A 135,419-nucleotide genomic window follows, 5' to 3' on the forward strand; every position below is an offset into this window, starting at 1 on the left:
GACCAAACACATAGTTGAATAAAGCTTTATCATTGCACATTAAACCTTTGGAAGTTCTCCACAGCAAGTTAGAGCCTAAATCTTTTTTGAGTCAGGCCTCACCTACTTCTTGTCTTCTTTTTTTAATCACACAATAGAAAGGCAGTGTTTGCGGCCTGTCAAACGTTTGTGCGGACAAAGATGAAGGTCAGCATGCATCCTGCACAGACAGAACGATCAGCCTCAGTCCCAAATCCATCACTCCTCCTCTAATTCGTTTTGGAACTGACTAACCCTTTGATGTTTTAATTTAAGCTGTATGTTTTAGACTGTGAAACAATACCTGATAAAGGACAACCTGTCTTACAGTGAAGAGGACACGGGTAATGCTCAGCCGGCAAACTGTTATATGGGGTTGCCAACATGCAATTGGCAAACAACTAATAGAATAGAATTTTTTGGTTATTGTAAAAATTGTATTCACAACCAAATATCAAACTATTCTACAAATGTTCTGAGCTCATACAATGATGTAATAGAGACTACAAAAAGTCAGAATTACAAACCCGGACCTCCCAAACAGAATGTCTAGTAAGGAAAGAGAAAACATGTAGACCACAATGTGCACTAACAACTCAGACAGAATGAAGGAGCATAAAGGCAAGTTTTATTGCCACAGAACCGGTTTAAGTTCAAGGGATTTAGCAGGACGGAAGCAGTTTTACGCCCAGCCAACACGTTTAACTCCACCCACCTTCCAACTTTGATCTCACTAGGGGCCAATTTCGCTATACCAATCCTTGACCGCCTATTCCCTATGAAAAGCTATCCTCATTAAACAGCAAACCTTAGCTAAGTGGGCCAAAATATGTAGATAGATTTTTGTCCACCTCTGTTTGTGCCAAGAAAAACATTCTTTATTCATACTTTCCAATCTGAGGTAGTGTCATTGCTTTGTCATGCAGCAGGACAATGTCCATTTAGACCCTACATGTTTCTCTTTGGACTACCTAAGCATGTTGAAGTCCTCAAAGCCACATCCACTGATGTTTGTTCAATCAAGATTGGGTATCATCACACTGGAAGTGAACTGTGACCTAGTGTGCCAAGCTGTACAGTTCCTGGACCAACCAGGTTAAATGTTTCTGCCTGTAATAAGCCACTGACAATCTCAGCACTTACCAGGCAGAGTTGAGAAAGACACTAAAGGCATTGTGCAGTTTTAGTGAAAGACAATGGTGCAGATCAAAGATAATTAGATAATGCTGAATTTATAATATAATTTCTAGGTAATCAATTGATGTCCTGGACATTGAAAATGGAAAAGCATATTGTTAAAGACGTTTTCACCACACACCAAGATTTCAGCTCTTTGCCTTGTACAATACCTAACTTGTCTTGGCAGCTACTCTTTTTGTTTTCGGGCATCAACAACACCGTCTCTGATCTTTTTCCATGGCCAGTTCCTACTTCTATTGGTCTTTCTGATGTTTCACTTCCCCATCAAAACTGGTAACAATGCCAATAGTATAAGCTGCTTTCATTCATCAAACACACTGACATCAGCTGAGTGATAAATCCACTCCACACTGTGTGGGTGGTATGGACTGTGATCTCTGGGTGGTCATATTTGGGGAAATGTGAAGTCAAATAAAGATGTATTATTTGGAGGGTAATTTCATTCAGCCCTTTCCAGATGTACACAATGCCCTGTGGTAAACAGTTGTTGCAACACTTTGTGGATACTTTCAAGGCATCGTCTGAAAAATCCCCCAACCAAGTAACGCATGAAATTTATTGATTTCCCTCAAACTATAAAAGAACACATTTTTATTCGTAAAACAACCAATAAAACTGAGTTTTCGAGGCAAGAACTGGTCAAGCTCATTCCATAAGGAATTTTTCTACTCATGGATTCTTTTTGAAAACTTTCCAAATTCTTGGGCTTGTAGGATGTAAGTCCAAGTGGATCACAGAGACCTAATAGGAGCAATGATTGACAGAAGGCAGCGGGTATGAAAGAAAGGAGGGAGTGAATGTTTTGGCTTTTTGACCTCCAAACACAAGAAATCTTTCTAGTTCAAACTCCAGTGATTACAAGCTGAGCTGGTATTTAGAGCGGCCCTGCTCCCCTTTTACCTCGCCTCCCCCACGACTTCCCTACATTCACCACAGACTGTCAAGTGCAAACGTGCCAAAGTTTACAACTCCAGTATTGGATATATAAACGTGTGTCTGTGTGTGTGTGTTTGTGGGTGTCTGTCTGTGTGTAGGGTTTTAGCAGAAAGGTAAGCAGGCTCAGGGGTTGCTTCGTGGGGTTCTGGAGCCAGTGGGCCTTCTTCATTGTTCAGGCTAGAGGAGCGGCAACAAGGGGGGCAACAAGTATTAATGCCGAAGGTATTGCTTGCTTGAGGCAGGGGGTTAGCAATAAGTGTGTGTGGATGTGTATCCTTAAGCATCAGTGTGTATGTAGACCCTCATTCCTGGAGGAACCCACAAGGGGCGGGAAAGGAAAAGTAATTAGAGATGATATAGGACCAAAGAGAGGAAATTGATTAAAGAAAATGGTAGACCAGGAAGTACGCAGGGATCTTTGTTTCCCCTTTAATTACACTGAAATGTTTCAGTGGTCTTTTTCTTTGGCTACACACAAAGCTGGAGCGTGAGGAACATTGTGGGGTTCTTTGATCGAGGGGCAGGGTTAAAGTGCTTGACATTTTGATGGATAGATGGACTTGTAGACCGATTGCCTTCATACCTTCTTATCTTGACTTAATTAAAGTGGAGGTCATTAGCTGTCATTAGAGCTGCAGTATTGAAGTCTTGAATAGTAAAGTATTTTTTTCAGTTTGTGGTGTAATTGTAAGTTCTCAAATGGAAACGCTGCCATTTGAGGGTCAAGTGTTAGTGTCTAATCCCCAACTATGTCTGAAATTTGTGCTAAAAGGCTGTTGACATTTAGATAAGACGAACAGGGTCTGAAATCGCTGAAATATTATCTGGAGCTGCTTGAACATACAGTACTCATGATAAAATGCTTAAGAATAACTTTGAAATTCGATGCTACCAGACTACCAGACCTGTGGTATTACTTTGGCTTTGACAGCAAACTGAACATCAGGCACAAGAAACATGGGTTGTCTTTTCTGCATAACAACACAAACTTAATAGAGTCTTAAAAAAGGCTCCATGTCAGCAAGACTTTAGCAATTAATTCAAATTGAAACCTGAAGTAACAGAGTAAACTTTGCCACTTCAACAAATCATTTCTGTTTGAGTCAAGAGTCGCAGGGAATAATGAGTGATATCCAGAGGTGTCAAAAGTAATCACCGTCATTACTCAATCAGAAGTAAAGATACCAGGATTAAGAAATACTGTACTTCTGAGAAGTTTAAGCATTAGTTCAAACTTTTTATCAAGTAGAAGTATAAAAGTACTAGTTTCAAAACTGAAGTATTGTAATGGGAAAAGTGCCAATAAGGAAAAAAAGCCTGCATGTTATTTAAAAATACAAAAAAACACACACTAGGCTACTTCTTTCAGCTGGATATGTGTCAAATTAAATGATTGCATTGATGTACAATGGAAATATATTAAAGAACCAACATGTGCACTTGTGAGTAATAATACGTTTTGTGAAGAATTACCTAAAAAAAGTCAGACTTTGGAGGCCTTTTGAGAAACATTTATTGGAGAGTAAAAGTACATACAAGCTTAGCTGCAGTAACGTTAAACCAAAGTTTCCAAAGAGGACAGGAACCAGTGAATCCAAGGCAGACTTTGTTAGCCCGGCCACCCAGGCTGAATCACACACAGCGTAATTTGTCTGCTAAACCACTCAGGCCAGATCTGGCCGGACCAATCGTGGAGCAGGACGCAGGACGCATGGAGCGTGACTCTCAGCGGCAGAATTACCCATAATGCAGTGGCACTTTTCTGCTAGCATAACAACAATCTGGTGATAACAATGGAGCAATGTGGCAGTAAAAATTTAAGAAAGATCCTACAGACCAAACCTTAAATCCTCTGATTTTTTTAGGCAAAACCGTCAGAATTTGTTCACTGGAGAGTTTCGTCTCAAAAACAGAGCACATCGCTTAGAAGTTTTGCATCACATCCACAGATATCTGAAAGTAGTTATCTTTACCAAACTAATACAAAGGAACTGAATGAGACCTAAAGAAATATCCTGTTAATGCACAATACTATGTTTGATATGGTAAATAATATATGCTTTGTTGAGCTGCAAAAGCAGCTGGTTCTCTTTAGTTTTATGTCACAATTACAAAACATTGTACAAAAACAAAAAACAAGATTACATTAACAAAGGAAGAAAAACCTATAAATAAAAAAAAGTAAATTGCAAAATAAAAAGTTACAGCTTACTTCTCCTTTGGCTTCTTATCTTGCCATGTATGTATAGTATTTATAATTCTGGTATGACTTTGAAGTTCATCTGAGAAGGGAATTTCACAAACGAGTGAATCTTCCTGCGCTAAGGAATCATGTGCAGATTCTTTCATAAGAACGAAAGACAAATAATTATTGTTCGAGTAAAATGGAGGAAAAATTAACTCTGGTTTTAGTTTGTTTTTACTCGTCAACAGGTTTTGCATATTTCAATTATGTCAGGGTTAAAAACAGCCAAGCAGAGAGATGCTGGAGTCAGATATTAGTGACTAATAGTACACTTGCCTTAAAAACATGCTACACTTGTTGTTCCTGTTTTTAGAGACACTAATTAAACTGCTGCTGAAGCTTAGGAGAACCAGAACTGCAAAAATACAAAAAACTAATTAATGGCTTTAAGGTTGCATATTTTCTACCACTTTCACCACTTGGTCTGAGTCATTGTTTTCAGTATTGGTGCTTTAATATTGGCAAACCTCATATGCAGCCAGCCTTTCTGACAAGGCTAACGATAAATGCACATGCAGCCATTTACTGCTGGAATCGTTAGCTCTGAATAACCCCCAACAGAAACTTTTTTTTTTTTCATGCTTCATGGTTTAAATTTGGTTTATTTAAACTAACCAATAAGTCCATGGAAAGCCTGTGAAACTCAGCTGAAAAAAATACATCCAAGTATGTGGTTCAGTCTTAAAACAAGACGTGTTTTGTTTTGTTTTTTTCTGCTAAAGGTTTTCTCTTCCTCTTATTTTACTGTTGCTCTTCTGTCCCCCTTTGGCAAATGTGTGCATACAGTATGAATAGTTTCACAAGGCCTAAAGAGAAATAACAGCAGAGGAAGCTGATTGTGTGTGGGAGAGTGTGTGTGTGTGCTTGTGTGTGTGTGGCAGGGAGGGGGTAAAGAGAAAGAAAACAGGTTGTCAGTGTGGTTGAACAGCAAAATAGCATTTTCTCCCCTGGGCTCAGCCTCCACAGATGTTTCATTCAGGCCCCATGGCAGGGCCAATCTAAAATGTGCTCCAGCCCGACACAATTCGGCCCCTTTGTGCACTAAAGGAGAGAGCTCGGCCCACTGTTTACTGCTCATCCACCACTGCAGCCCTCTTGTCTGCCCCCCTCCTCACACTAGCAGGCCTAACAATTGGGGAGGGTCTCGCACAGAGCTGGGGCAGTGTGGCAGGTCAACAGAATGGGCTGTGAATCCTGTGCCTCTGAATCCTCCGGGTGGGTGGTCCAGCTCTCTCTCTTCTCTCAGTCTCTCCACACATTTGCTCTGAAGCAAACCATCTCCTCTCCTCTCTCCTCGACTGATGCTCCTGTTCAAGGTCCATGACGTGGCGATAGGTGGCCTAAAGCGGAAGCCAAACGGGGTCTTTCTGCAGGATTAGTTAACTCCCTGTCCCCCTAACTATTATGGAGGGTCCCAAACAAACCCGGTCAGGCTAGTGAGCAGGAGGGGGCTGCAGTGATCCGTGTAGAGCCTGCCCGTGACTGGGTGGCAGTTAACACTAATCCTGCAACTGATTACCGTTGGCATGGGCAAATAAACAGTAATAAAATTAACCTCCAAGGCCGTACATGCACACACAAAACCACACAAGTAGAGTGACAGCAACACACTTCTGACATAACTTCTGACATAACAAACACACTGCGACAACTAAAAGATTCTGAAATAAGCTATGCAAGTTTTTCATTAAACACAGTAATCAACCATTAAATCCATAAATATTAGATATTAGTTCTGTTATATTATAAGATTATTATGTAGTCTTATTCTACAAAATAAAGCTATAACATAAATGGATCTAAGGGGTAGACATATATAAATACCTATGAAGGTATTATGCCCTGTGAAGGACTGGGACCTGTCCAGAGTACCTCGCCTTTCGCCAATAGGCTGCAGGAGATGGGCAGCAGCCTCCTGTGAAGAAGACTTGATGAAAGGTGCTCTGATAATGTGGAGCTGGAAAACATCTGATGGGTTTTCTTTAGTCACAGTGACATCTAGTGAGCATAAACCCAAATAGCACACAGAACTATTAGACAACATTTCCAGATCTCAGGGACAACACAATAGACCTAATATTCTGTGTGGCACAACAACAAAATACATGAAATAAAATAAAATCTTGAATTCGATCTGATAAGTAAAAAAAAAAAAAATTTAAAGTCAAATGAAGTAACCAAACAGCCTTTTTTTCAATCTGTTTGAGCAACAGTGTTTTTGAAGCATCCTGTGGTCAGAGGCGTTCGTCCTTTTTTTATTGCATCAGCTGCATCATGCAATACCCAAGCTTTGGGGGAGGAACAGCATATGATGCATCACCTTTGAGTACAGAGATGTGCTCTTGATAACTCTGCCGGGCTTCTGGACTCCATCGACTGGTGCCATCAAACATGCTCATAATGTCATCAATTTGTTTAATTTTCATTGGTAAGAAAACATTTTCATCTAGATTTGATAAAAGAAAAAGCGTTTGATCAGGAGATTACACCTTTAAGAAACAAAGTACTAATTTTGGCTTTTAAATATAAGGTTTTCTAATTTGGAGGTCTAAGTTTTCATTTTTTCTCATATATATTCATGTTGAGCATTCTTTAAACCATTTAAAAGAGAAAAGTATTTGTAAAAACGCTTGTTGTTGGTCTGTTTTGTTGCACATTTAGCCTTAACATATAAATATATTTTGAACTTTGAAATGTTCTGTAGTCTTCATATGATGCATTTGACCTACAGTAGGATATTTTGAGTTTTAATGCCACAGTGGTTCTGCGCTTCGTTAGCTTCCTGGTTTCCGTTTTAATTGATAGATTAAGAAAAGCAGAAGTGTCTCTTGACACTTAAAAACAGATTGTACATTGATTTAAACAGGTAAGCAAGACAATCTGCAACAGGAATAAGATGATTTATATTTGAAATAAAAAAAAATACTCTTTCATAATTTTTCAAGAGCAAGACACCTCATTATTCAATTTAAATGTAAAAATTCACATCCAATTAGTAGATCACCTTAGTTACCTGCTAAAATTAAAGAGAAATTCACTTATATGGATTCCTCCTGTATTTTTAGATCAGCATTTGCAGGACAGCACCTTGATTCTGCAACATTTTCACAGCATCATAGTTATACATAGTGACCTGTAGATGATTAATGCAGAACTGAGAAAACTTACAGGTATGATTTATTAGCCCAAGAGTTTTAGTGGGGGCAGAAAATAAGGAAAGAAAAAGAACTGTGATAGGAGCCAGACATAATACATACCATCTGAAGAAGTTGGAAACAAGAAGTCAAGGGATCAGATGGTTGAGATGGTTCAGTAAAAGGGATGGGCGATCTGTGACAGAAGAGTAGCTCCTATAATAAAGATTTCAGACATCCTTTAGGCAAAAAATATCTTGAACGAATCTAAAATATTGTGAGCTGAGGCATTAAGCTGTGTGGTAGAAAGTCTCCACTGAATCGACATTTTATTAGATATACTCGTTCAGTTGTTTTGGGTTTTTTTTTGCTTGAGACCAATCAAATGACAGGACCTTTATATATTTATGCATCTAGATGGAGTGAGAAAAAAAAACTTTTAAAGTTTAAACTAGGAATCCGAAGCATGAAGAAAAGAGATCTGACAGATGTTGAATATGATGTTATCGTTGACAGAGGTGTCAAAAGTATTTATGTTTAATACTCAAGTAGAAGTATACATCTTTTTAAAAGCACTTTTGTAGAAATTAAACAATGAACTTAAGCTTTCAACTCAAGTAAATGTGTAAAAGTTTTAAAACTATTTAAAGAATAAAAGTAAAAGTAATGCAGAAGCTTTAAAACTTATGCTGCACTATTAAATTAACATTTTTCTACAATACTAGATGATAACATCCTTATACTTAGTTTTCTTAGGTTTATAACTAATGGTTGCAGTGTCAAATTTAACTTTGTGTCATATTGAAAAACTATTTATTTTGGTATAGGGTGAACAACAAGTTGGTGCAGCAGTGAGTCCAAACACAAGAAATGAATTGTCTGGTTGAAATAAATACCAACAGGCTATAACGAAAATGAGCTTAAATTAAACAAAACTAACAAGCCTATTTTTAAAATGTAAGGAGTAGAAAGATAATTGTAAAATTATTTAAGGAGTAGAAGTAAAATATTAGTAAAAATATTTACTGCAGTAAAGTACAGATAGTAAAAAATTCCACTTAGTCTTTGAGTAAGAGTATTTGTACTTTGTTACTTGATACCTCTCTCAGTAAATGTTGCAGTGTTAAAGTAAGACTTAAAGAATTAAATTCAGAACCAATGCGGGTGTATATTATTCCATTCTGAATTACTGTTAAATTAACTCTACATATTTTTTTACCTTAGTCCATTTGCTGTTGTATTAACTCATCAATGTACTTTGACACTGCATATTTAACAGTGTGGAATAACAGTGTGATTGTTTAAACAGACAGACTGCTCTACGATTCTATTGGGATTTCTCAGACTGGTTGAGAATACCAAAACTATCCTGTCAGCTGCAGCGGTGTAAAACAGAAGTCAGAGGAAAATGGCAGAGCTGGTTGGAAATGATATAAAGTGCAAATACTCATATTTCAGTGTCGAAGTATACAGAATGTCCTGTCTCAATACTCAACACAGAACAAGAAAGCAGCAGGGCTGCTACAGTAGAAGAACCTACAGGGGGTAGTTCACCTGTAAGGGCGTAATTTACACACCCTCACCAAAATCTGAAAGGAAAAATGTCACATGGTCAATTTTAGCTGTAATATTTAGATGACAGAGCTGGACTTCTGCATATCAACACCTCTTCCAGGACGTATATTGCAACACTCTCCAGCAAGGGTTCTTCAATTCCAATCCTCAAGGTTCATTGCAGCTTTTAAGATTGAGTTATAGTCACTCTTAAGGGTACAGCACAGGTCTACATCAACTGTGTTCAAGCATCAATCAGTGCTGCATGTGTTTATACTTAATGCTGATGTTGGTACAATATTTTCTACAAATACATGGGACAAAACACCTAAGAAGGGACTGAATGTGAGAAAAACTGCTTCACACACACCAAAGCAGCATTTCCTGTTGAAAAGATTTTTCTTTTATCAACGTAATTCTGTTTTTGTTTTAGACTGAATAAAATCATGTAGAGGAAACCAACTTTCGACCTCTTTGTAAAGGATATGCATCTCTAAAACTTTAGACTAATGTGTACAGTCAAACTTTGTAACTCACATTTGTGTTTTTCACCCTGTTTCTGTTTGTTGTTTTCCTTTCTGTGACTCGCTTCCTTTTGTTCCTGAAATACTGAGTTATTCCTGTTTGTAAAATCTGTATTTTGGTCATTTAAAATGGAACCGTCTGCAGCAAGTTACAAACAGTGTGAGGTGCACTACCATGTGTCACAAAGGCGCACAAACATTTATGTTAGCTCGATGCCTTCTGTATTAACCATGCTTCAAAAGTGGATCTGCTTCAAAACAAAATACCAAACAAATAAACCCTATAATAACATATAATAATCATTTAAAGAAGTCTAGAGAACTTAGCTGCATGATAAAAAGGCTATTCAGCCATTTCACCCAGGCAAGTAGAAGCAGACTCACATCCTAAACGTCCAGGACATGATACCTCAAGGACCAGGAGTCAATTTAATTCTGTTTATTTTATGTGGCACTGATTTACAACACATGTCATCTCAAGGTGCTTTACAATTCAATTCAATTTACAGAAACGAAAGGACCAAGTGTCCCAGTGAGGTACCTCTTAGATATTGACAGTTTGTTTGAGCAGCTTTGAGCCTCACTGGCTAATTGGGCTTTGGTAGGGATCCCATTTTGGCCTCTCTTGGGCTAGTTCACAATGCAGGATGGTGCTGTACCCAGCTGTTGGAGGGGCTTGTGCCAGATGCTGAGTCAGGGTCTTCATTGCTCTTCATCTCTAAACATAAACCCAGCGTTTTTAGTTGAAGAGTTGACCAAACTATTTTTTTCAAGTAAAAGAACATGCAAGAGGTTAAGGAGGATATTAGCAAAAGAGTAATAATTACATGCTATTCATATAGACTCTCTAACTGTCTTTTTTTCTGTAGGGTTGGTTTTGACCTCAGTTGCTGCAATGAAAACAGCCCCGGGTATCGACTTTTCAACTGTCAACGATACTATAACTGGTTACTCTGATATCACCACTGAAACACCCCTCCCTACTACCAACAGCATTGGAAACATCTCTGAAATCCAAACTACCAGCGAAAGCATGACTGAATCTGCTAAGAACAGAAGTAACATCCCAACCCAACCAGAAAACAGCAACGGTGGTTCTGAAAGTCCCAAAGATTTAGTCACTGTCTTCTATTCACTTTTTAAATATAAATGTCTGTATGTTTGTTTTAGGGACTAACAAGAGCAATTCTCAAAGTATCAGCCCTACAACTACTGTATTCATAGCGCCTTCAACTACGCCTACTCCCTACGCAGAAAAAACAGAAACTTCTACAAAGACGAATCCATCCACTACCCCAAAGAGTAAGTATTTGTTATATCTTAGAGAACATTAATCAGAGAACCAATGAGAATGGTTCCAATGAGAGAACCAATGTATGAGACTGTACTGTATGAGGCATACAGTATGGTACAGCACAAACTTACAAACTGACATTGTGAAGAACTTGTAACCAAGAAAAAGATGGAAGTACAAACTGTTTTTTTTTTAATGGCCCACAGATAAGTGTTTAGTAAATTTAATGAATAGATCTATGTGAGTATAAAAAAAAACTTCAAAAATACTTCTGTAAAATCAACATACTTGTTGCTAGTGAAGCAGAAAAAGAGCTAGAAAAAAGCAGTCCTGTTTTAATTTAACTGTAGACAAAGTAAAATGCAATAATCCCAACATAAATTCTTTTTTATTGTTGTTTGTGAAGTAATAACTCTGGTTAAATTGACATTTTGTATGTCTTACAGGTAAAGGTTCCTCTGCAGGCAGTAATGCAGGTGAGATTTTTCTTAAGTAAAAGTAGATCAGAAGTTGAAATAATTTTTCTAATTAGAAGACTCTATTAATTAGTCCAGATTACTGTAAAATCTAGGCATTAAGCCATGTCAAATTTCTTCTTCAAATTCTCTGCTTCTCTATATTCACCCTTCATCACAACAATGATTCACTTACATCTCACTGAGGACATTTATTACAATGCCCAAATCTTCTTATTTTTTGGAACCTTTGCATCAGCATGTATAACAAGAGGGCATTGAATTGTCCATACACTCCTGAAGACCTCTCGTGCAGAGTCCACCCATGTTTTGGATGGTTTTTCGTTGTCTTCACCACAGACTCGGAGGAGCTGGTTCTCATCCGCTGCTTCACACCCGGGTGTGAACTGCCCCAGTGCCTGCTGTAGGTCTTGGCAGGAGGGAAAAGGCAGAATCATGTCACCTGAGTAAAAAGCAGGGATAAAATCCCCTGGTCCCAGAGACAGTGACAGAGGGCACTCCTGCCAGAGTCCAACATGAACCTGGAACAGGTCCGATTACTGGCAATGTAGACCAAGCTCCAGAGCCGGGTTTACTTGCTAATTAACGTGATAGCATTCAGCGCAGTCACGTCTGATCTAACAAGCCGAAACAACTCTGTTTACATTCGATAAACATGGAGCAGCTGTGGTGAGAGGGAATCGGACAGATTAAGGGCGAAACAATAAAGCCCGCTGACTATGCTCTGGCTTCCTTACATGTTGCTCTCCATTGTTTACTTTCCTTATTTCTGTCACACTGGTGACATCATCAACGCTAACTTTAGGTTTAACAAAGAATTAAGGGGAACAAATGGTGGCTCTGATCCCTCCTACTGTATTCCCATGGAGGTCACCTGAGGGGTAAATTGTAGTTAGGGGGTTCTGATGGGTCAATAAACCCGCTTGTCAGAGTAGTTTCGGTCCCATTGAAGTGTTTCCCCTAATTATTTTGTACATGTAATGGTGGGGGGAGAGAGGCCGAGCAGCTTGCCAATAGGGTTGAGACCCAGTATTTTTTGCCAATCAGAATGGAGCCAAAGCCTGATTGTTAGCGGGTTGGCCGATGTTTAAAACACGTTAACCCACTATTTTTAGTGGGAGAGAGGCTCATGGGGGACATGGTGCCTTCTCCAGGTACACAATTAACATGATCTGGTTGGGCAAACTCCCATGAACACTGGAGAACCCTGCAGAGACGGTAGAGCTGGTCCACTGTTTCAGGGCCAAGACCAAAACCACACTGCTGCTCTGCAGCTGAGGGTTGGCTCATCTCCTGCACCATGGCATAGGTGTGATTCCCTGAAAAATTGAGCTTATCCTCCGCCCCCCTTCTTATTACGGGGGAACCACTACCCAAGTCTGCTAGTCAACTCTGTTTCCAACTCTCACACAATGTTGAGGAGCTACAACAGCCCAACAAACATCAATAGATCTGAGCTACCTCAGAGACCTGTTTAAGGGAATGGTTTTCATGCAGCCTGCCTTTAGCTGTTGTGTTCTGTGGCTGGCTGGTTGTTGTTTTTTTCTTACTGGTCCATTCCACTCGCTCACTGGGTTCAAACCAGTTTCTGTTTCTGGTCATCATCTGGACTGCCTTTGATGGTCACCAGCATGTTCAGCCAATGTCCATCTTTCAAGCCTGTTTAACTTCCCACCAGCCTCCAGCTAATTTTATCCCCTGCAACACTGTAAAATTCGATTATTAAATTCTCTGTCAGACCCATCACAGATGATACAGTGTGATGGAAACAGTGGGATTATGGAACATGAACCATTTTCCTTTCTTTAAACTAAATGTTTCATCTTCAGGCATCATCCTTCTGGTCATAATCCTGATTCTACTCCTGGGAGTTGCATTTGCTTGTTTCGTGGCACGGAGAAGAGGAAGGGTAAGAGGAAGAGGCTTTTAATTCAGCATCAAACTATGGTGGTTGTATTTTGAAGAGCTAACTTTGCTGTGGCTAAAGATGACGAAATTTTTCAGATTAAGGTTCAAGACCGTGACTAACTAACTAACCATAACTACACTCTCTAACTGCTCTCTTTTACAGGTCTACTCAATGAATGTTCCCCCCCAACCTGATGAAAACATCCCTCTCAGCACCGTAGAGCCTGAACTTATTGTTGAGGCTGCGCCCCAAAACGGTCACTGCAGCAATTCTAAAGAAATATAATCTCATAGGAAACATTAAGATCTGCCAGAATTATGATCTTAATTTATAAAAAATAACACATTTCTTTTAAACTTTTCAGGTCTCAAAACCTTTGAAAGCACAGAAACACAGGCTGCAAAGGAGCCACAAGAACCAGAAGTTGCAACTGAAACACATGCAGAGAAGAAAGGTGTGTTTGTAATTGTATTTTTTCAAATTCTGCGAGAAACAGGAAAGAGTGTTTCAAAAACAGAAACTCCTGTGGGTATGAGTTACAAGTTAACTCTACCATTTTCCTTCCTCTTTCTAATTAGTATGACAGCTCAGTGGAAGAGGAAGTGTAGTTCAGATTGCTCAGCTACCTATCTGTTAACCATCTTAGCTGCATAACGTAAGTGTGATAATGCATTAAAAACTGTTACAGAGTGTTGCAATGTATAAACCATTAAGCAAAATGACAAAGATAGCTTACAAAAATTACACAGTACCTTAAAAAACATATTTTAATGCAGTTGCAGTTTAGGACGAAACATTTATTTTCTGACTGGATTATATATATAGGAGCCAAGCAGAAATCACACTTTTAATCTAATCAGTGGCCTGCAATGAAATATTAACAAATGTACTTAAAATGATTATGAAATAGCAACCATCCATTATCATTTGCTTCAAAATGATCTGACACAGACTTGAGGGAAACCGTTGCTAGCAAGATGGCAGCTAAAAGATAAAACTTCAAGGTAAGGAGTTAAGCTGCAGTTTGTGTGCTGTTTAAATGCTGTGAAGATTCCCAGTCATCCAGGTCATGGTCAAGGTTAAAAGGTTCAGTTTAGGCAACTTCATGTGAAGTTTTCTAGAGGACGTTTCGCCTCCAATCTACGAGGCTTGTTGAGTTCTAACTAGTGGCAGGGAGCACTGAGATTAATATACTGTAGGTGTAACAAAATGGGAACAAAGGATGGCACTGATTCCTCCTACTGGATTGGCCAAGGAGGTCACCTGAGGGGTTAATGGACGTCAGGGGGTTCTGATGGGTCGTTAACTCGCTCGTTAAGAATGGTTTCGGTCACACTGCCTCATGAAAGTGTTCCCCCTAATTATTTTTACACCTACAGTATATTAATCTCAGTGCTCCCCACCGCTAGTTAGAACTGAAGAAGCATCTTGAATGAGAGGCTGCGGTTAAAAAGAAAAAAAACAACAAGTTAAAAGCGTCTGCTCCAGAGTCAAAGTTTTGCTCATCAAGGGAAGGCTGGGATAAATGCATCTGCTTAAAAGCTGAGACCAAAATAATATTAGCAGCAACAACATCGGGACCAGGACTCCTCTTCATTTTAAGATGCACAATAAAGGAGAGAGAGTTAGTTATTCAAGTTATTCAAGAAGATCAAGGATGAAACTAAGGACTGATACAAAGTCATTTCATCTAATGAGCCCTCTTCTTCTCTTCTGAGAAGAAATCAAGACAATCATTTGCCTGGAAAAGACAATGGGAGCACTCCAACAAGTCCTCATCCAATTGCTTCTCCTTGTCAGGACCAGGAGTCCTCACAAATGTCAAGTAATAATTCTATAAAGGGGAAGCAGTTGACTTGTCCCCCACAAGTAACCTTTTCAAACAGCTTGCAGTCAGGCAACTCTACAGGTCTTTAACATGCGATGAGGAAGATGTGGTCTGTTTCCAAAAAGAAGATGAAAAAGATAAAAAGCAGAACCATTTACAGTTCCACAGTGGGGAACTTCAGGAGTTTCCAAAGCAGGTAATGATACATTTGCAATAGAAGAGAACTGCAAAAGGAAAAAAATATTGACAAGAAAAACTGCAAAAACTAACAGCAGAGGCGTAAAGAACATATCCATGGTTGTTGAGAACCATGAGGTAATGAAGTGTAATAACTGCTGAGAGGAAGAATCCTTGATAACTATACTTTGTACACCTGGGGTAGAGCAGTCTGCCACTTCTTCAACTGCTTCATGCATGGAGTGGGAGACCTTGTCCAACAGTGATGCAAACTACACCCTAGAGGACTGCAGATGCAACCAGAGAATAAGGGAAGGTCCTAAAGGTGTAGTGTCCAAACGTCCGCCCTAACCCCTAAAACCCTCAATCACCATATAGTGGACTTAGTGAACTCAGTTAACTTACCGTTTAGACGGATGATCACTGATTCTGCTCCCCGATGGTCACGTAACTCCTCCTCCACCACGCGGTGCCTGCGCTGTCAGGTAGCGACAGCCTATGGCGAGAGCGGGCTGCTGTGACAGCAAATCCCATAATGCTTTGCAAGGAGAGCTCTCTGCGCAAAGCATTCCGTGGTATATCTGACTCTTCTGAGGCTTTCCTTTTTTCTCATACACTTCTTCTCTCAGACACTTATTCTCTTATGACCCTCAACCCATTTTCAAAGAACCGTGGTGAGAAAGGTGAGTTTGAATGACTGTCTGAAACCATAGCTCACCACAGATATACGCCTGAAAGTGTGCATGCGCACATAAAGATAGCTAACAGAACAAACACGTAGGACGGCCTTACGTAAACATATGATTGACTGACTGAATGACACTAAGGAGGACCACTTATTTTGATGATCCACCCAGAAAAAGAAAATCCTCCATTATACCTTTAAGGTTTGCGGACTGCAGTCCAAAGCATCTAGAGTTTAGGAATAAACAATGTGAAGTTTAAGCATGCAATGAAAAACTATCAAAAGTACAGAAATATTTTCAGATTCTTTATAAGGTTAGAGTTATAAGTAAAAGGAAGGCATAGTGGAAATAAAGGAAAAAAGAATAAAAAAAAATGAAACCACACAATGCAGAAGTTTTGTGACTGATGTTAAAGACTTTGGTCTGAGTTAGAGATGGTTCTTTGAAGAACAAATGTATCATCATCATCATCATCATCATCATCATCATCATCATCATCATCATCATCATTTCTGTTTCCCTCCATAAAATGAATGGGTGTGACTTGTAAGACGTGGAAGGGGAGAACTGCCCGGCAGTACTCTTGCTGACCACATGATGGAAACAGAGGCTCAGTGAAGCTATTGCTGATGCTTCATCATGCAGACAGCATGGCTTTGGTTCTGTTAAAAGCTGTACATCTGTGTGTGAGGTCTTTGTAACTTTCTAAGTGTTATTTTGTAAATCTGTAAATTCAATTTAATTCATTTTATTTATATAGCGCCAATTTACAACACAAGTCATCTCAAGGCACTTTACAGTTCAACCAGATCATACAGTCGAATTGATTCTAAGTTTTCTTTCAATCCCTCACACTAAACATGCTTTTAGCAACAGTGGAGAGGAAAAACTCCCTTTTAACAGGAAGAAACCTCCAGCAGAACAAGGCTCAGTGTGAGCGACCATCTGCAGAGGCCGACTGGGGTTCAAGGAGACAGAAGCAGAGACACAAAAAGCAGCTGTAAAAGGCGGCCCCGTCCAGGAAACACACAGCCAGGCAGACGAGCTCCGAGCCGGATCTCATGTCAGAGGATGAAGAGAGCACATCCAGCCAGTCACGGTCAGAGAAACAGGACTACACTGGAAAACGGGCCATTCTCCAGTATCTATAAACAAAGGTGTTGATGGCAGCAGCACAGCTGATATTTCTCTCCAGGCGGATGTAACAGCCAAACAGGAACAGATGAGGTAAAGCTACCATGAGAAAAAGCAGAGAGAGCAAAGTGGCAAAGATAAAACTTTTTGCAACTTGGTATGTTTTTCTGATTATGCAGAATTTTGGCCTATAACTGTTATTGTCGAAGTTGCATTTGCTTCTAAATAAGCAAAGGCTGGATCTTTTGCTTTGATGTGTCTGTGTGTTAGATTATTGCAGTAAGTAGTGTCTGGAGATGTCACCCTGCATTAAGCCTCATTTTACACCAGTGAACGGTGTGAACCGCACGCAGACAATATCTTGTTCGCTCTTCTTTGTTTTGTTTTTCCTTTTAAACCAGTGTACTGTAATTAAGACCAACATTGGTGGTTATTTATGGTCGCGGTTAAACAAACCTAGATGTAGAAAAGCCATATTTTGAATTGAAAAAGCTTCCAGAATGGGAAGCGAAACGTCTTCAAACTTGGAAACCACGCCCAGTGGATTGTTTTTTTTTTACTTTTTTGGAACGACTATGACCTGGATGACTGAAAATCATCACCAGCATGTAGAAAAGCTGCAGTAACACGAGGCATGCATTTTCTTGTCATCACAAGAAGTGTTTCTTCCTCAAAACAATTACTTCACTGCTTGTGACGATTTTCCTTCCACAAAAAAATGTAACCCACAACATTTGCATGAGAGGACATCATTGTGGCAACTGCGGGCAGAAAAATAAATAAAGCAATAATTTTTTTGCCTTTATGAATTACTATGGAAATTTAAGAGTTGAAACTTTTTGAGATAGAATAAACACTGATAGGAAACATTTACGTGGCCTTACCAGATAATGACGTAAAGTAGTCATGGAATATTTAGTTTATCATGTCCACCTCAACAAGGAACTGCACTATGGTAGCATTAAGATGCTGAATAGAGATGCAGGTAGCAATCAGAAGTAATGTGTTTCTTGTATTTTGTTAGGAGATCCTTGTCTGAAATACTGCCCATCCAACACCAACGGCTTTGCCATGTTTCTGCCTCTTAAATCAGCTTTCTTTACCCTCCTAATTTATCAGTTTGGGCCTGAGCAAGTCTTCTCTAGAGGCCTGAATGCAGGAAGTGATGTAATAAATGTAGAAATGTCCACCAAACCAAAAAAAAGTACAGCAAACAGCAAAATGTTGCAAGTGGCAAAACAAAAAACACTTAAAAGGCTTTTAAAAAAGCTAAAAATAAGCTTTGTATAGCAGTAATGCTATGGGGGGAAACAGCCACCCACTCACATGGGACCAGACTTTTGATAAGGACATGAGCAGGATGCTCAGAGACATTGGCCAATTTTCATTTCACAAAAACACGGATACAGACTTCTATTCTCACCAAGTCCGTTCCTGACAAGAACACAGGAAGTATGGACTCGGGGAGAATGGGAGCACACAGAACAAGTCTGTCTTATTTGGAACGGAAGCGAATTTGTGTCATCACCACACTTAAAGCAGAACTGTATGACTTTTAGCCACTAGGGGGCTAAAAGTCCCCCTGCAGGCCACAGGTAGCACTGCACACTCTCTAAATGAACCAGTCTCCCTCCATATTCTAGTTCTGATAGCAGAGCACTTTGGACCCTTAGATCTAGAAGTCCTGGTGTTCCTGGCAAAGACGAGGAAACATTCACCACTCTAGATCGGGGCTGCCCAAAGTCGGCCCTTAAGGGCCACTTTTTCATAGGTTTTAGAGATTTTCCTGCTTCAACACAGCTGATTCTGTAAAAGCCTTTTAATCAGCTATCAATAGAAATCAGCTGAGCTGAAACAGGGAAACCACTAAAACATGCAGGAAAGAGGCCCTCAAGGGCCAACTGTGGGCAGGCCTCCGATTAAATCATCTATCATGGAACCAGAATTTTGTCTGGTCAGCTAATGGTCAGAAAAAACAACAACTGTTCTACTGTTTAACGGGAGCTCATACTTATGGCGGCACTCTGTGTCACATGGCCCATTTAATGAAGGATTGACCCTCTGAGGTTAAATATGAGCAGCCCACATGGAGCATCAACGCAGTGATAAATGTTGACCTGAAAAAATAAGTGATATCTCCAATTCAGCTATTACTGAACCTAGCTGAAGAAATACATAGTGTTGTTTTAAGTGTTAACAAATATTGAAAAGAAAACAAACATTTTCTTTCTTCCCTCCTCTGGAAAGCATAACATTGATGTTGAAGTGTCAGGTTCACAGACAATAATTCATAGTAATGTTTATGTTCCTCCGAACTCTGCTTAGCCAGAAACTGGAAGACGAGGGTAGACAGACTGTAAGATTTAGGCTCAGTGGAAATTGGAGTTGTTTATCTTGAAGGAGAGAATTTGTTGCCACTCACGTTTCCAAAGAACAAGAGACACTTAGACTCCAGTCTGTGTGTTGGTCTTCCAGAGTTTGTTTGGTTCGGTGGAGGGCGGAACAGGGTTTACCCAGAACTCGGACGGAGTGGAAAGATACAGCCAGATACAGTTTTCCTGTGGTACTCGAACGGGTCGTGGTGAAGATGATTCTCTTATTCAGAGAGTGATCTTAGCGCGCTCAAAGGTGGCTGGATCCAAACCTCCTGTTTGGAATCTGTTGCTCAGTGTAAGGCTCAGTTGATCCCCCTTGGGAGAGGCCGGTCCGAAAAGGTCCAGTTTGCAGGAAGGCAAACCACTATATGCTTAAGATTTGAACCAAATGTCATACCCTACTCTCTAGCCAGATAGATTTCTGATTTTTGTTTCTCCTTAAATGTAAATGTTGCCACTAGCTGGTCCTACAAATCATCCTCCTAACATTGCTCCCTCGACCAACAGAGATACAGAGATTTGTTCCTGTGACTACCCATGTTTTGCAAGTCAGAGGAGGACATATTGATCTCTTTCACAAAAAGCATGGGATGGTTAAAAAGGCACCTTTTAAGTGTCCTCTGAAAGAGTTTACAGGCATTGCTGAAAAGAAATGGAAGTAGTGTGCCTAATAAAAAGGCAAGTCCAGTCATTGTTAGAAGAGCACAATGGCCTAATGCAGCCTGTGAAGGTACAGATGAGGGATTTGATTCAAATTCGCAAAACGAACCTCTGTTTTGAAGTCAAACGCAAATCTGGTTCCATGATGAAACATCCAGGGCAGATCCATTATAACTTTCCTAAATTGAAAAAAAGCATGGAAACAGTTGGCTTTCAGAGATCATGAGCAGTTCTCCTTTGGTTATCACCTAAAGAAAATTCTACCCCAGCAGCAGAGTACTAAACTAAGGGCCCAAGTTAATACAAGCAGGGAAATTCATTACTTTATGGAGTGACAGATTTATGTCCTGATCAGCAAACATCCCCTAACCTCAGCCTTCCCTGCTTTGAGAACTGGGTAAGAAACTGACAGCGCTGCCCCACTTTCCCACGTACCCCAAACAGCTGCATAGCTTTGGCTTGTTAGGAGTCACCCAGTAATCAAGGGCCTCATTATAAACCTGATGGCTCCCTAAGAATGCAGACGCATAAGAGAATTACTGCCTGGGCTCAGAAATACCCCAGGCTCTTTGGGTCAAAAGGTCGTCATGATTTGGTGAATGACACCATCAAACCTACAACATTGTGAAGTTTAAATCATGGATAATTATTGAGTAAATCAACAGTACGCTCTTTGCAGTAGCTTACACCATATTTTTATTCTTACAGTTACCAAAATAATAGGGAAATACCTTTTTACTAACATCTTGAATCAATGTTTGATTGTGTTCAGAAGAGGCTGCCCTATCTGCTGCTGCACCCAGCTCTGAGCCTGCGGCTCCACCTGAAGCTCCAGCTGCAGCTGTTCCAGACAATACTCCTGAAGCTCCGCCTCCGGACAGCTCAGAAGAAAAACCGAAGGTGGATGATGCAAAGCAAAGCCCCCCTGCTCCTGTGGACCCCTCTGCAGATGAGAAAACTGATGATGAAGGTGTAGCCTCCAACAAGACTTCTGTGGAGTCACTGAAGGAGACGAACGAGAACAACAGCAACAGCCGCAACTTCAGCTTTAGTCAGAGAAGAGGTATTTATAGTTGATGTTAAAAAAATCTGAGTCTTTATTTGGAAATTTTCTTTTTCTTTGACCTACACACATATATGACTTTACAAAACCTTTAGATCACAGAGGGAGACTGGTTTATATAGCCACTTAAACGTGGAAGTTAAAGGTCACCTATTGTAGCTAAATTCAATTCAGTTTATTTATATAGAGATATTTCACAAGACACTTTACAGAGACAATTAGACTACATCGTATATTCAGGTTGGTTCAGATTTTCTGTCTAAGAAAAGGTTTAGTGTGAGCGGCCATCTACCGAGGCCGACTGGGGTTCAAGGAGACAGGAGCAGGCATACAGACAGAATCCTAGAAACAAAAGGCAATTACCAACCAGAGGCGGCCCCATCCAGGAAACACACAGCCAGGCAGATGAGCTCAGAGCCACTTCCCATGTCAGAGGATGAAAGAGAGCACATCCACTTAGTCACAGTCAGAGAAACAGGACTACACTGAAAAACAGGCCCACTTAAAATGGACAAATGAGGACATAAGGGCCCAATCATTCACATCTAGCCAATCTTTGGTCTTGGTCTTCCAAGATGTTTGTTTTCATTATGTGGAGATTGTTCATGACCTCCTGGACAAGCAGTTCTCCTCTCAAACAGAGTACTAGCTGGGATTTTCTTAACTGCATATTCCAGCTAATTTCACAATTTACGTGTTAATATATTAAAAACAAACTGAAAAGAATACAGTAATCAATCAATTATTTACATCAATATAAAACCATTAAAGATAACAAATGAAGAAGGAATGACTTTTAGGAACCAGTTTTTGTACACTATGGACAACAGGGGAGAGTTATGTGTCTCTCCTGTCATCTAGGAGTCTTTTATGTATTAAAGATAAAAAAAACAACTGCTTAACACATTATATGTGGACTAATTGAAACGGAACAGATGTAAAAATATGGTAATATGCAGCATCTTTGTTTTTTACTAGAGCTAATGTTTCTATCCATTACATTAATTCAGCCCTTTTTTTACTATATAATATGTGCATTATTTAATAAAGCACCCTTCTTTATATTTGGATTCTTTTACAAAAATATTTCAGTGGTTCTAAGTAGTTTTTAAAGTGTTGCTACAGTCCTGCACGCTACCTATGAGCCTTAATACTGCTGCATAAACAGAGGACTCAATGTGTGCTGTTGAGTTTAGCCTTTGCATTTTTTTTTGTCTATGATTTTATCTGTAATAGTGCGATAACATGTCAAAACAACTGAACTTTTAACAAAATGATTTATAAAGCCTATGTGAAATATTTGTTAATAAGTTGCTTCTTTACTCAGTGAATGTGTCCAAAGCATGCGGAAGTTACGTTCCGTCCTCCATGCTGACCACAATTTGGTGCTGCACATGCTGCTCTAGCAGGAAACAGATCCTCGCTCACTGTGGAGGGCCTTGCACTGATTCTTAATTGGTTTCATACTTAATAAGGCAGAGTGAGAGGCAGGTAGGGCGATGGTTCCGGATTACCATGAATTAGGGTTGTCAAAAGTATCGATACTCAAAAAAGTATCGATACTGAAACGTTGTATCCGGATACAATACTCATTTTCAAAAGTATCGATACAGTGCTACCAACAGTGGCACCTAAACAGTCGTTCATCTAAAGTGCAGAATAGAGGAAAATGCACTTTCAGAACACTGTGTGATTGAATAATTCTACGCACTTTTCAGTTTCAGACTTTTTTTTGTAACAGGTGCAGCTGCTGAGAATTATTTTTGTTTCTTAACCGGTTTGGCTCGTGTCATTGTTATCTGTGCAAAGCATAGCTAAGGAAGGAACACTTAATTTAATTTTTTTTACCAAGCTTGCTTAATATGTGCAGAGCAAACAAGCTCAAAATATTCTTCTTATTGTTTATTGTAATTTTATTACTAAAGAAAATTTCTGTAGAATTTTGGAGTCTTTGTTTTTATCCTTGTGGTATCGTAAATGGTATCGAGTATCGAATATTTTCCTTCGTATCGGTACAGAGTTGAAAAGTTTAGTATGGTGACAACCCCACCATGAATGAGCGCTGTGTTTGCATGGCAGTACCAGTTTCATAGAACCTGTTCTTTCTGGTAAATAGTTGAAGACTTAGCCCATTAATAGTCACATCAAGGTTTAAATATTTCAGCCTCCAAAGACAGGCACCTGGTTAACTCTTTCATCAAGATATGGTCCAGTCTGTAAACTGGTGTCTGAGCTGCTTGCCTCATGTTAGGAGTCCAGTCAGGATCCTCCATGGTTCCTCAGTCAGGGAATGAGCTGGAACAGCATATCCAGTGCTGCAGAGGAGGATGGGACTGTTGACAGCAGGGCTGAACATGTTGTAATAACACCCTCTTTGCCAGGCATTTGTCTGATTTTGCTCACAAGACCTTTTACGAATGCTCAGCACTTCTTCAGGCTGTTAGGTTGCTTCAAAGAACATAAGAATCACTAAGCAGATCTATGCCGTTTGTTCACAGATGGGCAGGGGAGCTGCATACCGTGGGAGAACCAAGTCGACTGCCCTGTGTGAGAGACGGCGGCCGGCATTTAGTCCTGCTGTCCCCTGGAGACAAGGTAGGACAGCAGCTCATGGATGTAGAGCTTCAGCTGTTCAGGCAGTTAAAGCGCTCATAAAAAGGCAACCCCAACCCAGCCGAGGCTACAAGTCAACAGACTGCATTCAGGCAGCTGGAGTTACAGCTTCCTGTCCTGAATTGATCTGTTATAAATAGAAAACTCATAACCATTAACGCCATAATTAGACCCTGCGCTTTTCCCTAAACTGTGCATCAAACTGACAGCCATTCTTTTAAAATAGACAGAGTAAAACTGACTCCAGAAAAAAAATAAAGCAACATAAAACTGCAAGCCTTTTATTTTATTATTGGTTGCTTCTACTTTAAATGTTTTTTTAAGCCTTTAGGTTTGTTATGAACAAGATGAAACAAAGTGAAGTGAGGTGAAAAATAATGTCTATATGGGATTTGTTTAGGAGATATGAGAAAGCAATGCTATAGAAATTTTGGGTTTCCCAGCCCAGCCTAGGGTTTTCCTTTTAGTTCAGTTCCAGGGAAATATTATATGAAGGCCTTCAGATTCTTCCTCAAAATAAACTTATCTTATCTGTCTGTCATTGTCATCCATAAAATAGCAAAAGGCATTTCCTCTATGTGCTCCTCCTTGCTTGATATTTGCTTGTTATACTCTGCAAGCAAATCGAAGCATTGTGTTTGTTTCCCTTGTGGTGCATTTACTGCTGCTGGAACTTTGAGCACTGGACAGAGGACAGCTAAACTACGAATTGCTTCTCAGCCAAAACCAATCCAAACGTGGGTAAAACAGGTTTTCCCTTATTAGGCTGTTGTGCAAAGGGACAGTTTAACCAGCAAATGTTAGGTGAGTTTATTTACAGTGTTGCTTAACGTGATCCAATTATCATCTGGATTGAGATTTACTGGAACATAAAAAGCATACATTTGGTTAAGAGGGGAAAAAAACGACTTTTGTCTTTAAATATTCAAAGCATGTGGAGGAACATCATCTTTAATTTTGCATCCATTCATGTAAGTACCAGCAAGAATAGTTGCTTTGTTCTAGTGTAGATTTTAACACTGAATTTTACTCCACAGAGTGAAGATCTAGGAATAAAACAGAAGGAACAAATGCTGGTTAAAATTTAGTGTTTCTGTCAGTAGTTCAAGCTGGATTATTCATTGGTAAATATTGCTGAGTTTAGAGTTTACCTCTATATATGTCTCTGCTGGGGCTATTTTGTTGCCTCTTTTGCTTTAGTTTACATAGTTTCTCCCTGTAACCCTTTCTCTATGCTGTCTAAAAGGCCAAAATAAAATTACAAGTGAGAACGAGCTCATACTGGAGCTGTTGTTCAACACTGTAAACTCTGCTCAGTTTCAGCCTTTCATTCCTCTAACTGCTGCTTCCCACAGATGGATGAGATTCCTGAAGCTTGAGTAGTAACTCGGTCCTTCTCAGTCTAATCACCAAGTGCTCCAGGATGTAAGGTCCACACCTGCACCTGTGTCTTTTCTCCCTGTGCTCATAAACACTTGGGGGTGGGGGCAGCGGCCCAGGGCGAAGGAATTCACACTTCTCCTAACAGCTGATGATAAGCTCACACTTGAGAAGAGGGGGCTCAGCTCAGCTCTTTTTTCCCCAAAAGTTTCACCACACTATCACCAGTCTGGTCAAGTCTGGTCTTGTGCTTTGAAGCAGTAAATGGTTCCTTAGGGGAATAAAAATAGTGGGTAAGGTTTTTTCTTACAATGGTTGCTTTTTATTCCACTAATGATATTTCACTCCTTAACCCCGCGGTTCTCAAAGTGTGTGGCGCGACCCACTGGTGGGGAATTGAGACGTGACAGGTGGGGCGCGCCAAGTTCCGGTGTGTGTTTTGTGTGACTATAAATGTAGAACATGTGAGAGCAAACTGTCCTTATAGCTGTATGTTGCCGCTGTTTAGACCTATCAAACCCACAAAGTAATCATTAATAGCCTACATGCAGTCTAATTAAAAGAACATTAGATATGAGAAAAATTTCACCTGGAACTGAAGTGCCAAAATAATGATTGACGTGACGTCGGCATATTATTTGTAACGGAATAAACTTTCGCGCCCCGGTGTTGCCAACTCAGCGACTTTGTCGCTATATTTCAGACCCCTTCAGCGACTCTTTTTCAAAAAAACGACTAGCGACAAATCTAGCGACTTTTGGAGGCTCTTACGTGAAGGCACGTATCGTTCCTTTTCTTGTCCTCCAGCGGCAGGTGCTGCTGTGGGGCGCCTATCCAATCCCAACCCCGTTCTCCCCCGCTATCGCAGGAGTCCCTCTCAGCGCTGCAGTTAGAGTCACAGCATGTTTACCCTCAGCGTCCAGACTGCAAATAAAGCGCACATGCGCCGGGATTGACGGTGCAGGTTGATCATAAATAACTGAATTTATTTAGTCAATTCTGGTTTGGAGTGGAGAGGGAGTATCCACTCATCGGGCAGAGGGCTGTGTGCATTCTTCTTCCCTTTGCCACATCATATCTCTGTGAGATGGGCTTTTCAGCTGTTGCTTCACTGAAAACAAAGCATGACTTGAGAGTGGCAGTATCAAGCCTGCAACCCCGTTTTGATAAACTGTGCAATGCAAAACAGGCTCATTGCAGCCACTAATGCAGGGATAAATAGACCTGTCTTGCCAGATGGATTTCACTTCTTTTCTTTTATTAACAGATTGCAGAGTTGCACTTTAATTTTCTCTATCTTTGAGCTGCATTTTTATTTTCTTTATTTTTGTTTTTATTTTCTTTATTTTTGAGCTTGCTGTTATTTGATGTAGATAGTTTGTATTTAGATACTACTTGTTACTTCAATAAAATTGGAACATTTTAAGATTGTTTCATATTTCATTAGCATTGTGTTGGGGCAATGGGGACAGGCGGGGCTTGAAAATTCCCCCTTGTCCAAAGTGGGGAATCACAGAAAAAGTTTGAGAACCACTGCCTTAACCCATGAGACTAAAAACACCTGATATCCTAAGATTTGGAAACATCTTTTTTGTCTGTCTTTAATTTAATCATCTAATAATTGTTGGAAGCTTCAGATTGGTTCTTAAAAGTCTTTAAATGAGTTAAGTCATGTACTATAAAAAGACAAAAATAAACCAAATAAAACTATTTTGTCTTCATCAAATAACTGTCATGATAGGTTCACTGGTGTGACCCAATAATGCAGAACACCACTGAGACGGAAACTGGAGTAAAAGGTTTAACAGGGTTTATTGTCACAAGCACAGAGAGAATGACTGGTTCTGGTTCAGGCCTGGGAAACTGGTTCACCGGAGTCTGCGTGAGTGACAGTTCAGTTAGCGTTGCGCATAGGAGTTTGATTCTTGACAGTTTCAGATTTGTACCTTGAGGGTTCTTGGTTAAAGCCTTGAGAGGGAAACTGTTGGGTCCGGAGATGGTTTGTTCAGCAGAGTCTGTGAGCTGCTTCAGCGTCTTACTTCTTAAGAGTGAGCAGACCTTGACTTTGAGATTCCAGCTCTTGGTCCAGAGCTGCATGGAAGTTCAGAGAGACTTCAGGTTTGGCTCAGAGGGCAGGCTCGGCAGGTTAAGCTCTTCCTGAGCTTCACAGGAGAAAAACTGGTTTCCTGGAAGACAGAGACAGAAGTTAGAATCCAGTCTGGATTCAAAAGTCAACAAAGGTTCTCAGAGATACTAGGCTTAGGTGCTAACCAACTGGATCAACACTGCAGCGTTGAGGCAAGGTCTGAAGACAGCTTAAGTACTGTGAATCCTCTGATGATGGAATGGGCTGCAGCTGTGCAGGAGGCTCAGCTCAGGAGGATCCACGGCGGACTCTGCTGGAGGAAGGTGGTACTTCTCCAGCTCCCAACAATAACACAAGGTACTCCAAGCATTGGTGTTGATAGTGTTTACTTATCCTTTTGAGCTGGATAAGACCAGGTACGTTTAGCAGATATAAACATTGTTGTTCATCATCTGCTGCAGCTTTTGGTATTTAACTTTAATTCTGAACAATGTATAATATCATACATATTACTTAATGAAGAAAATGTTCTGTCAATCTAAAGGTTTCTGCAGATTTAGCTTTTATTCAGTGAACACCATCATTCTTGTTTGAATCAACTTGGTATGCAATGTTTTTTGTACTTTTTCACATTTGATTTTAGGCTTTTTCTTTTTGCACCGTTGGTTCATGTTTCTGACCCACACTGCTTCAATTCAAATACTGCAAATTATAGCTCCTAGCACTGGTTCCTAGCTCTAGTTCCTAGCTTCTATTCTTAGCTCTAGTTCCTAGCTGCTGTTCCTAGTTCTAGTTCCTTACTCCTCTTCCTTATTCTAGTACCAAACTCCTTTGCCTAGCTGTAGTTCCTAGCTCTTCTCCCAGCTGTGGATCCTATCTCTATTTCTAAGTTCTAGTTCCCAGCTCCTGTTGCTTGCCTGGGTTCCTAGTTCCTGTTCCTAGCTCTTATCCCTAGATCTAGTTCCTAGCCCCTATTCCTAGCTCCTGTTCCAAGCTGTACTTCCTTGCTCTAGTCTGTTCCTAGCTTCTGTACCTACATCCTGCATCCAGCTCCTGTTCCTAGCTCGAGTTCCTAGCTTCAGTTCCTAGCTTCTGTTCCTATATAGCTCCTATTTCTAGCACGTGTTAATAGCTGCAGTTCCTTTGGTTGCTGCCTTCCATTAGTAAAAATTAGGGACTTAAAATACCTCATTAGCAATAGAAAAACACCTTGCTGCATATAGAGTAATATAGGGAACAATAAGTAAATTATAAAGTTGCCAATGCACATGAAAGTTATTGCACATATATATATATATATATATACATATATATATATATATATATATATATATATATATATATATATATATATATATATATATATATATATATATATGTATATTTCCACTGTATAATCTAACACCTGGCGCTTGCACCCTAAGCTTATGTGAAGTGTATCATTAGGAAATATTCAAATAAATATTAAATATGGTCTGCACTAAATGCTTATAAATCTATATTATATATTAGCGCTACAAAACAACCTCTGCATTGTCCATAACTTCAGACTTACAATAAAAAATGAAATGCTAAAAAAGATGCTAAAACATTTAAAAAAAATGTTAAAAGAAGCTATTATTTTAGAAATATTTGTATGCTTGTATTATCTTTTTACTCATAGCATTATTTATTCTTTAAAAAGTTGCTTATATTGATGGCTATCCAGAATATTAAGTAAATTATTATTAATTGAAGATTAGCAATGATTAGAAGAACAATAATATCATGATATTATAATAATATCCATGATAATAATAATCCATCCATACATCTTCTCATGCTTACTGCGTCAGATTCACGGCGGTTACCCCCCGCTTGTGGTCTTGTTTCTGAAAAGTATGTGCAAAAGTTTCCTTTACAGCGGTGAGGATGTGCTTGCTATAAGATCACTTATATTTCTTTTTCGTTTCTTCCTTCAAAAAGACTATGAAGGCCACTGCCATATATTCTTTATTTGGATCCAAATTTGGTTTGACCATATAGGTCTCAGGAGATGTTCAGGGTATGAGGGCCTGATGTTTGGGATTCTGCATTCCTACAATATGGTTATGTCCTGTTTCATTCCTGCTATAAATGGCCAGCTGTGCATGACTGTAAACACTTGCTTACAGCCCACCATATTTTAGAATCTTCATTGCACTCATCCTCACTGATGCTGTTCCATTAGAGATTTGCTTCTTCCCACTCATGTGAAGAGGAAGTGGTGGAGTACCGGGTGTAAATATGGGTTACAGATAGCAGTCTATTGAGGGGAGTCTGTCTCTAGGCAACCATCACAGCAGCTGATGCGAAGCTGAGGAGGTCGGTTTTAGAACCTGCAAGGACAGTTTTGCTGTGATTTATTCTGTGGACTTGTGCTAAAGTTTGTATTAATGTAAGTCTGACATACATTGTAGTGAAAAAAAAAAAAAAAGCAGCCATGTTTCTCTTTAAATCTCTCTCGTCAACTTGTCCGGAAATGAAACTGGTTTATTTTTTGACACAATCTTCAGACATTGATACACAGCCTTGCCAAATCTCACACCAAAGAAACTAGAAATGTCTCCACTTTTAAATGTCCTTTACATCTGCAATGTGTTGGCATCACGATTTGGAGAAATTAGCCCACTTTTTACAGTAAGAGATCTTAAACAATCACAAATCAGAGATTATTTATCATATTCACAGAGGTCAAACGAGCAGTTGCAGCCAGTTGATCATTTTAAGGTTAGTAGTACAATTTGCCAATAGAATTTGATAATTTATCTTTCAAAAAAGAAAAAATCAACTCTATATTATCTCATTTCAAGTGGATAATATCTAATATAGCAGGTCATACTATTAACCTGCAGAAATTTAGGGGGAAATATAGTTATCTTAAGAAATGATACCTATTTTAGATCTGTTTTTGCAGTGTGTTTAAAGGCTGTTTTCAGAAGCCACTTATAAGGGGACAAACGGGTATAATCCAGATTAAAATACAAACTAATTTGAATTTTAGAGAAAACTTCTACAGGTGCTGGTCATAAAATTAGAATATCATGAAAAAGTAGATTGATTTCAGTAATTCCATTTAAAAAGTGAAACTTGTATATTATATTCATACATTACATACAAACTCATATATTTCAGATGTTTATTTTGTTTAATTTTGATGATTACAAATGACAACAAATGAAAATCTCAAATTCATCATATCAGAAAATTAGAATATTACTGAAGACCAATAAAAACAAAGGATTTATAGAAATGTTGGCCAACTGAAAAGTATGAACATGAAAAGTATGAGCATGTACAGCACTCAGTATTTAGTTGGGCCTCCTTTGGCCTGTATTACTGCAGCAATGCGGCGTGGCATGGAGTCGATCAGTCTGTGGCACTGCTCAGGTGTTATGATAGCCCAGGTTGCTCTAATAGTGGCTTTTAGCTCTTCTGAATTGTTGGGTCTGGTGTATTGCATCTTCTTCTTCACAATACCCCATAGATTTTCTATGGGGTTAAGGTCAGGAGAGTTTGCTGGCCAATTAAGAACAGGGATACCATGGTCCTTCAACCAGGTACTGGTAACTTTGGCACTGTGTGCAGGTGCCAAGTCCTGTTGGAAAATGAAATCTGCATCTCCAAAAAGTTGGTCAGCTGCAGGAAGCATGAAGTGCTCTAAAACTTCCTGGTATGTGGCTGCGTTGACCCTGGACCTCAGAAAACACAATGGACCAACACCAGCAGATGACATGGCACCCCAAACCATCACTGACTGTGGAAACTTTACACTGGACTTCAAGCAACGTGGATGAAGTGCCTCTCTTCTTTTCCTCCAGACTCTGGGACCTTGATTTCCAAAGGAAATGCAAAATTTACTTTCATCAGAGAACATGACTTTGGACCACTCACCAGCAGTCCAGTCCTGTTTCTCTTTAGCCCAGGCAAGACGCTTCTGACGCTGTCTGTGGTTCAAGAGTGGCTTGACACAAGGAATGCGACAGCAGAAACCCATGTCTTTCATACGTCTGTGTGTGGTGGTTCTTGAAGCACTCACTCCAGCTGCAGTCCACTCTTTGTGAATCTCCCCCACATTTTTGAATGGGTTTTGTTTCACAATCCTCTCCAGGGTGCGGTTATCTCTCTTGCTTGTACACTTTTTTCGACCACATCTTTTCCTTCCCTTCGCCTCTCTATTAATGTGCTTGGACACTGAGCTCTGTGAACAGCCAGCCTCTTTAGCGATGACCTTTTGTGTCTTGCCCTCCTTGTGCAAGGTGTCGATGGTCGTCTTTTGGACAACTGTCAAGTCAGCAGTCTTCCCCATGATTGTGTAGCCTATAGAACTAGACTGAAAGACCATTTAAAGGCTTTTGCAGGTGGTTTGAGTTAATTAGCTGATTAGAGTGTGGCACCAGGGGCCATCAATTTTGAACCTTTTCACAATATTCTAATTTTCTGATATGATGAATTTGAGATTTTCATTTGTTGTCATTTGTAATCATCAAAATTAAACAAAATAAACATCTGAAATATATGAGTTTGTATGTAATGTATGAATATAATATACAAGTTTCACTTTTTAAATGGAATTACTGAAATCAATCTACTTTTTCATGATATTCTAATTTTATGACCAGCACCTGTATGTTCCAGGTAAAAAACAAAGTAACTGGAACGTGAGCTGAAGGGGCATTCCTAACCAGGACTCTGTGATTTCCCTCCAACCAGACCTCAGAAAGTTATAGAATATTACACTGTAAGGCCCATTGCTTTGGAGAGGACATGTGAAATGCATAGTTAACCTGCTCACTCAGCAAAGCATTTTAAAAATACAAATCCTTTACTCAAAAGGATATCTGCTCAAACAGTGATGACTTTTCTACCAGATCTGAGCTGCACTTTCTAAAACACACATATTTAACACGCGGCAGTAAACGCCAAGCACTGAATCACAGTCTGAAGGGAACAGAAGAAAAGCAAAGGAGAACTCTTCCCTTATCCCACCTGGTTTGCAAAGAAATGAGTGAGCCAGAGTTAAAAGGCTGTAGCAGGAGATAATGGATACGAGCTGACAGGTCATAAACTCAAGCAGCATAATTAGACCCGTTCTCCAGTCTGCTGTTATCAAGTTAGAGCCCAGCTTTGATGTTTAATTGTTAAAGCTGAGACAAACGCCCTCTGCGGCCTGACTTTTCCACAGCCAAAAGAACCCAGAGGTGAAAAACTGACGACGTAGAACTTTACCTTGTTAGAAACTGTTCTCTTTTCTCTCTATAGGTAAATACTGGAGTCCCAGACCCAGGTCTGTTGAAAACAGTCAGGAATGATTATAGAGCATTTGTAAGAAAATTCACAAAGTTGTTGTTGGACGTATTTAAATGAAAACATATCATATAATTTTCATTTATCAACTTCCAGGTATGAACTGATATTTAGAGGTAATAAAGACAATTGTTCTTCTTCTGTAGAATGATGTTTATTTCACTAATAATAGTGAGGAAAAACTTCCTGCTGGTTTGATGTGGTTTAAACTGGTGAGTCAGGATTACACCTGGGCAGCTTTAGAGAAGGGAGGGACTGTCGGGAATCGCAGACGGACACTTCCTCTACACTGGAAGGAGAAAACAGCTGCTGGAACAGACTCTGCCACTTGACTGCTGAAATTTCTACCTCAGACCAACAAATTACAGCCTTTCATTTAAAGATGAAAACAACTTGCAGTTACAAAATCAGGAAGACACTGATTACATACGTATAGCATTATAACTATCTTAAATTTTTAAGATGAAACTTTAAAACTGGCTTTTTTTTTTTTTTACAATTTTGGATTTTTATCTGGTTTTTACTAATACTTATACTGATAGAAGTTGGTGAAAAGTCCAGAACATATCTATAAATGTAGCTTTCTTTCCTAATATTTGTTTTTTTTTCTATTCTATTTAGTATTTTCTGTATTTCATTTACATTTATTTTAAATCCAAACTACTCGTTAAGATTAAAACAGAACATTTGCTTAAATTTCTTTTACTTTGGATCTTTAATAAACATCGATGCAGAAGAGCAGACACAGAAGCTGCCTTAAAGTGCCTTAAATGAAATTGCTTCTGTTTGATGTCGTGTTGCTATATGTTCACTTCTGAAAAGTCAAACCGGATATTCTAGCTTCTCTTTGAGGGAGACTAAATATTTTGTTTTAAGGGTAGAGAAAGCATTTTATTGATGCAACAATGACATTATCTCAATAAGAAGCCACAAAATAAATAGTCTAAAAAACATTTATCTAAAATAAATTGATCAAAATAGACATTGGATGTTCATACAGTCAGTATTAAGCATCCTACCATCTACTCTTCAACCATCCTCTCAGACAAGCTATGATGCTCATAGAATAACCTCTAAAGGGCAATGCTCTTCAGACAGTTTGCAGTCTGATTAAGATGTTTTTTTTATGATGCTGATGAGACAATATTGAGCAGTCTGAGCCAAAACAGAAAACTTCTAATAAAGACAGTCCTGAGCATTAGCGAGCAGTAGAACAGTCCACTCTAGCAAACGAAGTACAGGAGGCCCTCAGGGATGTGTACTCAGTCCTTTCATTTTAGCACTATTTACTATACCCCCCATTTTAACTCACACCTGAAAATACATTTTTTATTTAAAACAAGAGTTGTAAGACATATCAGTAGAAGAAATGTGTAACAGTTTGAAATATGGTGGGGCGTTTTATTCATAACTGACAACAAAACCTTTTACTTTACCCAAAATTGTGAAAACCTTAAAAAGCCATCTAACCCCAGTAAGAATGCTAAGCCACTGTCTCCCATCTACCTTAGATTGGTACAACCTATTGTGAAGTTAAGGGGTTATTGGTAAACTGGGTAGTTACTAGTTACAGTTACCCAAGGCCTTGAACCCCAGTCGGCGTCGGCGGATGGCTGCTCACACTGAGCCTGGTTCTGCTGGAGGTTTCTTCCAGTTAAAAGGGAGTTTTCCTCTCCACTGTCGCTACAAGCATGCTTAGTGTGAGGGATTGCATTTGAGTCAGTGAGTCAATGCAATCAACTGGTTTTCCTTAGATAGAAAACTTTGAATCAATCTGACTGTATGATCTAGTTAACTGTAAAGTGCCTTGAGATGACATGTGTTGTGAATTGGTGCTATAGAAATAAACTGAATTGAAATTTAATTGAATTGAAATAAACTGAATTGAAATTGAATTGAAGTAACTTCTAGAAAGATATTGAAGTAGTTTTACTTTCCTGTAGTTTTTACTTAAGTAATATTCCTCAGAGTTTGACTGATCAGTTGTGTTGGAACTCCTTTATCCTTTCCTGGCATATGTGCATCTCTTCTGTAAAGATTGGTTTGATTAATTCATGTTGAAGAGAAATTATTTGGAAAAGCCTTTCTTCTGTCTGAATTTGTTATTCTGTGATCATGTTATTAACTTGTTTTTGATTCCTTATTAGTTACTTTAAAAACACACAACTGCCTTTCTGTTTACACAAATTTAAATACTAATTCAGATGTTATGAGCCAGAAATTACTGATAACATCAGTAGCCATTTCCCAAGTAATTTCTAATATGATTATTTCATAGTTATCTTGAGTGCAAATGGTGATGTTCTACAATCCCCTGTCTATGACCTGCAGAGGTACTTGACTTTACCTTCCCAAAGGTCATTGGTAAGACAGTGCTAATTAAACAGTTCACAGTGATGGTGTAAGAGTAATGGTGCCTCAGTGTCAGTGTCACCTGGCTCACATTCTTTGTCTGCTACCAAGCAAGTCTCTGCAGATCTGGATGGGGGTCTATTCTTGTCTATTGTTTGCCATTCTGAATAGTCCTTCATCTGTCTTATGCAGCAGTAGCTGCACCCTTCCCAATATAGTTATACCAGCTCACACTATTCAATTGCTGCCTTCTATTGCATTGCCAAAACAAAGCCACAGTAAAGTAACACTGTGGATTTATTTTGCGACACCTTTGATACAGTAGCATATGCAATGTAGTCACCAAACAATCAAGTTGGGCTTTTAGGGAGCTTTACAGTTGTGTTTAAAGTTTAAAATACCTTTCCTTTAATAACAGACAGAATAATCAGCTGCCTGTATATATATATATATATATATATATATATATATATATATATATATATATATATATATATATATATATATATATATATATATATATATATATATATATATATATATATATATATATATATATATATATATATATACAGCATGTCGGTGTTTATTTGGCTGTTTATGAAGTTGCTTTGAGTTGTCTGGAACATTTGGTTTTTTTAGAATTTCTTTGAAGAAAAAATTTAAAATCAGTATTTTGTTCTACTAAGTTATAATTTAATTTTTTTTTTTTTTTTATTAATTTTTATTAGCCTACTATATTTATCTTTTTCTCTAATGGGAGGAGACGTAAACTTTAAAGCACAACTTTAAATAGTATGCACCTTAGTTTCTGCACCTTAATATTTGCACATGACATCATGCAGTTAAATCACCTCAGCAATCTGGATGCTTATTCTAAATATGGCCTACAATTATCTGACCCACCATTGTGTTCCCATCCACCCTGCAGAGAAAGCTAATTCTTTCCTAGAAGGTTAGGCAAACTTTAAATATAGAAAATAAAACTGCACAACGAGCAAGCTCTGAGCTATAGCAACACCCCCAACCTCACACAGCAGCAAAGGAAACAGTGTGCAGGTATTTTATTCTTTCTCGAGGCACACTTAGCCGACTAGCCAATTTGACCAAAAGTCAAAATGTTACAACTCGTTAACCTGTTCAGCCCTGAGGGTTTTACAAGCAATTTCCTTCTAAAATACAGAAATAAATCAGGAAAAGCTCCACCATTATCATGTCTAAAAGCAATGGATTACTACCAGATATTTTTCCAGTGGAACCTCTATCACAGCTGCTACTACGTCTAATTTATATGTGTTTAAACAAAGACAGTTTAATCTTTTTAGCCTTGCCTAGTTTCAACAAAATCACCAGTTAAAAATACACAAATTTGAAAAACCAATAGATGCCTCAGATAAAATTAATTTAACTTTTATTTACATAAAATAATATAACTGCTGAAAATCTAGGACTGAACCAGTTGAGTCATGGCTGATAGCCAGTCATTGTTTCAGGTGAAGCAGTCTTTTTGGAACTATGCCTAAAATAACGTGCTTTTAGCCTCCTAAGCATGATTCTGTTCAAATAAAATAGTTGATTTCTGTTTCTGGACTCCTGACTCTGACAGAACCCTTTGTTAGGGACATTTACTCTATAGATCTGTAAGGTTGTGTGGAGGTTTTTAAGATGACCCAAATGCAGAGACAGAAGCTGAGGTGGTTTCTTGCAGATTTAAAAACAAATGGTGGGAACAGAAGCTTAAATCCAGAAATAACTAATAATGAATACAGGAACCAGAACAAAGGGGAACGCATGGGTCAAGGAGGGAATGAGTAACTGCAGAGGAGGAGATAAATGCCAGACATAACAAAGAATGGATTAATCAACTGATTGGGAGCAGGTGTGGACGGAAGGATCTAGAAGGGAGCCAGGGGAAAGGAAACTGACACAAGAGGGCAACAGAGAGTAAACAAGAAAAATATAACAATTCAAATACAACTAGAAAAAACTTTACAAATAGACATAAAATGGAAATTAAACCAATGACCTAGAAAACAGGGAAATACATGAATGAAAGTGTAACTGAAAACTCAAAAAGAAAACGTATCCAGAACCAAAAATTGCAGAATCATAACAAGATCATTAAATGTGTTCAGAGGGCTTCATGAACACAAGGGACAGGGACAACTACATTCATAACCTAATGTATGCATTACAATTGCAACAACCTGAAGTCTTAAAAAAGACCTACGATAAGTTATTGGTTAGTTATGACTCTTTAGTGGCCAAGGATACCACCCATGTACCGGTAATAGGAACATATCTGTGTCCTGGTGTATTTTTCCTTGAAGTGTCCATGTTTGATGGAGCCTTATATTCCATGTTCTGTCTATAAAGTTCAGTACACACCTTTTTGTGAACCGTATTAGCCACTTGTTTTAGAAGCATTAAAGCCTCCTCCTTCAAGGATTTTGGAAGTAAAAAGGACCATGTAGGCCTTTTTTTAACAGAGCCCTGTGCTGGGCCCAGAGGGTTTAAACAAACAGAGTAATTGTTGTTTAAGTAGGGGCCAAATGGAATAACTTCAGCTCACTCTGAGACAAATAGTTAATCTTCAAACAGTTTTTAAAGCTGATTATTTTATACCTGGCAGAGTGACGGTACTGGTGATGAGAGTATTTCTTTCTTCAGGGCCTGAAGGTGTATGATGGGGTGGAGAAGATTCTAAAGATAGGCTGTCGGCAAATTGCAGAGCAAGGCAGGACGTTTGCAGCTTAAGAGGACAACTTTAATGTTGACTGTCTGGAGGATCAGATGCAAATTTGCAGCACAGCCGATGGCATGAACTGACTCTCAGCTGTCGTAGGGACATCTTTCTTCCTGGTTGTCCTCTCTGGATAGATTAAATGTCCTGAGCTTTTTGGCGATCTGGAGTCCTGCTGACAGACGGACATTCATCCAGCTGCTGGTACAGATTCACACCATGGTTCCATTACACCTTGTCTCTCATTGTTCAGGCAGTGAGAGGAGATCAGAGTTAGGTAGAGACTGAGATGAAGATAAAAAAAAGACTGCATCTTCCTTTAATTTGAAAAGATCAAAGGTTTATATGGATTTCCCATGAATAAGAGAATAGATTCTTAAAAATGCTTTCTGACAAAAGTAAGTTAAAAATCTTTTGTGCTTTTGAACCAAACCAGCAGCTTTGTGTCAAAACTTTTAGCTTTGGGTTGGGACATTCATGGTGTTTACCAAACAGCTCTAAGCTGCTTTTTATGCTTCCTCCTTTAAACCAGCCCCATCCACGCCCTGCAGCCAGGTATACCTCAGGAACCTTCTCAGAAACCCTACGATTTATTATCTATTTTTGAATTAAGATAAGTGTCATGATCCTGGTGCTGGTGACTGGCTTACTTACTCATTTCATTCATCTGCCTAACTGTCTGGTTTCTCATCACTGCTCATCTGATCCACCTACTCCTGCCTCTATTTAAGCTGCTTGCATCTAGTCATCAGGGCCATATTATTCATGTTCTATCTAGCCAGTGGTGAGCATGTTTTTAGAGTACTTTGTTGTTTCTGATTCCCTGATCCTGACCTGTTCTGCCTCTCAACCACTAAGCCTGCCTGTTCACATCTGATCTCAGTGGTGAGAGTGTTTTTAGCGATCCTGAGTGATTCTGAAGACCCGATCCTGACCTGTTCTACCTCTCAACTCCTGAGCCTGCCTGTTCCCATCTGAACGGGTTGCCTGAACTGTATTTGGACCCTTGGACCTCTGAGCCTGCCTGTTCCTGTTCTGCTTTGTTTCCCTGACTTGTCTTTGGACTCCTACTTGTTCTCTGGGGCTTCATGATCTGGGACACTCTGGGCGGTGCCCAACGCATTTTGTTGGCAGCCCAGCAGCTGGATTAGACCTTGTTCTCTGGGCAAGGACTGAACTTGTAAACCAGGTTAGTGACTCACGTTCATAATTTTCCTCCATTAGATTTACGTGGTCACTAACCTGTGTTTCCTCTCTCCAAAGCTTCCTGCCTCAGATGCCCTAGCTGCGGCTACTCAGATCTGCCAGCTCTAAATAAACGCTTTTTGAATATTCCCACTTTCTGTCTTCCCTAAATACTGGGTCCTTCTGTTTTGAGTCATCACACTAAGCTACAGAAGTCGGGACAAAAAACATGTTTTCTACAGATGTGATCTCTGGATTTGATGGGAACATTTTCCACCTGTGGGGAAGTGGGAAAGTGAAACATCCTTTCATCAAGTTTGGTTATTTCCTTTTCGGGGCCTAAATCTGGCCTGGAATGTTCAATCTTTCAGTAGCGAGGTTTCTATTAGTAGGTCTCCATCAGAGATCCCTATCGGTCTCTGAGCTTCAATTTTATAATTTAGGATCATTGGCCAGTCTGATCTGAATTTATCCTAATGAAATAGTTTTAATTCGATTTGTCTCTGATTTGCACTCATAGACTGGGATCTGAGAGAACAAAAGGGTTATTTTACAGCAGGGCCCCTTCCTAGAGATCAGGAAACCTGAACACATTAATTGAAGGAATAATCGCCCTGCAGCTTCATTTATTTCATATATCAATCACCTAAAATTCAGGAACTAGACCAGTTTACCTCCTTTAGCAGGTGGAGTCTGGGATCCTGTCTATCATCCTCCTCCTCAAACAGATGTTTCACCTTTGAGGTTGAAGGACATGCCTGGGGCTCCATATCTTGGGTCAAAGCAGAAGTTAGAGGAGGACAGAGCAGGTTTCTGCAGGACATGTAGCTGTGAGAGAGGATGATTTAACAGTTCTTTCATTTTGTTCTTCTTTCAGGACCCAGAGGAAGACCAGAGGTACTGCAGGAAAATCTTCAACTCATATACTGTAGAAAGATCCAAATCATCCAGGACTCCGAGTTTGATTAATAGTGTTTTTTTGTTTTAGTTAAAGTCAGCTTTTATAATTGTGTTTTGAATCTAAAGTCCTGATTCACCAAAAATAAACTGCAGTCAGTTTTAGCTCCAGACATTGCTCATAATTTGTTGCAGCTACCAGGGTTGCCTCATTAAAAAATGTCCCTCCCCAAATGCATAAAGAATGCATGGTCATGAAAATGAATATAAATTAAAGAAATAAAGAATAAAGAATATGGTTTGGTTGGTCCTCCATTTAACCAGCAACCTTTCCATGAACTGAATGTAGGTCTTCAACAATTGGGTCCTTCAGGTTCTGCTTTGTCCCTGAATCCAGGTGATCTGTCACTAAGTAGACTCTGCAGAACCTCCCCATGTCTTTGGAAAGTAATTCAACCATTTGTAGAAGCAGTGATGTTGCAGGGGCACACCTAAAGCTTGCAGGACACTTTCTCTAGGTTTATTCATAAGACAATCTGTACTGAGAATCAGACTTAGTTCATTGATATGACTTATCGTTGCATATTATCTCATTATCTACTTAGTTTTATCTGTAGTGGTTATGTTTGATTTAGGTCTCGAACTGGTTCTTAGCCATTAAGCCTTTTGTATTTTTAGGAATCCTGCAAATGTTTATTTACTCATGTTCATAAACTGCATTCATAGGTTTGATTGTGTGCTGCTGTACATGTGCCAAAGCCATTTAGTTTCTTTCTAGAAATTCTAAGAAATAAGATTTGGAGTTTAAAAATACTGATGTGTAAAAAGTGTTTTTTTCTTTTTGCTATTGTTGGTGTCTGTTCAAAATAATATACTGTATTTTCATTTATTTTGAATGTAATTAATAAATATCTGTTGTAATTGCCTTTTTTGCTATCCTCTTCTTTAGCAGAAAGATGAAAGCAGCGTTGTAAAATAGGAAAAGCCATGACAGCTGGTGGAGTAACAGCTGTAGGGATGCACACCTGGGGTGGTTTTAACACAACAGATAAATCCACAGATCTGATAGTATTGATAGTGCTTCTCTGCAGCCAGAGAAACACGCAGCTTTTAATCCAACCAATCAAATCAAATAAAAAAAAGCCCTAGTTTCATGGGTGTCCATTTTTCTACAAAATGTTTTGAACTGATCCACTGTTTCATTGACAGGAGAGCACAGAGAAGGAAGGAAAGTCAAGTTGATTTGATGTTTGACCCCCAGGGTCCCATGCCACCATGGCTTCCAGCAGCAGGATAAAGACTCTAAATATTTAAATCAGAGAATGTTCATGCATTAAACTGGCACATCAAGCTTGCTCATTCAACCATTCAAAGCAGCTGTGCTGTAGCAGGAACACATCTAGACTAAGACTCAACTTCATTTACACCTTGGGATTACTCTTTCAGGGAAATCCTGGTTCCAGTAGCTTATATAGAGTACAAAGAGTTAAAACAAGATACAATTCAAGATAAAAAATAAAAAAAATACAACAGACGGTACAAGAAGAGTGTGTTTAGTACCAAAAAGCATAACAAAAATTAAAAAGTAAATAAAATATAGGTTTTCTATCTCATCTGACTGAGCTTTCCATGCATAAGGGATGATGAGTAAAACTAAGGATGGTTGTTTGTTTCAATGATTATAGGAACATAAATGCCGCACTTTTTTATATTTCTAGTCCTAAAACATTTTGGAAAACATACATTGTGTGTCGGTCTATCACTAAAACACCAATAAAATGCATTTACCGGTTTAATATTCCAAAATATGACAACGTTAAAGTGAAATGAACACTTTGGAAATGTATGCATGTGAGCAGAGCGAGGAGCTTTGGTTATGTAGATTCCACGGTTTAATTGGTGCTACATAAATGCACATTCATGGACACTAGTTTGTAATTTATCACACTGTAAATCTCAGTTAACATGGATTTCCTGTAAAATGTTATGAGCCATATTAACAGTAATGATTTCCCTGGTTTTTGGAAGTGATCCAGCTGCTATAAAAAACCATTTCCACCTGTTTCCAGTTTAAAGGCGATCAGAGGCAGATACCAGTGTGTCCATAGAAGGGTTTCATCCACCATTTAGCTGATGAAACGTTGCACTGAGCCTGCTGTGCAGCAGTGACGGCAGGAGCGCTCAGACCTGACCGCAGCCATGAATGCACTGCATCAAACCCCTCAGTGCAGCAGAACACAAACCTCTTCTTCCTCGAAACTGGATCCAGAGGTCTCCGTATCCTCTATTTATATGCAGAGTATATTTACAACAGGGTGGATGATTTGAATGCTAGAAAGTGGTGCAAAGAGAATGTCACAGGGAATCTTTTTCGGGTTATTCTGAGGAGGCATAAAGTTTATCGTAGGTCAGCCTCCTGCTCTGACGTCAAAACAGACTTTTATAGATTTGTTTGAGCTTCTTTCTTTATCCAGCCTCTTTATCCAGTTTGGCTCTCGATGGACAAACATCTCAATGTGGTTGTTAGCGTCCCACAGCGGCACTCCTAACAATGCTGCCATGACGTTTGGCTGAATCCCTGCCTGAGCCTTTGCCTTTTTTACATTGGGATAACATGTTCTCCTGGTCCATGCATGCTTTTTTTTTTCCAGCAGTCGGTTAACTGGTCTATCCAGCAGGTTTGAAGAGTGTCTGTAATCCTGTGATGGACATGCAACATCTCAAGGGTAACCCTCTCCCAATGATTCCTGGGACCTCACATGGATAAACAGGGACAGACAAAGGACACCTCTGTGATTACTGGGGGTGTCCTTTTTTCACCACTTGTTTCTTTTCCCTGGCTTAAGATTATAGTCAGAAATCAGTCCCTGAGGTGATACATGTTAGTTTTTAAGGAGTCATAACCGGGTCAAGCTTTTGCTGGAGTCTGAAAAAACCCAGGAGGATTTTCAACCAGCACCAGAGCCCTGTGCACTTCAAACTGCCAATCTGGTTCACCCTAAAAACAGAACACCCAGAAACAAGGCAGACGGGTTTTACAGCGTTCAGTGTAGTGAAGAGTACAAAGACATTGGAAAGAAAAAACAACTGCTTCATAGACACATCACTTAACAGACAAGGGCCACCTCCTCAGGACACGACTCAGCCGTTCACATACACCTGAACGCTAAACAAAACTCGTTTTTGGACAACAACGTCCATATTCTGGCCAAGGAAGAAAGATGATTTGAGCGTGGGGTTAAGGAAGCCATCTTTTTTAACCTGGAAAAATCATCTCTCAACAGAGGAAGTGGTCTTAGACATAACCTTTCACATACTTCCAAAGCACTTTTAGAAGCAATGCACAGAAGATTCACCTCTCACCCGCCCTCACCTGACTCATACTTCAATGAGGCATGTGACCAAATCCCCTCTGACAAGGGAGTTAACAAGCCGTCAGAACCCTTTAATGACCTTTAACACGCCCCATGTGAGTACCATGGCCGAGTCTGTGGGAGCTAGCTAATTATTTGATAGGCCTACAGTATATTATAGGTATAGAGGACGATCTTTTATTTCCAAGTGGATCATCTTAATAAGTGGTCCTTCTAATTGTCAATCATTCTGGTGATATGTTTATGTAAGGCGGTCCTACTTGCTCATCCCGCTAGCTTTCTTTTTCTGCGCATGCGCACTTTTACTTTCATAGTGTGGTGAGCTACGTTTTCAGCCAGTCAATAAAGCTCACTGTGTTTCTTTTAAAAGGGCCATAAGAGAAAAAGTGACGAATTGTATGAGAAGAAAAAAAAAGGCCTCAGAAGAGGCAAATATATGCTTTGCGCGGAGAGCTCTCCGCACAAAGCATAATGGGATTTGTTGTCACAGCGGCCCGACCAACGGCGAAGTGTTCATACGTATGAACGGTAAGTTGACTGAGTTAACTATAAACGCCCCGCTCTATATAGTGATTGAGGGATTTAGGGGTCAGGGTGGACGTTCGGACTTAACTGAACCTTTCAAGCCTGACCATGACCTGGAAATCTGACTTCTGTTTATCTGCGTGTTGATGTGGGGTTATTATTAGCAATAATAGCAGTTGGTCATGGTGGGTTTACCATCTTCTCTTAGTATCCTTGTGGATACTAACAGAAGTATTTAAAATGACTCAAAGGAAAACTTTCCTTTTCTTTCTCCTTCGAGATGTTCTCTGGACTGGAACCCATTTTGTTAGTCATTAATTAGTAGTAATCAGTTGTTGAGTGTGTCTCCTCCTGGTGGTTGGGAGCACTTTTGGCGCTAGTTTGCAGCTTGTCTTTCGCATGTAGTTTTTGTGCTTGCAGCAGCATTTTTGTTTTCATGTTTCTACTTTGCTGCCACATATTTTCTCGAATTGCACCGTTTTTGTTTTGCAACATTTTACCCAAGCATATGTTTTTAGTCTTTGCATGTTCATCCAATTTTTCTGTTTGCTGGACCTTTCAAATTTGCTGTGAAATCATGTTTTGACATTGCCATAGTTTGTACACAGTTGTGAACATTTTGGATTTAAATTACATTTGTTGGGAAGCTGAATTACAAGTATGGATGGACAGATGGATAAGTATGGATTGATGCTGTCAAAGATTAAATCTCAGGGAGGAAAATGGGTAAAAACACATTGTAATAATAAGAGGCAACCAAGATTAGTAAAACAAGAGAAAGTAGAGATTAGCTGTTACTTAGTGGATAGAAAAGTTGTCCTTCTATCAGACACATTAATATGTTCTTACCTGCTGATGTGAGAATGGGTTTAGGTGAATGAGACTTAAAAGGTAAAATCACTTTAAGTGGTTAAAGGAATTAAAGAGAGCTATAGAGGTGTAGTTTGTTCTCCAATTAACTGTATGTGGGGCTGCTCTAGATGAAGGCACAGGATCTGCTCCGGCTTTGTATCCATCCATCATGAGATCATTAGTGGCGGCTGTCATCATAAGCTTTCCCCTGGATGAAGAGTTGATCCTGGGCGTCTGAGCCTGGCTTCTCCATCTGTTTACCTTGGACTCTCATTAAAAGCATGACATGTCTTTCATGTCTGTATTAAAAGGAAACCTAATGGCTGCATTAATGTTACACTTGAGAACAACAACAGGCATGTTTAGCAGCTGTTTGGATCCTTCGTTTGATTTATCAATCAATTTTAGGAGGGTTACTTACCAGTTGAGTCCTCTTCTTCTGCGCCTTCTCCTTAAAGGAAGAAATAAATGAAACTCTGGAGAGTGCTGATTATCACTGTAGCTGCACCATTTGGAAAATGCCCCGCATGTATTTTTGGAAGGATAAGTTAGGAGGCCAGGATTTATTTAGAGGATGCAGTGAAAAGTGTGATACAGAATGCCTGAATGCAAGCGGCATGTGTGCTATCTGGCCCACCCATCAGGAAGGTAGCAGAGCTGCTGCCCTAAAAACACCTCTGTGCCCAATCTATCCAGTGTTTTTTTCCCTCACCTACAATTTGTAGGAGATTCTGAAGAAATGTTTTGAATTCAAATTGTCCATGCAACATTTCTAAAGTGCAAAAGTGTCAATCTAACTAACTCTTATGATCTTAAAAGTGATATTCTGCAAGATAATTGCATCTGTTAAAACTACTTCTTATATAGCATGCATTCAAAAAGTTATACCAGGTGCAATTGGGAGATTATTGCATTCATTTAAAGTAGTAGAAATTAATAATCTAAAAGAATCTGCTCTTGGTTTGTATATCACTCCCAAAAGAAGATCAAGTAGACTTTTCGGTTAGATTGAAGACTTGGAAACTTTTTAGAGTTAAGCCAGCAAAGAAACAGCAGATTGATCAGGCAATAAATGTTTCTTAATTTTAGATTTGTTTAATCATTAAAATCTAATTATGTTCCACGTAATCAAGCAAAGCTGAACTTTGATAACTGAAGCACAAAACTTTAGTATCAGACTGAATCGTAAAGATGATCCTTAAAAGATTCCTCAGTATTTTTATCTGAACATGACCTTATACCTGGAGGGCAGATTATCATCTTCTCCATGAATGACTTCCTCATTTCTACATGCTGTGTTCTGTTAATATCAATACACATGAAAGGTTTTCAAGCATTATTCCTGAGATACAGCCACATCCTTAACATCATTGTTAGAAGTAGGGTTTAACACTATTAACACACAACTAACCCAGAATTTACCCTCTGTGGGATAATAAATGTTCCCGAGGTGCAAAATTATTTCTTTCTCTGATCGCAAAAGCTGTAGATGTTTAGACAGTTACAGTCGGCAGCTCCTCATTGTCTCTAAATCCAAGTGGAGATCGTGGATGTCAGGCAGGCCTCCTCTCTTTCAGAGTTGAAGTGTCTTCTTAAAACACACCTATTTGCTGAGGCATTTTGAAAATGTTGAGAGCTTTACCCTATTTCATTTTTTTAATTACTTTTAATTTTTTAACTCTTAATCTCTATTCTAGCTGTCTGTATTTTGCTTTTCTATTTGAATTTCACTGTTGCTTTCAAATATATGTACAGTACTTTGATGACCTCTGTTATTTTAAAAGTGCTTTATAAGGGTGTTGTACAGTGACCAAGTGGTTAGCGTGCACAAACCCATGTGCAGAAGCCTTAGTGCTTGATGTTGCCGACTTGGGTTTGAAAAGAGGTATGCCATGCTAAACAGTCAAAAATACAGCTAACCCTCTGTCAGATTAAGCAATGTACTGTAGTTTTTGGCTAAATATAGAGTCTGCCCTTTCAGCACGGCTGGATACATATTTGCAGAAAAAATATTATGGCCCCTAAATATCCTACAATCAAAAGATTGGGAAGAACTCATGGAAAGACATTGATGTCATTCTTGGATGACATGAAGAGGCACTGAAAATGTTGAGAACACTGTGTTTTCCACTTCTATTTGTCATGTATAGTTGTTACCTTGCTGTCCCCTACGTTGACCTCCGAGAGTCAGCCAAGCTATTATGATACTGTAAAACTCTGTTTTTGACAAACCAATGAAAAAGTTACTTGTTCAGTCCTCTAGTCAGGATGCATTAACCCATTAGAGGGCACTGGTGCCTAGCAGTTTAACAAGGCACTGCAGTTGCAAATCAATAAAACAAAAGTTCTTAGTATAAAACCCCCAGGAAACTGAAGATGAATGATCTCCAGCCCATACAGTTAATAAAAGGGTCAATTAGATAAAAAATAAAGGAGAAACAGTCCGGAGCAATATTTTATGTATTTTAAATATCTATTATACATTTCACTAATCACTCAGCAATGTAATAAAGATGGTAATAAACTTTGTTTACTTAGTTTATTTACCAGTTTTATTTCCACACTACCCCTTTTAGTGAAGAGGAGAGGGGGTTTAGTGTGTTTGAAGCAGCTCTTTTTCAGACTTGTCCAATGGCCTTTCTTAAATTAGCCATGGGGGCTGGGGGCTCCCTCCCCATGCTGACAGAAGGAGGAGTCAGTGCTTGTCACTGTCTACTGTTTCATTCTTACCTGCACAGCCCTGCAGCCTTCCCACCACTTGTGCCTCTGTGTGGCCACACAGACCCAAGGAGACTGAGAGGCACAGACAAACAGAGCAAGTTTCCTTTTTCTATCTTTTTTGTTTGTTTGTTTCATCCAGGGGAGGATTTTGTGATAATTGAGCTGCGGGTGCAACTGGCAGAGGATATGGCTGGTTGTCTGCAAAGTTCCCAGCTTTGCAAAAAGTGGGAATTTCTTAAATGGTTGATCTTTGCTGTGTGTCTCAGCTCATGTCTGGGGTCAGTGCTCTCAGAGCCGTTTGATCCCAGTCACCTCTTCTACCACAAATCTGGACCTAATGAGAACGACATAATCATCGCCAATAATGGGATCCGGGTACCCTTCGGGAGGTCAGTGTTTTTGGACCCTGTGAATGACCTGATTACAGAAGTGCAGCCTGGTGACCGCTGCCACATAACGGTTTTGGACAATGACCCAGTGACCCAGAAACCTGGGATGTTGACCCCGAAAAAGTTTCCCTGTTCATTTGGAGCAGATGAAGTCAAGTACACTCACTTTGGATCTCGGAGCCCCAGCAGGGATCGTGTAAAGATGCAGCTTCGCTATGACTCCCACACAGACACAGTTATCGTCCCATTCATGCTGGAAGTGGAAGTGGTTTTCCAGCAGCTCGAGATACTCATCAGGAATATGCCCCTCAACGTGGAGAAACTCAATGGGGACAGCAGCCCGATTGACAAAAAGGCTCTGGAGTTTTCCTTCGAGGATGGGGTCACACAGTGTAAGATCACAGTGCTGGCCGGTGCTGGAGGTCTACCCAGGTACGGCACGCTCTTGAAAAGTCCTCCCAGTGGCCAAATGGTTGATTGTGAAGAGTTTGTAAATCTGGGTGTTCGCTACAAACACACAGCTAAAACCAAGTCACCGAACAGAGACTATATCCCAATGATGGTAGAGCTGCAGGATAACGAGGGCAACACAATAATGCAGGAGCATTTTCAAACAATGGTCAGAATCAGAGAAGGTGCAGAGAACGCTGCTCCCAAACCCAGTTTTGTAGCCATGATGATGATGGAGGTTGATCAGTTTGTGATGACGGCTATAACGAATGACATGTTGGCGGCTGAAGATGTTGAATCTGATCTGGATGATTTGATTTTCAACATCACTTCACCTCTGAATCCTCAGCAAGGTTATGTCATCAGCACAGATGACCAGAACCTCCCCATCACCTCCTTCAACCAGAGGGACATCAGAGAGTTAAAAATAGCTTACAAGCCACCCTCAGAGGACTCGGATCAAGAGAGGATTTTCCAGTTGGAGTTTGAAATCATAGATAGTGATGGTGCTGTCTCCGACACATTTGCCTTTATGATTGTGGTGAAACCTATGAACACTTTAGCTCCAGTTGCAACCAAAAATACAGGCCAGCTCTTATTTGAAGGTCAATCCCGAGCTCTGTCCAGCTCACAGAATTTGGAAATCAGTGACGAGGATAACTTGGAAGATGTGAGGATCACTGTTGTCGATGGTCTGAAGCACGGGGACCTCACCGTGCTTGGGGTGCACAGGAAATATTTCACGCCGTCAGATCTAGACGCTGGCATTGTTGTGTACCAGCATGACGGTAGCGACACCTACAGCGACAACATCATCCTAAGAATGACTGATGGGAGAAATGATGTGGAATTTTTGTTTCCCATCACTATTGTTCCCACCGATGATGAGCCCCCTATAATTAACGCTAACACTGGCCTGGTGCTGTCAAAGAATGAAATGATGCAGATCTCTCCCTTCATCCTGAGTGCCACAGATATCGACTCGGATGACTTGTTTATAAAGTTCATTCTTGAAGCACCGTACTCGACTGTAGGGGAGCTCCTGCTCAGGCAGGTCGACCCCCCCGCTGACCCCTCTCAGTGGAAGTTCAGTGAGACAGATGAGATGTTTGAGCAGGTGGTAACTGAGTGGTCTCAGAAGGATATTCTCGATGGAAAGCTGTTCTACCATCACATTGGACCCCACATCACCACCACAGTAACAGATGAGTTTGTTTTTCGTGTTCAGGATGACAATGACCCTCCTAATCAGTCAGGTGAGCACACCTTCACCATTAAAATCCTCCCCATTGATGACCTTCCCCCAGAGCTGTCTCCGGGCACCACGCTTCAAATGACTGTCCAGGAATATCAGCTTACATTCTTCAGGAAGAAATTCTTGTGTTATACTGATCTGGATTCAGAAGACAGAGACCTGAAATACACAATTATCAAAAGGCCAACTGATACAGATGACAACAATCCAGCCCCTTTAGGTCAGATTGTGCTGACCGACAGCCCTGATACTATTATTACAGAGTTTACACAAGCCCAGGTTAATCACCACAAAGTGGCTTACAAGCCTCCAGACCTGGAATTAGGCATCACACCAAAAGTAGCTCAGTTTACATTCATTGTGGAGGACACAGCTGGTAACTCAGCAGATGGATTATTTACAATTTTTCTCCAGCCAGTTGACAATAAACCCCCAGAAATTATTAACACAGGGTTTACTGTCATGGAAAGAAGTTCTTTTACCATTACCATTAAGGAGCTGTATGCTTCTGACACGGACACAGATGATGAAAATATCATCTTCACTTTGACCCAGGCTCCCATATATGGACAGCTGCATTATTTAGGTATTCAAATGTCAAACGGAGAAACATTCAATCTCCAAGATATTGAAAATGGCCGCTTGACTTACGTCCATGATGGAGAGGAGTCAGTAAGTGATGTAATCAAGCTTGATGTGAGCGATGGTTTCCATGAGGTGCCCATCACTCTTAGGGTCACCATAGAGCTAGTTGATAATGAGACTCCGACTATCATGCTCCCAGCTGGCGTGCTGGGAGCCGCCATCGATGTGTTGGAGAACGGAGCAACAGAGATCACCAATAATATCATTCAAGGGCGTGATAAAGACACGGATGACCTGATGCTTACTTTCATTGTGGAGGAACCTCCGAAGCTGGGTGAAATCCTTGTTAATGTTGCTCCAGCTGAGAGGTTCACCCAAGAGGACCTTATCAATGGACTGGTTGTGTATGCTCACACTTCTGGTGAAATTGGTCCAATTAAAGTACACGACTCCTTCAACCTAACTCTGTCTGATATGTCTGATCAGTGGGTTGTAGGTGGCAACAAAGTCCAGGGTGTAACTGTTCATGTGACCATTCTTCCTGTTGACAGCATTCCCCCTATCGTCAGAGTTGGGGAGCAATTAATTGTGGTGGAAGGGGAGAAGAATGTCATTACCATAAATCACATCCAAGCTGAGGATGTTGACACAAACAATGACGACATCCTATGCACAATTATTGTCCAACCAACATTTGGTTATGTGGAAAATATTTCCCCAGCCACAGGATCTGAGAAATCCCGAACTGGTACTGCCATCACTGCATTTACAATTAAAGATATAACTCTAGGTCACATCTACTATGTCCAAAGTATCCACAAAGGAGTTGAACCTGTAGAGGATCAGTTAATATTCCGCTGCTCTGATGGTATCAACTTTTCTGAACGCCACTCCCTCAACATCATCGTCATCCCAGCCAATGATGAGAAACCAGAGATTTTTACCCGGGAGTTTGTGGTAATGGAAGGCATGAATATTGTTATTGACACGCAGCTACTGAGCGCTGCTGATGATGACCTCCCTAAGGATGAGCTGTTCTTTGAGATCATCAAAAACCCCAAGCATGGTGCAATCATCCAACAGCTAAGCACTGGCACCATCCCTGTAGAAAAGTTTAACTTGGAACAGATAAACGAAGAAGCCAATATTGTCTATGAACACGATGACTCAGAGACTAAAGAAGACAGCTTCGAGGTCAGGCTTTCTGATGGAAAACACACTGTGGATAAAACTGTTCTCATCATCGTCATTCCTGTTGATGATGAGACTCCAAGAATGGCCATAAACGATGGTCTTGATGTAGAGATTGGGGAGACTAAGATCATCAGTAACAAGGCTTTAAAAGCGACAGACCTTGACTCTGAAGATAAAGAGTTAACATATGTTGTGCGATACGGACCTGGGCAGGGCTACCTTCAGCGTATCAGCAAATTCGGTGTTGTTTTAGGAAATATTACTCTGGGGATGAATTTCACACAGGATGAAGTAGACAAGCAGCTCATTCAGTATGTACACACAGGCCAAGAGGGAATACGTGACCTGCTGAAATTTGACGTCACAGATGGTATCAATCCCCTCATCGACCGCTACTTTTACATCAACATTGGAAGCATTGACATGGTGTTCCCAGATGTTATCAACAAAGGTGTGACTCTCAAAGAAGGCGGGAAAGTAACCCTCACCACTGACCTCCTGAGCACATCTGACATCAACAGTCCTGATGAGTATCTCAGCTTTAGCATTACAAGAGCTCCCAGCCGGGGGCATTTAGAGTGCACTGACCTCCCAGGTGTTCCTATTTCTACCTTTACACAACTGCAGCTGGCCGGCAATAAGATCTATTACATACACACCTCAGAAGATGAGGTGAAGATGGACAGCTTTGAGTTTGAGGTAACTGATGGCTACAACCCTGTCTTCCGAACCTTCAGAGTGTCCATCACTGATGTGGATAACAAGAAACCTGTGGTCACTGTACACAAGCTGGTTGTTGAAGAGGGAGAAGTAAAGCTCATTACACCCTTTGAGCTATCAGCTGACGATCGAGACACGCCAGACAACCTCCTGCGCTTCACCGTCACACAGCTACCTGTGCACGGCCAGCTGCTGTTCAACAACACCCGGCCTATCACAACCTTCACCAAACAGGATCTGAATGAGAATCTCATTAGCTACAAACACGATGGCACAGAGACCAACGAAGACAGCTTTTCTTTCATTGTCACAGATGGCACCCACACTGACTTCTACATCTTTCCTGACACTGTGTATGAAACTCGCAAACCTCAAACGATGACCATCCACATAAACACAGTGGACAATGGTATGCCCCAGATTGTGGTCAACAAAGCTGCTGCTTCATTAAAAGTCCTCCAAACAGGACACCTGGGCTTTGTTTTCACCAGTAAAGTCCTTAGATCAGAGGACAGAGACAGTCCCCAGAGGGTCCTGAAGTACACCGTGTCTGAGCCGCCGCTGCATGGCTTCATTATGAACATGGAGCTGGGAAACCATAGCATCCAGACCTTCACTCAAGGTAAGCAAGCAGCAATTGCACACAATTTCAGGCCATTAGGCTGAGTATCTGCATGTTTTTTGAACATTTCAGATTCTCAGGTTCAGCACATTTGTGTAAAATGGTTAGATAATTATCAGGCCTTTGCAAAACATCTAAAGTCTAAAGAAAGAAGAATTTAATTTTATAGATAAGCAATGAATCACTACAATTTTACAGTATTTAAAGACATAAATCTGATTCCATATGCCAATGTTTAAAATCAGATCTTTCTGAAGAGCAAAGGTTAACCATAGTATCACACTTCCATTTTTCAGCTTAGGTTGGATTTTATTAATTTATGTTTATTAATTTATGTCTAAATTTTCACACAAAAAATCCATAGTAAAATAGCATGTTTATATCCACAAATACCAACAAAAAAATCTCATTAATATTCAACATGACAGCTACTGGCAGGGGTCACACATGTTCAGACTTTTGCAACATCGTTAGTAATGGTGCTTCTTATCTTTTATGCAAATATGCAAAAACAACTCTGAACAAAAACCTGTTCAACACAGAGCAACCCTTAAGACTTAATATAGATGATAAACAAACAGCTAAAATTGTGACATAAAATATGCTTAGAATTTCAGATGTTCATCAGATTTATTTCACAGATAACGTTAAACTCTGCAGAAAATGAGGAGATGTGAGGAAAAATGTGAGTTTGCTTTCTGACATGTTAATGAAATACCTAAAATGTTAAATTACCTTAATAATTTTCATGAGATGAAACAAACTGCATTATAGCATATGGGCATAATTAAAAATAGTCAGAATTGTTGTTGGTTACACAATATTAAGTTATGAAACACAATCCCAGATTTAAAAATCAAAGACCAACATATTTAAAACTTTTTGAAATTATTGTTGCCCAGAAATGTTATTATTTCATCCAAATTATTGGATTTCTCCATTTATCACAACAGCTGAGATCAACGACTTGAAGATCTGTTATGTGCTGTTGGACGGGAGCAACGCCACAAGTGACATCTTCTATTTCACCGTCGAGGACAATGGTAAGACCGTTTATTTCTGATCAGCTAAAATAAATTATTTACCAGGTGGTTTACTTTCCCCTTAAAGCTGCTAAATATATAGAAGTTCTACTTCTGTCATGCACAAGCCTTGGCATCACAAAGACTTAGGGCAGCTGGCCATGACTGATGATAGCAGCGGGGTGCTGCAGGTTCAAAGACCCACAAAAAGCTTCTACTGCACATGAGACATGAAAGACTGCCATGTCCATGAACAACAGGCTAGTTTTCCTCCCGGAGTTTCTTAGAGCTTTTAAAATGCCTTTAAAACATTTACTTACACCTATAGTTCATTCCAAGAATGAGAGGTTATTACTTTATATGTTGTTATTGTCTGTTTTTGCTAGAGAAAATTGAAAAATACAAATCTCTACGATGAATGAGATGTCAAACATCCTCCACCCATCCATCCATCTTTCCATCTGTCATTCCTTCATCCATCCATCATTCATCCATCTTTCCATCTGTCATCCATCCTCCAGTGTTTTATTCTTTTCCAGCTTCTTATTTTCATTACACTGTCACAAGCACAGAGCAACAAAATTAACTATCTGCATTTAACCCATCCCATTGGGGAGCAGTGGTCTGCCATTGTGCGGCACCGGGGGAGCAGTGTGGGGTTAAGGGTCTTTGCTCAGGAACCCAGAGTGGCAGACTGTTGGAGTGGGGATGAAACTCAGAACTTCAAGATACCAAACACAATACCCTAACTAACTACTAGCCCTAACCATTCATCATCCATCCGTCATCCATCCATCCATCCATCCATCCATCCATCCCTCATCCATCCATCCCTCATCCATCCATCCATCCATCCATCATCATCATCATCCATCCATCCGTCATCCATCCATCCATCCATCCATCCATCCATCCATCATCCATCCATCCATCCATCCATCCCTCATCCATCATCCATCCATCCATCCATCCATCCATCATCATCCATCCATCCATCCATCCATCCATCCATCATCATCCATCCATCCATCATCCATCTGTCATCATCCATCCATCTATTTATCAATCATCCATCCATCATCATCATCATCCAACCATCATCCATCCATCATCATCATCATCCAACCATCATCCATCCAACCACACACCCACCCATCTATCGTTCCATTCGTCCATCCATCCATCCATCCATCCATCCATGCAACTAACCATCCATCCAACCATCATCCATCTATCTATCCATTCATCCATCCATCTATCCACCCGTTCATCCACCCATCCATTCATACATCCACCCATCCAAATTTCCCTGAAGGCTCACTACAGGTGGTGTTTATCCCCAGCAGTCACTGGGTGAGACAGGAGGAAGCACTCTAAGAGCGTAAAACAAAGACACACAGGACAGACATCAATCACTCAAACTCCTGAACATGAGGGGAATTTAGAGTACAATAACAGCCAGGTTTTATTGTGCAATAATACAATTCCAAAAATAAAACCAGTTTTCCTTTTAGTAAGACAAAAGTACCAAAAGTTACACTGGAGCATCCTGTAAGGATCAAGCTGGTGGATTAATCCTGGAAAGTTTTAAAAACGTCTGTGTTGACGGATGTGGCTGCATCCTGGTTCCTGGACATGTAGCAGCATGCAGCTGCAGAGCATCCTAATGGTCACACTATCTCCAGATAAATCTCAGCAGATGAGCTGTTTGTTTGAGGGTAAAACTCCAGGTCAGGAGAGATTTGCACCGAAGATAATCCACCCAGTTTGGCCTTTAGGTAACAAACTCTTCATCCAGTGTACTGGATGCCAGTCTAATTTTGATTATCCTTAATTGTGAATGAATTTGTTAGATATTATCTTTTTTTACTTAGATAAAATATTATTCATTTTTCTTTATCAAACGTTTTTCTGTCTCAAACAACTAAAAAGAATAAAACCATATGAAAACATTGCATGTTTACCATTATTTATAAAACATTTGTTGGAAACAATGATGGCTGTAAAGGTTATTCTTTTTGAATAACAGAGTTATTCTAGATGCTGCATGTCTATCCATCCCGGACGTCACAATTTCATCCCAACATCCTTCAGCTAGTAAATCCTAAACCCATTAGTTCATTATGTTTTGTTTATACATCAGGGTGGCAGTGGGGCTGGTGTCTATCTTTGGCAGCATATTATGGGGTTTAATCGGTCCACCATAGTACATGGGGGAGAGGTGGGGTTCACTCTGTATTGGTCGCCAGTCACAGGGCAACACAGAGATATAGAGACACACACAACCATGCCCACACACACACCTACACACACACACACAAACACCTAAGGACAATTTAGAGAACCCAGTTAAGCTAACAGTCAGGATTTTGGACTATAAGGGGTAGTACCCAGAGAGAACCCTTGCATGCACAGAGAGAACTTGCAAACTCCATTCACAAAGAACCTAGACTGGGAATCAAACTCTTAATTATGGAAATAATTGATAACACATCACATAATATATGCATTTCTGAAGATTTAATATCATATCTTGATTTATTTTAATGGTAATTGAATCACTTTTGGAATATCTAAGACCATTGCCACTACTTAGAATAACTCTTATTTGCAATGATCTAAGTAGATCTGAAAAGCTGATCTGACAGAAATTGACAATGTTTCCTGAATTATCTCTCATCTGTCCGTTCACAATCATAGCTGAAGTAGGTGTAGACAGAGCTGTTGTTACTGAAATGTTGTAAATTATTTTGCAGTAAAAGATGAGTTATTGTTTCCCTCCTCATTGAATAGCGGCAGTGACCTCAAACAGCCTGCAGTTCATTTCGGGTCTGTCCCTCTGTCTGCTGGGAAAGCAATAACTTTCCTGCAGATGACTGGCTTTCAAACAGTGGGATCCTCAAGCAATAAATACCTCTGTTTTACTAGTGAGTACACAACCTGTTTACGTCCGTGTCCGGCAGGCCCAGTTCTAACAAGCCACAGCCAAAAGACGCAGGAAACGTAGAAAAGTATCAAACCTCAGGGTGAAATTTTATCACAGCTCAGGATAAATGAGCAGTTTAACAAAGTTAAAAATAAATCTAAAGCAGATGAATGTCACACAGGCTGTTGCTTTTAAGCCTTCATTATGATGATTTTACGCCCACTGCTCATGAAAACCGAACTTTTAAAGATTAGAATATTAAATTAGTCCAACAAAAATGGAAATTAATTTACTACAGAACTAATGAAATATATATTGTAAAAAGACATATTGTATTGTAGATTAATAAATATGACTGGATGAAACCAGGAGTCATATCATATAATCCATCCATCCATCCATCCATCCATCCATCCATCCATCCATCCATCCGTCCATCATGGAATGAGCTAGCTCGAGCTCCTCTGCCTGGCTGTGTGTTTCCCGGATGGGGCCACCTGTGGAGCTGGTTGACAGTTTACTTTTGTATCTCTGCTTCTGTCTCCTTGAACCCCAGTCGGCCTCATCAGATGGCCACTCACACTGAGTGGTTCTGCTGGAGGTTTCTTCCTCTTAAAAGAGAGTTTTTCCTCTCCACTGTCCCTACAGGCATGCTTGGTGTGAGGGATTGCTGTAGAGTCAATTCAATCAACTGGTTTCCTTAGATAGAAAACCTTGTATCAATTTGACTGTATGATCTGGTTAAATTGTAAAGAGCCTTGAGATGACGTGTTGTCCATCCATCCATCCATCCATCCATCCATCCATCCATCCATCCATCCATCCATCCATCCATCCATCCTCACTCCACATTGGTCACATGACTCACCTTTGCTCTTTCTCATCCCAAATAGAAATCCCATGATGCTTTGTAAGAAGAGATCTTGCAAAGCATTCTGGGATATATCAGCTTGTCTATTGACCATGGGATGAACACTATTTTTCAAGGTGCATTGTGGGAAATTTGACAAGACTTTCAGACACTATATAAAATGGAGTAATCCCTATATAAAGCACTATATAGGGTTTTTACGAATGGCCTTCTTTTCAAATTGCGTTTACCAGATTAAATACGGATTTTGATCTAGAGTGGGAAGCAAGGAAACGGTTCTGTTGGTCTGCTGCACATCAGCAACAACGTTTTATTGATCAAGAGCAAAAGTTTGGATGTGGCTTGAAGTGAAGAGAATGTGATTTGTAAAACACACTTGAAAAAAATTACAATTTGTAAAACAATCTAAAAAACAAAAAGTTGCAAGTAACATAATTTCAGAAATATAGAATATCAAAGAATTTGAAAAACAAAATCTAGCAAAACAGCAAAGCGAACCTTTTTTGATCAAGAAGCTTTTCAAACCAAATTTGCATTTATGAAATGCAACAGTAATGGAACAAAATTCACTCCATCGATCTTTAACAATATTTGGGGATAATTAACTGCAACATTAGAAAGTCATATAACTTTTTAGCTTCCAAGGAGAAGATCAACAATGTATGGAGAGGATTTTCCTTACATTGCTTTAGTCCTGTTTCCCAGTACTACCATCTTTACTAAATATTATCTAGTTACACAGATGAGATTAAAGTATTTACTTATTTTAATATTTTTTCTTTTTTTATTAGCAGCTATTTGGTGATATTGGTAATGATCAGGAACCTGTGGTGTGTTACATGATCATTGAGTGTTGGTCAGGGGAAAGCACTTCCTGCAAAGCTCCAGAATCACAGCTGGAGAAAGGCCTCGAAGTAAAGCAGCGTTCCAAGCAGACAAGTGTGGGTTAGAAGAAGATCTACTTTCAGGGTCTGTGGTCACTTTGCTCTCAGTCCCCCAGAAACCCAAACCATCCACAGACAGCCCCATAACTCCATCAGCAGAGGGTCGGTTCTCTGGTTGAAGGAAGAACAGAGGCGTGGAAAAGGCCTTTACCTAAACTGGTCTTTTTGTCCCTTTCCGTTGCTCATACGGCATACTCTCATGCCTCGGACCAACACTGAGTTATATTTCCTAACTGTGTTTGGGGATCTTGGGTGTCAGTCATGTCAACAGTCACAGGGGATTTAGTGACTAATGGTGCCACAGTCGGGGCCCCCCTGTGACTCCTGGAAGCTGAGGCCTCTCAGTCCTTCTCCACAAAACTGCACTCTGTTCTCGCTTTCCCTAAAGAGCCTTAAGGGCACCACTAATCTCCTTTTCTGGTTTGTTCCCTATTTTCCCAGTTCTCCTGTCCCAGTAATAATGGGAATTTCCCTTCACCTTTCAAATAAACTCTGGAATCTCTGTGTTTCGGTCCTCTTTCTTCAGCCATGATTTATGGTGCCTGCAGGGCTTTTAGGGCGTGGAGTTGTGATGTATGGCTTCAGCGGTTATTCTTATCTGCTCTCATATGGCAAAGCTGCTGCAGCGTCTAGCCAAGCTCTCACCAACGTCCCTCCGCCTTCCTTTAGAGCCACATGGAGATCTCAGTTGTTTGATTGTCAGGCTGTTGAGACATCCATCACTTTTTGCTCAACTGTGAACATTTTTAGTTTCAGTTAATAGCCTTTGGATGTGTTTTATTGGATATTATTCTTCCCATTATTAGGTTACATTTTTGGGATTTTGGTCAGATGAGGCTAAGGGTGGAGCATCAGTGAAGAAAGACTCTGACTAATCCATTTGAGATTAACATTTTTGGCTCTAAAGCATCTCCTGGCGGCTCTTTGATCAACCAGATCACACTTTTAATGTGTGACTCTGACATTCAGTGCATAGCTGCCTGGAACTGAGCAGTGATTTATCCATAAAGGATGATTGACGAGGAAATGCAACGAGGTGATGCTTGTGCCTGACTAGGATATTCTTAGCAGGTTGCTCCTCCTTGCATCATGCTGATGGACGTCAGAGCATCATGTTGACCTTCCTGTCCTGTAATATTTCCGGCCCGGCACGATATCTTACAGTATCTTACAGTATGTTTGGCTGTAGCAGCTCGGCTGCGAGGACCTGCTTTGATTCTGCTTTATTGTCTATTAGGTCACTCTACCGTTTTCCTTTAAAGTTTGTTTCGTATGCAGCTCTTTTAATTGTTTTTTATTCATGTACCACAGGAATACAACCTTAAAACCTGGGTTTGAAATGGATTGTTTGAGAGTTTGCACCGTTTGATTCACAGAAGTGTCTAAATATTTGAAGATGTAATATTTACGTAATAGTGAAGGAACCAATAAATTTGAAAAATATCAGAGAACTTTATCATGCATGACGGCTCACCAGTACTTTCTAGAAACACCTATTGTGACCTAGGGCTGGGCGATATAGAAAAAAAGCTTATCGATAAAAAAAAAATGCATATTGATCGATATCGATAATTATTGAAAAGATTTGAAACCATATTTTATGTGCAGCTCTGCCTGGACTTTTTATGATATTGCTAAATGATTTAATTTTAATAAAGAACACAAACACAGACCTTGAATTAAATCTTTATTTAACCAACTTTTTTAACCATAACAGAATTGTTTTAAAGAAAAATAACTTAAGAGACCTGAGTTATGTTATTAAATACTGACAAAGAATAAACTAAAGTGACCAGAAAAGTGACCAAAATAAATATAACAAATAAATAAATGCCCCCCCTCCGCCGCCGCCGCCCCCGTTTCCTGCTTTAACCTGAGTTATTACTTTGAAGTTGCTGGCCCCTCAGCATTTTTATCTCAATTGTTAGAACTACGTGGGAAACTGCCCAGAACTGAAAATATATATATATTTTCCCGAAATTCCCGAAGATTCCTCGGAGGAGAGCCGCGCCGGGGCCTACACAGCTCGTACTCCTGCGGGTGTGAGGGGCTGAGATGAAAAAAAAAACAAGTTGGTTGTGTTATCAGACTTCGTTTTCACTGGTTCCCTACGCATTTTACAGATGACTGTGGTTTGTTTTTGGTCCGACTTGCCATGACCGAAATACTGCCGAACTGGCGAACTACAAAAACCCTTCTTTGAAACAATTTCCTCCGCCTCTCCTTGCTGCGACATCTTCATGTGCTCTGTGTTGTGGTTTGAGAGGGCGCCGCTTTGTGACGGCGTGCCTGGGTCTGCGATTGTGATTGGTTGGGAGGAAGCAGTGACTAGCATAAACCTACATGCTAGGCTACAATGAGAAGGAAGGAAAACAGCGTTTCTTTTTTATCGAACTTTTATCGACTCTCTTTTTTTCTATTGCGCCACACGTCTATCGATCGATATATATCGTTATTGAATTATCGCCCAGCCCTATTGTGACCTGTTGGCTCCACATCACATTGGAATAGTTTCTCTGGGATTTCTGCCCATTCCTGAAGGCTGAACTGCTCCAGCTCCTTCATATTGGATGGTTTTAACTAGTGTTGCACCGATACCGATACCAGTATCGGACAGGGCCCTGATCCAGCACTAAAATGGTGCTGTACCGGTACCAAAAAATAGGGCATTGATTCCATTTTGAGAGCCAAAAGTTTATTCAACTATTGTCACTCATTCCAGGTAGGCAATAAAAAGTTCTACTGGATTCACTTTGTATTATTCGTTTTCCTGCTTCACAAAGGTAGGCAGCAGCTAGAGAAAGCCATGATGGCAATTATTTTACATCCAAGTAGTATGCAATACTTCATATATTCGCACACATCATTTTCAAACAGATGGTGTCATGATGGGTTAAGGAATCTGACCCACATGCAACGAAACCACTCAGAGAACACGGGGAAAAGTTTAACAGGTTTATTTGATGTAATGTATACAGAAGTAGGATCTGGAACTCAGTGGACTGTTGAACCGGAACTGGAAAGTCTGAAGGGGAGATCACAGAGATCAGTTCAGGGACCGTAGAATATTTGAATGTGGCTTGAATAATGCTGGAGAGAGACCCATGTTTGAGGGGGATCTTGTCAATCCTTGAATCCAGTAAGTGTGGGGGTAATCCAGAGAAGGGGGGAACTCGCTGGAGAGTGGACAGGTAAACATTTGTTGGACCCGGAGGAGTAATGGAGCGGACTGTCACTTGGATTTCTGATGGGAACTTGAACGGATCAAGAGGAGGTTTTCCCCTACTCAGTGTATTCTCAGTAAATCCTTCCAGGGGGAGAAGGTCCTGGCATTCGGTTTTCACAGGAAGGCTTCCTGTCAAAGAGCAAAGACAAAAACACATTAAACTCAGAGAAACAAAGCTAGGTTAGACTCTGTTAATCTCAGCTTGGCTAGAGTACCCAAAACTGGCAAACACTCTGACGTCGAGGAAGTGACAGCCCACTGCTCAAATACTCCTCCAGTAATGAACCAACGAGCCGCAGGTGTGCAGGGAGGCCCAACGAGGACAGGGCACCACCTGGTGGTGGAGAGGGAAAAACACACAAACAACCCACACAAACTGGATTCCTAACAGATAGTATCTGTATGGTATCGGTATCGGCCAAAAACAGCATTGGCGCAACACTAATTTTAACTTCTTCACAACAAACTAAATATTCTTAACAAGACTGAGGCCTTTCCAAGCCATTTAAATTTCTCCTCCTAATCTAGTGAAGTTTTCTGTTGACTTTAAACTTCCAGTCAATGTCCTCTGGTGGACGGTGAGGCTCTCTGCCAGTCTTAAATCACATGCAGCATGTTCTAAAGCTTTGTTTTTGTCTTAATAGAGCTTTTTGAAGCTTTTTTTGGGGGGGGCTGTGGATCCCTGCAGCTCCTTCAGGATTAGCTTGGCTCTCTGTACTGCCTCTCTGGTTCAGTCTGTGAGTTTTGATGGACATCTCTCTGTTGGTAGGTTTCTTGTGCTGCAAAGTGCTTTATATTTGATGAAGAGGGATTTGATGGCACCCCAGGGGAAAACATCAAATCATTTAGTTATATTTTACGTTTCATATTTTATGTTTAGTTATTTTCTCTTTTATACTTCCCAGTAATACAAATAAGACAATCATTTATGCAAGATATTTTCTGAATTACTAATAATTGGAAGTTATTAGGGGTTATATGATTGGATCTGCAAATTAATCCCCTGGTTCAATTTCGTAAAAAGTCTTCTTTAAGGAAGGTCTTCTTTGGCTACCCAATTATTAATCGATTAAAACAGAAAATAATCGACATATTAATCGATTTGTAAAATTATAGTAACTTTCAGCCCTAAAGCCAAAAGAACCTTAATGCCAGCCTTCTTTTCCCAAATCATTTTGAAGGACAGTTGTCCTGATTGGACACCAACCTGTGTCCAACTCTCAAATGTGTAGCCCTGATTTCAGTTTGAGTTAAGGGTTTTTGAGGTTTGCTTCATAACTAGAAGTGTAGCTCTAGAAGTGTACAGTTCTTGGTAGAATTTAGCTTCAGCTTGGTTTGTTTCTAGGTTCTGCTTGACAGTTGAAGTCTTGTTTCAATACCTCAATAAAGTGGAAACCATCCAGTGTGCTTATCTATAGATGTTAAATATTATTATTATTATTATTACAAATATTATCATCAGACCTGTAATGAGCTCCTCAGTCATTATTAATCAATCTTTTGTCCAGGCAGAGGGGTGTGAATAGAGTTTAACTCTGTCAATTTTGACCAGTTTGACCAGGTTATAAAAAAGGAAAGAAATTACATTATTTCATTCAGTGTTTATCTTTGAATTATTTTATTAGTAGTCATGTGAATAAAAAATCAAGGAAATACAGCCTAGAATAAATGCAACATTTCATGATGAGTGTGTAGACCTATGACTGTAACTCTGAATGATTAAATAGCAGAAATTCAGAAATACATGCAGTCTATAAAATGTTTCATCCCTGCAGAAATTATGTTCATTTTTAATAGAAATGTGAGCTGAATCCAGCAGCTACTGGAAGTCTGGGATGTGCTGGGCAGTCTAATACAGTGAGCACATGATAAAAATGTGTCTTTAATCTGAACATCAATGGGATCAAGGCACGTTCATCTAAATCACATCTCAGTGGAAGTTTAGTAAATTGAGGAATAGAGGCACCATCTAGGTCCATGTTTAAAAGGCTGACTTTGCATCTGCTAATCCCAGAGTGTTTCAGTTTCTTATTTTGAGTTTCTTACATCCATCTGTGCCACCGTGGGAAACCCGGCCTCCTGATTATTTTCTGATTTGTTGTCGCTTACGCTTGCTTCCAGCTCGCTGTCTGACAGCGGAGCAGGCAGGTTCTCCACTCCTACTTTGTTTCCAAACAAAGTGGAGGCAGGCGGAGAAGCATGCCATGGTGGTGGTTTCTGGCCCACCCAGACTGTGGCCTGCTGTTCTCCTCTCAGATGGTCGAACAATGCCAGCACAGGAAGAAGGGGTGGGGGGGTTGAGCTCAGCTGTCACTCTGCTCCTCACAGTCTGGCGGGAAAGAAGGGAAAGGTGGGAGGATCTGGGAGGTGGAGGCAGAGGAAGATCTTTGAGCTCTGCCTTAAAGCAGCTCTGCTAGTTTACTTCATTTCTTAACATGCTGCCTTGCAAGATTCAGGATTTCTTTAAACTATATCAGGTGGTTTAAACATGTAGCTGCTCAGACTTTCTGAAGCTCTTCCAATATGCAGGCTTTAGCGGCATTAGTTCTATTTAAGGTCGCTCTTCCATAAAATCCATCAGATTTTTAGGTTCTGTAAGGTGATTTTTCAATGTTTTTATGATAAAATATCAAACTGTTGGTCTGAAACTAAACTGTCTATATATATTATTTTTCCACTTCTGATTTAAATGAACTTATTGGCTACAAAACATTTCTGATAATATTCCTATTTCTGAAATGCATTTATATATATATTTTTTTCATAAATAATGACCTCAAAAAGAGCTGGATCAACTAAATCGGCATTGGAAATATAGTGATGGGGTTTTAAAAGATTAAAGAGTAAAGCTTTATTTAAAACATAATGTAAACATGAGAAATTGGTTTTGCTTATGCTTTAAGGCTTGGCATAAAAAGAGTGAGAGATCTCTTAGAAACTGTAGATTTCATCAATCAGATGCAACAAGATATTTATCAACCCAACGAGGAGCTGCCTCTGTGCAAAGGAAGCCAGAATGCTGTCACTGTTCAGGATGAAACGGACTGGATGTGAGAAGTAAGCAACCAAAACATGAAGAAATCATAAAAAGAAAAAAAACTTTTAAATAAGTCCACCTAAAAAGAGGAAACAGTCTTGCTGCTTGAATGTGAAGATTTCAGGGCAGTGGTGATGATTTTAAACCTGGTCCTCTCTGTGCATCATGAGTTGGGACAGATGGCTGCAGTGGAAGGGTTTAAGCTGCAGCACTTCATGAATACCTGTAGTCTCATGCTGCTGACTCATAAAACCTCCTTTGTTTTATTTTCTACCCATTTTAAAGCTGAAAAGCAGACCTTCCTGATTACTTGACGCCAAACTTGAAGCAGCTTTTTGTCTCCAGTCGTGTTCTTTGATAATCCTTGATGATAGCCACTGGCAGAGCTTCATCTCCATCTGAGCCTCAAACCGGGCCTGGGGCCAGCTCTCCGAAGATCAGCACAGAAGCAATCTGATAAGTGAAGCTTATTAAAGACTCTCTGCTTCTCTTTCTTTTCCTGTCCATCCATCAAGCTCAATAAAAAGGCCTAATGAGGATGTTTGATAAGCATCACACCAACTAGCAATAAATATGCTTTAATGTTATTTTATATAGAATCTTTTGACTCTAATAGTTTAAGGAAGCTAAAAGAACAGGAAACCAGAGCAATAAAGATATTTGAGGTTGTTTGTTTTTTGAGCAAAAACAAACCTGAAGCTCAGAGTTTGACAGATTTAATCTGCTTGCATTGTTAGCAGAGTAACAGGGCTCTGAGTTGGATATTATTTTGGGTTCACGCTGATGTCCTTGTCCCTTAGAGGTCTGAAGTTTCATTATTTTCAATAAACAGAGATGGGAAGTAACGAAGTACAAATACTTCGTTACTGTACTCAAGTAGATTTTTCTGATATTTTTACTTTACTTTACTACTTATTTTTATGGCGACATTTTACTTCTACACCTTACATTTTTACACAAATATCTGTACTTTTTCTCCTTACATTTTAAAAAATTGGCTCGTTACTTTAGTTTTGAATCATTTCAATGGAGTTACCGTTATTATTTTTCACGTCATCAATACCAAATTCAATCTAATTGGATGGGAATCTACGTTGCATTTGACGCACCACTACAAGATGAATCGACAGATTCAGCGGTATTCATTCGCGGCAAATCATTGCAGCTTGGTGCCGGTGGCGTTAGCATAGTAGCATGGACGACGAGATGATTGAAAATGAACACAACGGAGATCTAGATGTCTGCCAATAGACCTATTGGCAGACATCCATTTAAAATGTAGGCAACGGCATGAAAAAAGTGGTTTCTACTTTTACTTTTATACTTTAAGTAAATTTACAAGCCTGTACTTTGTTACTTTTACTTGAGTAAAGAAGTTTAATCAGTACTTCCACTTTTACAAGAGTATTTTTAACACAAGTATCTGTAATTTTACTCAAGTGAGTACTTTTGCCATCTCTGTCAATAAATAGAATAAAGATCTGTTCAATAGATGGGACCTTTCTGGACCAAAGAGGGAATGTGTTCCTTGTTTCACTCAGTGCTGCACCAACCAAGGTTGATTTCAGATCTCTGTGACTCTTCTACTTCTATCCCGGCCCCATCTGATAGAACATTCTACTTCTATCCCTCAAGAACTTAATTGGTCCTTTTTTGGTCTAGTGGTCAGGATTCAGCACTCTCACACCCGTGGCCTCAGCTTGATTCCCGGTCAGGGAAGCTACCTTTTTAGGAGGTCTAGTGGTTAAGGCATTGCAAGACCCTTAACCCCACACTGCTTCCCAGGCGCTGCACAATGGCAGCCCACTGCTCCCAAAGGAGATGTGTTAAATGCAGAGAGTTCATTTCGTTGCTCTGTACTTGTGACAGGGGGGAAAAAAGATGAAACTAGGTTTGAAAGTTTCTTTGTCAGTTAGAGGTCCCATCACCTTGAAACCTTCACACATAACCAGCCCTCCCCACCCCTAACATGCGTACGCTGAAACAAACATGTCAACCATAATGAATTTTACACTCAGTGCTTGTTGGTCGTCCACCAGCGGTCAATGGTAGCCAATGGTACCTCTTCTGCTTTTCATTCTACATCCAACCTCTTCCCTCCTTCTTTATCTCCATGCGATCATATTTGGTCTCTCTGCTGATGATGATGATGACATCCCAGAAGCAATATAAGGGAAAGAATAGAAATTCATCTATTCTCTTTGCAAAGTCTTTATTGATATTTTATGTAATCTAGTTTTGCATGCTTTAATCATTGGGGATATTATTCAACATTTTTCTACCTTATTCAAAAGTGAGCTGTATGTATGTCTGGTTGATCACATCCAAAAAAGATGATGGTACAGATGTCCTACAAGAACGGATCGGATAGTGACGGCCCCCACATTAAATGACTTGATGCTAAAAGCTTCCTGCTTCCTATTCCTGCCTCCTTCTTTTTATTACAGCCAGATCTGTTCAGACAGCTCTGATCATGAAGGCAAACTGACACTTTTGCTAAAGTTTTCTTACTGATAGGATGAAGCCCATGTCTATCAACAGTGAGGTACAAATGCCTGACGTTAGCTTTTGGATTGGCGCAGTGGTTCCCAAGTAGGGGGGTGCACCCCCTAGGGTGGGGGTAGTGTAATTGCAGGGGAGGCTGGAAGAAATAATTGAATAAACAACCCAATTTGAGAGTTAGTTTTTAATGTATTGATAGTGATTATGAATTCTATTGAAGTAAAATAAAAAGTTAAGCTTGACTGTTTAAGTTAGCTGATGTGTTATTGATTTTTTTATTGAATTCCTACGATAAGTTACAGCATCTTATTAACCAATAATCATGATAAACCAATAAATCCTGCTCCAGGATGTCTGATTTAATCGAGTCTGTCTTCATCCTACTGCATCCATAGTTTTTCTGCTTGGTTTAGTGTTGAAACATGAGTTTCAGGAAGGCGTTCCCCCACCGATCCGATGACAGATGACCCCCCACCCCCCTCGTCCTCATTCTCTCCATACACATTGCATAAAGGCTGTGGCCTCTTTCTTTGTCACTGAAGCAAAACTGAGCTCAGTACCGATATGTTAAGGTTTTATTTTTCTCCAGTTTTTTGTTTAAAACAGGTGATTTTTTGTTTTTTTCTGACACATGAATGCTACGACATAAAGCTCTCAGGTTTTCCAACCATACTCCCTAACAGTATTCTTCGCTTCTTCTGAGTAGATTAAAGTTCACAGGCTGCTGCCAGTGGGAAACTTATTGTCCAACCTCCTTGACCAGAACTCAGAGAGGAATCTGCTAAGTCTGACCCTTTTACCTTCACATGTCACAGGCCACCACTCTAATTACAGGAGAAACCTGTGATCTTAAGGATTCCTAAAGTATCGAACGAACTAAACTGATCCGACAGTTGGGGGGATTATTTAAGTCATGAGATAGAGTGGAAACATTTGAAGGTTGAGGACCAGAGCTATGGGACTTAGATCTTTTCATTCTACCTGTTGAGTGGAATATTTGTTCAGCATTAAGAGCCGGGCCTCTATATGTTCAAACTAATAAACCTGTAGGACGTTTTATAACTGTTCTCTAAAGCCACAAACTCGTTTCTGGCATATTTCCGCCTGAATGTTTGACTTGTTCCTGGCAGAGATGTTGGAGTTCTGTTAGACTGGGTGGTTCCCTGGCAAGCATAAATTATGAGGTTTGAAAAGAGTAAATTTTAAGAATAAGGGAAAGGAGTCCAAAAAGGTGATCTACAATTTGTACATTTAAAATAAAACTAACTCACTTATTACGTTTCATGTGGATGATATCAAATTTTCTTATTATAAAGCCTAAAATACTCATTCCACTGGCTGACCATCCTTTTTACCTGCTCAAATTAAAAGCAAAGATATTTTCATTTATTTCCAGATCAGTTTTTGTCATTTGCACAAAAAAAAGTTATATATATATTTCAGAGGATACCAACCCTCCCAGAAAATCTGTTGGACCAACAGGATAAACTAAAACTCAAGCTGAAGTGTCTTTTAAGAAGGAAAAAGGTTCTTACTGTCTGACAAATTTAATGATATTAACGATAATAATAATAATAATCATTGGCAGAGTTAGAATGACGTGTGTTCCCTAGAATAATTTGCTTATTTTTAGGTTAAAAAAAAAGAGCAAGCAATCCTGGTGACAAGATGTCCCACAAAAAACAGAATTGGATTCTTTGAACAGATAAACGCAGCAAATTAGCAGCTTGAATTGACGGCTGACATCTCTGATGAAAATGTTTGTTCCTTTGCTGTGATTTAAAACTTCTACAGCTGTTAACATGATCATGTTTAAGTTTGGCGCATTAACCAGCCAGAAGCAAAGGATTGGATTTCCTGTTTGCAGCTCACTAATTAACGATCAAGCAAAGGTGCTGCTGCTGGGCTCCAACATCCAGCTGATTCCTTGCTGGATCTGAGCAACATTTACTGAGTGATGCTGAGTTTATGACTGCGTCCCGAAGAAAGAGTGGCGTTGGTCATTTTGCTCATTCAGGGAGAGGAATAAAAGTTTAATCTAACAGCTTTAATGCCCTCACCGTAACAGAACGACTTGGTGAGATTGCTTTAAAGCTATTTGTTGCAACAGTTTACCAAAAATTTGCTGCAAATCAGTTATATAGAAAAAGTTAATCTTGATTCTTAAAAAAAAAAAAAAAAAAACAGAAGATTGTAGAACTACTCAAGCTGGAGTTAAGATCATTTCCAGGAAGTCTTGGTATTAACTTATCATGTTTCCCTCCTGAAATTAAAAAGCTCCATTTATCTTTGAGCTCACCGGGGATTTCAGTTTAGCCGCCTCACTGACTCGGAATTAGAACAAAGTATTGTGGCAGATTTGAATCAAGGCCCTTTATCCCTCTGCAGGTGGAAACAAACTCAAAGCGCAGCCGTTTCGTCTTAACTGGGCCTGGATCTCTCTGGAGCGGGAATACTACCTGGTGGATGAAGATGCCAAATTCCTGGAGGTGACGCTGAAACGTAGAGGCTATCTGGGAGAAACCTCTTTCATCAGTAAGTGATGACGCCTGCTGAATAGTTGGTGATAATAGTTTTATTTGTCCATTGGAAAAATAGTTTCATCTTTTTAGCTCCAGTGCCATTTTACAGCAATCGTCAAATTCTTATTCGGAAGTATAGAAGTACATCCGATTAATCCAATAATTTCAATTGATTCATTTTTAACATTATATCCTTTGTTATATCAATCACTAAAGGAGGTCACCATTTTTTCCACTGTGAAATGCATGCTGGGTAGATGACATGGTTAGAAATGGAACCTACAGAGTAAACCCAAGAAGGCTAACATCAGCATAGTTTTTTTTTTTATCATAACATGTTTGACTAGCGTAAATTTTAAAACAGGAAAACACAGATTATGCTTAAAGTCTTTCTCCCGCATCGACAAATATGACTTTTAAACTATACAAAAACACATCGAAGTGAGGAGCACCAACTGATGTGGTTGGATGTTTCCTGTTGGAGGCCATTTTGATGACTGCATCGTCCATGTTGAAGAGCTCTGGGGGGCAAACCCAACAAGAATCTGGTTTAAGGAAAACAAAACTCTCCAGCTCCTATATCTCTGTTGGAATTATTTTTGTTTTATTCATATATAGGAATCGAAAACCCACATCTTACGGCTCATTGGGTTCCTCTCTTTTTCAGGCATCGGAACAAAGGACGGATCCGCTGAGAAGGACAAGGACTTCCGTGGCAAAGCCCAGAAGCAGGTCCAGTTTAACCCGGGCCAGACGACAGCAACCTGGAAGGTGAAGATCTTCACTGACCAGGAGTTTGAGACCTCAGAGACTTTTGAGATTCAGCTGTCAGACCCCGTCATAGCGGTTCTGGAGTACCCCGATACAGCAACAGTGGAGATAGTAGATCCTGGAGATGGTAGGAATCTGATGCAGAGAATTGTATGACTTTCCCGTTTCCTTTAATGCATACCCTGATCGATGTTCTTTCCTAATAGAATCAAAGGTGTTCATTCCACATGCAGAGTTCAGGATAGAGGAGGATGTTGGGGAGCTATTGGTACCAGTCAGGCGCTCAGGAGATGCCAGCCAGGAACTTATGGTGGTTTGTTTCACTCAACAAGGTGAGATAAACCTGTTTGGAAAAGTGCTTCCAATCATCTAATGCTGGAAGTTCTCCCACAGGAATAAAGTTTCTGTTCCTCCACAGGTAACGCTACCGGAACCATACCCACCACCGTCCTCTCCTACTCTGACTACATCACCCGCCCCGAGGACCACACCAGCGTGCTACGCTTCGACAAGGATGAGAGGGAAAAGATCTGCCGCATCATCATCATCGATGACTCCCTCTACGAGGAAGAGGAGAGCTTCAACGTCAGCCTCAGTATGCCGATGGGTGGTCAGCTGGGCGCAAATTTCCCTTCCGCCAAAGTCACAATTCTGGCCGACAGCGACGATGGTGAGTAGACAATCATTTTTCCCTCTGTTACGTTTTAAGACTTTTTTAGTTCCCATAAAATAACAAAATCCAATCTCCTAAAAGCACAACTTGAAGGAGACATGAGCCATAACTCCTCCCACATATGATATTTTAAAATGCTGCTACTGCAAGATGGTGAAGGTGGTGTCTAGAGGACCAGTGAATGTGCAGGGAGGAGGCTGAGAGTGGCAACACAAACAGAGGATTCCAGATATGATGGTTTGCAATGGAACTGTCGGCTCTCTTTCTGCTGTCTTAACCAGAGACAGAGGAAACAGAAGCAACGAGAGGATGGTTCTGTGGAGGAGACAAGCAGCCCAGAGCAGTGGTGTCAAAAGTAGACAATTTTGTTACTAAAGTAGAAGTATAGAAACTGCAGTTTAAAAACGCTCTGGTAAAAGTTGAAGTATCAACTTGACCTTTTAACTCAAGTGAAAGTGAAAAAGTATGTGCTCCAAAAACTACTAAAAGTATAAAAGTATAAAGTAACCTTAAAAAAAACAGCCAGATGCCACTATATGAATTGAAAGCGTAATTTTTTAATTCTTTGAGATGGGGCTAAGTTGGTCTCTTGTTGGTCTCGGTCTCTCGATACGCTCTCGCCTGTGTCCGACCTTTCATACATTTCAACATCTTTTTTTGAATCCTACATTGTAGCATGGCATAGACAATTCACGTTAGCAGTTTGAAGAACACCTGCTTGTTTCTGATGATTTCCTTTAACTAACCAATGAGTGTTTGCGTTCTATGACTCATCCAATTACACTAGTTTTCACTAGATGTGGATGGAGCCAATGATCTGCATTGGATGGAGCACATGATGTGAAATAAACATTTATAAACATTAGACCGAAGCCAAGAGTAACAACTAACGTTTGTTTAAAAAAAGTTAAGGAATAAAAAGTACAGATACTTGTGTGTAAATGTAATCAGTAAAAGTCAGAAGTAGGAAGAAAAATAAGTAATGGAGTAAAGTATAGATACCTAAAAAGTGTACTTAAGTACAGTAACTGTACTTCATTACTTGACACCTCTGGCCCAAGAGCAATACGAGTTTGAGCCGTTGGCTCAGAGGTTCTATGTGGTTCTGCTCCATCCTTCCTCATATTTGCTTCTCATGGGGACCGTCACTAAAGATATGAACCAAACACTCTGAAATACCTAAATTAATAACCATCAAGTCTGGGGACCTACTGACACAAAACAAATGTGAAAGTGTTCTTTTTTTTTTTTTTTTGCCTAGAATGATAAAGACAATCTTTTTGTCCAACTTTTATGCATTTAGGGATGATCCAGTATCTTTTTATTTTATTTTTTTATTTCTATTTTCTTTCTTCAATATTTTTTTTTCCAATAGCTCTCTGGTCATGTCTACACATTTGAACATACTAGAAAAATGATGAAAACTGATTTTCATCCCATTTTAATGCATTTACTATTTTCATTTACCTTTAAAATGGAGATAATCATGATTTATTTTCATTTCTCATCATAAACAAACTTGTTTAATTTATCATCAGTCCCTAAGCTAACCTGAACTATCCAGAGAACTGCTGACATCAATTCTTCCAAATGACATCACATACCAGGCTAAGCCAATAGCAAAGATCAGATGCAGTAACACATATTCAACCTGAGGGGGGCACCAAACAGATTGGATTTCAACAAATATGCAGAAAATTGTCATTTGAAGTAGGGCTAAGCTAATACACATTTCATATGGTTTGTGTGTAAATAGAAGCAGAAGTTATACATCGTAAGAATGTTTGTATTTACACACAAATAAACTATTTCGATTGTATACAAGTAGTGAAATAATATGAAAATAATATGACATTATATGAAACCTTTTTTGGCTTATGTGTACAAAGTAAATGCATCAAGCTGCTATTAGCTGGTAAATTAGCTAACTGATCAGGTCGCTAGCCTGCAATTAGCTGCTTTACAGACACAGCTAACCCATAGATTATTTTTGATAGTATTTTCTTACCAAGAGGAATTTAAATGCTGTCGATATCTTCCTGATGTAAAATAATCTTCCTCTAAAAAAAAAGATTTTCAGAAGAACCATTTTTTTCTTCTGTTTATTTATGAAATGCTTAAATTCTGACCCATTGATAATAGAAGCAGAAAAACATTTTAAAAAATTATGAATCTGTTCTGTGCTCACACACACAACTAAGGAGAAAATTGATTCATCTTTCTTCTTCCTGCTCTTTTTTTCATAAATATGAAAAAAGGCCTAATTGTGCCAATTTTCTTTGCCTGCAAATCTAAAAGAAAGATGTTCCTACCAGAACAGTTAACTAAAGGCCTTCAAAAGACCACTGAGGAATCTCTCATTAGTTCATTTTTGAAGTGATTAATTTTTGACTTACTCCAATCATTTCAACTGATTCATTGCACTGGTTATGCTGTCAGGGTCTCGTATGAGAGGAAATAATGAATAATTGTAAGGAAAGAGCAAATTAAACCTTTATTCTTCAATAAAAATAGCAAAAAATGATTCTACAGCTGCTTAAAAGAAAAGTATGAAGAAAATCAAGATCGAGACGGTTCAAAATATTGTAAAAATCAAATTTTTATTTTCCGCCTTGACTAAACTGCAGTTAAAACAGCAAAATAACAAATTTGTGTTTGTTGCACAGTCTAGCACAGTTTAGTAACAGGAATGCAGCCATGTGCTGCGGCTGAGCGGCTGCAGGAATTCAGTCCTTTGAGGCGTCATGTTTCCTTTCTGAGATCTGAGAGCTGCTGACAGCACCGTAAGCCTGGCATGTGGCTTTGCAGCCTTCAGGTCTGTGATACCTGTGGCTTAGATGAGCCGAGCTCTTCCGTGCTGGTCTGCCTGAGACATTACGGCTATGTTATGATGAACAACCTCCATCTCATCAGGTAAAGGTAACAGGGATAGAGGAAATCCTTTTGCTCCCAAAGCCTAACGACAGGTGGTGGAGTAAGAGGGACCATTGTCCATATGACAGACATGTTTTCCTTCTGTCCCATCTGCTCTTTGCAGCTCAATGCCTGTGTCGGCTGTTTTCTGATTTGCTACATTCTCTCCCTCTCTATGTCCTTCCCAGAGCTCAGTTTAACTAATTTACTACATCCACGTATAATTAAAGTTCTGTTCAAGGACACGTGGGAAAACAAGGGAGGACACCTCAGTCTGAGCCTCTTTTGTGGTTCCACTTCTTGGTGGGTCCTGGAATAACGCCGTAAATCTGCTGCAGTGCCTGCATGTGTTTGGATGCGTCTGTCCGCCTGAGTAAACTTCAAATCTGGGTTTATGCCAGCATTGAGCCTCCATTGTTACTGTATTTGTCTGACTCTTCCTCCCACTGACACCCCCTGTGGGCTTACTGGTGCTGAATGCGAGCAGAGAGGGGCTGAAGACGTGTCAACAGAGCTGCGGCACCATTTCTACTCCACAGGGAACAGAAACTTTGCACTTGAGATGACATTTCTGCTCAAAATGAAGCAGTTTGTACCCCGAATGCAGAGAAGCCTCCATCCCTGATCTGAACCACTTGGTTTCTTCCGTCCGTTCTCCTATAAAATCCGTCAAAGTTTTGCACATTGAGCAATTACTATGCAGCAGACTCGACATTTATTTATACATATGAAGTGAAGTATTTATATTCACTTTTAAACTAATTATTTTTACTTTTATTTATCATTTTAAAATTTATTGGTAAATCTGATTTTGGATTGAGGTATTACATGAATAAATGTTAAGTCTTATTTCATGGTTTATTTATTTTTCATGTATCAAATCAAATCAAATTTATTTGTATAGCCCTTTACAATAGCCAAATGGTACCCAAAGTGCTTTACAACAAAACCAAATAACAATACTTAACACATATAAAACATACAGATACAATTAAAAGTGCTGTAGTGGTGCAGTGCTGCAGGACATTAAAAGCCTTCCAGAGGTGCATAGAAAGGGGCACACAGAGTATTATCCTAGTCAGAATGAAATGCTAATTTTAAAAAGTGGGTTTTAAGCTTTTTTTTTTAAAAGGCTAGTTTGTTCCACAGTCTGGGAGCAGCGACGGCAAAAGAACGATTGCCCCACTGTTAGAGTCTTGACTTAGGGACCTCTAACAGAAGCTGATCCGAGGAGCGAAAAGCTCTGCCACAATTGCGAAAAGTTAAAATCTCAGACAAGTAAGAGGGGACGAAGCCATGGATGGCCTTAAAAACAAACAGCAGAAGTTTAAAATCAATTCTAAAAAGGACTGGAAGCCAGTGGAGTGACGACAGCACAGGAGTAATGTGTTCACGTCTGGATGTGTTTGTTAAAAATCGGGCAGCAGCGTTCTGCACAAGTTGGAGATGAGAAATTGATGACTGACTGAGGCCAACGTAAAGGGCATCGCAGTAGTCCAGTCTTGAACTAATGAAAGCATGGATTGCCTTCTCAAGATCCTGCCGACCAGAGATGGGAAGTAACGAAGTACAAATACTTTGTTACTGTACTCAAGTAGATTTTTCTGATATTTTTACTTTACTACTTATTTTTATGGCGACTTTTTACTTCTACTCCTTACATTTTTACACAAATATCTGTACTTTCTACTCCTTACATTTTTAAAAATTGGCTCGTTACTTTAGTTTTGAATCATTTCAATGGAGTTACCGTTATTATTTTTCACATCATCAATACCAAATTCAATGTAATTGGATGGGAATCTACGTTGCATTTGACGCACCACTACAAGATGAATCGACAGATTCGGCGGTATTCATTCACGGCAAATCATTGCAGCTTGGTGGCGGTGGCGTTAGCATAGTAGCATGGACGACGAGATGATTAAAAATGAACACAACGGAGATCTAGTCCTATTGGCAGACATCCATTTAAAATGTAGGCAACGGCATGAAAAACTTGGTTTCTACTTTTACTTTTATACTTTAAGTAAATTTACAAGCCTGTACTTTGTTACTTTTACTTGAGTAAAGAAGATTAATCAGTACTTCCACTTTTACAAGAGTATTTTTTAACACAAGTATCTGTACTTTTACTCAAGTATGGAAAGTGAGTACTTTTGCCATCTCTGCTGCCGACTGAGAAAGGACTTGACTTTGGCCAAAAGAGCTGGAAAAACCTTGAGCTGACAACGGAGCTAATCTGTTTGTCAAATCTGAGCCCAGTATCAAATGTTACCCTGAGATTTTTGACATGAGATTTAAAAAATGTCTGTATGTAAAAAAAAAATGTATGTCTTTCATTTGACATTTTTGGTCTTTCATATATCTCAGAGATTACAGTGATCGCAAAAAACATCTCTTGTGACCCCCTGGGGGTCCCGACTTCCTCTTTGGGAAACCCTGCATTAAAAGTTGTGACCAAAACTGAAACGACAAGGTTTCATTCCTTCACATCAATCAGTGATGACGGGCTGAACGAAAGGTTCCTGTATAAAAACAAATTAACCGGCTGCATTTCTACAAATTCCAGACAGATCAAACAACAAACTGGCTCCAAACTTTGATCTTAAGTGATAGAGGATGAAAAACTAGACTTCAGACTCTTTAAAAACTTAGATTTTATAATTTACAGATATTAAAGTTAGATTCAAACCAAGCATGTCAAATCTGTATTAAACATTTTCTTTTAAGCATTGATTTCTCACTTCCTGTCCCCTTTGAGGTGTAAATACAGAGAAAGTTAGTCATTCTAAGAACACAGATCTAGGCCGGTCTTCATAAGAAAGTGATAATGTAAAAAAAAGAGCAACTTTTAAATCATAAAATTCAAAGCATTAATTGTAACGTTTGGTGAGAACCTACTGCAGTGACAGGATGAAGAACCGAGGTCTTTCATGGCGCCATGCACAGAAACGAGGGAGATTTCTTCACATTGATGACCTATAAATAAGGATATTCATAAAAGTTTCCTTCAGTTCCTTCTTATTGAGTATAAAAGCTGCAGCTCTGAACCTTTGGGTTCATCTCTCCTCACCAGACTCTGGGTGATGAAAACCTGTTTTATGCAAAAGTGACGAGAGATTAATGGACTCTGAATTCTTCAACTGTGTCTTCCTACAAAGTGACCAGTTACCTCCTGGTCTCACTGACTCTGCCTCCTATCAGGGCCTCAATCAAGACAAACTGGAACATCTCTAACATCAGTCTGCATGCACGTGTGTGTGCACAGCAAATTCTTTAGGTGTATCCTTGGCTCTTTGGTGTGGAGTTCAGACCGGGCGTTCTGGACCTGGATGAGCAGGGAGGGAACGTCGAAGGAAGAGAGGATATTCCTGTGACTTTTGCCAAACTGATCTTTGCCTGCTAAAACCACACAGCAAAGCTGCTGAGATGGACTTCTGAGAATTTAAAGTGACGTCATCCTTAAGGAAAACAACACGGCTGGTAACGAGTAACAGCAACGCAACAGCCGGTAAATTATTGGATTGAACAGACAATTCATTATGTTATCTTCCACAAAATCGCAGCTGCATGACTGCATGACTTCCCCTGACCCGCAACACAGGAACATTGGTCAGGATCCATGCCGAATGAGCGTTGGATTTGCTTTGGCTTGGATAGACATCAGCCTTCAGGAATATCAGATCGTTGATGTTGTTACTGATTAACGCCTTGCCAACTTTTCTGCAATGGAGGTACAGATACGCCTCCGTACTCTTGTAGTTGTGCATTGTAGATCCATCCACACCAAGTGACAATACAAAATAGTTTAAAATGTCCTGATATGTTATATGCGGCCACCTCTTCATGTCATCCTTCCACTCACAAATAGTGTGAGGGTTTAGCACCGACCTTCCACTCTGATCGCTCAGCCAATTAGGGAAATGTTGCCTCGACATTGTTTACTAAATCAGTAAAGCTACTGCTAGTTTGCATAGGGAAGCACTGAAACAGAAGTGATGCACAAAAGTTAGACCAGATGTTGGATCCATTTTTACTTCCGTGTTCGAAAATAAGGTGGATAGGTGAGGGATTTTATCTCTAAAGGGGAAAAAAAGGGGATTAATGTAAATATTAACTGTATAAAAAGTTGTTTGATATACCCCCTTTCCTGTTATTCCATAGAGCCTGCGGTGTACTTTGGAGAGCCTGAATATGTCGTGGAGGAGAGTTCTGGCTATGTGGAGGTGAAGGTCTGGAGAACAGGTACTGACCTGTCCAAGACCGCCACGGTTACCGTTCGCTCCAAGAAGAGCGATCCGGTTTCTGCAGAAGGTAAAACAGACAGTTTGGCATAAAACTGGACTCCCAGTCACAGATAAACAACCTTCTCTGCGCCGTCTAGCTGGACTCGACTACGTTGGCATCAGTCGGAACCTGAACTTTGCTCCTGGAGTGACCATGCAGACATTCAGGGTGACCATCTTGGATGATCTGGGTCAGCCACAACTGGAGGGGCCTGAGACCTTTGACCTGGTGCTGAGGATGCCCATGAACGCCGTATTAGGAGAACCGAGCAGAACGACCATCACCATCAATGACACCGTCACTGACTGTGAGTCCATGAATCACACCGCTGATCCCAAAGATCAGAGTTGAACTGATTCTTGATAGACCATGTATTTATTTCAGTTATTACAGCATTAGATTAAAACAGAATATACAGATTAGAAATACGACATTTTTCATTTATTATTGATTAATAAACACTTAAGAATGGACAGAAAATAATGATGCAAATTAAGGTTATTATTTAATTCATAAAATTTGAATTAATTATACTTTTAAATGATGAAACTTTTTTGCTCGACTGAAGGTAAAAAGTCCTGTCAGTTTCCTCAGATCGACCTTTAGAATAAGAAGTTCAACTCTTTTTATATTACGGTTAAAATAAAAACACTGAAATAATTTTAATGTGATTGTAAGATTGTATTTTATTCAAAATAATTGCATTATTATTATAGGGATTGCATTCGAGTCAATGAGTCAATGCAATCAACTGGTTTTCCTTAAATAGAAAACTTTTAATCAATCTGACTGGATGGTCTGGTGAACTGGAAAGTGCCTTGAGATGACATGTGTTGTAAATTGGCGCTATAGAAATAAACTGAATTGAATTAAATTAAATAAACATTTTCAACTGAGTTAGAATCCCACTGGGTTCTATTTAGCAGGTTTTTGATTCAATTTCAATTAGATTAAATCCAATTACAGTAAAAAAAATATTTAATTTAATAGATATAATTTTACTAGAATAATTTTTTTTCAATAATATAGCTCAGTTTAGTTAAATGTCTATTATTTCTGAAAAGCTTTAGCTTTTGATGAATTAAGGGTTTTCTTCTAGAATTTCGGGATTTTTCTCTCTTGATTTACTTTGTGCAAATGTTTTTGTTATGAATATACTGAGCTGGAATATAGAGTGAAACAGGAACCAAAAGGTTTGTCACAAACAATTTTTTTTTTTTTTTTTATCCTTTACTGAAATAAAGAAAATTTTAACTTAAAATCTATTTGGACACACAAATAAATATTTTAAGTAAAGATTTTTTTAAAGGATTTTAAACTAAAAATATGTTTGAAACTGGAAATAATAAAAAATACACTAAAAACAAAATTGGAAAATAAGAATTGAATCCAGAAAAAAAAATGCTGGCCCCATGGCGGGGGGGGGGGGGGGGGGGGGGGGGGGGGGGGGGGCGGAGCTTATGTTATGTGAGGGGTGGAATGATAGCTAAGAGCTTAGATGTCTGGACAATATATTATCTGCTGTTTTATTCAGGAACCGTGAGAAAAAGAAATGTCTTTAAAACCTCATGAATATGCTGCGTTTATGTAAAAGGTTTTTAAAAAGTAAAAACTGCCTCACTGATCTGAGCAGTGAAGCTGATATTGACCAATATGAGGAACGTTTTCAGTCCTTGTTGGATGCTTCCCATCCTTTCGAAATAAAGCAGAAGAGCCGTCAGACTGATTACAGTACAATCATCAGATCAGATCAGTGAAGTGACCGATGAACAAACCAAATACCCATGATTCATTAGAGTATTTCTAGTTCCCACGGTTCCTGAATGCAACAGCTTGGAATATTTTGTCCAGGTGCCTTCACTTGCAATCATCAATCCACTCCCCATAACATCTAAGCCCCTCCCTCAAAAAGAGGGACCAGCAGTTTGAAACTGGGGGGGGAAAAAATCTGAAAAAAAATTTCAGTTTACAAATATTGTTTTTGATCAAACTTCATAGCCCTAGTTGGGCTCCATGGCTCTTAGGACATCAACCCAAACACTCAGGCAGTGAAAGTACCTGCTCTCAATCTGTTGAACGATCTTCATGGTTCTTCTTGGTTCAGTGCCAAAGGTTCAGTTTAAGGAGGGCAGCTACAAGGTGGACGAATCAGATGGTGAAGTGAGAGCCATAATATACCGCAGCGGCGACATCGGCCTCAGATCCACGGTGCGCTGCTACACCCGGCAGGGCTCCGCTCAGGTAATGATGGACTACAGCGAGAGGCCGAATACGGAGGCGTCCATCATCACCTTCCTGCCAGGTGCGAAGTCACCAAGTCTCCTCCCTCCTCACCCATCCTTACTGTTGTCCTAACTGAATGTTTTCTGCTGTTCTAGGAGAGTCAGAGAAGCCATGTGTGGTTGGCCTGATGGACGACTCCGTTCATGAGGAAGAGGAGGAGTTCCGCCTGGTGCTGGGGAGTCCAAAGAGCAAATCCCCGTATGGCGCCTCGATTGGAGAGCAGAAGGATGCCCTGGTCACCATCACAGATGACAAAGACAGTACGATCAAATACACTATAACATGTTAAAGGATTTGATATGGAAAAGCTTTGAAGTAGCAGTCAGGGGCAGAGCCAGATGGTGGGCTGTAGGGGCACTGGGCCCATCTGACGGTAAAGGTAAATGGGCACCATACCATTACCAGGCCCCTGTGCCCCCCAGCTTAGAAGATGAATATCTATACAAATAATATGGCATTTAGCATTAACATAATACTAAACAGCAATTATATTTAAACATGAAGCTATTACATTACCGAATAAAATACAATAATTAAAAATGTTATGCTCTTTTGATTTGCATTGAACAGAAATGTAAGACAGGATATGTTGCTCTAACACCGTCATGCTATGTTCAGACCGCATGCTGCAGAAGCAGCAGATGCAGCTGGTTTCGATGCAAAGTCAATGGTTAGCATGCATCAAGGCGCATCAAAAGGTCCTGCAACCTCTAGAGCAACAGGAGCAGCGCATCTTAATGCATCTGAGCAGCTGAAGCAGCGCCTCTTGAGCTTCTGAGCATCTGAGGCGCGTTGCACAAGCAGCAACTACTGGAGATGGAAAAATTAAACTTTTGCTGCACAGCGCTGCTGATGCAGATCGCTATGATCACTCCCCTTAAAATAGTTTATTAACACCTAAACTAAATTAAAATGGTGCCTGCAGTTTGGATTACGTACATGAAAAACATCTTCCACCCGCCGCAAACAGTAACAGAAACCCCTAAGAGGCGACCAGGCCAGAGGCTGCTGTCTAAGGGGAGTTCCAGTGACAGCGCACCGCCGGTGTGCAGGGGTTTCATGTTGGTCCTACAGCAAAATAATATTTGAAGGCAGGATGGTAATCTTGATAAACTGCCTGCACAGATGAAGTTTTCAGGTGGACTTTTTCACTTAAAAACATTATAAAACTACTTTTTACCCACTGATCACAGCAAATATAGTAAAGCCACTCTCTGCCATTGAACACAGAAGCAGCAGAAGCATGAGAAGCATCTGGACACATTTTACTAGATGTGCTTCAGGAACATCGAAGATGCTCTTGGCGCACGTCTGACCTTAATGTGAACAAGCATCAAAAATTAAGCAGCAGAAGCTTTTTTGCTGCTTCCAGCGCTTGCGGTCTGAACGTAGCATCAGACTATTTCCTTTCCTTTCAATGAACTGGATGCTAACTGCAAGATCACAGTTTGCATCCTGTTCATTGAAAGGAAAATAAAAAGTCTGACAGTATATAAGAGAGATATACCATGGTCTGAGGCTTTATTCTGCTAGCAGAACTTTAAACAAGCGGCTCTGGATCTGGTTGATCTCAGATAACTGTTATATCTTGGCTCTTTTAAAGGAATAGTACACCCAAAACATGATTAGCCTTCATTTTCTACTCACCCCCATGCTGAACAACACTCTGGAGTACTTTTTTGATATCTCAAATGCATCTGGAGATCTGGGAGGCTTCTTGCTGTCTGCTAAAATTCAAATAATGGAGGTCTATGGCGCCCGAGACAGAAAGGTCCACAAAAGTCCACAAAAAACGTGTCAATATTCCTCCATACTGCTCGTCCAATGTATTCCAAGCATAGGCGGATCTACTGGGGTGGCATAGGGTGGCAAATGCCACCCTAAATGACAGCCTTGCCACCCCTGCTGCCACCCCAGTTGGCGGAAGGGGTGGCAAGGCTTATAAATTATGGCTCATTTGAGAAATACGACCGCTAATTTCCAATGTCGGACTGCAGTGAATGCAGCACGAGATGACAGAGAGCGACTGAGACTGATTGTTTTGAAAACCGAGCGGGGCAAAGCGAGGGAGTCAGTGATCATGGGGGGAGGAGAAACGGGATGAAACAGGTAAAAACTGATTAACTATCTATAGAGAAATGAAATCATAATGAAAGCACAATGTTGCTAGCATAGCTGCAATGCTGATTTACAGATGATAAAAATCAGGTTGCAGAACGTTATTTCTCTAACTATGATGTTAGTTAGGCCTGAAGTCTCAGGCTCATAAAGACATATTTGCGGTCAACTATGACAGAAAAGAGATTATCAAGTTTGGTTGAACTCAAATCAAAACGCACAAAGGGATTGGATCTAAATTAAGTTGTGAAGCGTTTTGCTGAGCAACATGGAAATCACTGCATTCAGCTGTTATAGTCATGTTAACTTTATGTTATGCTCTCTGGTGAGCCTTTACAGAGCTGTTACATTTTGTTTTGGCACCTGAGAAAATCTGATATTTCCTTTAATAAAACCAAAAGTGTTAAAAGTTAAAATGTGATACTGGTGTAAATCCTGCTTAATATGAAGCAGTGTTGTTGTTTCTTTTTTTGTATATATAATATGAAACTATCCAGAAATGACCTGTATGAACCTACTCACAAGCAAAATGTATTTTTATGTCTCTTCTTTTCAGATTTGTGGAGATTTTGATGTAACATACAGAACCCGCCTTTTTGTTGATTTGTTGATACAGCAGTATGGAGGACCAACTCTGCCATATTTAAAAATAAATACAGAAATAAATAAATGCTTAATAAATAAATAAGCATACAATTAATTGCCACCAAAAATACAAACAACAAATAAATGTAAGTAGAAATTAAATTATACAGCTAGTCATAAAAGTATATAACTCTTTTTATTTGTTTGCCTTTTTAATATTTACCTTATTTATTTTTTTGTCATTTATAATCTTCAACTTCATTTTTTAATTACTTATATTTTTAAGTATTTACTTATGTGCATGTTATAATATTTTTGTCTCATTTTATTCTTCCTTTTTTTTTTAACCCTAGTTATTTCTTCGCCGCTATTTCTTTCTGCCTGCCCTTTTAACATTTCTGCCTGCCATTATAATATAATTTCTAATTACATTTATTTGTTGATTGTATTTTTGGTGGCAATTAATTGTATGCTTATTTATTTGTTGAGCATTTATTTATTTCTGTATTTATTTTTAAATATGGCAGAGTTGGTCCTCCATATACAGCTCTATCTACAGCAGATCTACATGCATGAAATGTCCCTTTCATGTTGCCTTAACTGCTGTATGTCAAGTTACTGAGGAACAAATGGGGTAAATGTGTGTTCAGAGTAAACATTACATAGATGTCCAGTACCTTGTTCGGGCGCCTTTACCCATTTATTTCTACTGTGTAGTTCTGCTCACTTTAGTCCAGCTCAGTCCATAGATCTCTGATGGGAAACTTTTTCTTTCTATAGTTTCTTCTTGTGCAAATGCTGCAAAGCTGCCTCTCTGACAGTCAATCTCACACATCTGCGACTCAGCACCTGTGTCTTACCTTAATATCTTTCCTGTCATAAGGCCCCTCTAGAAGTAGTGTTATCATTCTTCTATCTCCTATTAAGTGAGATCACATTCTACGATGTATTATTAATATGAACTGCTTCACATGGAACACTAGTACTGTACATACTATTCTCACCAAACTGTGATAACTGTGATTAAATTCAGTGTAAACAAATGCCATATGTTGCCACCCCTAAAAAAATCCTGCCCCCCTCTTGCCACCCCATAAATATTTTTCTAGATCCGCCCCTGATTCCAAGTGTCCTGAGTGGGTAGTAGGGGTGTGCAAAATAATCGTCATGATGATGCATCGTGATTCTAATTTTTGTGATCTACTGCATCGATATTTGATGCCAAGTATCGATTATTAATTTAAAAAAATTAATAAACAAAATTGCATGAATGGTTGGCGAACATCAGCCACAAACAAGTGTAATACAACTTCCAGTCCAGTAGATGTTGCTGTGGATGTGTTGACGCACGCTGCCTTGTGTCTCAAGCATTTCTGGCCGCGGGATACTGCGCCGAGTCATTCAAAAACAAAACATGGAGGAGAAAATATTGCAATGCTTTGCAATAATTCAAGTATCGTGATGCATCGTGATAGAATCGCATCATGGCCTGTGAATCGTGATTCGAATTGAATCGTGACTTCTTTGGCAATACCCACCCCTAGTGGGTAGCATCCAGAATTTACTCGAAACGAAGTCATTTAGAATGTTTTTAGAGCATAAACAGTAGTGTATAGGATTTCCTGAAAGCGCGCACATGCGCGCTCACGACGCTACGGAAGCCGGCAGACCAAACCAGCGCATTCAGCTCGGCAAAGAACTCATGCTCTTCCTCAACACTGAAGTCCTCAGACATTTTTCTTTCGTTGTTTCTTTCTTTGCACAGGTAAACAGCACATTTCTTCTTCTACGCTTGCATTATTTGCAGAGCAGACGCTGAATGCGCACTTTCATCTGGCTTGGTCTGCCGGCTTCCGTAGCGTCGTGAGCGCGCATGTGCGCGCTTTCAGGAAATCCTATACACTACTGTTTATGCTCTAAAAACATTCTAAATGACTTTGTTTCGAGTAAATTCTGGATGCTACCCACTCAGGACACTTGGAATACATTGGACGAGCAGTATGGAGGAATATTGATAGGTTTTTGTGGACTTTTATGGACCTTTCTGCCTCGGGCACCATAGACCTCCATTATTTGAATGTCAGCAGACAGCAAGAAGCCTCCCAGATCTCCAGATGCATTTGAGATATCAAAAAAGTACTCCAGAGTGTTGTTCAGCATGGGGGTGAGTAGAAAATGAAGGCTAATCATGTTTTGGGTGTACTATTCCTTGAAGGTCATTAACTCATTATGCCCTCTCCATCTAGCGTGTTAACTGCTAGCATGTCTTCTTCTATCCTGTTTCAAATATTAACCTAATGCCCTCCACTTTTAAAAATAAAAAAACACAACCTGGACAATTATTTTCAACCCTTTTATGAAACTTAATATTTTATTTATATACAACTTAGTTTCTTAACTGATTAGATTTTCTGGGAACCAGGCAATAAACAACTTACACCTCCATTTCCCTGCAGAATTAAAATGAGGTAAGACAGATACCATCAGCTTTATAGCTGAGAACCCAGGTTTACTTCACTGCTATACAGTGAGGAGGAAGTCTTGATGGTGAAACAATCTGCAGCCAAGAGCGGCAACAAAGGGTCAACCAGCCTCCACAACTATTAGCTGCTAACGATAGGCAAACAACTTGTTTGGAAAGGAGGATGTCTCCTCCTTCGGCTGGCATTGTAACAGCAGACTTGAGACAAAGCAATAAAATAGTATAGATGAGTTTGATGCGAAGCAAAAGATGCATGTATCTGGAAGCTCCTCCCACTGTTTAGTTTAGTAATGCTGTGGGCCTGGTTAAAGCCTCTTTGGGTCCTTGTTAGGGTACATTTAATCACAGAAATTCATTTCAGAACACTGAAACCAGGTCGGAGAGATAGAAAGATCATTTCAGGAAGAAACAATCCAAATCTAGTGACCTTAGAATCTGTTAGCCAGACTGACACCATAAACAACAGCCAATGACCAGAAGAAGAGTTATAGAAGATGTAAGGACAAATGTGTTTTAGTTTTTATGTGTTTATGCTGAGTTTCTGTGCAGCTAGAAAACTCTACTTACAAACATTTGTATTCCCTATTTCTGGTTTATTTTATAGCAGGAGTATTCATAACTATTTCTAAGGGGAATTTAGAGATTAATAACCAATTATTCATCTAATACACGTTTGCATCAAAGTTAAAGGTTGGATTTTTCTAAGGCTGCTCCCAGCAAGCTGAAAAAAATAAACCAAGAGGTCAATATTATTTCTGACTTCTACTGAAATAATCTGTGGGGATTCTCACTGGTCTTATTGGATTAACTTTCCTTTTTTAGAGCCTATCATCCGTTTTTCGGAGATCAAATACAGCGTGCGTGAACCTCAGGTCAAAGGTGAGGTGGCCAGAGTGAAGATTCCCATCCTGCGTTTTGGAGACACATCAAAGCTCTCGGTGGTGAGAGTGCACACGAAGGATGGCTCTGCAACCTCTGGAGAAGATTATAACCCGCTGTCAGAGGGTAAGGGGCCCCGGTCTGGGCTTGGGTTGAAAATCCTCTCAGCTGATCCGTCTTTACCTTCCGTTTTGTTTTTAAGATGTGGAGTTCAAGGAAGGAGAGAAGGAACATTTTGTTGAAATCGAGATCCTGTATGATGGTCAGAGAGAAATGAGAGAGGCCTTCACAGTTCACATGAAGCCTGACGACCACATGGTGGCTGAAATACAGGTGAGCTAAAGACCGCATGGCGCCAAAAAACAAACAGCCTGCGCACGGGAACACGCCTCCCCTCATGTCAGCCCGTGTTAAAATAGGCAGGCAGCAGCTGGCCTCGCTGTCAGCGCAGCAGAGCCGAAGCTCAGCTCTTTAAAAAGCTTTTCCCTCTGGAATGAGATGCTGAGGGGAATGTCCCTGCAGAAGACAAACCTATAAACAGAACGGGGTCATTCTAGCCGTACGCTCTGCAGCAGCCGCATGCCATTCAACCCAGAAATAGATCATCACTCTTAAAATTGCTTTGTGCTTCGTGATATTGTAATTAAAGCTGTGAATCCCACAGGGAGCTCCTCTTTAAATCTGCATGTATGGAATCACGGCATCTCTGATCTGATTACAGATTACAGTCAGAGTCTGAAAGACCAATAAGAGGTAAATTAGCCACAGGAAAAAACGTGACTTGGAATGACTTAGATTGGTCAAAATTAGGGAGAAAATGGACATTTGAGATGATTGAAGAGAACCAGAGAGCAGAACTGCTGACCTATCAGTTAATGATCAGCACAGATCTAGACTGTTAGATCCTGGCTAATTTTTTAGCAAAGGAAGGAAAACCATAAAAATACTTCCTATTTTACCACATTAGAGATAAGACCACAGTATTTATGTTTGTATTTATTTCACCCCTATAATAAAACCCAGTCCAACCTACTTGTTTCAGAAGCTAAAGACAATCGACCTGTGTGTGATTTAATCTCAGCGATGATGAAGCTGTTCTGCTTCTGGACTCAGATGTTCTTTAGTGAACAAATAGGCAAATAGGCATAGACCAGTATCGGGGTATTGCAGGCTAACAAAGAACTCAAACATCTGTCCTTTCCTAAGGGGCGGGCCCGTTCTTCTGGTTCAATTTGCATGTTTTCTAAGCCAAAAATAGGCTTTGTTTTTGATCCTCTCTCTAAAGCCTCAAACTCAACGCTATTTCTGTCATTTTAAATGTAAAAAGCTTCCTAGATGGGAATCGAAACGTTTTCAAACTTGGAAACAAATTTCAGTAGATTGTTTTTTTTTTGGAATGATGTTGACCTGGATGACTGAGAACCGTTGGAGAAGTTACAGTTTCCTCCTGTTCCTCCCAGATGAACAAGGCCATGGTCTACATCGAGGAGATGGACAGCGTTGCAGATGTCACCTTCCCCGCAGTGCCTCAAGTGGTGTCTCTCCTCATGTATGATGACACAACCAGAACCGGAGACAGACCCAACCCACCCAATGGCTATCCTGTAGTGTGTGTGACGGTGGGTCCAGTCCTCCTCCTCCTGCTCTCTGATCATCAAACGTTGTTTATCTGAATGTTTTTCTTAACTGTTTCTCTGCATTTCCAGGCCTGCAACCCAAAGTACCACGACTTTGATAAAACAGGCTCCCTCTGCTCTGCAGAGAACATCAACGACACTCTGACCCAGTACCGCTGGCTGATCAGCGCTCCCACCGGACCCGACGGAGTGACCAGCCCCATCAGGGAGGTGGACACCAACACCTTCTTCACCAACACCAAATCCATCACCTTGGACTCCATCTACTTCCAGGCCGGGTCCAGAGTTCAGTGTGCAGCCAGAGCCTTCAACACGGATGGATACGCTGGCCTGGAGCTGTCCAGTCCCATCGTCATCATCAGTACTGAGGAGGGTGAGTTCTAGAAGAATCGTCAGCTCAGGCTGATGCCTCTGTGAGTTCAGTCATTTGCAACGGCTTCCACTCCCCACAGGAATGTGTCAGCCCAGGGTCCCGGGAACTGTTGGAGCAGAACCTTTCTCTGCCAAGATCCGCTACACCGGTCCAGATGATCCAGACTTCCCAAACCTCATCAAGCTGACCATCAGCATGCCTCACATGGATGGTGAGTTTCTTCCATGCTTGGTTCCATTTAGCTTAAGACCAAATCAATCTACCGTGAACTTGTGCCCTCCCCCCCAGGAATGCTCCCAGTGATCTCCACCAGACCTCTGTCTAACTTTGAGCTCACCCTGAGCCCGGACGGCACACGTGTGGGGAACCACCGCTGCTCCAACCTGCTGGACTTCAACGAGATCCAAACCGCCTACGGTTTCATCACTGATGCGACAAAGAACCCTGAGATCATTGGGGAGACATCGCCATACCAGTACAGCGCCGCCATGCGTTCAGCAAACTCTCTACGCTTCTATAGGAACCTGAACCTGGAGGCCTGCCTGTGGGAGTTCACCAGCTACTACGACATGTCCGAGCTGCTTAACGACTGCGGTGGCTCCATCGGCACCGACGGACAGGTGAGCCCCACTTACCCAACCCAGACCCAGGCTTTATGACATCAGCGGTGACTTAAAGCTGCTTCAGGGTGGAATGGTTGCAAGATTTCACTTCTAGTTCCATTGAAGGAAAGGTTTTCAAATCAAGTTCTCAACAGATGCCATCCTGAGGCTTTTAGATGCTTCCACCTGTAAACTCTCCTGTAGTCCACAGTATTCTTAAATAAAACCTGAGATCCTCTGTCCACCAGCTGAGTCTTTGACCTGACCGCATCCTCAACAAGACAGCAGACAGATAGTGGGACACCTACAGCAGAAAGGCTTAGAGGATAAACTGAAGGTGTTGGAATGGCCTAGTCAAAGACCAAAGCTCTGCCTGAATGAAGCTGCAGTTATTATAAGGCCGATGCCATTATGTCATCAGTCTAACAAATCCTTAGTATGTTATTTTTGGGGCCAATATTCCTTTTTCTTGCGCAATTTGTGTGATAAAAATGACTCAAAGGAAACAAATGTTACACAAGTCAAAATTAAAACAAGAAGAAAACTTTAATATAAAAATTCAAACAGAACATTTACAATGATAGCAAAGAAGGGGAGCAGTGCTGCGTTAGCTTCACCTGATCTGAAACAATGGCTGCTGAGCACAATGATGAAACCACAAACAGGTTCAGGTATCGGCCGATGCACATACAGAAAAAGCACTAATACGGCGGCTGACATCCATCTCTGATTGAAACCTCTCTGATATGAAGGAATGTTCTAGAGGAGACTGGGTCCAAGTTCCTCCACAGCAGCCTGAGAACGTATACAGGAGACCACTACTTTGGGTTTTAAAGGTGTTTTCCCAAACTGCAGTTTCTATGCTGGTTTCATTCTAGATGAAAACAATAATTAGCTCTATATTTCACTAAAGATGCACCGATCCGATACTTGGATCGGATATTTCTGATATCCAGAGCACTTTACATGGAATTATTATTTCTTTCTTTTTGTGTTGCTTATTTGTTAAAGTCGTAGGGAAGTCATATTTGAATGTCAAATCATTCTAGCTTAAACACGTATATAAATGTACTCTTTATCATATGATATTGTGCCAAAAGTTAGAACATTTCGTTTAAAAAAAAATTTTTTTTTAATCTGTGTGTTTTTGTTCCATTATCTTATGCAGGCCAGTTAGTTATGCGTCAGCTTCTACACCTAAATTCGGTCAATCATATATCAACGATCATCTGTCAATCAAATGTTTTCTGTCATTGCATTTTGATTCATATGGCGCAGCTAATATACGCAATGGTTGAAATAAGACATAAGAATCAATTTCCCATTGAGTTCCGTCCCAGTGTTCACAGGGATGGACGTCTTCAGCAGGCGTAGAGCTAACAGAACTGGCAGCGTTGCAAGGCAAGGCCTCAAACATGTACGGCTGGAAGCCTTCTACACCAAACCAAGCTTCTGCCACCCTGGCGTCCTCTTCCACAACAACTTCGTCCCCGCTTTCCTCCTCTAAATAAAAAATGTCACATTCACTTTATTCACTCATGTAAGTTGGGCACCAATAGCAGAAATCAGAAATGCAACTGTTGGAACAGCCGTTTCTCTATGACCTTAATTAGGGATGCACGATATTGGGATTTTGGCCGATATGCAGATATTTTAAAACTCATGTAGCCGATAACCGATATCGATACCGATGTTAAAGCTGGACAAAAATAAGTAGTCATTGAAAATAGCAGTTTTGTTATCCATTTCTGACACTTTGAAAAATAATATACTCAAATATATTTTCATATGCTGATATCAAATTGATTTTTAAAAACGTGGTATCGATCTATTTTACTTTCAAAATCTCGTGAAATTTCATCATTCTGTTACAAACTCTCGTGATATTTTGTAAATTCTTGTGAGATTTTGTTAGTAAAATAGATCGATACCTCGTCAATATATCAACATATAAAAATATGGCAACATTTCGTGAATTTTCGGGGTATTTCGTAGCATGATATATAGCAATATTTCATTAGTAAAAGAGATTGATATGGTGTTTTTAAATGGCAATATATCAGCATATGAAGATATTGGGATATTTTAATGTATCAATATTTTTTCCCTTGTCTTTAGAAGTTTTTAAGTCTGTAAAAAAGAAGTTTTTGAGGAAAAAGAAGTAGTATTTTTTTTTTAGACTTTAGAAACTCAGAAGCTGATCAAATATCGGGTTAAATATCGGTCGGGTGGGCGATGTGCGATATTCAGTTTTAAGGCCGATACAGGCCGATACCGATAGGGGGCCGATTATATCGTGCATCCCTAACCTTAATAAATAATCAAAATTCTATATATATCTGCATTAGTTTGTCACCTTTTTTTACCATGTTGATGTCGAGGCTAAAGCCTTCACTTACATGGCAAGATAAATGGTTTATTCGTTCAACAGCTGAATCAGTATCAGATATCGGTCGATACGCTCAGCCCAGGTATTGTTTTCGGATCGGATCAGAATAAAATGGATCGGTGCACCTCTATATGTTAGAGACAGGCATTACATTGGCCAGACGCTGTTTTGGGCTAATATTAGTGATTTTTCCTTGCATCACAATTAGATGATTTATCAGTTTGTTCAGCTGCTTTGAGATCATGTGAAGATCAGATGTTGCTGCTCCTCCATCTGTTAATGTTTGGTTCGATGAGACTGATGTGACATTAGTTGTCATTGTGTCATTCTTACCATGCAAATGGTGGAAGAAAAGCAATATCTGCTCTAAAATAAGCAGCAAATATCAGGTAGACTGATGTCACAATAATTGGTAATTGGCCTCAACAAATCCTGCATCAGTTTATCTGTACTCTGTGTTTAGTAAAGTTGAGGTGAGGTGTAAATGACTGACAACCTGACGCATTTTAATGTTCTGGTGACCTAAAACACAAACTTTTTTCTTTTCACTGAAACATCTGAGTGAAGGTAAAATGTATCAGATTTTCAGATGTGATGTTTTTCTATCCTCCAGGTGCTCAACCTGGTCCAGTCCTACGTTACTTTGCGTGTTCCTCTCTTTGTGTCCTACGTCTTCCACTCGCCCGTCGCTGTCGGAGGCTGGCAGCACTTTGACCTGCAGTCGGAGCTTAAGCTCACCTTTGTGTACGACACGGCCATTCTGTGGCAGGACGGCGTCGGCAGCCCGCCTGAGGCAGAGCTACAAGGTACGCCATCCGTCCTCTTTCCAGAAATCCATTTGTGCCAAATGTGACAGCGTCTTCTGTTCCTGCAGGAGCCATGTACCCCACCAGCATGCGCATTAATGAGGAGGGGCGCCTGGTGGTCAACTTCAAGACGGAGGCTCGCTTCAGGGGACAGTTTGTTATGTCTCATCCAGGTATGTGATTGGTGCCGGCATGCATACATTCACATCCCAAACTTGTCCTGCTGGTTAATTTGGTAGTAGCAGGAGCAGATCAGGTTACTGTGGCCAACATCCTCTATTCCTCTATTTCTGGAGTTCCGCCTCAGGGGTCTTTCTCTTGTGAAACTGCCAAAGGTCACTGAAGCAAATGTTGAAGTGACCCTTAGTGCTGGAAGCACGGCGCTCTAAAACACCCCTATAAATAAGACACAAATGCTGTGCTATAGTGCTGCCTGTGTTTGTATCTGTCCTTAGGAACCAGTGTGTCCTCCATGGTGATCTGCGCCGACATCCCCGGCCTGACCTTCACCCTCGCGTTGGTCAGAACTGAGCCTACATACAACCAGCCCATGCAGCAGTGGAGCTTTGTCTCAGATTTTGCGGTGAGTCTTCCTTCTGTGAAAAGGTAAAGTAGCTTAATGTTCCCAAGGCTTGAGCAGCGTGAACGTCTGGTTTCCAGGTACGGGACTACTCCGGAACCTACGCCGTGAAGCTGGTTCCCTGCATGGCGTCACCCAATGGGGAGTTCAGCATCCCTCCCGTCTGCCACCCCAGAGAGCCGCTCACTTTCGACATGGACATTCGCTTCCAGCAGGTATCGCACCAGTCGATGACAATAACAGCTATCTATGTGGGGCTATGGCCCTTTACCCAGGGCACAACCCTGTCAGCGGGGTAGCCCACGGCAACCTAAAAGAGACGTCAGGTATTAGAAGAGAAGGAATTTTCTAAAGTGTGTTGGGTTGTTTGTGGTGGTGACACTACATTGCTCGAGGATCGCTGCACAGCCAGCAATCTTCTACTGTCTGTATGGAGTCAGCGGAGAGCCCAAACAACTCCTTCTAATAAATGACCAATCAGAAACCACTATGCAAATAAGCCTGCAAGTAGCCTGCCTAGCAACCAGAATCAGTTTTATCTCTCATTGAGAGGAAAAACCCAGTGGGTAAACTTTAAGGAAGTGAAAAATCTGCATGAAATTCATTCTAGTGATTAATGTTGTGAGAGACTTTTTAGATAGTCAACTATAAAAACAGATGCAAATACAACATCTGCTTTATTACTTTCAAACTACCTTACAATTATGGAGGATAAAAAGTGCCAAAATTAAATAACTAAATACAGCATTAAATAAATAATTAAATGTGTCAATAATTAATTAAATGTGGAATTAAATAAATAAATGTGTCATTCATTAATTAAAACCATGTCACTAATATAAAGTGCCACAATTAAATAAATAAATACAGCGATAAACGATTAATTAAATGTGTAATTCATTAAATAAATAAGGAATTAAATATATAAATGTGTAATTAATTTAATAAAATACGTCTTCATTTTATTAAAAAAATATATATAATTATTTCAGTGTGCATTTAATTATTTCATGGTCCTGTGTCGCAGTGCATCGAAACCATTAAAAGAATCTGTCAAACTCACCCATCAAAGTTAGGGCGCGGTTATCTAACATCTGATTGGTCACCCTGCACATTAAGGCGAAGCAAATCGATTACAGAGACTCGATTCGCGTTAATCCCGCCCCCTGTGTGTGTGTGTGTGTGTGTGTGTGTGTGTTGCCATCATGGCTTTGTCAAGCTGCTGCCTACCTTTATGAAGCAGGAAAAGACTAATACAAAGTGAATCCAGTAGAACTTTTTATTGCCTACCTGGAATGGGTGACAATAGTTGATTAAATATTTGGCGATCAAAATGATATCGGTGCCCTATTTGTTGGTACTCACTGATACTGATACCACCATTTTAGTGCTGGATCGGGGCCCCGCCTGATACTGGTATTGGTATCGGCGTAACACTAACCCAGGGGGTTCCCAAAGGTTCCTACCTGTGTTTACCAACTTTGTTGGAGAGTGAAGTAAATATATTCATTTTTCATCATTTAAATTAGTTTTTTACTTATTTATTTGGAGATTTAACTGCTTATTGAGCATGATAGAATTTAATGGTATATTAAATGATGTTTAACTCAATATTAATTTTCCTTATTTCATACTGCATTTATTCATTTCATGGGACAAACCTTTATATATTGGGCTTCCATATACTTTAGGGATTATATAAAAGTTACTATATTGGGAACCTGTGGTCTAAAGATTACGCCCCCCCCTCCCTCCTGATGTGATGTGTCATCCTCTCTGACAGGTGAGCGATCCGGTGGCGGCTGAATTCAGTCTGAACACTCAGATGTTCCTGCTGTCGAAGAGAGAGCTCTGGTTGTCTGATGGCTCCATGGGCTTCGGGGAAGGAACTGATGCAGCGTTTTCTGAAGGTTGGACACCACTGCCCTCTAGTGGAGTAAGAAAACATTACAGCTTTGACCTCCAGACTTGGTTATTCACCTGCTGCTCTTTGTCTCAGGCTCCACCATTTACGGCCGTGTTATGGTAGACCCCGTCCAGAACCTGGGCGACTCCTTCTCCTGCAGCATCGAGAAGGTTTTCCTCTGCACCGGAGCGGACGGATACGTCCCCAAGTACAACCCTACGAACAGGGAGTATGGCTGCCTGGCAGATGCTCCTTCTCTGCTCTATAGATTCAAGATTTTGGTAGGAAGCAACACATTTCAAGGTGATTTAAGAGAGGTGTTGTTTCTGGTTTTAATGCGTGTGGTTCTGCAGGACAAAGCCCAGCCAGAGACCCAAGCTTCAGCCTTTGGGGATGTTGCCTTCAAGGCCAAACTGGCCCAAGATGCTCCCGGAGCACAAACATTGGTCAGGCAGCCAGGTTCAGACGGCTTCATGCTGTCTTCTACGCCGCTTTTTCAGGTCAGTGACTCTCAGAGGGATCAGGTCCAACAATCCTTTCCACAACTCTAATCTATAGTCCAGATTACCAGGAATGCTTGAACAGTAGTTCTCCTCTCCTTTATGTTATTTCAGGCTGTTGTTAACTCATGTTTTTTTAGCTCATTGAGTCTGACTTGACCTGATTGATGAAATGTTTTTGTGGGACAAATCTGTCAAATGTTGAGGATATTTCTTTTCAGCAGTGGATCACTGAGACACTAAATGTTCTGATGTATGATGATAATAATGGACACTAGAGAAATGTATCTCTGCATTTGACCCATACCCTTGGGGAGCAGTGGGATGCCATTGTGCGTCGTCCGGGGAGCAGTGTGGGGTTAAGGGTTTTGCTCAGGAACCCAGAGTGGAGGCTGTGGGGATCGAACCCCAAAGCATCAAGGTTTTCTCCTAAAAACCATCCAGAGTAGAAGATGAGGATCGACTCGTCTCTCAGATCTTTTATTTTCGCTCTTTAGATTTGAGATCCATGGCTAGTAAATGGCCTAAACTTATATAGTGCTTTTTCAAGTCAGGAGACTTGACCAAAGCACTTTACACTACCTTCAGTCATTCACCCATTCACACACTGATGGTGGCAAGCTACATTGTAGCCAAAGCTGCCCTGGGGCTCACTGACAGAAGTTAGACTGCCTTACACTAATGCCACCGGGTCCTCTGACCACCATGAGTAGGCAATGCAGGTGAAGTGTCTTATCCAAGGACACAACGACACTGGAAGGGCAGACTCCTGCACCCAACGCCGCTGTCACCCAATGGATCCCTTTTTAGGCCAGAAAAGCTCCAGTGTTCAAGGGGAGAACTGGAAAGAGGTGGAACAGGAAGCAAATGTCTATGAAGATCATTTTAAAGGCGACCTACTTTAAATCGTAAAGTTTTCTATGAGCATTGGAAAAAAAAATTAGGGCGCAGATGAAGACCACCATCTTGGTTTGTTTTTCAGGTGGCTGCAGGTCGAGAATGGTTCATCCACACCATCTACACCCTGCGCTCCACAGACAACGCTAACCGACACATTGGTAAGCGCAGCGTTGAAGACCTCCAGCACAGCATCTCCTCGGTCGGGCAGCCTCTCTCCGCCCGCCATCGCCGAGCCGCTGCCGCCGAGCTCTCCGCTCCGGCACTGGCTCAGGACATCGGTGCCAGAAACAACCGGGGCACCAACATCCAGCACATTGCTTTGGATCGATCGGACCATGTGAGGGTCACCCAGCAGCAGCCCTGGGCGCCCCGCAGCAACCCTCATCTGGAGCGCCCCCTGCTGGAGAGTTCAGGCAGAGAGCCGGCTGACGCCTCCTTCCTGCCCATGTTGGTGGGAATCGCAGGTCTGGTTCTGCTCATCTGCCTCGTAGCCATCGTGGTCGTTCTGCTGCTGAGGCGCAAGAGGGGGGAGAAGGCGGCTCAGTTCCCTCCGTACTCCGCTTCCTCCTCCGCCGCATACTCAGGCTACAGCCATGCAGGCGCGTGGAGCGGTGCAGACAGCTCGGAGGTCTAAATGAGGCTCGGATTCTCTTCATCTTACAAAGACTGCAGCAGTCTTCCTCAGCGCTGGGCCTTTGATTGGAGCACTGAATGCAGCCCAGAGCAGCTGGCGGATGACAGGCTGCCGGTGCCCGGGGCCCACATGCAGACAAGCTTCCAGCTTTAGCAGTAGTGTCCTGTAGGCCTTGATGAAGACTCCTGAGAATTAGAAAAACATGGAGGCTCGAACCTAAAACACTGAACTCTCTCACCGAACGCCCCGTTGTAAAATATGACATTTATCTGGTGTTTGCAGATGCATGCAGTACAGGAAACAAATTCATTTCCAAATGAAACCTTAACTTTTATCACAATAGTTGTGCCATTAATAACCTTTGATTATTTTTTTTATTGATTATTGAGTAAACCAGACTAAATAATAAACGGATAAATGTGACAGTATGTAATGTAACATCACATGTTAAACATTTTTCTGATTTATCTGTGGGAATATTTCACTGATCTGTTCATAAAAAGGAAAATATTTTGCGTCATGGTAACAAGTTCAAAGCTTCAGGGGGTTTTCTTTCTAGTTTTAGTTTTTCTTTTGATTAACTAACAGTAAAATAAAATTTTGCTAATTATAAAATGTGAGAGTAAACAAAAAAAAAAAACTTTTTAAGAAAACATCTAGCGTCGCTGAGCATTTAAAGACACAAGAGGTTCATTAACGAAGCCGTAGTGGCGCCAAAGTTTGTTAAATGAAATATGTTGTGTTTTTTTTTTAGTATGAAAAAATATATATTTGGAAACTAAAAAAATATTTGAACTTGAAAAGAAAATGTTTAAAAGTTCAGATAATTGTATGTTTTTGTTAGGTACATGGGAATGGAGGTGTTCCCTCCGGCATTTAACCAGTCTGCATTACCGCTTGCCCTACGCTCTACGTGGTTTGGGGCGGCCCTTAATGTGGCGGAGCCTCCGAGGGAACGCACAGACGTAGTATTGCTTGGTAAAGGAGCAGAAACGTTTGGTAGAAATGCTGCAGAATCAGACACCTGCAGTCCAACAGGTCTGTTGGGCAAAACCTCTTTGGAAAAATGGTGGAAATAATTTGATAGAAAAAGCACAAACTGCAGCCTTAAGAGGTTTATGAGGTAAAGGCTAAAAAGGAAAAGGTTTTTTATCGTTTTACGGTCCGAAATCTGTCCTCTATGTTTGACCCATCGCTCAATAAGCGACACAGACGGAGCGTTCTGGGGTTGATTTTGCAGCCTCTCCAGGACACAAACGGCCTGATCTATAAACACTAGATGTTCTACAGAACTGCAGGAAGATGAATGTGGCTCAGTGGAACACAGAATTAGATGCCCATGTGCCAATCAGCAAGGCACTGACCAGTATGAGAAGGTTCATAACCCAAGTCTGTTTTGATGCCATTTGTCTGAGCAGATGGATCCATAATGGATTCCAGAAATGAAATTGTTTTTAAATAAAATAAGGTTATAAGAGGAACCTTTCGTATTTTTTTTCAATCTCTTGGTTTATTTGCTTATTTCCATTGGTCTGTTGGACAATAGCCGCATTTTATTGGTTTAGAGCGAGAGTTTTATTCGGCAGTGAAACACAATTTGAAAAAGAAAAAATTCTTGAAAAAAATGAAATGTAAACAATTTGAAAAAGAAAAAAAAAAACAGAAAAGTTACTTTCAAAACCTTCAAAGTTAATTTCTGGGTTCCATTTTGCCAAATATAAGGTTATAAACTGCAATAATGGAAACTCTGCCCATACATCTGGGTCTGCAGTGACCCCTCCCCTCCAGGGGCAGCAGTTCATGGATAGGAGAGCCTGTATGCCGGAGCTGCTCATCAATTCAGCAGGAATCAGTAGAATTCTAATGATGTCATTTTCAAAATGTTTTGTCAGCTCAAAGCCATGATTCAAAGTAATAAAGACGATTTGAAATAAGATTTTAGATAAATGTTTCAGTTTTATTCTGATGCATTAGGTTCGGATCAAGTCCTCAGCTGCTGATACAGTCTAACCTCATTTCACCAGAAAAATCTAAGTTCTGTTTTTCTTGTTTTTGAGGAGATAAACATTAAAAGAGTCTGAGCCACTGAGTGGAGTTTTGTATAAAAAGGGGGTTTATTGGTGACTCAAAGGGACATTTTATGCTCCAAACGGGACGAAGCAGAAACAGATGATTCTAGAAATGAATAGCCACAAAGGCATAAATACAGTTATCTCAGTTAACTTCTAATATAAAAAAAAAAAAAAAACTAAGGAAGAAAGTCTAACCCAGCACAGCTGAAGTGTTCGGATCAGTGACAACCAGGCAGGCCTGTAGAGGAACACCTAAAGCGACCCAGTTGGTCGGGGGAGGCTGTATGCAGCCTGTGAAACAGACACTGGAACTAATGCCGCTGCCAGACGCAGTCAAAGTAGAACCCTGGATTTCAACACCTGCATCACAATTTTAGCTTTTTCCTGCGTCCTCGGCCGTCAGGGATTCCCTCCGCTTTACGTTTCTGCGCCTGGAGAGAAGGGAGAAGTCGTTAAAGAGGGAGTCAACAAGAAACAAATCAAGATGACCAACAGGAAGTGGAGCTCAGCCTCCGACTCACCGAGCTGCTCTTTGGTCCCCTCTTCTTCTTCTCGGCCTTCTCTCTCTCTTCCAGCTCCATGTTCTCTCTCTCTATCAGCGTGATCAGAGTGTTGCATCGCCTCTGCAGCTCCTTCACACAAACAGGACAGACCGGGAAGCGTCATGCATGCGAACCAGCCTGAGGACTAACAGACGGGACAAACGAAGAGCTGCCTCACCATGGCCGTCCTGGATTTAAGGAACCAGTCGAAGCGGAACTGGGGCGAGTTACGGATGCATTGGCGGAGCTCGTCGTACACGCTCTCCTTGTCGAACCCCAGCTTATGCAGCATACAGATGAGGAAGCGGTCTTCCTCCTCCGTGTAGTTCTTGCCCTTGTTGGTGCCGTAGGAGATCCTCAGCTGGTGGAAGGGAGCCTTGTAGCGGCCGATCTGTCCGGAGGAACATGGCAAAGGTTGGTTGGAATCACCAGGAGGAGAACTAGCAGAGGCTCAGCTGTCAGCGTTTACCTTTGAGTCCAGAGCCTTCTTGATGCTGATCCTTCTCTGGATCCGAGCCTCTCCTCTCTCGATCTGGGCCATGATCTTCTCGATGTCCTGCAGCTCGTTGCAGCGCTCCCAGAAAACGGCTGCAAAACAAAGAACCACCCATTAGGTTGAGCCGAATGCAGAGAGAAACCAGACGCAGGTTGGATTTGTTTCGTACCAGAATACTCCATGACTTCCTCAGGGGTTTTTCCCTCAACTTCTCTGGCAATGTTCTCAATATCATCTCTTCCCCACTTCTCATTGGCTTTGATGAACTGGTTGAAGTCACGTTTGCTCCAAATTGTGAATCCCTGTGAGGAAAAAGCATTGATGAATGCAGCGAAGCTGAAGGACATTTCCCACCACAGGAGCATCAGTTTGTTAGACGATTAAAGGAGTAAAATTAAAGTCTTTCTCACTCAAAACGACTGAAGATCTGGACTGATTCCTGGGGAATTTCTTATAAACAAATAGTAACCGACCAGAAAAACATCCCAAAATGTTCAGCTGGAACTTACTGAATTGTTATATAAAAATGGGAAGAAGGAATAAAGTCTGACAAACTATTGATTTCTATGGTTTATTTTCTTATTTCTGAATTTTTTTTTAACACACAGGGCTGGACAATAATCCAATATCTATGTAGAATCCTGAGGTCATTTTATTCAATAACACATCTCCGTTATTTCGATAAACATCTCAGCCACTGAATAAATGAGCGAAGATGTTCACCAAAAACCAGCAGCCTAAGGCTGCAGCTGGAGGCTAACCCCCAGATTCCACATACTCGGTCAGAGCACCGCTCTGCGGAAGTACTTGTCTGTCATGTTAAACAATGAGAGCTGTTCCATCGCTACTCCTCCGCACGGCACCGTACACGTACGTCTTCTCAGTCCGTCACCGTGAAAATACGGAGCCAAGCTATTTTTTGCCCCACCCTGGTCCAACCAAGTCAAGATCCGCAATCGCACCAAACAGGGAAAAAGAACGGCGGGAAGATCTAGCTTGTCAAATTAAAATATAGTAACGACAGATCGGTAACTAGAAATTATAAAATAATTCTTATGTTTTCCAAAAAAAAAAAACTAACACTGTTTATTTAAATGATTGGATGCAAACTATTGGTTCTTCAACAGACCAGGAAGCAGATTTATCATCTGCAAAATATTTATTTTATACTGAGGGGCTTAAAAGTTTCATTAAATCCAGTCAAAAGAAACTTCTTATTGCAGGAATGGATGAAGAGATGCTGAGTTTGGAAGTAAAGAACAAACAAAGTTCATAATAAGAAAGTTTTGGGTGATCCTAGTTATCCCTGTTACAAAAAGAAAATAGTTGGGAAGAAACTGCACATATGCTGGATGCTGATGGGGATTTTTTTAATACATCGTATTAAATTAAGCATTTATCTCCTCTTTATGTTTTGCTCCTATGGATTAAATAATATCGCACTTGCTCTCCTCAAACTGCGGAGGCTGTAGGCTTTGTGCAGGCAGTCAGGAGCCCAGCGGGGCGGTGACGGATTCCAGTCCCGTAAACACTGGGACATAACTCAATAGTAAAGTAAATTATTCTTATTTCTTATTTCAACCGTTGCGTAGATTAGCTGCAACAAATGATTCAAAATGCTAGGACCAAAAACATTTGACAGATGAGCGTTAATTATATTAGTGGCCAAATTTAGGAGTACAGGCTGACGTATAACTAACTGGCCTGTAAAAAATAACAAAAAAAAACCCCCAAAGGTTTTAGGAAAGGATTTTTTTTATAGAAATTTTCTAACTTTTGGGACAATATGTTCTGATAAAGAGTACATTTATATACATGTTTAGGCCAGATTTGACATTTAAATATGACTTCCCCAAAAAATGACCCGACTCTGTCGGAGCTGCTGTCTGATTACTGGACATCACATACAGTAAAGATGGTGAAGAAACCGTCTGATCAGGGTGAGACTGGTCTGTACCTGCTGCAGCAGATTCTCCTTCTCCTCCAGCTCCTCCTCGGTGAGAGCTTCAGCCTCATCGATCTTGGCCTGCTCTTCTTTTTGGACCTGGGCAGAGTTGGGGACGTCTGGGTTCCGGGGAACCTGAGCCAGAGGACATGGTCAAACTATGAGACAGGGAGACATAAGCCAGCGAACCTATGTTGGACCGTTTTTACCTTGTAGCCTATGGTCTTCCTGTAGAACAGGATCTCTTTCTCCAGAAGCTCAAACAGACGTGGAGGGAAGAACTGGAAGTCTTGAACGTTTGGCTGCTTCGGTGGACGAGGAGCCTTTCAAAGAAGCAAACAAAACTCTCCGTTAGGATCGTAGCCCTCCCTGCTGTGTTTCTGGGTGTCTGTAGTTGTCTGGACCTACCTTTGGTGCTTTGGGCTCACTGACCCGCAGAGCTTCTCTGAAGTACGCATCCACAGCATAGTTGGCTTTCCGCTCTCTTTTGGGAGGCTCGATCCAGTTGGTGATGACCTGAGGTCAGAGATTAAAGCTAAAGTAATCAATTTAACTGAACATTGTCCCATTCAGCCCATAGAATCCCACCGCCGTTCACACCAAGCGTTGCTACGTAAAACGCCTTCTCGTCGCTTCAAGTTTAATACCTTGAATAAAAACTCTAAACTGAAACAAAACAAATTCCAACTAATGAAATCCTCTAATAAAAGCCTGAGGTTCAAACCAGGAAAGCCTGGTACTGCGCAGAATTCTGACCTTCTTCTTCTCTCTGTAGTCCTCTCCTTCAAACGTGTAGACGCTGGTGTTCTCCGTGTCCATGGTGAAGTTCCTCAGGGTGCTCTCGCCCAGAGATGACAGCTTCTCCTTCATCTCCATAGTCTGCCACAGATTAACCACAAAGTTAAAGCTTTATGTTCAATAGGTTGAACCCTTTTATAAATAAAGCCGCTCTGACTCGCCTTTCTTTCACCGCGCTCCAGGATTGCATCAATGTCGTCGTCTGTGATCTCGCTCTCCTTGGAGGCGAACACGTGCGTGGCGCCGTGGCGGATAATCGACAGCATCTCGTCCTTACCCAACTTGTTTGCACTCGGATCCACCAGCCTTCCTGTAAAACATGGACAGCGGTTCTCAGAGCATTTCCTCATTAGGCTGGATCTATTTGCCATTGTTGATCTGCTGACAGGGTAGAGAAGACCCACCCTGCTGGATGACGATGGAGTCTAGCCGTAGCTTCATTTCAGCCCGCTCCACGATCCTCTCTTCCACCGTGTTCTCTGTGATGAAACGATACACACGCACTTGCTTCTGCTGACCAATCCTGTGAGCTCGATCCTGGAAAGAAAACACAATGTCAGCGTTTTCTGTGCCCTTCAGAGTGAAGCCAAGTGATCAGAACCAGAACCGCCTCTCACCATCGCCTGCAGGTCCACCTGGGGGTTCCAGTCCGAGTCGTAGAGGATGACGACGTCGGCTGTGGCCAGGTTGATGCCCAGGCCGCCGGCCCTGGTGCTCAACATGAAAATGAACTTGCTGCTGTTTGGCTCGTTGTACGCGTTGATAGAGACCTGTGGGGGGTATTCAAGAAAAGAAAAGAGTTAAACTCTGGAAGGGTTTTATAGGGATGAAACAAAAAGCAACCAGAATGGTTCTAATCATCCAGAACCAGAAAAAAGCCCGACCCACTTTAATAAAGCCAAGGGTCTGTGTCTAACCTGTCTCTCTTCATGAGGCGTCTGTCCATCCAGACGGCAATACTCGTAGTTCTTCCACATGCAGTAGTCCTCCAGGATGTCCATCATCCGGGTCATCTGGCTGAAGATGAGAACACGGGAACCTGAACCAAGACAGAGAACATTGCCAGCTTTGGATACTCAGAACATTGGAAGCCAAATGGATCATTTCAGACTATAAATGTAATCAAATAAGTGACTTGATTAATTAATCGTTTATTAGATTAGGAACCAGAGATGGATTGAGAGTCCAGTCTGGATTAATTAAATTGTTTAATGGATCTAAGGATCCAGAATGAACTTCTGTGGTTCAATCAGTAAATCTAAACTCTGGATGAGCTCATTCAGTTCTCTATGTTTAGCCACGCTGCTTGGAGGAACACTAAACGTACTAAATTACATTTTATTTTGTATACACTCTGTGTACGCAACACGACTATAAAAGTTGTCTAAGTCTGCTGAGATCAAAAGGAGAGGATGATAGAATGTTTGGAACAGGATAAAAGACACGCTAGCAGTTAGCACGCTAGATGGAGAAGGCTTTATGAGTTAATGACCTTAAAGTAGCAAAGATCCAAGGTATCTGAGATAAACCAGAACCAGCTGTTTATATTAACTAGCAGAGCAAAAAGCACTGATTGATGGATTAGACTAAAAGCAAATAGCTAGATCACATTATCCCGTTTATTGAAACACAGGTTAATAATCTGGCAGTATGTTAAGAGCGACATACCCTGTCTATTATTGATAGTTCTACATCTCTGCTCATTGGAAATTATTAGTTTCAGGTATTTATATATTTTTTTAATCCAGTAACCTGATACGTTCCTGTATTTAATACATCTGGAACAATAGTTTGAATCTAATGATGGACTTTTTTATATAGAGCATATTGAAAAAAAATGTGTTCATGTTAAATGTTCCCTGTATACAAAAGAAAGATTTTTCACAAAATTGCTGCTTCGTTGATCGATAAGCTCAATTAACCTTGGATCTATTTATTAGTTGATAAATTGCATCCCCCAATCAGATCTTTAATAAATGTATTCTGCCATTATCAAGTCACTTTTCCAGGCTTTAAAGCCGCATGAAGGCTTCACTTCTTTAGAACATCTACACACCCTGTTCCTTCATCTTGGGCAGCAGCTTATCCAGAACCACCATTTTCCCTCCGTTCACCACCAGGTGGAGGTCGGTAGTGTAGGGCGGGCCTGGCTCCGCCCCGTCGAACAGGTACGGGTGGTTGCAGCATTTCCTGAGCTGCATGAGAACGTTCAGCAGACGCATCTTGTCCATTTTGCCAGCAGAGTTCAGGATATCGATGTCCTTCATGAGAATCTTTGTGTACCTGTTGATTTAAAATACAGCAGATTTCGCTCAGCATCCAGTTCAGATCAAACCTCCCAAACCGCCCTCAGCTGACGATGCTCACCACTCGCGCTGCATCTTGCTCAGACCCACGTAGATCTTGATCTCTTTCTTGGGAAGCAACGTTTTCTCGACATCTGCTTTGATACGACGAAGCAGGAAGGGACGCAGAACCTGAACAACAGCAGGACATTTAAAGGGGAATGACCCAAAATAAATAATCACAAAACGAGGGTCAGAGCAAACATTTAAGAACCTACAGTGTGAAGACGCTCCACCAGCTTCTGGTCACCCAGGCAGTTGTTTGTGTCAAACCATGAATCAAAATCCTAGAAAGGAAACAAACAGTTGATGATGATCATCAGTCATGATGCATAAACTGGTGTTATGAGACGGAGCAGAAAACGGGATGAAGTAACCACCTCTGATGAGTTGAAGACGTCCGGCAGCAAGAAGTTGAGCAGAGCCCAGAGCTCGTGGAGGTTGTTCTGAAGCGGCGTCCCAGTCAGCAGCAGCCGGTTGGTGGTTTTAAATTCACGCACGATTTCTGACAGCTGAGGGAGAAGCAACAACTCTATGAGCCAACTGTTGCTGTAAAGCTGCAATTTGCCTTCCGTTCAGCAGCTGCTGACCTTCGACTTTTCGTTCTTGATCCTGTGGGCTTCGTCGATGACCAGGTACCTCCAGTTGAACTTCTTGAACACTGCCTTTTCAATGATGAGCATTTCGTAAGACGTGACGCAGACGTCCCACTCTCCTGGCAGCAGCACGTCTCTGATCAGGGCCGTCTGAAGGAAGGACCAGAAAGATAAATTCAGAGCCAGAAGTCGCAAACCCTGAAACCAATAGACCTCGGTGAGCTGTTCAGGCACGGCTTACCCGCTGCTCTCTGTCTCCAATCAGGCAGACTGCGCGCAGAGAGGGCACCCATCGCTTGAACTCGTTCATCCAGTTATAAAGCGTGGACTTAGGCACCAGCACCATGTGAGGACCTGGGATGTTTCTGTAGTGCTTCATGTAACCCAGCAGGGCGATAGTCTGGAGGGTCTTTCCCAGTCCCTGAGAGTGGGTTGGGAGAGCGTGCTGTGAGACAGGAAAACTACACCCACACTAAATTCATTCACACAGGCAAAAGTACCGACCATCTCGTCTGCAAGGATGCCGTTGATTCCATTTTCATACAAAGAAATGAGCCAGTTTAGACCACGGATTTGGTAATCCCTCATTTTCCCCGTTTTCACATCTGAGTGAGATGAAAGAGAGAATTTAAGATGAACAACTCCCCAGAACATCGAAAGAAAAAAAAAAAATAATAGAAACAGGCATGCGCTTACAGGAGGGAGACTCATCGAAGCGAGTGCACACATTGGTGGTCTTCGTGCTCTCGTTGAGCAGCTCTTCATCCTCCTCTTGCTCAGTGCGACGATGTCGGTTGCTGATAAAAGAAACAAATTGTTCAGGTTTTGGAGTTTGAAATTCTTGACCTGTTTTCTTGGTCCAAACACTCACTCTCCCACAGAGAGCAGGTTCTGCTTCTCATCTTTCTTGATCCGGGGTCGGCCCGGTTTCATCTTCAGGGGGGAGGTGGGGGTCTTCTGTGCAGCTGGTTGGATGAAATGTGCAAACAGCTCCGTTTGCTTCAATAGATACTCAAATCTGTTGGTTCGGTCTGTTTGCTGCAAGATACAGAAAGGAAATCTCTTCAATTATTTAATCAGAATCAGAACAATTCCCTGTGCTTGTTCTGCCACCTAAAATAATATTTTTACCACTTTCTCCTCATATCCTGGAGTGGAATCTTTAGTCTTAGACGATGAGGAAGAGGACGCATCTTGTCCATCAGCACCACCCTCTGATGAGGATTCTTTTCCTGCATCTGAAGAGTCTGACTTTTCCTGAAGCAGAAGATGAGAGCAGACCTGATTAGGAATGATGTTCTCACTAATACAGACCATAGAAACTGCCTAGAAGACCAATGAAGAAACTCCTTTTTGGCCGTGCAAACGAAATCTCTTATCTGTATCTGTATTTGCTTAGTAGATGAGTTTGGATGATTATCAGAATACAAGGCGCCAAAAAAAGGCACCATGATGGGGAACTAGAGAGTAAAACCAGCTGGTTCTACACAGCAAGTCACTGACCAGATAACCATACAATAGTTTTACCAGAATAAGAGCTGAAGCCAATAATCTGTTGGTGATTAATCATTGATTAAAGTTATCATCAATATGGACATTTCCTAAAGAAACACCAAATCAGAGCTTCTGTTGGGGTCATTTTCCATTTACAATTCATAAAAATATATTTCTAACTTGCGTTTTAGGACAGACGGACTGACAGACCGATCTGTTTTTGTCATATTGTTCTCTGTCTCATTTCTACAGTTGGTTCTATGGTGCCTTTGTTAACGTGTCCTCTACCAAGAAAAAAAAAAAAATCTGTTCAATCTGACTCACAGTTCAATTAAGAAGTGAGATTTGGATGGATTGTGCGTCCCGTGTCTTTTAAATTAATGTTTTATTTGTACATCTACATGATAAAGTAAGGCCCTGTAGTATAATTTCATAGTCTACTCCAAATTGGGTGTATTTTCTTGGTTTATTCCTATACTTTTTATTACAAAGCAAAGATTTTAACTTGGGCTGAAGCAATTCATCGGATTAATTAATTATATATCGCCTAATTTAGTCATCGATTAATCATTATTAAATGGAGTGTAAAAACTCTAAAATGGGTCTTTAGCTGAAAGAGCAACCAACCCCTTTAGCAGCAATTGTACAACATTGAAAAAGGAAATATATGAACATTTATCTTTTAAGATGATAAAATCTATTTCCCGGAGTTTGCTCGCACTCCCTGTGCATCTTTCCGGGTACTCCAGCTTCCTCCCACAGTCCAAAAACATGACTGTTAGGTTAATTGGCTTCTCTTAAGTCTCCTTAGGTGTGAGTGTGTGATGAATGGATGCTTGTCTCCGTGTTGCCCTGCAATAGACTGGCGACCTGTCCAGGGTGGACCCTGCCTCTCACCCATTGACAGCAGAAGACCCCAGCAGGAATAAGTGTGACAGAAAATGTATGGATGGAATATTAACAGAAAGAGATCCGCTCCCAGCTAGTTTCAGTTAAATTGTTTAAATGACTAAAAAGCACCGAAATGAGTGTTTGTGTTTGATAATCAAACTACAAATTGGGAACTGTTGCTGCATTCATTAAATATTTAATCCTTTATGTCCAAATCTAAGTCTTGAAATAACTGTTTCCTCTCTTCTGCTTCCTTCTGCTCTCCTCATTTCTCCAACTTTCTGTTGAATCTTATAAAACCATCTTCCTCTCCTTTCTTCCCATTGTTTTGCCACCTTTCCTTCATCCTTTGTTTAATGATACTTTTAATTTCTCTTACCTAAATTAATCATCATATCAATGGTTTTATTTTTGATGCTTCCTTAGCAATCTTATCAATCTTATTTAATTTCCATTAATCCCTATGTGTGCTGGCACCCAAATAAATGTAACACTAATACCCATTTGAACTTGATATAAAATTTTCTGTATTTCAATTTAAATGTCTAATCTAGTTTCTGAAAAAAGATTTTGTATACTGAAAAAAGCTAAACTCAATTTAGCATTTAAGATGATAAAATCCATTTCCCGGAGTTTTCTTGCACTCCTTGTGCATTTTTCTGGGTACTCCGGCTTCCTCCCACAGTCCAAAAACATGACTGTTGGGTTAATTGTCTGTTTGTCTCTGCGTTGCCCTGCAATGGACTGGCATCCTGTCCAGGGTGTAGACAGCTGGAGACCCCAGCAGGGTTAAATGTGACAGAAAATGGATGGATGGAATATTAATAGATTAATCGAAAACATAATCAACAGATTAATCGATGTATCGTTAGTTGCAGCCCTAATTTTAACTGTTTTTAGTCATGTCATTTCCAGTAATTTATTATTCATTTATACACCACTGTCTAAATATATATCCTTGTTGTGATTCTTCTCATTAGTGCTTGTTTGTATCCAGCGATAGGAGCTAGTCCACTGAGGATATTTGATTTTTATCTGCACAAGTCAATTAATAAAGATGTTTTTGTTATATTTAACTTGTAGCATTTCGCTTTGTAATCGCGTGAATGCATGACAGGTTTAAAGCGCCGCATAGGTCCATTAGGGAGAACATAGAGTTTACAGCATCAGAAATAACAGTTATCCACAATGAAAACAAAGACGCTGAAAAGACACGAGATCCTCTCCCCGCTAGTTTGAGTTTAATTGTTTAAATGGTTAACAAGCACCGCAATGAGTGCGTGTGTTTGATAATCAAACCACAAACTGGGAACTTATCTTGCTGTAGAAGTTTGTGGGGTGTAAACAGTGCGCATGGGGAGAGATAGCGTCTCTGTGCGGTAAGGTTAGCCTGATCGGCCGCTGTTAGCTAACAATAGGAGAGCTAACTAGCCTGGAGAGCTCACACTAACACAGTGAACGGAGAACACTGAGGCGAATAACTAACTCCAGAGAGATGAGTGTTGGCTTCGCCAACAGCTGTGGTGTGTTTCTATGGCATCTATTAAGCGATGAGAACAGTTTAAACCGTGTTACCTCCGCTCCCACGGCTTCTTCAACTTCAGCTGCCTCTTCCCGCTGCTCAACGCAGTTTTCACTTTCGGACATTTTGGTGGAAATTCCTCTTCGGTTCAAATGTTTAGTTAGCAAGTTGGTCCCCTAAGAGTTTGTTTCTTAGGAAATGCTGCTGTTTTCTTTTACCTTAATGGCCTCAGAGTTAAACTATCCTGTTGTTTATAATGAAAGACGCGCCGGTTGAACAGGCAGCACGCTAGCAAGAATTTCTCGCGCTACAAAGCTACCCGGTAAAATGAGCGCTCTCGCGAGACTTGTTGTGCTGCATTCGGGGACTAATGGAAACGTCAGTGAGATGCGCGTGATGCGTCTTTCCCTTCTTTTTGGTTTTTAATGGCGGCGGCTGACATCTATTATCGCCATTAACTTTGCTGGAGTGTGGACCAGAGCATTTCCCTTTAATCTAAATTCTTATTAATAATCCTGTTTCCTTCAAAAAATTTAAAACTGCTTTATTTATTTTATGATAAATATTTTATGAAGTTTTAATGTCTCTATCATATTTCCTAATTTCTTATTTTAGCCTCTCTCTACTTACTGTATATTTTTCACAATGAATTAATGTAAAGTTTTTTTTTTTGTTGTTTTTTTTTTTTTTTTTTTTTTTTTTTTTTTTTACAGTGTCCTGTCTGGCAAGGTGGCAATAAGAATAATTGTCTTGATGCCAAAAGGAGCCCAACAGATTTTACTAACACAAGTGTAGCGGTATGGCAATTGCCATACTGCTCCACTTGTTTCATGTATATAAATTGCTTTATTATAATTATGCAGGGAGTTTTACAGTTCATATGGACACTGCAATGTAAGTAGAGCAGAAAAACAGAAGAAGAAGAAGGAAAAAGAAAAGAAAAAAAAAAGGACAAAAGATGAAAGAAAGAGGAGACAGGAAGGAGACAATGACAAAACATTTTCAGTCTGCTTCATCACCTGCAATGAGAAGAAAAAAAAGAACAGCACAACCAAAAAACATGGTACGAGATATACAATAAAGCAAACACCTTGAAACTATTGCTAAAGTAATATTATTAAGTCTGACATGTACTCTGTGTTACCTGAAGATATGAATGTGGGGTTTCTGTTTGGAAGTGAATCTCTAAGTACCTGAAGCCTAGCACCTGTAGTTGTTTGTGAGGGTGAACTTGTGCATGTAAAGTTTCAACCATAGAAAAAATGCTCAATAGTGGTTGTGGAGAGCCGGAGAGGCACACCCCCCAGAGCACCGAGTCCAGCGCCGGGAGACCCAAAGCCCCAGTCGCCCAAAGGGACCCCAGAAGCGAAGGCACCAAAGCGGGGCCAGCCCCGGAAATCAGACCCCCACCAAGGGAGGAGGAGAGACAGCCACGAAGAAGCCCCCCAGCCACCGCCATGCCGGCACCCCGGGGAGCCGCGGGGACGAGTCCGCGGGCCCCGCCGGCAGCCGGCCACCCCGAAGTAGGGCCGGGCACCGAACACCAGCCCCCCCACGGCGCCGACCGAAACGTCCCAGCCCCACAGAGCACCGAAACACGCCCCACCCCCCGGCACCAAGCCCCGGCGACTGGCCGCAACACCCACCGCGACCGCACCACCCAGGAAAAACACTCAGGCGGCCCCGCCAGCGGCCGGGGCCCACGCGCATCCGCCGCGAACCGGCCGCGAGCGCCGCGGGACCCCCCCGAAACGCCCCCCCGGGAACAGAGCAGCTCCGCCATGCCTCCAAGAGGGAAAACCCACCCGAATACCCAGCCAGCGCAGCCAACCCCCCCCCAAAAAAAAAAAAGGAGCCCCCACAATGCGACAGCGGACACCAGACACCGACCCGCCCGCAACCGCTCCCCCCCACCGAGGAAGAGAAAAAATAAATAAATAAATAAATACATACAAAATAAATAAATAGGTAAATAAATAAATAAATTAATAAATAAATAAATAATTACAATTAAAATAAATGTGCAAGAGGAGAAGTGCGAGCGGAAAAACCGGAGCCCAAAACAGGACCCAAGACCCGCACCCCACCATGCCGTGCAGCCCCCACGCCCCCCCCCGAACGGATACCACAGAACCGGCATAGGAAAGAAACACCACCCAGGAACCGGCATCGTAGCGAAGGCACCGACCCCGAAAATCCCCGAACAACACCCAGCCCCACCCCGAAGCGGATCCAGTCCCAGGCCCCAGGGATCCGAGGCCCCAAGGGCACCCGATCCCCAGACAGGAGCCCCAGCAAAGCCCCGGCCGGCCGGGGCCAGCGGAGAGGCCGCCAGGAATGAGCCAGCAGTCCCCCGGGCATCCACCCCCAGACCCCGAGCTCCACCAGCGCACCGGTGAGCCCCGACGCCAGCCAGCGGAGGGAGAGCAGGACGGGGGGAATGGGCTCCGCACTTAGCGGAGATTTGAGATGTATTTGGGAGAGGGTGCGGTTGAGACCCCAACCTGGGAGAAAATAAATAAATAAATAAAAAAAAAAATAAAAAAACACACCATCTCACCATCCCTAGTGCCCCCACTCGTACCACAGAAAAAACAGAAAAATAAAAAAATAAAAAATTTGAATAAAATAATAATAATAATAATAAATAAAGAAAATAACAACGCGGACACACATTCACACATAACACTTACATCCAATAATACCAGGACCAAAAACCCGGCGACACCGGTGGTTGGTCCCGGGACTATCGGATGACCCCATAAGTGAACCTAAAATCCGGATGTGAGGGGAGGGGAGCGGCGACACCGTCACACCAACCCATCTCTCTCCTGCTTCAAGCCCGGCCCCCCACCCCGCACACGGACCGGACCACCCCCAGCAAGAGCCCCACCCATCCCACGCCGGCCACCCAACCAGAACCCCCCCCCCCCCCCCCCCCCCCCCCCCCCCGAAAAAAAAAAAAAAAAAACGCTTCAACCAGGCACTTCATGCCCCTCCATCCAACCTTCTTTGGGGAGAGCAGAGGTGACAGCCCCGCCACCCTAGGCCCCGCAGCCAGCCCCAGCCAAAACCACGGACCAGGTGGCCTGCTCTTCCTCCAGGCCCCAGACTCCAGGCGGCAGCCGGAGAACAGGGGTGTGTTTAATGTAAAGTTTTATTTAAACCAGTAACCGTGGCATTACTACTTGTTCTTTCCACTTTAAAGGTGTGAATTTGGTGCATTTCTCTTAGAATCTCACACAATCTAACGATTACAAAAATAATGTGATAAAAAATATTTGCTCCTTCCCACTTTCCTTCTTTCTGGTATTTGTAGGATTTTTTTTTTTTTCTTTCCAAAATCACCTTTGTATACGACAAAAAAGTACAAAAACAGGTTTGTTTCGAACAACAATTTTAAATATTAGATGAACGAAACCGAAATGTCCAAAGATACATTTTCCTGAAAAATGCATTGTTCCATTTCACCGAATGACTGGTTGTGTCACTATTAGCAACAACCATTATATGCAGGTATTTGTTACACCTGGCAGTGAGTCTAGAGAAATCTTAACCAACCTTTGAAGAAAAATTGCAGTTCTCCACATTAGTGGTGATTGCAGATTAAACGGCCTGTTTCAAGTTAATGCCAACACAGCATATTCATTGGATTTAAGTCAGAACTTGGACAAGGTCGCTGTGAAATAGTAGAGAATTATTTCCATCACATTTACAATTTCTGCATAAAACCTGACTTCCCCCCTAAGAATTGGACTTGGAAGGTTTTAATCTTATTTTTTGCATTCCAATCTTTTTTGTTAATTCATCAGTATGTGTTCCTTTTGCTTTTCTTTACAGAGGTTTTTCTGAGAGGAAAGCTATTTAATATATATATAGTATATATATATATATATATATATTTATATATATATATATATATATATATATATATATATATATATATATATATATATAGTATATATAGTATGGTACTAACAGTCTGGATCAAAGTCTTAGTGTACAAGTACAGACTTTTCACACAGAATATATGAGGAGATACAAATCAATACAAAAGTTTACATAAAGACAAAGACAAAAATAAATAAGTTACTAAAGAATATAAGAACTAGAACCATCTATGTCCATGGCTCTGGTCTAAACTCTCCTGGTGTTTTATTTTCTTGTATTTTAATCATGTAAAGCACTTTGCATTGTCTTTGTACTGAATTGTGCTATACAAATAAATGTGCCTTGCCTTGCCTTTGCCTTGGTGAAGGGGGGAGCCTCAAATATCATCCAAGTTAAATCATTTTTGGGGAAAAAATAGCCTGTTTGGTTTTTAGCGAAGTGGAAAATTAACCCAAATTATTTCTCTATTAATTTGTCAATTTTCCAACATTCCTTTCATAAATTAAAATGTAAAAAGACAGGTCATTTATATATATATATATATATATATATATATATATATATATATATATATATATATATATATATATATATATATATATATATATATATATATATATATATATATATATATATAATTCTGGTAATTTCTTTTGGTATGTTTCATTTTTTTCCATTTACATATGCTTTACTGATAGGTAGGCTAACCTTGTTAAGTTGAGTCTTTATTCAGCTTGTTCTCGTATTATTAACTATTTCCTGAACTATTTTAACCAGGTTAGCGCCTTATTCATCATGAGCAAGCTGAGTAACAATAAGAAAATAATAATAAATGGATCTCATGGATTGAACAGATAGCAATGGTCAGTTTTTTTTTTTTACCAACATATTTTTATTGAGTTTTTACACTTCGGAAATACAAGCATGTAGTTATTTGAACAGGTTCTCTTTGTAGTCATTACATGACAAAAATTATTTTACTCAATCCAGAAAAATAAATACAACAACAACAAAAAACAAAACAAAGAACACAGCTTCTCAAAAACTGGGGTATTCACACAGATTACAAATTGGTCAGATATAATTATACACATCTATACAACATGGCACACCACAGGTTCTGGCAAATCAGAACTCAAACAAACCCTCTGTCAAGTCTAAGTCCTTAATAAAATTAAAGAAAGGCCCCCAAATCCTCTCAAAAAGATACCCTTTGGATTTCCTAATATATGTTATTCTTTCTAGCGGCAAATTAGACGCCATCTGTTTTAACCACTGCGTGACACTAGGTCTATTGATATTTTTCCAAGTCAAAGCAATACATTTTTTTGCAGCCAATGAGCTTATATCTATGAAAGTGCATTCTGATTTACTAAAGTTATGTTTCCCAGGGAATAAAGCTAGCAGGAACTTGCTTTAAGATAATTTTTTCAATTATATCTTTCACCTCTGTCCAAAATGCTTTGATTTGTCTGCATTCCCACATACAGTGTATCAGAGTCCCTTTAGAATTACATTTTACACACAGATCTGGGATGTTATTATTGTATTTATTTAAATGCACAGGTGTAACATAGATACGCATTAGCCATTTAAATTGTAGGACTCTAAGACGACTGCTTATGGACATTGTGTGAATTTTAATGCAAGCCTTTTCCCAATCCTGTTAACTGATATTTGATGATAGGTCCAAATTCCAGGTTATAAGCTTATTGTTTGAGTCCTCTAATGAGTTAGAAACCAGCACATTATAAAAATTTGAAATGATGCCCTTCCTTGATTTATTCCGAGTCATTCATTTTTCAAGTAACGTAAGAGGGGGCTTGTTAAGGTTGTTGTAATTTGCTTTAACAAAGCTTCGTATCAGAAGAAATTTGAAGTAATGTTTTTTATCCAGATTGAATTTGGTTTGTAGCTCTGCAAATGACAAAAATATATCAGAATTTGATGGGTAAAGGTCACCAACAGTTTTTAAACCTTGCAGCGCCCAAAGCCTAAAGGTTCCATCCGCTCTACCTGGAGCAAACAGCTGATTACCCCATATTGGGCTAAATTGGGATATGTTGTTTGGCTCCGCAAGGTAATTTCTAACGTCCTGCCAAATTTTTAACATGTTTTTCAGAATGGGATTTGTAGTGCGTTTCTTTAACTTCGTTGATGTGTCAGAGTATATGAACAATGGAAGAGCTAAACTTAAATTTTGGGACTCCATTTCTACCCAGTGAGGATTATTTTTATCTGTAAAATAGAACATAATAGTCCTTAACTGAGTGGCCCAGTAATAAAATTTAAAGTTGGGACACTTTAACCCCCCTCTTTCAAATGGTAAATAAAGCAGCGAGAGGCGTAGCCTAGGCTTTCCATTATTCCACACAAAAGCCAAAATGTTTTTTTTTAGCCAATTGAATAGTTCAGGAGGAGGCGGCAGTGGAATGCTTTGAAAGAGGTAAAATAGCTTTGGAAGTATATTCATTTTCAGGACATTAATTCTTCCCAATATGGATATAGGCATAGATGTCCAGTTGTCAATTGAGGCAGCTATTGTTTTCATTAAGAGTTCGTAATTGGATTTGACCACCTGTTGTAGTTCTGGAAAAATCTGAACACCCAGATATGTGAAATGTTCCACTACTTTAAATTGCTTAATCTCACTGATGGGGTTAATCCTTTCACCTAGATTTAATGCCAGAAAAGAGGATTTTGTATTATTTACTCTGTAGCCAGAGACCTTCCCAAATTCCTGGATCACTTCCAACACTGCTGGAATTGAGTTTTTTAGATCTGTTAGGAATAAAATAACATCATCAGCGAATAGAGATATTTTGTGCTCTGTGGGACCCACGGTGATCCCAGAGATTTGTGGATTGAGACGGATAGCTGATGCCAAAGGCTCGATTGCTAGTGTGAACAATAAGGGAGAGAGAGGGCATCCCTGACGACAACCCTTCCTGATTTGAATCGCTCTTGAAAATATTTTATTTGATACTATTTCCGCAGTTGGTTTATTATATACTATTTTAACCCATTTAATAAAGTTACTACCAAAATTCAATCTTTCCAATATGTTAAAAAGATAGGGCCATTCAACCCTATCAAAAGCCTTCTCTGCGTCCACTGAAAGAAGAGCTGTGTCTTTAGCGTTCTTTTTTAACCAAATAATATTCAGGACCCTTCTAATATTGTGGTATCCTTGCCTCCCAACCACAAATCCATTTTGATCTTTATTAATAATATCTGGTAAGATTTTTTGCAGTCGAAATGCCAATAGTTTACAAATGATTTTGAGATCAGAGTTAAGTAGGCTGATGGGTCTCAGGTTTTCACATTTATTGGGAGGTTTACCAGGTTTTGGCAGAAGAATAATTAGAGCCCGATTTAAAGAGGGAGGCAAGGTGCCCTTTTCAAATGACTCCATGAACATGTCTAGAAGGGGACAGAGCAATTTGTCCCTAAATTTTTTGTAAAAGTCAATGGGGATACCATCAGGTCCTGGTTGCTTGCCAGATTTCATCCCATTAATGGCCTGTGCTAATTCCTCTTTATTTATTTCCATATTTAAGTTTACTCTACAATCTTCTGCAATGACTGGAATATATAGTCTACCCAAAAACTTGTCTAATGCCACTTGGTCTAACTGTCCTTTAGAGTCATATAATTTCTGATAATAATCTTTAAAAGCATTATTAATATCCCTCGGATCTATTAGAGTTTCATCCTGTGTTTCAATTGATGTAATCGAGGTTTTTGTTTCAAGCTTTTTAATCTGCCAAGCTAGAAGTTTTCCAGCCTTGTCCCCCTGTTCGTAAAAATTTTGCTTCAATCTTAAGAGACTGGATGCAGCTCTAAGACAGGACATTTTGTCATATTCTGCTCTGAGAATCAACAGCTGTTTTTTCAATTCAGTATCATTTGTTTGAAAAACCCTCTCCTGAATGTTTTTTATTTTATTTTCTAGGTGCTGCCTTTTAGTTTTGGCTTCCTTGGACTTATTGCCTGTAAAGCTAATAATATGGCCTCTAATAAACGCTTTAAAGGCTTCCCATCTGATGCATGCTGTTGTTTGATTTGTGTTAAACTGAAAGAACTCATCAATTTGTTGTCCTATATATTTAACAAAATCCTCATTCTGCAACCATTTATGCTGAAAGCGCCATTTAGGGGGATCCCTGGTAAGATTCTTATCACAGTAGCTCAGACAACATGGAGCATGATCTGAAATCACTATGTTTCCATACGTACAGTTTTGAATTTTTGATATTAGTTCTGATGAAATTAAAAAATAATCTATTCGCGAGTAAGACTGAAATGTTGCCGAATAACATGAGTAGGCTCTGGTTTGTTGCTGAAGTTCCCTAAAGATGTCTACCAGTCTAAGAGTTTTCATAAACAACTGTATAGTTGTTCTACAGGTGTTATGTGTCAGATCTGCCCCTGTGGATCTATCTATTTCTGGCACAAGAGTACAATTAAAATCCCCTGCAATCACAAAACGCCCCTGCAATGATGAAAGTAAGAGGAACAAGTTTTGAAAAAACCCAGGATCGTTTGTGTTAGGGCCATAAACATTAACTAAGTTAAGTTTTTCCAATAGTAAAGAGCCCTGAACTATCAAGTATCTACCCTGCTTATCCTTGATAACATTGTTTACAAGAAATGGGACAGATTCATGGATAAGAGTCATAACTTTTCTGGCTCGAGAAGAAAATGCTGAAGTGAATACATTGCCTCGCCACCTCCTCCTGACCCGCCCCTCATCTTTTTCCACAAGGTGCGTCTCCTGTAGAAATACTATTCTGGAATTCAGATCTTGCAGTTTATTAATGATTTGTTTGACCTTTTTTAAACCTTGTAGGCCCCTGCAGTTCCATGTAACTATCTTAAGATTTAAGGCTTGCGACATGCAAGATCCACCAAATTACCAGAAATGGAGAAGAAATACAAAGCAAAGTTTACCCCATACAGACATGAACATTTGAGAAGCTTAAACAACAGAACAGAACTCACAACATAACCCCTAAACCCAGATTCCCATCCCAAGTCCAACCGAGGGACTCCCTCCCCCCTCCGTACACCTCCCGCTATCACGTGTGACCGACCCACACGCAGTGAGGAGCAGTCTAACCACTCAATAACCAAAATAAAAGCTTTATTACCGATGCTGTTCACTATGTATAACAGTAACTTACTCTTCCATATATTTGCTCACGAGATCGAACTTATTAGTATGGACATCAACCGGTATGTGCACTTTTCCCTTTGCCATATCTAAGCAGAAGTAAATGTATTCTTAATAAAACCCTCCTGTTCCATCACCAATACAACTGAACGATAATGGCATCAAAAAGGTTATAGGAAGCCACAAATTGTTAACTTAAGAAACCATATATGGCATTTTTTACCCATAGTCACCTCCTCGTTGGTTTTCTTCTGGATTTTCTGTAAAAACTCACGTGCAGCCGCTGCTGTTTTGAAAGCATGAGTTCGGTCCTGATAAGTCACCAGCAGCTTGGCTGGGTGAGCCACCCCGTGGCGTAGTCCCAGTTTGCGTAGCTCCGTGCGTATCGGGTCAAACTGCCTCCGAAGCTGGAAAAGACCCGTCGCTGTATCTGGGTAGAACCGGATTTGATGATTCTGGTAGCGAATTTCAGTATTAGCTCTTGATGCTAGAGCAATAAGCTGCTTATCCTTGTAGCTGAGAAATCTTATTATTAAAGTGCGAGGCGTTGCGGTGTTGTCTCTCCGGGCTCCAAGTCGATGCGCTCTTTCCACGGCCACAGCTCCAACACCGAGGGTCTCCGGCAACCACGTCTCTAGGAACTCACATGGATTCTGCCCTTCTGCTCCCTCCGGCAGTCCGATAAGCCTTAGGTTGTTTTGTCTCGATCTAGCCTCCAGATCCGTAACTTTATCTTCCAAGTCCTTCTTCTTGGACTCTAACGCATCCACCTTAGTTCGTAGCGTTTCTATCTCACTTTCCGCATCAGAAATACGTGTTTCGGTTTCTGTGATTCGTTGTGTACAGTCGTTTATCTCTTTTCTTACGCTGTCGATGGAGCCCAGAACTTCGTCGAATCTAGAGGAGAAATCTTTCTGAATCGAATTAACAACAGAAAGTATTTCGTCCACCTTGCTGCTTTGAGACTTCGGGTTCTCTTCTCTGTCTGCGGCAGCCATCAGAGCCGAGCAGGAGCCAGCATTAGCTTTCTGCATTTCACCTCGAAGATGGTATTCTGTTAGCTTATGTTGTTTCGCCTTTTCACTTACGTCTTGGGATGTTTTTGCTGCTTTAGGCATTATTCCAAACTCGCGCGTTCATTTGTCAGTTAGTTTGTTCTGAAAGGAGGATTTTTAGATAAATTCTTTGACTGGAACAGCAGAGCGGTAAAGGCACGTCCTTTCAAATGGCCGCCATAACCGGAAGTCCAATGGTCAGTTTTAGTATAATAAACAAAACATAGTTTGTATAATCCCAAATTTTGGCTCGTACTAATTTCCTGTTTACCACGATCGTCATATTGAAATAAAATCTCAGTTAGATAGAATTAGAATACACTAAGATTGTACTCGCTCTTTTAGTGATATAATCCTATAATCAGACTTGTTATTGATATAGAAAAAGAGAAGGCGAGTGAAACTCAGTTTTTCATTCAAGTTTAAGCTTTTTGTTTAAATGGATAGATTTTAAGACATTTACCTATCTATCAATGATTCATTTAAATCCTTATACTAATGAAAGGTAGCAGTGCGAACAGGCAGCAATCAAACAACTTCAAAAGGGTCCTTGTAAAGAAAACGGTTTTCCCGCGACGAAAGCACTGCTAACACAAAAACACGACCAACACTGGTAAAATAAGGAGCTATACAGCTTAAAAAGTCGAAAACTTTCTTAGTTTATTAATAGCTATAGTCAATCCAGTTTTGGCAAACAATCTAAACAGCATCAAGGAAAGGCACCTTTATATATATTGCGGTGCTACAACAGTGAGAACAGTGGTGGTGAATGTTTTAAAAAATGAATGGGAATAAAGTATTTGTTAAAATACCAATATTAGAGGACGATGGAATAATTGCAATAACAGATAAAGAAGGCTAATAACATCGGCGTCGCCAGACCCCATTTACTGGGGCACGTGCCCCAGTATAAATGAGCTGTGCCCCAGTATAAATCTCATGAATATTTGCAACAGTATTACATTTTTTTAATGCATCAATTTAGATATTTCCAACGGAAGGAGACGTATATTGCTACTCAAATGCGCAGCAAGTGTGTTGGTAACTCCAAATTGAGGATGTATTAGCGCCCCCACGTCAGCGCATGTCACTGCATGAACTGCAGGTAAATTAACACGCAGACAAGACTCCGCAGTACACCTACACCTTGTGGACAAAGGACATTCTTTTGAGGACCAGAATGTCCATATTCTGGATAAAGAAAATAGGTGGTTTGAGAGGGGCGTGAAGGAAGCCATCTATGTTAAGAGAGAAAAACCAACTTTAAACAGAGGTGGTGGACTGAGATTCCAGCTTCCAAAAACATACAATTCAATCATAGACATGATCCCTTCCAGATATCACCAAACCCCCCACCCCATCACAGAGGAACGAGGGACCTACCCGCTCCAGCCGGTGAACAATACCTCCTTAACGACCAACCCTTAACAATCATAGACAGGTTTCAGGTATTACAGGAGACAATCCCCCCCTTAATGACAATCCCCCCTTTAACGACCGACCCCTAGAATCATAGACAGTTTCAGATATTACAGGCTAACGATGGAACTAACGACCCATTCATCGGTTTCTATTGCATGTTTCCAAGCGATACAAGGCGTTGTCTATATAAGACTCAAACTCACTGCAGATCCAGACATTTGAATTGAGAAAGCTTCCTGGAGAGGTGGAGAAACGTCTTCAAATCTTGAAAACCAAGTCCAGTGGATATTTTTTGAATTTTTTTTTACGGAAGTAAATTAACACGCTGCTCTTAACTGAGTTGGATGGGACACTGTGAGGCCACGACGCATTTTTAGTTCTGGTAACGTTTCTTACCTGTCAATTTTATTATTTTCCCAGTGAAACCACATGATTTATAGGCTACTAACTGAAAATTACTGCACTGGTTTGTAGATGGATATCAGGAAAATTCCTCACACGAAGCAGAGACAGGGAAGCAGTAAAACAAGATGAGAGAGAGGGAGGTAAGGTCCCGTAATGAATTAGTGATTTAATGTAACCAGTTACATTAGGGACGTTATAAGCAATATGATAGATATTTACATAATTATAAATTTGCGGTTTTTTTTATGTTTGCTGTAGAGAATGAGAATGAAGGTGCTGGAGTAGGAAAGGGAGGAGGAGGCGAGACTGACAGGCAAGAGACAGGTGAGAGACAAGAGAGACAGGACCATGAAGGTGATGAGGGAGCAACAACCAGCTTCCACAAACAAGAAGGGGACATTAGTGACTTAGGGGGAAAGCATGATGGTCCTAAACAAGTGAAGTTGTCCCACTATCCCCAGGACAAATTTGGAGTAAAAAAACGTTCATTTTAATTCAAAAGGGTTTGAGCTTTTCCTGGTTAAAAAAGAAAGCCTTGTCATCAAGGATATGCAGTGTGTTTTCAACTTGCTTGATAACATCATATTCCCAACACTAACGCAGGTCATCCAGATCTCCTCACAATCCCAGTCTACAGATGGAGTTGTGAAAGGTCATTCAGTGTGTTGAGAAGGCTCCACACTTGGCCGAGGTGCACAATGGGACAAGACAGGCTCCATCATCTGGCTATTTTATCAGTTGAAAAGGAAGAACTTTCTAAGCTGAGTCACAAGTAATTGACCACTTTGCAAAAATGATAAATAGGAGGTACACTTTAATGCTCAAAAAATAAAAGGAAAACTTAGCTCAGGATGAGTTAAAATGTCCCCCGAACTAAAACTCTGTAACCTAGGAATTAATGATTACTTCAGAATGTGTATAAGGAAACTTTTTATTTGTCAAAGTGGTTGATGTCTTATTTTTTATAGCTGCAATGTTGAAAATGTTCATGTTTGTTAAAACAAATATGCTCTTATACTCATTAATATCTCAACAGGTAATTTTGGTAGGAATGTATCAGGGTGGGGCAGTGTGCTTGTCTGTGTTTATGTATGGAAGGAGGGGCATATGCACTAGGGGGCCAGTGCCCCAGTAAAGCTTTGTGCCTAGCAACGCCCCTGGACCTAAAACCTGCTTAATGGATTTAAATCAAGGATGATAAAAACCAAAAAAAAACATCCTAACTTTCAGAATTAGTACTGAAATAGCACCTGACATAAAGTTCTAAATGGTTGGCTTACAGCAGAATAGTAACTGGTTCGCTGTTTATTGACTAGAGTTAAAGTACCTGCGTATAAATAGACTGAAAGCGTCCATTTTACCGTTGACCCAGTTACAGGAGGTTCGGTAAAGATGGGCAGGCTAAGGCCCCCCCCCCCAGTGAGAGAAAAGGGCCTGACACACATGAAGGTTTGCATGCAACAATTACGTTTAATCATTTATGTTATGGCCATTTGTTTGTGTTTTGTTTGTCTTATCTGTTTGTCTTATATGTTGTCTGTAGTGTCTGTGGATCCACTCTAATTATTGTATGTTGTCCATTTTGTGAAATGATAGTTTAGCTATTTTTTGTCTTGGTAAAATAGAAATGAGGGAATAATTAAGGTTAAACTGTAAAATAAGGACAGTTTCTAGTTTCCGTGGCTCATTCTTCCCCCTAACCTGTTTTCAAAACAAAGCAGGAGTTAAATGTGTTAAAGATAATGCACAGCTGTTTAAATAGGTAATAAAGGGGATTGACATAAGGTTCAAATATCACAACAAATAAAGTTTAATGAGACAGATTTTGAAAATTAAATCAAATGAACAGATTACCTGTGTCATTATTTAAAAGCTAAATGCTAAAGTTTAATTTGTTAACCTTAATTCTTTAAGATTTAGATTAAACTTTAAGGGTAAATAAATCTATATGTGTGTAGCGTAAATAGCTTGTATAGAAATAAATTAGGCTGATTGAATTTACTTTTATATTATTTACAATTCTTTAAGAAGTAAATCTATCTTAAGCTGATCTGGAATAAATATGCAAATTTATTTAACATAATTATTGGTTAATAATTATACGGTGTTCAAATGACTCAATTGGAAATAATAATGATAATAACATTATTTAATAATAATAATAACGATAACATTAATAATAATGATTACAATGATAAGAGCATATAAATAACAGGATTTAATTCCTACATTAAGATGAATGGTGGAGGCTTTAAAATGATCTATTCTCAATGAATCCATAGCTCAGATATATCTGGAGGTTAAATTGACTGAAACTTTGTGGTTTTTCTTCAACAGAACATATTTTATTTGTTCTGATGAAGAAAAGGGTGGAAAGAAGATAAAACAAGAGAAAAACAGCAAAGCTAAACTCATAAGGATCCATATAGATGCTGTTTAATTTTCCATCTGAAACAGTCCATGTGGAATTTGGGTTGGTAATTGAAAGCAGAATAAATAAACATCCTAAATAAAATACTAAATTATGACTAAACCAGTAAAGTAAATAAATAAGGGAATAAAATGGCCTTATAAAGGAAAATGATCTATTAAGGTAATTCTTAGCAGCAGAGGACAGAAACGACTGCTAGACTTCTGGATTAAGGTTTGAAAACCTCAGCCTGACTGTCTTGATGTGCGTTTGGGAAAACCAGCTTTGTTGATGTTTGCTGATGGTTCAGCTTCTTGCACCCCTGGTATGGTGTTTCTTCACCTCATGAAACTCTTGTTTCTGGTTCTTTGATTTTGCTTTGCCTTGGAAACATCGTTCTTGAAATCGGATGGAAAGCCTATATTCTTCTTCCACACACATCATGTCTGGTGGAAGCAACAGAAGGCTGTGCTGCAGCGTCTCCCCTTGTTTACATTGCTGCAGTCCACTGACACACACTGTCCCCCTCCCTCCTCTGCTGAGGAGAAGGTTGTTTGGATTTCTGCAGGTGCAGAAGTGATAAGGGTACCGAACACTAAGGAAGTACATTTACTGGGTAAGTTTGAAATTATGGAATAATTCAATGATTTGTGACAAAGTTTAAAGTTCAAATTTTAATCTAAAGTTCTTTAAGCTACATGAACTTATTTTGATCTACTATTGTTTGTGAAAGGGTAAGATAACATCTGATCTGTCTTTCCCTCAGCTCCTTTAATTCAGCATGTTGGTAACTTTGACTCCCAGTTTTCCTCCCCATGAGCTCATGACGGGTCGACCCGTTCCTGGACCACAGAACGGACCAGACCACTGACCTCTGGCCAGACTGGGACTGACAGGTGACACATTAAAATGACCTACAAGACCTTTTTTCCCCTTAGTCAGAGATGGCTTTACAGAGGGACCAAGGTGCCTGGAGACCCTGATGGAGGACCATCACAGCCATCCTTCCATCCTTCAGCAGGAGGAGGTGTGGCTCAAAGCCATCAAAAGAAAGTGATCAGAGCTCATCTGAGCTCATCTGGAAGGAACCAGGAAAAGCTTCAACAAAACAAATCAGAATAAAGGGGCAGTAAAATTCCCTCTGATTGGTTAATTAACACATCAGTAGTCCACCTGATGTGTTGAGGACCAGCTGTTCTGTAGACAACGTTCAAAATGTCGCCTGTATAAGGGACCAACATCAACAGAAAGAGGAAGACGCCCACCTGAAGATGTCTGACATCAGTTTTGGCTTTTTGATTTTTAATCATACAACATGAATGAGAAGGGAAATGTGTTGTGATGTGTTGTATTTTAATCAAAGATGAGCATTTTTAGTATCTAAGTGTTTGATATTACTTTTCTTGACAATAAAAAGAAAGTCCAAGTGTTAGATGACCATGATGGCTGATGGTCAGTATTGGCAGAGATTTCTGGATTAGAGAATGAACTCTGATGATCTGGTCATCTCAGCTACCATTGGGAAAGAGGAGCGCTGAGATTAAATCCTCCAACTTTTCAATGTGTGCTTTGACTGACCCTGATTCTGAAGAGCTGAACTCGTCATCTGCGTGAAACATCTTTGTGTTATGATTTTAACATTTTGCATAGAGATCGATCCTTTTTACTTTTAATGAAGCTCAGATTGATAATTTGACTTACAGTTTGTAGACATGAAGGGGTCTATTGTTTTGACTGATTTGAACTTTTCTCTTTCCAGGGAGACAAAGGGTAACTGATAATGATAAGAACTAAAAATTAAAATCTTCAGCAAATAGATATTTTACCATAAAAGTATCATAATGGGGAAAAACAGTAAATATTTTTGCCAACTAAGGTGTGATTCCAGGGCTCTATTTATTGGCAACATATTTTAGCTATCATAATCCTTTCCATAATTTTTCCATCTATTATAATCATTTAACATTGTCCACCGACTTAATGCAGTTGTGGATTTTTGATTCATTATTTTTTAATTATCATTATTTTTTCTTCTTCTTATTATTTTTTTATATTTTTAATGTCTTAGATTTTAGCTTTCTTTACATATATTCAGTTTCTTAGTTTTAGCTTTCTTTACATATACTCACAATTTTAGTTTCTTAGTTTTTTATATTCATAAATTTTCCTTTTTTTATGATATCGATTACACAAGGATAATATCCTTTTATAATCGAAAGGGTGGACTGTTGTGGGAAAATTTATATCGTTCTCTCATCTATATATTAATATTCATATTTACTCACTATAAAAGTTTTCACTCAGTCTGTTTCTCTCTCAAGGCCACACCATTCCCTGCAGAATGTTGTTTGTAGACCAGACATTGCTTCTTCCCATAACAATTCAGATTCTTTCTCAAGGTTTATTCATAACATGTTACTGTTAAGCAAAGTGTGTGTAATTTGTTATGACTCTGACTGCTTTCCATTGTTGTAACTAGGGGGGAACGAACCATGCCCAGATCAGAACAGAGCAGAATGCTGTTCCATGATGACTGTTCTCTCTTTGCAAAGATGATTAATAAATGTGCCGACTGAGTGAAATAAATCGATCTCCGTTTATTTAACTAGGATGAATAGTTGAATACTTCTTTCCCACGACAGAAGTCTAAAACTTTAGAAATATATTTGTTTTTTTATGTAAAATGTGATCATTTAAATCAGTGTTTTTCATCCCTGATCCCCAAGGCACACTGCCCTGCATGTTTTAGATGTTTCAATTCAATTTTCAATTCAGTTTATTTATATAGTGTCAGGACTCAGCTGACAGGGCCATGCAGTTTCTGCCGGTTCTGCTTTCTCCGCAGGTGTTTGCAGTTGACAGGTGGGCAGGGCGCTCACACCTGTGGCTGGTTGAGCTGCGTCTAATCGCACTATAAGAGCAGCATCCAGACAGCAGGAGGACGCCAGAGTGTTAACCGTACACTGTAATACTTTTCACTGTGAATTTACAGTAATTTACTGGCAGCAGCTTCGCCAGTAAACTACTGTATTATTTACAGTATCTTGCTGTAATATATAAATACAGTATATTGCTGTAAATGATTCTACAGTTTATTACTGTAAATTTACAACAGATCGTATATATAATCATTTAATGTAAATTTACAGTAATTTACAGGCAACAGCTTTGCCAGTACTGTATTTTTGCAGTTCTGCTTACAGTACATTAATTCTACAGTTCATTACTGTAATAATACAACTACTAAAAAAAGTAATACAATTATTAGAAATAAATTATATAAATAAATGAAAGCTGGAAAATATTCAGTTTCTTTTCAAATATTTATTTGAAAAATAGTGCCTCATGAAAATTACAACATTGTCAAATTGTGTGATCTGAATACTGTAAAGGATGGACAGAAAAACTTTGCTCACACTAAATGTTTTCAATTCTAATGCTAAAACTCTCATACTGGAGCTAAACTTGCTTTCTTATACAAATACCCCAGCATTTTCCCTAACACTGTATGCATATTAGGGCTGGGAATCACTAGGTGCCTCTTGCAATATTTTGCAATTCATATAAAATGAGCAAAACAGTAAAGTAAAGCGCACAGTGCCTCTTCTTAATGTACCATATGTAAAATAAACATTTTAGTCAGTGCATTATAATCACGAACAATTTAGCATCATAAACTAAACATTAATAACCTTTAAAATTTGTGCCATCATATTTGGCAAGAACTTGTCAAACAGAGAGATCTCTTGAATTTCTTCACTGTGCTTTGTGGCATCTCTCGAGACTATTAAGAAGCTAATTCCTACATTCAGACAGTGTACTGTGTAAAGACATACCTTCCAGAACTCAATAACTGTAAATACACTTTCTGAATCAACAGACTCAAAATGACTCATTTGTGAGGAAAGGTCTTAAAGTTACCTTCAGAGGAATAGTTTACCCACAGAACAATTTAACTTTATTTTCCACTGACCTTCATGGTGAGCAAGACTCTGGAACACTTTTTTAATATTTCAAATGCAGCCGGGGATCAGGACGACTACTCGTTTTCCACAAGTCCACAAAACTTGTCAATATTCATCCATACTGCTCGTCCAATGTAATCCAAGTGTCCAAAGTGGGTAGTGTCCATAATTTACTAAAAACTACGCCATTTAGTATATTTTTAGAGCCTAAATAGAAGTACATTGCATCTCTTGCATCTCGGCAGCAAAGGCTCTGAACGCCGAGGCTTCCGTAGTTTCGTGAATGCGCAGGTGAGCGCTCCATGGAGTAATATATTCTTTTTAGGCTCTAAAAATATCGTAAATGACGTCGTTTCGAGTAAATTCTGGATGCTACCCACTCAGGACATTTGGATTACATTGGACGAGCAGTATGGAGGAATATTAACAAGTTTTTGTGGACTTCTAAGGACCTTGTTGGCTCGGGCTCAATCGAACTCCATTATATGAAAGTTGGGGTAAAACGAGAAGTCGTCCTGATCTCCGGCTGCATTTGAAATATTTGCTCACCATGAAGGTAAGTGGAAAATGAAGTTAAATCAATCTGTGGGTGAACTATTCCTTTAACAATATTTTGCAGACTGCACATAGATTTAAGTGCTAATGTGGGGACTTTTCTACATGCTGAACCGTTGCAAATAGAACTAAATCTTGCAAGATCTCACCATGCTCTTACAAAATCTTGTGAGATTTCCTTTGGAAAAAATATCAATACAGCATTTTTTTAAATATCAATATGATACCGCAACATATAACATCGTGCATTGTTATTTTGTCATACCCCTAATGTGTATGCGTGTGTATCAGACAAAGTCCCACTTGAAATCACTGATCTTCTTGATGAGTGTGCTGACATGCGGATTCACAGATGTTGACTTCTTCTGGACCATCTTGCCGCTCTTCTTGCTTTTCACCATCTCATGGCTTGCTTTTGTGCCTCTCTCCGGGTTGATGTCAATGCAGCTTCTGTAAAACAACATCGACAAAATTTTTTTTTTTTCCTTACGGTTTTATCAGTCTATGAATGTAGCATGTCAACAATATACAATGTAGTGATCCAGTATGTTAAACCACAAAAAGGAGTTTCAGACGTAACATTACTACAAAGGTAGCATTTGTAGTGTTTGTGGTTGCTATACTTGTGTCAGAGCCTAAGGACCATTGGCTATCACGTCAAGGTTATTGGCTTATAGTGTTGTATGAAGAAAAGTCAATCAAATCAAGCTCTGTGGAACACTATATTTGAAAGAGAAGCTACCTCTGAAAGAACTCCAATGTGCATGCTGCTTCATGTTGGTACTGCAGGTTAAAATTGTAGTAGGAGGAGAAGACTACTGCAAGGCCAAGAACAAAGGATGTCCCATCACATAACACCTCTTTCTTGATGCTCAACATCCATCGGTTTGCCTGTGCCATATGACCTAAGAAAAAGACAAGTTGGAAACAATAAACAGAGATCCCAGAAATAATGGAATCAGTCTCGTCTGATTATGTTTCTACGGAAGAGGATTAGGGCTACTGCAGAAGAAAAATAATTCTGAGAAAAAAAGTCAGAAATCTGCCTTTTCAGAATTTGAAAAAAAAAATCTATTCAAATGTTCTGAGAAATAAGTCTAAATTCTGACTTTTCTCAGAAATCAAAAAAAAAAAAAAAAAAAAAAACGCAACCGGTGACAACCTCATATCTAAATAGGAAAAAAAAAGGCGAATACTGAATTATGTTCACTCACTCTCTGGAGAGGGTGGAGGACGTCAGGCAGCTCCTGGCATCTGTGATGCAGCTCGGTTGTGACCGGTTCACAGTGGCTTTGTGCAGCAGAGCCGCAACTTCGGCTGTGAAGAAGTCTGGGGTGAAGGGGAAGTCGCAACTCGCAAGACTCCTTTGCTAGATGCAGAGAAAAAAGAAGCCTATGGTGAAATCCACCATTTAAAAAAAACAAAACAGAAAACATAATGCTGACTCTTAGTAATTTTGGCCAAGTTTAGCACTTTGCCTGATTTGTTTCTCTTTTGATGTGGAAACTCAACTGAAATAATTTATAGAGCACTTTAACACAACAGAGGAAACTTATAACATGCTAACTCAGACCTGCCATGTTACTTATCCATTCCCCTGATGTTTTAATGTAGATTTAACATTAAATTGAGACAAAGCTTACACAATTTTATCTAATGTTATCTTACAAAAACAACATTTTTCAACAGCGTTTTTGTAAAACTTATAAACAGTAGAAAACTAAAAAGAGAGAAGTCCTCAAATCCCGTTTCTAAATCAGGAACAAAAAAGTGAATAATGTGAACTTACTCAGTGAACAGTGTGGAGGACGTTGGGCAGCTCCAGGCATCTGCAGTTGGCTGAGCAGTTTTTCTGAGGACCGATGGTCTAGAATCCTGTTTTCCCGCACTTTTCTTTCACCTTCCCATAATGCTTAGCAGTTTACAGTAAAAGTGCAGTAATATTGTAAAAAGAATGACATTCTCTGAAATTGCTGTAATCTTTTTTTTTCTCCCAGATTGCATTGCAGTTTACAGTATGATACTGTATGGCAGTGATACAGTAAAATACTGTTCAGATTTAACTGTAAATTTACATCAAAGGCTTACAGTGTAGTGGTACGACTAAGGCCACAGTCTCTCTACTGAGTTCTGACTTCCCTCGTTAACCCAAACCTCTGTGTTCCCCAGGTTACCTCTCGATCGCCTTTCAGAGGGTCCCACTCGTGCTGACTCCAGGGTCTGAGTTCCCACAGGGTCCTCCCTTTCTCCTGGCTCAAAGCAAGGTGCTTCGAGCCACTCTGGTTTCTCCTGCTGCCCCGGATCATTGTTAAGTCAGCGCAGCTCTGTCACCCTCAAGCCCGAGCCTCACCTGTCACTGAGACACCCGCCACCAGCTCCATCGATCAGAGCCTGAGTCCGCTCCGTCCTCCCCCGGTTAGGTTGCTGCGTCCGGTGGTAAGCTCACGTTCCTCTGTTCATTTTTGCCTGATCGCCCTTTCCGGCTAATCACCTACTTCTCCTTTCAGAAGTCGAACGGGTCCCGGTGCTGTGGCTTCCCCGTCGACTCCGTTGCTTCCATTTTCTCTCTATCAATAAACAGTTAACTGATCCCTGTTGCCGTGTGTGTTCTGCATGTGGGCTAAATACGTTCAGCCGAACATGACAGAAGAACACTCTGGCCAGACAGGCCCAGCGGACACATTCGGCAGGGCGTTAAATGCCCAGCAGGATCAGATTCGGGGATTAGAGTCCACTGTTCTAGCCGTTCAGAATCAGCTGCAGGGCGTAGCCGCCCAGCTCAATCAGCTGACAGGTTTACTGAATGCAAGCGCTCAGCCTGCAGCCTCTGCACAGCCTGACCCCGCCCCCGGTCCAGCGCCAGCTGATTCGTTTTCACCTGTCCCTGAGACTTTTTCTCCCAGTCCTGAGAAATTCTCCGGGGACAGTGTAGATTGTTCTGGTTTTCTCTTCCAATGCTCCCTGGCTTTAAATCGTAGTCCACGCTCTTTTCCCCATGACGACTCCAAAATAGCCTTTATTTTGCGCCTTCTCACCGGGAGAGCCCTCAGATGGGCGGAATCCCGTTTTCCAGACTGCAGAAGATTCCACTGCTCATTTAGTGAATTCATAACAGAATTCAAGATGGTTTTCGCTGCCGAGTCGGATGAGACGACTGATTCCCGACGCCTCCTCGCCCTCCGGCAGCGGGGAAAGCGCGTTGCAGACTTCGCAATTGAGTTTAGAACTCTTGCGGCTGCAGCTGGCTGGGAAGAGCGCGCGCTTAAGACTGTGTTTTTTCAGGCTCTAGACGAGCCACTAAAGGATGAATTAGCCCGTCTAGAGGTGCCCGCCTCTTTAAATGAGTTCATCTCCCTTGCGGTTAGATTAGATAACCGTCTAAGGGGAAGGTTTAGGGGACGAGCTGAGAGATCCCTCCCGTCTTCTCCACCTGATCCTATTCCCGGTCGGCCCGCAGCGCGTCCTCCTTCTCCTCCTGAGCCCATGCAGTTGGGCCGGTTACGGCTCACCCCCGAGGAGAGGCAGCAGCGTATAGCTGCCAAATTATGTATTTATTGTGCTTCCCCGAATCATTTTATTAGCGACTGCCCTGAGCGGTCAAAAGACCGGGTCCGCCGGCTGTAGCAGGGAGACCGTCGGACCAAGTTAAGCTGTCAGCCCCTGCTCCTCCGCGTCTGTGCTTACGCGCCGCTTTAATTTCTTCCCGTGAAACCTTTAAGTTTTCCGCTCTGGTTGATTCAGGGTGCGACTTTAATTTAATAGACTGTTCTTTCGTTCAACGCTCCCAGCTCGAAACCGTGCCCCTGTGCACACCTCTCCAGGTCTCTGCCTTAGATGGAGGGGCTCTCCCAGAGGCGCAGCTTGTCAACAGGCAAACCAAGCAACTGCTTGGAGCCCCGAGTTGCTGGGGGGCCCCCGAGAGCCAGCTACTGTACACCCGGTAGATAAACAGCAACAGGCGAGCATGAAGTAGCAACGCTATAGTAACTGAGGAGATGCACAACTGCATTTAAAAATTCCAATTGGATGGAATGTTGATTGACATTGGCTTTGCTCAGTCAAAATCCAGCCCAGCCCAGGTGGATGACTTCCCTTAATGAAAATGAACGTAGCCTAGCGAATGGGTGACGTTGTAGGCATATCTTTCAGTAAATTGGAAAGCAATTATGTAACTAAGCTGAAGGAAAATTATTCATTTTCCATGTCTCAAGAGAGACTTTCAGGACTGGCGCTTATTTCTATAGAGTATAGCGTGCGAAGGTCTTTGGATCTGGAGGACTTAGGCCCCGTCCACACGAAGTGAAAACGAACATGAAACGCTAATATTTTCCACAACGTTTGTCGTAAAGACGGAGACGTAAAATAAATGTGATCATCCACACGAATGCATGAAAACGCTGCAAAATGTATGCCAGGCCTGTAAGTGGCGCTGTGGTGCCAAAGCAAAAATAGGCGACGAAATGTTGGGCATGCGCAGTAATATTTATACATGGTTGTCCTGCGGGTCCATTTTCGTGGTTAAGTCAAATTCAGGTGCTGAACTATGTCGGCGATATTGCTCTGTTCTTCCTGGAGATATTCCAGAAGAAGAAGATTCTGTTGTAAGCCCGACAGCAGGGTGAGTAGCATTAGCAGCAACCATTCAACACAGTACGGCGCCATTGTTGTTGTGATACTGTGTCGCTCATGCGTGTTTAGAAGCGACGCTATGACGCATGGGTGTAAAAAAAAAAATGCGGTTAGAGCTTAAAGATGGAAACGTGAAAACGGCGTTTCAAAATCTTCCCACTCTGAAGGCCTAATAAAAAAAAGATCGTTTACAGACCCCCGAAACGCCGGCTTCGTATGGATGAGAGGCTGGTTTGGTGAAAAATTTGTGCGTCTAGGCCAAGGTTTGACTTCGTGTGGACGGGGCCTTAGTGTCTGCATTTGCACAAGCCAAGGCCCGTAAGCAGCAATTCTGGAAGCAGTATAGGACCCCAATAATTTCACTACACTTACTATACTTTATATTTTGTACAAAGTTTATATTGGGTTTTTAAAGTAACTTACTGTTTTTTTTTATTTTATTATACATTTATTTTAATTTATTAGTTTTTTCTTTACTTTTATTCTTTTATATTTTCCAAAATAACAAGGTTGTTCATGTTTAGAACATTTGGAATAAAAAAAGTTTTATTTAATACATTTTTCTTTGGTGTCAGATTATATATAGCCTAACATAATGGTGATGAACACTGGTCAGTAGGGCCCCCTAGGATTTTTTTGCTTGGGGCCCCACAGACTCTAGAATCGCCTCTGGGCTCTCCCTCAGATTACCCACCGTAGCTACTAAGCCCCTTGAGCTCGTGGTTTCAGGAAATCACAGGGAGCAGATCTCCTTCTTGGTTTTTCCTGTTAAGCAGGCTCCTCTGGTGTTGGGTTATTCTTGGTTACAGCAACACAACCCAAACATTAACTGGGCTGACCGGCGCATCGAAGCCTGGTCGATTAAATGCCATTCCAGCTGCCTGCTGTCGGCGGAACCCGCCAGCCCGATCACAGTCCAGCCTTCTGCTGAGGTTGATCCAGAAATGTTAAGACTCGTTCCAGAGTCGTATCACGACCTCAAGTTGGTTTTTAGCAAGTCCCAGGCCTGCTCTTTGCCACCGCACCGACCCTACGATTGCGCAATCAACCTCCTGCCGGGCGCCCCGCTCCCAGCCAGTCGCCTGTATAACATTTCTCAGGCCGAGCGACAGGCTTTGGAGAAATACATTAAGGAGTCACTAGCAGCCGGGCTGATTAGACCCTCGTCTTCCCCCCTCGGGGCTGGGTTCTTTTTTGTTGCGAAGAAGGATGGCTCCCTTCGCCCGTGCATAGACTACCGTGGGTTAAATGCTATAACGGTAAAGAACAGGTACCCCCTTCCTCTCCTTTCCTCCGCTCTTGAACCGGTCCAGTCCGCTACGGTCTTTTCTAAATTAGATCTGCGTAATGCTTACCACCTGGTCCGGATCCGCCGGGGGGACGAGTGGAAAACGGCCTTCAAGACACCCTTGGGCCATTTTGAATACCTGGTAATGCCTTTTGGGCTCAGCAATGCTCCAGCGGTCTTCCAATCCCTTGTGAACGATGTCCTCCGTGATTTCCTAAACCTCTTCGTTTTTGTCTACCTGGATGATATACTCATTTATTCACGAACCCTCTCTGAACACAGACACCATGTCCGCCTCGTTCTTCAGCGCCTTCTGGAGAATCTGCTTTTTGTGAAAGCAGAAAAGTGCGAGTTCCACAAACCCTCTGTCACCTTCCTTGGTCTCATCCTGGAAGGGGGGCGTGTCCGGTCTGACCCTGAAAAGATCAGGGCTGTTCTCGAGTGGCCTGAACCAGAGAACAGAAGAGAGCTGCAGCGGTTTTTAGGTTTCGCTAACTTTTATCGCCGCTTTATCCGTGGGTACAGTCAGATCGCCGCCCCCCTTCACGCCCTCACGTCCGTGAAGACTTCGTTCAGGTGGAACACAGAGGCCGACTCAGCTTTCCGTGACCTTAAGGACAGGTTTTCCAAGGCCCCCATTCTCGTTCATCCAGACCCCTCCAAACAGTTCATTGTCGAAATAGATGCTTCCGACACTGGTGTTGGAGCTGTGTTGTCTCAGTGCTCGGGACTGGATCAGAAGATGCACCCATGCGCCTTCTTCTCCCGTCGTCTGTCCCCCGCTGAACGCAACTACGACGTCGGCGACAGGGAGCTCCTGGCCATAAAATTGGCCCTGGAGGAGTGGTGCCACTGGCTGGAGGGGTCTGAGCAGCCAGTACAAATATGGACAGATCATAAGAATCTAGCTTATCTCCAAACAGCTAAACGACTCAATCCCAGGCAAGCCCGTTGGTCCCTATTCTTTTCCCGTTTTAATTTAAGTATCTCCTACCGACCTGGTTCCAAGAATCTAAAACCTGATGCTCTGTCCCGCCTGTACGCCCCCCACGACTCAGTTAAGGAGCCCT

General features: G+C 40.6%; 3 protein-coding genes across 3 annotated transcripts; 2 read left to right on the forward strand and 1 right to left on the reverse strand.

The window, feature by feature from the left end:
• Positions 1–6,696: 6,696 nt before the first annotated feature.
• LOC119773901 (cell wall adhesin EAP1-like) lies at positions 6,697–40,718 on the forward strand. The gene is made up of 10 exons (XM_038271112.1): positions 6,697–6,827; positions 10,481–10,702; positions 10,782–10,913; positions 11,352–11,381; positions 13,211–13,290; positions 13,453–13,546; positions 13,655–13,744; positions 20,923–21,213; positions 23,712–23,808; positions 39,775–40,718. Exons 1-9 carry the CDS (start codon positions 6,791–6,793, stop codon positions 23,762–23,764), a joined length of 1,029 nt encoding a protein of 342 aa, XP_038127040.1. The 5' UTR covers positions 6,697–6,790; the 3' UTR covers positions 23,765–23,808; positions 39,775–40,718.
• A 6,571-nt stretch (positions 40,719–47,289) lies between these two features.
• Positions 47,290–97,492, forward strand: frem3 (Fras1 related extracellular matrix 3). The gene is made up of 24 exons (XM_038271050.1): positions 47,290–52,481; positions 53,435–53,524; positions 69,398–69,544; positions 70,199–70,429; positions 70,509–70,634; positions 70,721–70,972; positions 78,056–78,205; positions 78,276–78,485; positions 80,283–80,480; positions 80,557–80,721; positions 86,469–86,651; positions 86,728–86,858; positions 87,986–88,144; positions 88,232–88,535; positions 88,615–88,746; positions 88,824–89,155; positions 92,140–92,332; positions 92,401–92,505; positions 92,788–92,915; positions 92,993–93,127; positions 94,696–94,822; positions 94,912–95,099; positions 95,172–95,318; positions 96,301–97,492. The coding sequence occupies exons 1-24, from the start codon at positions 47,453–47,455 to the stop codon at positions 96,850–96,852; spliced, it is 9,414 nt and encodes a 3,137-aa protein (XP_038126978.1). The 5' UTR covers positions 47,290–47,452; the 3' UTR covers positions 96,853–97,492.
• A 1,546-nt stretch (positions 97,493–99,038) lies between these two features.
• On the reverse strand, positions 99,039–109,881 carry smarca5 (SWI/SNF related, matrix associated, actin dependent regulator of chromatin, subfamily a, member 5). Its single transcript, XM_038271108.1, has 24 exons — positions 109,607–109,881; positions 106,778–106,903; positions 106,518–106,684; positions 106,343–106,443; positions 106,151–106,251; positions 105,888–106,067; positions 105,641–105,796; positions 105,431–105,562; positions 105,269–105,337; positions 105,073–105,182; positions 104,762–104,988; positions 103,623–103,744; positions 103,323–103,475; positions 103,110–103,242; positions 102,867–103,015; positions 102,664–102,786; positions 102,316–102,423; positions 102,117–102,230; positions 101,920–102,042; positions 100,132–100,264; positions 99,936–100,054; positions 99,645–99,857; positions 99,446–99,556; positions 99,039–99,355 (listed from the first exon to the last, which is right to left on the reverse strand). The coding sequence occupies exons 1-24, from the start codon at positions 109,676–109,678 to the stop codon at positions 99,290–99,292; spliced, it is 3,108 nt and encodes a 1,035-aa protein (XP_038127036.1). The 5' UTR covers positions 109,679–109,881; the 3' UTR covers positions 99,039–99,289.
• Between the last annotated feature and the right edge of the window lie 25,538 nt (positions 109,882–135,419).

This window comes from Cyprinodon tularosa, unplaced genomic scaffold (assembly GCF_016077235.1).
Source record: "Cyprinodon tularosa strain WSP-4 unplaced genomic scaffold, ASM1607723v1 ctg79, whole genome shotgun sequence".
In the NCBI taxonomy this organism is placed as follows: domain Eukaryota; kingdom Metazoa; phylum Chordata; class Actinopteri; order Cyprinodontiformes; family Cyprinodontidae; genus Cyprinodon; species Cyprinodon tularosa.

Coding starts and splice junctions, on each gene's coding strand:
- LOC119773901 (XM_038271112.1), top strand. CDS start 6,791: ATGCTCATAATGTCATCAATTTGTTTAATTTTCATTG. Junction 10,914..11,351: donor TCCATCCACTACCCCAAAGA/GTAAGTATTTGT, acceptor TATGTCTTACAG/GTAAAGGTTCCTCTGCAGGC. Junction 13,291..13,452: donor TGGCACGGAGAAGAGGAAGG/GTAAGAGGAAGA, acceptor TCTCTTTTACAG/GTCTACTCAATGAATGTTCC.
- frem3 (XM_038271050.1), top strand. CDS start 47,453: ATGGCTGGTTGTCTGCAAAGTTCCCAGCTTTGCAAAAAGTGGGAATTT. Junction 78,206..78,275: donor CGATCCGGTTTCTGCAGAAG/GTAAAACAGACA, acceptor TGCGCCGTCTAG/CTGGACTCGACTACGTTGGC. Junction 89,156..92,139: donor CCATCGGCACCGACGGACAG/GTGAGCCCCACT, acceptor TCTATCCTCCAG/GTGCTCAACCTGGTCCAGTC.
- smarca5 (XM_038271108.1), bottom strand. CDS start 109,678: ATGTCCGAAAGTGAAAACTGCGTTGAGCAGCGGGAAGAGGCAGCTGAA. Junction 104,989..105,072: donor AGCAAGATGCAGCGCGAGTG/GTGAGCATCGTC, acceptor TTAAATCAACAG/GTACACAAAGATTCTCATGA. Junction 102,231..102,315: donor GTGAGCCCAAAGCACCAAAG/GTAGGTCCAGAC, acceptor CTTCTTTGAAAG/GCTCCTCGTCCACCGAAGCA.